At 44.8% G+C, this 113,568-nt stretch overlaps 1 protein-coding gene and 1 long non-coding RNA gene across 4 annotated transcripts in view; one reads left to right on the top strand and one right to left on the bottom strand.

Annotated features, from left to right (window-relative positions):
• Nucleotides 1–3,194: 3,194 nt before the first annotated feature.
• On the bottom strand, nt 3,195–90,530 carry ACSS2 (acyl-CoA synthetase short chain family member 2). Of its 2 annotated transcripts, XM_068263749.1 has the most exons (19): nt 89,358–90,530; nt 73,589–73,784; nt 54,986–55,077; nt 50,337–50,440; nt 47,704–47,776; nt 46,313–46,388; nt 44,857–44,971; nt 41,270–41,308; nt 40,904–41,041; nt 37,242–37,412; nt 33,089–33,222; nt 30,824–30,956; nt 26,187–26,243; nt 23,144–23,224; nt 21,479–21,587; nt 18,076–18,144; nt 15,635–15,811; nt 13,878–13,952; nt 3,195–9,858 (listed from the first exon to the last, which is right to left on the bottom strand). In XM_068263749.1, the coding sequence occupies exons 1-19, from the start codon at nt 89,467–89,469 to the stop codon at nt 9,731–9,733; spliced, it is 2,079 nt and encodes a 692-aa protein (XP_068119850.1). In that variant the 5' UTR covers nt 89,470–90,530; the 3' UTR covers nt 3,195–9,730. The 2 variants fall into 2 exon arrangements, with proteins under 2 accessions (XP_068119850.1, XP_068119851.1); XM_068263750.1 differs by lacking the exon at nt 41,270–41,308.
• A 19,636-nt stretch (nt 90,531–110,166) lies between these two features.
• LOC137540890 (uncharacterized) overlaps nt 110,167–113,568 on the top strand; it is a 131,744-nt gene continuing 128,342 nt past the window's right edge. For both annotated transcript variants that reach the window (XR_011025066.1, XR_011025067.1), the window contains exon 1: nt 110,167–110,271. This is a non-coding gene — a long non-coding RNA (uncharacterized lncRNA). The remainder of the gene's footprint in view (nt 110,272–113,568) is intronic.

Raw genomic sequence — 113,568 nt, 5'->3', positions numbered from 1 at the left:
AGGAAATAAATATGGCAGCCTCCATATACCTCTCACTTCAGGTGTGCTTTTATGCAAGTTGCACCGTATGCAGCTTTGTATTGGGACAGGAAGTGCACTATATTGATCCCAGCTTAAGCTGCAAACGATCTGCATTAAGTTTGCATGCAAACTGGAATTCTTTGCATTTCATTGACCATCTTTAACTATTAGGATTTGGCACAATCTCCTGGGTAATATCAGATCATAAAGGTGTGAAAAGGAGTGGTTGTGCAATTGGTGTGGCATGCCACTTGCACTGCTGCCCCATTTCCGGGTTTTGTGCAGCAGGCCACACCCCACTACATGATGCTGGTCTAGACAGTACAACATAGCGTGTGCACATGTCAAATCTGAGAGCAGTGACAGGCAACCAATTTAGCCTACAGTGGCGGCCAGCACCTCAAGGCCACTGGAAATTCGGAAGCGATGTGCCGCTGGGTGCGTCACTGAACATCGTCACGCATCGTTTCGTTCGTCCATGTCACGGCTTTTTGTTAATAAACTACAGCGATTAGGGTCCCGGACGCTGCATGCAGCATCTGGAAAGGATGGCAGCTTCAGCGATGGGGGTGCGCAATTGCGGTAATCGTACAAAAGACAATGGAGGAACCGTGTGTGTGAACCGGCCCTAAGCCTGGTACACACCATACAATTTCACTTCAGGTCCTATTTGAACGAGAGATCAGATCAATATTTAGATCGGATATCGATCAGATATGGTTAGCATACACAAGTATGCAATTTTTTTCAAAATCTGATCAGATCTCGGCTTTGATATCAACTGTATATCAATCACAAAGGACATACACACAGAATTACGATAGACGGTTTTCTGGCATCACCAATCTGCTTCCAATCGAGAAACAGATTGTTTTGGAGCTTGGGAACATCGCTGGCAATCAAGTAAGCTGTATATATTCTTCTCCAATGTGATAATTTTCTCGATGGGAAGTGCAATCTGAAGTGCAAATTGCATGGTGTGTACCAGGCTTTAGGTTGCACCACCTAGTGGCCACCTTCTTTTATTACAGACCACTTCAGGTTTGCTTTAGATAAATCTAAGACGGCCTGCAATGGTACAAAAGCTCTACCTATGGCTCATGAGGGCGGTCACCACTGCTAATTCACTCATTTTCAGCAGCCCACACTTTGTTCCAATATGACCCAAGGAAAAAAAACTGCAGGTTGCAGTCATTAACTTCCTAATAGCAGACAATCTTAAACATCAAGTCCAGGATTGCAGGATCCCCTTGAACACCTCTTCATAAATCAGGCCCGATAGGTTACATGGTAGAGATCAGTGATGGTAGAGTTTCCTCCTGTATTATGATTGGTAGAAAAATCTACCTTGTTAGTTCAGGTAAAAGGCCATCAGGAGGTGAGAGTGATGTACCGGTAAGCACCAATAGACATTCGCAGCAGGTGACTGGAGCCTGTGATTGGGGGGAGAGCATAGACATCCCAGCATATTGATTTACTGTCATTATCGCTCATCCTATTTATTCCTTTGCAAAAACGCGACATAGAAATGACGTCTGAATGCTTACGATCTCTAAGTGGGAGATTAGAAACCACTGACAGCAATGGGGATACCTGTCCTGCATCATTGTAGTCACAATGCAGCCATAGTGCAGCCATAGGCATGATTACTGCCAGCCACAGATATTTCTGTACAGATGCGTCACCTGCCTGTAGGCTAGCGACTCATAAGGGACCCATACACTGGTCGATTTCAGCCATTAATCGATCCATCTATTCTATAGTATCGATCAGAATTTGATTGTTTCAAATCAGAAAATCGATCGATTTCGATCAATCTGATTTATCTGACAGGATGGAAAATCTAGGTTGATGTACTGCTGGCAGATTGATGGCCCATACAGTTGCATTGGATCTAATGGTCCAATAATGCATTTAGATCGATTTTCAATAGATTTCCATTAGATTTCATTTAATTGGAAATCTGTTCCTAGTGTGTGGCACACATCAATTAGATTCCTGTCAGATCCGAACTGACAGGCATCTGACAGAAATCTATCCGATGGTCGAATCTGCTGCAAATCTATAAGCGTATGGCCACATTAAGTGTTGCTGTGAAGAAGAGGGGGAGGGCTGACTGTGCAGCATATGATGGAGAGGGTAGGAAGGAGAACAATGGCCATGACCAGGGGGAGCCAGCACTGGAACGAGGGGACCAGGAGAAAACCGGAAAAGGCTCTATAGGACCCAGAGCCTTCCCTCTCCTTGGGTATCTTTTTTTTCCCTCACAGTTAACAAGCCTGCAAAAAAGAGCACACAGTGGAAAAGAGGCCTTACTCAGTTAACTGTTTACAGGCAGTGAAATGCCTCTCAAACTCTCACAACTGCTTGTCGCTGCCTGGTAACTGCTCACTGCTGCCTGGCAACTGCTTGCTAAGCACACAGCTCAACAGTTTGTGGAAAAGAGGCCTAATTCACTGCACAAAGCAGGAACCTGTGCAACTTATTTAGGCCTCTTTTCCACGAACTGTTGAGCTGTGTGCTCAGCAAGCAGTTTGCCAGGCAGCAGTGAGCAGTTACCAGGCAGCGACAAGCAGTTACCAGGCAGCAGTGAGCAGTTGTGAGAGTTTGAGAGGCATTTCACTGCCTAGAAACAGTTCGTGGAAAAGAGGCCTTAAAGAGGAACTGTAACGACAAAACGTCCCCTGGGGGTACTCACCTCGGGTGGGGAAAGCCTCCGGATCCTAATGAGGCTTCCCACGCCGTCCTCCATTCCTCAGGGGTCTCGCTGCAGCCCTCCGTGCAGCGGTGACGTCAATATTTACCCTCCCGGCTCCTGCGCAGGCGCTCTGACGGCTGTCGGCTCCGAAGTAGGCGGAAATACCCGATCGCCGTCGGGTCTGCTCTACTCCGCAGGCGCAAGTTTCCGGCGCCTGCGCAGTAGAGCGGACCCGACGGAGATCGGGTATTTCCGTCTATTTCCGTGCCGAAAGCAGCCACAGCGCCCCCGCTGGAGCCAGCAAAGGTAAATATTGAAGCTACAGTCGGCTCTGTCGCCGGCTGTTCGGAGGGCTGCAGCGAGACCCTGTGGGACGGAGGACGGCGTGGGAAGCCTCATTAGGATCCGGAGGCTTCCCCCACCCGAGGAGAGTATCCCCCAGGGGAGGTTTTTGATGTTACAGAGTCTCTTTAAGCAGCTGTACTAATTAAATGATCAGATGCAGGCTTGAGCACTCCTATTTGACAGGTTGTTCTGAACACTGTAGAATGGCTATGTTCAGTACATATATTATAGAGCTGAAGTCATGGGGCTGGATTGTGCAATGCTTAAGGGCTCTGCCTCTGACACAGGAGACCAGGGTTCGAATCTCGGCTCTGTCTGTTCAGTAAGCCAGCACCTATTCAGCAGGAGACCTTAGGCAAGTCTCCCTAACACTGCTGCTGCCTATAGAGCGCGTCCTAGAGGCTGCAGCTCTGGCGCTTTGAGTCCGCCAGGAGAAAATAAGTCTTTGTCTTTTGCTTTACTGTAATCTGTACGCAGGACAATCTAGGCATTTGGACCAACAGTAGTTTATAACTTTGCACCTACAGAAAGGGTTACTTTAAGCCATAGTCTGGCCTACATCAAACAAACACTGTTAGATGGTTACACATATACTAATGCCCTGTACATACACAAGAAAGGAGAGGACGGATATTGCTACAATGGTGTCTGTTCATGTGTTCCTGCTGACGACTGGCATATGTGACCTGACTCAATAGCCTGGATGTCATACACTATCAATGTCTTCCTGAAAAAAAACCAAAAAATAAACCCGTGCAATTTAGACGGTATTCAGGGCCGGGCAGCTGTCATTCCTAATTGTGTTTGAAGCAGAGAGAAATAAGAAAAGGGTATACATGGCAGTGACTGCAAGCCAGATAACTAGATATTAAGGTGTTGGGGGCCCTGGTGTGCCTCTTAGTCTAATAGCAATCAGTGTGTGACGGCTGGGGTGGAGGGATGGAGGGGCGCACTTTGGTGTCTCAGCCTTGGGTGCTGGAGGACCTTGTCCCGGCTCTGACGGTATTGTCTAAACTTTGAGCAGTTCCACAAATTGCAACAGACATGAGTGGAACTGACAGTTGTGCCATCCATCACATTAAACCACCAAAAGGGAGGCATGAAAATTCATAGGGGAGGGGCTTCTTCCTGACACCGGGAGACTTCCTCCTGACATCATCAAGCTTTGTATAGATGCTAAATAAAATGTCACCCATATCCTGGGTGTGCAAGTGAGTCACTGCATACCCTGAAAGATTGCAGTTCCATGCACTCCGCTAGCAGATTGCATGCCCCTCCCACTTCCTCTCTACTGCCCATATAGCCAATCCCACAACACATGAAGATTGTTCATATTCTCTACAGTGTATTTTTCCACACATGGTTTTTAAAGGGGTATTATACTCAAATTTCATCTATGGTCTAAAGCATGAAACACAGCATAAAATCAACAGCTAAAACCATCTGGCACTTTTTCAATCTACTGCAAGCTTTTTATCTCATTTAGCTATTAATTAATAAGGATTTTTGCTAACTAATTACTTAGGAGTCAATCTGATCATTTGTCCTGCAGCCTGCAATGATATCAGTGAGCTTCAGTGAGGTGTAAATATGCATTGATATGACATCAGAGCAATCTTATAGTGTTTCATAATCATTTTTTTCCCCATGTTTAATGCATTAAGGCAAAAATTTAAATTTTCAGTGTAATCCATATTAAAGAGGACCTGAAGATACGTGAAAAAATAAAAGATTCACTGGTACTTATCCGTTAGCCGGGCGCATCCTCTAGGTGGCGACAAAACTCCACCAGAGTTACATCTTTCCCTACTATCCATGTCGGCCTGGAGGGGGAATAGTAATTAGCACCACCTGCCGGATGCGCCCGGCTAATGGGTTAAGTACCGATTCACTTATCTGGGGCTTCTCCCAGCCCCCTGCAGCTGTCGCCCGCGCGATGCTGAAACGATCCTCTGCCAAGGCTCACTTTCTCTTTTGCCGGTTGCCTTGCACTGCGCTTTAGCAGCCCTGGCCGCACACGTCCTCGTCGTCTGGAGCGTCATGCGCAGGCGCAGTAGAGATTTTCTTGTAGGTGTACGAGGACACATGTGGCTCGGGCCGTGTAGCCATAAATGTGTAAGTCGGCGGTGAAGAAACGGAACGGTGGCGGGGAATGGAGGATCTTTGAATACAATAGTGAAGGACAGGTTGGCTGCAGGGGACTATGAGAAGTCCCAAGTAAGTGAAACACGTATCTTCAGGTCCACTTTTTTAGGGCCCATACACACTTAAAATCGCAAAACAATAGCGCTAAGTGCTAACATTTTGCGCGGCTGATTTTTAGGCAATTTAACGCTGCAAAATCTCTGGACAAATACGCGTTCTTGGAGCAAACCGTGATAGTGCTTCTATATACTGTAGTTTTTGGACTAATAGACTCACTTTTTCTCTCCCAAAAGTGGGGGGAAAAAAAGTCACTGTGTCTTATAGTCCAAATGCAGGGAGTTCCTGAGTTGTGATTGCCTGTCAGTACGAATGTCTAACCTGCTGCAGTGTCGGGACTCCCTGTACTGTGCCCATAAAGAGGAGGACACAGGGGGACAAACGGAGGACACAAAGGGGCATAGAGGACGACAGAGGCGGACACATAAGGGACAGAGGAGGACACATGGAGACACAGGTGGATACAGGGGTACAAGAGGTACAAGGGGGCATAATCCACAAGATGCCCTTTCATCATGGATGCACCAGGTTTAGTATATTTTTTCCCTCTGGTTTTTGTCCTCTAAACCCAGGTGGGTCTTATGGTCAGGAAAATCTTATAGTACGAAAAATACGGTATGCTAAACGTGATCACTCCTGAATCGCCAAAAAATGCTGCAGGTAACGCGTTTGATGACTGCCGCTACTTACGAATCGCCCGCGATAGGCAGCAATCGCGGCAGTGAGATCACTGCCATATACTTACTATTGCACTAGCGCTTTAAAAAGCGCTATCACTTCGGCGATTAGCGGGAATGGCACGCTAATCGCCCCAGTGTGAATGTTATTATTTAAATTCTCCAGTCAAGTACTTTTTATTTTTAAAGGTTTCATAGCTCAATCATGAAAATACCAGTGACTCTAATTCAGTGATGGCAAACCTTGGCACTCCAGCTGTGGTGGAACTACAAGTCCCATGAGGCATTACAATACTCTGACAGCTCTAAGCATAACTCGGGGAGGCAGAGGCATGATGGGATTTGTAGTTTTGTCACAGCTGGAGTGCCAAGGTTAGCCATCAATGCTCTAATTCATAGATCCCCATATCCTCAGAAACCTAAAGCCTCCTGCTCAATTCAAGTCACGTCCTGCCATGCAAGGGAGAGTGAGAAGACCGCCTCACTGTTAACCGCTCATGGCTGTAAGTTTGCAGTAGGGAGGTTGGCTTTGTACTGAATGGGAGAAGGGAGTGCATAGACAAGCAGTGGTCGCCGTGGAGATAAGCATCTATGAACAGTGGCAGCAGGAATTTTCTAATTTTTGATTTTGCAAACGTTATAACAACTTTTTTTCAAATAATAATTTCTTTCAATCGTTAAAGAGGAACTGTAGTGAAAATAATGTATTCATTGCTTATTTTTATGCTATTCTTTCATAAATTTGGTCAGTGTTTGTCCATTGTAAGATTTTTCCCCCTCCCCGATTTACATTCTGTAATTGATCACAGGTGGTGACCTCTTTAGTTCTATCAGGTGCAGCACTGCGGAATGTGTTTTTCTGAGAATTCCAAAGCCAGTAAAAATAATGCCTGGTCTCCCAGAAAGATCTGAGCGGAAATTTCCGCATTGCTTACCAGCCTAGGCATCAGTGGTTGGGTGGGGCTACATACCAATTTACAACAATATATAGCTATAAGAATGGTTTCTGATGCTGAAACCAGTAGAATTACAATAAAAGTGGGTATCCTGAGTAATTTACTGCATTACACTATAGGTCACTACAGTCCCTCTTTCAAAGTACATGATAAAAACCTTTGTCTGAACTGGGCCTTTAAGAGTCAGTCACCATGGAAGCTGGATGTGACGTGCGCCACACTTGTTCTTATCCCGTGTGGAATACTTCTGTGATTTTTGCATAGCTTTTTGAATTACAGTAACCTAATCAGCTCCTCTCTCTGTCCACTGCTGAATATCATATACAAATGCTATCCCCACTAACATTAACTATGTACAGGCAGAAATGTTCTCTGTGACATGCGGCCACCGGGCATTAGGACAACCGCACCCCAGGGATTTTGCATTGAAGTGCATAAGGACCTTCAATTCCAATATTCTATGCAAATATCAGCTGACCTGAAACCTTAGCCAATCAAGCCCAGTGACTGCTTCTTGATTGCCTGGCAGCTGGTGAGTAAACCAGCAGCCTCTGGGCTTTAGATGGCAGGTTGAAACTGAAGCTCATCTCTAAGAAATGGTTGTGCGCCACTAGGGACGGTCAATGAGATCCGAATTATTCCAAATTGATGAAGAATTATATAAACGTTTGTAGGCAAAATTATGCAGCTTGAAAATGGCCCAATTGGATTTCATCTCGGGAGGAGTTGATTGGTTCTTTTTTCAAACTGCGTCAATTTGCATTGGAAATTGGCATAAACTGCATCTCACTGACCTTCCAACCAATCACATTTTAGATTTAACAAGGAATAGGATAGGTGGTTCTGGGACTGTGAGGACTGTGGCACATGGGTTTAACGTGGCAAAGGTTTTTAGCAGCAACAAGCCTCTACCAAGTTGTAGCTTCACACAGTGACAGGGTAGATGCAGTAACAGAAGTGGCTGTGAGAGACACCACTCACTGCAATCCATGCACAGAATGAAGCACTAATGCTGGGAATACACGTTAAGTTTTTACTTTAGATAGATGGGTTCGATAGATAAATTCCAACCTGTTGGATCTGGTCGATTCTACTTTCGTTTCGATTCTCCTCATTCAAGTGAATGTAATTGATAAGAAAAGATAAGGAATCGAGAGGGGAATCGAGAGTAGAATCGATCGAAAGCGAAAACGACGGCAAAAACGAACGCAAAAACGCATCGTGTATTCCCAGCATTAGTCTCAGTTCACTTCTGATCACACCCAGAGGCAGGAGACCCATGTTCTGTCCAGCTCTTCAGTGCAATAACTGAGAGGAGATTATCTCAGGCATTCTTCGCACTGCTTCAATTGCTACAGAGGTATGCGACCCAGGTGCAACATGCGGGGCCACAGGGAGCAGTCGGTAAGGCCACATTGGGGGTCTGGTGATGCTGGGGCCCCTGGAGCGGTCGGGGTCCTGGGGCATTTGCCCCCTTCGCCTCATGGCAGCGGCGGCCCTGGGCATGACGTGAGGCAGGCCCAGAGGTGACCAGGCCAGAAACAATAGTGCAGCTAGGTGAGATATAAGGGTGGGGTATCCTGGCCAGGGCACAATAAAAAAGTTCCTTTTTGGATACAGCAAACCAAGTCAGGAGGGCAGTTTTCAGCTACAGGTAGAAGCAGTGAGTGAGGTTTACATATATGCCACATTATTAAAGCGAATGAATACTGGCCGTTCAAATGCTAGCGAATATGTGCTATCAGGCAAGCAACATTAAAGTGGATGGGCATGCAGTGCCATCTCCGTCTGAGAATCTACATCTACAGGAGTGTATGAGGAAGTAGCTCAGTTCTGCTAATAATTCCTGTTCATCAATGAATGAGGGGGGAGGGGCAGAAAGGCAGGAAACCTTTTCAAGAGGGAGGAGACTGCACAGAGAATCTAACCCTTCACGTAGCTGGTATCCTGAGTGAGGTCAATCCCCAAGGATGGATGAGGTTATTATGTAGTACTAGGCCACTATCACCTATGGTCTACATGTAGCTAATGTATAGTCTTTACTTTACGGTTTGTTTTATTTATTCGGTTTAGTACTAAAAAATAGATTTGTTAAAAATATTTTTTTTCAATCAGAAAAATATTAGATAGCCCAAATGAATGGGACATTTATTTAGACCACTTCCAGGTGGTTTGACTAAATAGAGTTGTAAACAGTGTAATCTTCTCATAGAGAACAATAAGGCCTAATTATCATTAACCAAGTCTGGGGACTTTGCTCTTGTAATGTTTAGGTCTGTTATCGTTAGATCAAAGCTGCTGCACAGAAACGAGCAACTTCGATAAAGCGACATTACCCGGCATAAATAAAATGGAGAAGCAGCAGTTTAAACAACAAAGTAGTTTTAACGACGTTTACACACACCGACATTCCAATTAATTATGTAGGTTGAATACTGCGCATGTGTAGGAAAGAAAAAAAATATACAAAATTGTTAATATTTTGTATGTTTCTGATTTAAAAAAAATTATGTTTTTTTAATTTTTTAGTGCTAAACATTAGAACTAAAACAACCATGTTAGAAAAATACTAGATGGCCATTTGATACAAGAGGCCCAGTGATCAGGTGACACTATAGAATCCACGGAGACAGCGGTGGCTGCACACGTTGGTAAATATACCCAACCCCACTACAACCTGACTTACAGAAGATACAACCGTCACAATACCCAACAAACACAGCACCACTCCTCACAATATATACACAGAATGATATGGCTGCAGTATCCGGGTTAGCAGTGAACATTTACATTCCCGCCTGGATGAACTGTGGAAGCTCCGCCCTCCTGCCCTAGAGGAGGGTCTTGCAGCGATTATCAAACAGCTGCTCTATGACGGTCGTGTCCGCCAGAGTCGAGGTGTCTCCCAGGTCACGGTCGTTTTTGGCAATTTTTCTTAATACCCGCCTCATTATTTTTCCTGAAAAGGAGATAAACAGTACAGTTACCTACAGCTTTATAGCTATAAACCGCAGGATGCAAATTTTACAAATCCCCTTCCCTCTTCAGCATTATCTATAACAATCACCAAATATGGTGCACCAAAACCTGCCTTTTATGGACAGCCTCAGTGTGAGAGTGGTATAATTGGGTGCGGGGGGTCACCTTATGATTACCACTATCCAAAGGATATATTGAGAGATCATTACCACAATAGCACCAAAGAAGAGCTAATGCAACGGCTAAATGGAGGTCCCTCCAGTACTGCGACCCAGGTTCTCTGGTTGCTCCTCAAAGTCTCAAAAAACTAAACTGGACCTCCCATCTACGATGGCCAAATGCTGAGATTTGGCCACTGTGGCCTAGTGCACTTCAAAGTCCCACAGTGGCAGCTGTAAAGAACCATGAGGTCCCACTTTTCTCTACGCTATAAAGCCAAATTGAAAAACAGAGACCCCAAGAAGAATAAAATACACTAAAATCAGTAAAATAAAACCTTTATTGCATTATACTCCACTGTACTGCGACACGTTTCGCGGTAGCACCTGCTTCATCAGGCAACTAAAGGATTCACTGGATCATGGTCTCTTTGGAAATGTGTCGCGGTTCAGTGGAGTTGAATCCAATAAAGATTTTTGTTCACACAAATCAAACAATTTGTGCCATCGATTGGGAGGCAAGTGCACCACTACCTCCCATTTCTATATTGATTTTAGTGAATTTTGTCCACCCTTGGTGGAGGGGTGTTGCTCCTAACTTCCACACCTACAGAATCTAATCTTCTACCCTGCCTTTACAGTGGTATACTCAGCGGTAGCCCACACTTCGGGAGTATTATATCACTATAGGATATTCTTTACCAATACAGGTCATTACATACTACACCATAGTGGGCTCTCAATTTCCCTGTTTGTCTTTCCATAAGTCTATGAAGCTAGGAGACAAAACAAGAAGTGGGGCTACTGCTAGTCAGTGTGGGGTTTTCAGCATCACAGCAAAAGACAGCATTTATAAAAAGTCTGCCCCCCACCTACTAGCAAAAGCTCCTCCTCCAAGTGCACAGGAGATGGCATGACTATTGGTTACAATTGCCATCATAGACTGGAGGGCGCTAGGCCATGTTGGCCAGAACTAGGTAGAAGGAGTCTAGTCTAGTTTTATCTTTGGGAAATAATAACGTAACTGATGATAGTTAATCTTTGAGCAAGCATAATTTACTGACAACACTATCTTGTTTCTCCTCTGTCAGTACATCCTATACAATAAAATGCAAGTGTCCCTGTGTCATCAACTGAATGTTGAATTAACAGCTTTTCCAACTGCCAAGCAAGCAGCTCCCTGTGTGCATATACTTCAGATAGTGGTGGGGAAGGAGCAAGCGGGACGCGTATGTGCGTGCATTGCGGGGGGTAGCGGCTGTGACTTAGCGCCCGTTTTTTAACAGGCGGCCTTTTTACTAGTAATACAATAATCATAAATACCAGAAAGTTTGAATCTAAAACAATGGAGATACCAAATTGGGGTAAAACTCTGCACAAAATAATGTGTTTGGAATATACTGTAGATAAGTTCCTGTGAATGCACCAAGACAACCTAACCTTATACCGCAACCTCCCTTCCTGTCATTTCCAAGGAAACAGGAGGGACAAAGACAGGAAAGGGAAGGACAGAATGGAGTAATGATCAGACCTGATCTATAAGTCATGTGAGTAATGCTCACACACAGGGATGCAGATATATTGTTGACGTAGACCTGATCTACAAGTCATGTGATTAATGCTCACACACAAGGATGCCGATATATTGTTGACGTAGACCTGATCTACAAGTCACGTGATTAATGCTCACACACAGGGATGCAGATATATTGTTGACGTAGACCTGATCTACAAGTCATGCGAGTAATGCTCACACACAGGGATGCAGATATAGTTGACGTAGACCTGATCTACAAGTCATGTGAGTAATGCTCACTCACAAGGATGCAGATATATTGTTGACGTAGACCTGATCTACAAGTCACGTGATTAATGCTCACACACAGGGATGCAGATATATTGTTGATGTAGACCTGATCTACAAGTCATGCGAGTAATGCTCACACACAGGGATGCAGATATAGTTGACGTAGACCTGATCTACAAGTCATGTGAGTAATGCTCACACACAGGGATGCAGATATATTGTTGACGTAGAACTGATCTACAAGTCATGTGAGTAATGCTCACACACAGGGATGCAGATATAGTTGACGTAGACCTGATCTACAAGTTATGTGAGTAATGCTCACACACAGGGATGCAGATATAGTTGACGTAGACCTGATCTACAAGTCATGTGAGTAATGCTCACACACAGGGATGCAGATATATTGTTGACGTAGACCTGATCTACAAGTCATGCGAGTAATGCTCACACACAGGGATGCAGATATAGTTGACGTAGACCTGATCTACAAGTCATGTGAGTAATGCTCACTCACAAGGATGCAGATATATTGTTGACGTAGACCTGATCTACAAGTCACGTGATTAATGCTCACACACAGGGATGCAGATATATTGTTGATGTAGACCTGATCTACAAGTCATGCGAGTAATGCTCACACACAGGGATGCAGATATAGTTGACGTAGACCTGATCTACAAGTCATGTGAGTAATGCTCACACACAGGGATGCAGATATATTGTTGACGTAGAACTGATCTACAAGTCATGTGAGTAATGCTCACACACAGGGATGCAGATATAGTTGACGTAGACCTGATCTACAAGTTATGTGAGTAATGCTCACACACAGGGATGCAGATATAGTTGACGTAGACCTGATCTACAAGTCATGTGAGTAATGCTCACACACAGGGATGCAGATATATTGTTGACGTAGACCTGATCTACAAGTCATGCGAGTAATGCTCACACACAGGGATGCAGATATAGTTGACGTAGACCTGATCTACAAGTCATGTGAGTAATGCTCACACACAGGGATGCAGATATATTGTTGACGTAGACCTGATCTACAAGTCATGCGAGTAATGCTCACACACAGGGATGCAGATATAGTTGACGTAGACCTGATCTACAAGTCATGTGAGTAATGCTCACACACAGGGATGCAGATATATTGTTGACGTAGAACTGATCTACAAGTCATGTGAGTAATGCTCACACACAGGGATGCAGATATATTGTTGACGTAGAACTGATCTACAAGTCATGTGAGTAATGCTCACACACAGGGATGCAGATATAGTTGACGTAGACCTGATCTACAAGTCATGTGAGTAATGCTCACACACAGGGATGCAGATATATTGTTGACGTAGAACTGATCTACAAGTCATGTGAGTAATGCTCACACACAGGGATGCAGATATAGTTGACGTAGACCTGATCTACAAGTCATGTGAGTAATGCTCACACACAGCGATGCAGATATATTGTTGACGTAGACCTGATCTACAAGTCATGTGAGTAATGCTCACACACAGGGATGCAGATATAGTTGACGTAGACCTGATCTACAAGTCATGTGAGTAATGCTCACACACAGCGATGCAGATATATTGTTGACGTAGACCTGATCTACAAGTCATGAGAGTAATGCTCACACACAGGGATGCAGATATATTGTTGACGTAGACCTGATCTACAAGTCATGTGAGTAATGCTCACACACAGGGATGCAGATATAGTTGACGTAGACCTGATCTACAAGTCATGTGAGTAATGCTCACACACAGCGATGCAGATATATTGTTGACGTAGACCTGATCTACAAGTCATGAGAGTAATGCTCACACACAGGAATGTAGACCTGATCTACAAGTCATGAGAGTAATGCTCACACACAGGGATGCAGATATACTGTTGATGTACAGTGTGCACAATATAGAAGGCTGCTGTGAATAATGGTCTGTAATTAACAGTTTTTCTTCAGGGGACATAATCCGTACCGATTGGCCGCTACATTACATAGAGAACATGACTGATTACCTGAGCGTGTTTTGGGCAATCCAGGAGCGTTCTGTATGTAGTCTGGAGTGGCGATTGGTCCAATCTTTTCCCTTACTGTAAGATAAAAAATATTGAAACTAAATGTCAAACGTAAATGAAATTCAGATAAACAAATACTTCTATGTTTTTAGTCCACTTTGATAAACTATAATAATTATTATTATTAAAGAAGAACTGTAGTGAAAAGAATGTAATTAATAAAATTACTTATTTTTTATTATTTTAATTTATAAATTATTTAGTCAGTGTTTACCCATTGAAAAATCTTTCCTCACCTTTAATTCACATTTTGAAATGTATCCCAGATGGCGACATCTTAAGTCCTGTCAGGTGCAGCCTTGCGGAATGTTTGTTAACTGAGAGTTCCAAAACCAGTAAAAAAATATATCTGGACTCCCAGAATGCTCTGTGAGGAGGAGATTTCCACATAGCTAAATAGCCTAGGCTAAGCATCACTGGGAGGGCTGGGTAACATACCAATATACAGCTATGTATATATTGTTTCTGATGCTGAAACCAGGGAAATTAACATAAGAGTGAGTATACCCTGAATCATTTGCTGCATTCTACTATACAGTATGTCACTACAGTGCCTATTTAACATATTTGTTACTTGTCAGTGCCTTGTACCAGAAATGGACACCAATGTCTCCAATTTGTAATTGGCAGGGGTTTGTGGGACAGGGTTTGATCAGCCTGCATTACAGGGTGTGTGTGTGTGTGGGGGGGGGGGGGGGGGGGAGGGGGGGGGAGGGGAGGCGCGGTGCTACATTACTGCCACTGGGGTCTGATCGAAGCCCCAGGTAAGTGTCTGTTTTCATCTTCAACACTCCCATTCATCTTTATGGGAAGACACGATGATCCCAGCACTGGTGTCGGTGGAGACAAACAAGCCACTTGGAGGGTGTGCTCATGTAACTCCATGAAGAGGAGGAATCTCATAGGTGAGTATGTGGGATGGTCCAAGAGGGAAGCATGAAGAATAAAGAAGTGCTATGCTTTAAAGTGGACCTGAACTCTTGCACAGGGCAGAAGGAAAACAGGGAAATCCACCCTGTATTCATTAAGAGAGTTTAGCCTGTCTAATTCCCCCCTCATATGTGACTAATCACAAGTTGTCATTTGAACTCTCAGCTGTGTCAGCTCAGGAACCTCGACAGCCTCGGCAAAGCAGGTCACTTTTAAACACAGGATGCTAACCCTATGTCTGCTTCCATGAAAGCAGGAAGTAGACACACTGCAGATTTATTGCAGCAGTTCTGTGGGCTGTAACAAAGAAATGTTTTGCCTTTAAAGGTTATTATGCTGTTGCGTAGCTTTTAGAGCAGGGAGGAAGTTCTGAGTTCAGGTCCGCTTCAACAGCAGAATCTGTGGGCGGGGCTGCTGCTTCTTAGAATTCCAGAGGGCGGGGCACAGACTGCACTTGCAGCATACAGCTACGGAGGTCTGGGCTGGCTGGCGAGGGATCTTGGCTAGGTAGTTCATTGGTAATTTATCTCATCAGCTAGTCATGGCGCTTCATCCCTGATAAATAAACAGTCTGCAAACAATTAGTAACATTTCTGTGCCAGGAGGTGTGCATTATTATTAAGTATTTATATATCGCTGACATCTTCCGCGCTTTTACAGAGTATATATAGAACATAGTTGGGCAGTAAAGATGCCATAAAGCAACGTGTCTACAGATAACTTGCTGATATGTACACAGCAGCATCTGACTGTCCTATACAAGTTACCTAGTTTCTTGAGCTGATCGGTCAGTGCGCCGGTGAACTCGTGTCCATCCCGAAGGGTGACGAAGCAGTACAGACACTCTCCTTTCACAGAGTGCGGGTGACTTACTGCCGCGGCCTCTGCCACAGAGGCGTGCTCAACCAGTGCCGACTCCACCTCTGCCGTACTCAGCAAGTGACCTGGGAAGCCACAAAGGGAGAACCTGTCACATCTAACGTGCATTGGGGGATGACAGTCACCAAAATCATTTACAGTGCAATCAGAAAGTATTCACAGCGCATCAATTTTTTCCCATTTTGTTATGTTACGGCCTTATTTCAAAATGGAATACATTTTTGCCTCAGAATTCAACACACAACACCGCATAATGACAATGTGAAAAAAGTTTATTTGCGATTTTTGCAAATGTATTTAAAAAAAAAAAAGAGAGAATGTACATAAGTATTCCCAGCCTTTGCCATGAAGCTCAAAATTGAGCTGAGGTGCATCCTGTTTCCCCTGATCATCCTTGAGATGTTTCTGCAGCTTAATTGGAGTACACCTGTTGTAAATTCAGTTGATTAGACATGATTTGAAAAGGCACAAACCTGTCTTTTAAAAGGTCCCACAATGCTAAACACAAGAGGAAGAAATGCTCACTCCCAGACAGCGCTCAGCCATTTATATAGGTCTGCAGACTGCCAGTCAGCCAATAAAAGGTGCAAATAACTCACACCTATGTCTGCAATACCAAACCAAGCAGCCAAGCAGCTTGTGCAATTCAGCCATAGACAGGAGAGAGGATTCAGTCACAAAGTTGTAGGTGACCAGCAGGGGGCACCTCATGCAGGTATTCCTCACACCCACTCCTCAATAATTTGTGTATTTTTAAACTTTTTTTTTTGCAGCTCCTAGTATGCAGATTAGTTACGGAGAGGGCTGCGAGAGGAACACCTGCATGACATGCCCGCTGCTGGTCTCATTCCAAGTTATTAGATTCTTTTGATCTAAGATTGTGTGTGTGTGTGTGGGGGGGGGAGGGGGGGGTGATGCAGTTGTAGGTATTCAGGGCCCAGATTGTGCAAGACAATTTTAAATAGGATTTTATATTTTATGGGTAGCCCTTAAATTGGCAATATCATACCTCCCAACTTTCTGAGATGAGAAAGGGGGGCACTTAAGCCACGCCCCTGCCACACCCCCGTCACACCCCTAGTCACACATACCATAAAGATTTCATAAGAAAAAATGTTGTTTAATAATTGAAACCACAGTGGTCCTTTCTATCCCGATTCCTGTTAATTTTTTAGTAGAGAAATAGGTACTTATCCGTTAGCCGGGCGCATCCTCTAGGTGGTGACAAAACTCCACCAGAGTTACATCTTTCCCTACTATCCATGTTGGCCTGGAGGGGGAATAGTAATTAGCGCCACCTGCCGGATGCGCCCGGCTAACGGATAAGTACCGAGAAATATATATAGAAAGAGGAACAAAGTCCTGAATGAGGGACAAGTGAGGAGGAAAGAGGGACAGAGGGACAGGGACTGTCCCTCCAAAAGAGGGACAGTTGGGAGCTATGCAATATGCTTAAACCTCACTTCCGCATCAGCAAAGCTGCCATGGTAGTTATTGTCTGAATCCTTTCCGAAGAAGACTGCAGCGCTATGGCCTTCCTGTGCGATTAACCCCCCCCCCCCCCCCCCTTCCTTTCTAATCAGACTTCAAAATATACTGATCTTTAGAAAACTATGGAGGATGCTATCTTCATCCCCTTCTCAAAATGCTTCATCTCTGGCTCCAATGCTGGTCCACTAGCACTAGGAAAAATGCTTTGACTGTGTGTTTCCTGATTAGTATAACTGTTGCAGATAATGTATATAGAATGCACGGTAGCCAATCAGAATACAGGCAGAAAAGTATTTAGGAGGAGAGGCCTCCATAGAGCTCCTATGACAGGTGTGCTTTGATTATTAACCCTCCTGGCGGTCTAATAAATTCCGCCAGGAGGCAGCGCAGCAGTTTTTTTTCTTTTTTTTTGTAAATCATGTAGCGAGCCCAGGGCTCTCTACATGATTGCCGCTGCTCAGCGGCATCCCCCCGCCCGCTTCAGGAAATCCCGTTCATAGAACGGGATTTCCTGGAGGGCTTCCCCCGTCGCCATCGCGACGGGGCGGGATGACGTCAGCGACGTCATTGGGAGTCCCGATCCACCCCTCAGCGCTGCCTGGCACTGATTGGCCAGGCAGCGCACGGGATCTGGGGGGGGGGCGTGGCGCGACGGATAGCGGCGATCGAGCGCGGGGCGGCGGCGATCGGTGTGCTGACGCAGCTAGCAAAATGCTAGCTGCGTGCAGCAAAAAAAAAAAAAAAATTAAGCAAATCGGCCCAGCAGGGCCTGAGAAAACCTCCTGCGCGGCTTACCCCGAACGTAGTTCGGGGTTACCGCCAGGAAGGTTAAACCTACCAGAAACGTTGAGCATGTCATCAATCCGCCCTGTAATCCAGTAGTAGCCATCCTTGTCTCTTCTGCAGCCTGGATAAATAAAACAAGAGGCATGTATACCATATATAATTATTAGAAGAGTTAATTGTATTTATATAGCACCAACATATTACACAGCGTTTTACAATAAATAAGGTTACAGACAATGATAACAGGGGTGACAGACAACACAATACCGTTAATAACCAATCAGACAAAAGATGGGAGGGTCCTGCTGAAGGCTTACAATCTAAAGGGAAGAGGTGGTGACTAGGGATGGTTAATGAGATGCTAAACATTTTGAGCTGATGCAGTATAATGCAAATTTGGTATGCACATTTAAAGTATACATCCAAGATGCAAAAAAAAAAGTAAGAAAAGATCCACTTACCTGGGGCTACCTCCAGCCCGTGGCAGCCGTCCTGTGCCCTCGCTGCAACACCGGTGGAATTACTGCGCCTGCGCAGTACCGTCCCGATGACGTCGGAGAGACCACGTAACCCGCGTGGTGGAGTGCAGACACGACCCAGAAACCCAACCTGGCAGGTCGGCTGTGCCAGCGGAGAAGACTGGGAGCCCCCGGAGCTGCGGCGAGGGCAGAGGACGGCTGCCACGGGCTGGAGGAAGCCCCCAATATTTTTTTTTTTTTTTTTTTTTACAGCTTGGATCACTCCTTTAAAGGGGTTCTGTGGCGTGTTACAAAAACCAAAAAAAGTCGCTTACATGGGGCTTCTACTGGCCCCCTGCAGCTATTAAGTCCCACGCCATCACTGAAGCCTCCACTGTTCGCCGCGCTGGTGACCTGCTAATTATTCGTCTAACTAGACAAATAGGACTGAGGCTGCGCGGCCGTGGCCACGCATGTCCTTGCTCCCGTGCGCGTCATTGGGAGCTTACTGCACAGGCGCAGTACAAGAAAGCTGCCGCTGCGCAGCCGCAGTACTATTCGTCTAGATCAGGTGTGTAAAACCGGTCCTACGAGGGCCGAGATCCTCACACATTTTTGACACAGCTCAAATGAATTGATGGGTCTGAATCAGTAAAGGAGTGGTCCATCAGGTAGAACACCTTCCTTTCTTTCTCAGTCCATCCTAAACACTGGCATGGATCTGGCCCTCCAGGCCTGGAGTTCGACACATGTGGTCTAAATAGATGAATAATTAGCAGGTCACTGGCAAACGGCGGAGGCTTCAATGACAGCGTGGGACTTAATAGCTGCAGGGGGCCGGTAGAAGCCTCAGGTAAGTGACACTTTTTGGTTTTTGTACCACCCAACAGAACCCCCTAAAGCAGCTTGGAAATGAACCAATCAAATATTGCTGGAGTAAAATGTGATTGGTCCATTTTCAAGTTGCATTAATTTGCTTACGTGATTTGCATAATCCCGCATCAACTCAAAATTATTTGCATCTCACTGACCATCCCTAATGGTGACACAAAAGGAGGGCTTTGCATCGAGAGATTCCATGATGGTGTGTCTAGCCTGGGATGGTGTTCAACAATCAAACGGAGGTTATCAAACTTCAGTGTTAACAGACAAAATAAGAATCGCATAACTCTTCAAAGGCCAGCTCACTTTTTACGGTTTTAGTGAAGTTTTCGGATATTTTTTTCACAGTCAAAAAAAGTGCACATCTTATCTATACAACAGCTTTGTAGTTAACCCCAAAAATAAAATAAGGTGAGAAATAGAATATCAAAGCTAACGCTAGGTACACACTATACAATTTTCTGGCAGATTCACCTGCCAGATCAATTATTTCCAACATGTCTGATCTGAATTTTGATCGATTTTCCGTTCGATTTCCGTTCACTTGATGGGAAAATTGATCAAAATTCAGATCGGACAAGTTGGAAATAATCGATCTGGCAGGTAAATCTGCCAGAAAACGGTATGGCGTGTACCTAGCATTAAGCAGTTTAAATGGAGTAATGGGAAAAAAAAGAAATGAAACAAACAAAAAAGGCATCAAGCTAGGGCAGTAATTATCGCCTCCTGCAGCCCCCACTGTGAGGGTGGGGGGGGGGGGGTGAGGAAATCACACAGGGGCCTGAAGAATAAATCATTTTTGGGGGAGAAAAAACAAAACATGTGCAGGTGGGCATGCACAGTCTATTAGTGCTGAAGGTGGGCATGCACAGTTTATTAGTGCTGCAGGTGGGCATGCACAGTCTATTAGTGCTGCAGGTGGGCATGCACAGTCTATTAGTGCTGCAGGTGGGCATGCACAGTCTATTAGTGCTGCAGGTGGGCATGCACAGTCTACTAGTGCTGCAGGTGGGCATGCACAGTCTACTAGTGCTGCAGGTGGGCATGCACAGTCTACTAGTGCTGCAGGTGGGCATGCACAGTCTACTAGTGCTGCAGGTGGCTGCTCTGTCAAAGAGACTTCATCCCTAGGAAATGTATGCACCTATTTGAAGGAAAGCGGATTGGCACACTTGTATGCTGAGGGGTAGGTGGAGCATAGAGAGGGGTCCTATTAAGCTTTAGCAAGGGGGCGGGGTTAGGTGGTTACTGGTTCCAGTGGTGATGATTTACTATAAGGCACTGCAGAAAATGTGCCAGCACTATATAAAAGCATAAAATAAATAAATTATATGACATACAACATTATATTAGCCAATGACACATACAGTGTAGCCTTATACACACGCTCAATCTCTGGCTCCCTTAATGATTGTTGAGCAATCGGTAGGGAAATAGTTTGGGAATGAGCACTGCGCAGACATAGTGTTCAGCTATAATGGGACAATATGTGCAGTTCAGGAGAAGGAGGAGGGACGATGGGCTGGGGATAATTGGGCGGCTCCCTGCCTCCTGGGTAAGTGCTTGTCTTTTTCACAATCCACCATGGCAGATCTCTAAATGGCATCATAGCGCAGCTGTACCCAGGGTTTATTCTCAACCAAGTTGTCTTGGCCCAAAATTTTCCAGCGTGTGTACAAAGCTTAAAGTGGACCAGAACTCTTGCACAGGACAGAAGGAAAACAGAGAAATGTACCCTGTATGTTGTTAGAAAGTTTAGCCTGTCTAATCCCCCCTCATCTGTGATGAATCGCAACTGAAATTTGATCTCTCAGCTCAGGAATCTCCTCTGCCACGGCAGAGCAGCTAATTTGTAAACATAGGATGTTAACACTTTGTCTGCTTCCATGAAAGCAGAAAGTAGACACATTGCAGATTTATTGCAGGATTTGTATCAGCTGTAACAAATACATCTTTTTCTGTAAAGGTTATTATGCTGTTGCTCATCTTTTAGAGCAGAGAGGTAGTTCTGAGTTCAGGTCCGCTTTAACAAGGCTCATGTATTTCCTGTGACAAGTTTGTAAGGTCAGAAACCAATCTGTACAGAGGGGCTACATGGAAACAGCTGTAACTCACCATCTCCCGTCACATAATATCCTGGGAATTTCTTGAAATAGGTGGCCTCAAATCTTTCGTGGTTCCCGTACACGGTTCTCATTAGTGCCGGCCACGGCTGTTTGAAGACCTTAATAAGTACAAATAAAGTCACATTATGACAGTGTTTTCATTATAAACTGACAAACCCTTTCTTTAATCCAGTTATAATTAAAATGTATTTATAAAGTGCTAACATATTACGCAGCACTGCACACTAGGTCAGTGATCTGCAAACCTGGCTCTCCAGCTGTTAAGGAACTACAAGTCCCTTTACAGCTGGAGAGCCAAGTTTGGCACTCACTGCACTAGGTATAAGCAGGCCGAGGGAGAAGCTCGGGAGGCACCAGCCTAGGGACACCATGCCGTATGGGTGCCAGGAGGTGCCTCCCAGGCACAAACTCACCTCTCCAGGTTCCCTCGCAGGCTCAGCTTCTTACCACCACCAGCAGATTGCAATGTAGGTATAATTATAGCAGACGAGTCACTGAGTCCATATGGTGGCGGAGAAGAGCACGCGGGAAGGAAGGCCATGCCAAATAGGCTTACAATCTAGTTATTCAAAATTCAGGAAACTACCTCTGTCACTAGTTATGTGGGAGTGGTCTTAGTTGTAGAGGAGGTTAGCGAGATATATATATATATATATATATATATATATATATATATATATATATATATATATATATATATATATATATATATATATATATATATATATACACACACACATACATATACACACACACACACATATACACACACACACACACATATACACACACACACACACACACACACACACACACACACAATAAATAGAAGAAAGGTGGGCTAACATCACCAATGAAAAAAATATGCTGCATTAATGATACAAAAAAAAAAAGTGTCCACACATGCACTCTGGCAAACAGGTCAATGCCGCTTTGATCTGAATCTGAGGCATAAGATCCCTCCCATGTACTGCACACAGATTTTCAGTAGAATTCACCATGAAATCTATTAAAAATCTATTGAACCACTTTGGGCTGTAGACCAACAACAGAGTTCCAACCGACCGAAATGTATTTGTCCTGTTCGATTGATATCTGCCTCAAATCGATTGAAGTTACAATCCATGCAGCTTGCGGCTCTATAGATTATTAGCAGATTCAATCGGAGTGATCAAATCTGCCAAAGAAAATCAGCAGGTTTATGGCCTGCTTAAGACATTTTAACAGTAACCATTCATGTATCCATGTAAAAAACAAAACACTGTATGCAATATGAAATGATGCTTCTGCAAATCAACCAATCACTTGTCATAAAAATGTGACCACATGGCCTGAAGCAGATAAAGTATATAGTACCAGGACTGCTTGCATTGCAACATCCTACTGTTCAGACAGCAAACAGCAGAGCACAGACTGAACACGCTGAGAACATTGCAGCCTGTGCCAATGACAGTCTGTGGTGCAGGAAGTGATTTACCTGACATTATTCAAGGAGCTTCTACATAGATCATGTGTGCTATGCCAGTGACTGCTTACACTAGACTAGGAAGACATTATGCCTGGAGGTACATTAACATTCTATGAGGCGACATATCCTCTGCATGAAACGTACACCATACAGGCAGCATCAGCTGATGAAACGACAATAACTTACCAGGTATCCCTCGGCCTCTCCTTCAAGCTCTTCTCCAGCCTCATCCAAGATGGCGGGAACAACTCCGAAAAATGGAAAGGTCTTCAAGACAATAAGAGAAATTTAAATACATAAAATCTATAAAATACTTTGTATTCCATCCTAACTTTAATGCCATTCATAGATTCATTCCTGTTACCCAGGGCCGGATTTACCATAAGGCACTGTAGGCACATGCCTACAGGCGCATGATGATGGAAAGGCGGCTGAATTCCCTTCGCAAGTGCCTCGCTCCCACCTTATCTATGCAAAGTCCCGAGCAAAGTGCAAATGAGGTTACTCACCCAGGTCACAGCATTCCACTGACCAAATCGCTCTTCAGTCAATGGCAACTCTAGCTACCTATGACAGACAAGGGAACTAAGGGAGAGATGACAGCTGGGCCAGCCGGCACATTTGCAGTGCGGTTCGGTGGGAGTTTGTGGGTGAAGTCTAGGGTGCCAGGACATCTGTGCCTATAGGCTCCTGTGATGTAAATCTGGGCTTGCTGTTACCATCAGCACGGCAACAAGCAAAACAGGGATGGCGTCTTAGGTTGGTCCTATAAAGGTCCCTGGGGGTAATGAGCAAATGCACTGGACGCAGATACAGCACGTTTCCCTACCTCCCATAAAAGCCCTAGCTTCAATTTTGAGCATGCTCGAAATATAAGCCCTACCCCAAAAATCAGCCCTAGTAGCAGTTACTGTACAGAGGAGGAAGAGGCCAGAAAGCGAGGATACAGCGGTGCAGTCCTGTCATCCCAGCACCTGTCATCCTCAACCCTTGTTTACTTTGAGGCATCCTGCGCTTAGGAAGCTCCTGGGCTGGGATGCACAGCAGCACACAGCACAGCATCACCAGGTGGCGCTGTCCTCTCTTTAGTGCATCAGCTGTGCTGCATCAGCTGTGCTGCAGAGCACTTCGTACAGCTCTGATGCGTGTCAGCAAAGGGCGCCCTATGGAAGATGGCAAAGCACAGCAGACAACTGTAAGGAAAAGACGGTGCTGCCTGGTGACACTGTGCTGCACACTGCTGTGGAAGACTGGAACTACAGTAAGAGGTGAGTCCCGCGGACCGGATCAAAATGGCCGCGGACCGACATTGGGCGCTAAGGACCTCTGCTGTAGAACTCCGAACATCAGTAAGTCTCTACAGAGCACCAAATCTCAGTAAATCTCTGTAGAGCACCAAATCTCAGTAAATCTCTGTAGAGCACCAAATCTCAGTAAATCTCTGCAGAGCACCAAATCTCAGTAAATCTCTGCAGAGCACCAAATCTCAGTAAATCTCTACAGAGCACCAAATCTCAGTAAACCTCTGTAGAGTACCAAACCTCAGTGAATCCCTGCAGAGTACCAAATCTCAGTAAACCTCTGTAGAGTACCAAACCTCAGTGAATCCCTGCAGAGTACCAAATCTCAGCTTTTGTTAGCACAATTAGGACAGGAGCCCACTACAGATTGCCAACTGCTGTAGCAAACACTCAGCGTTTTTGCAAGTGTTTGCTACAGCGATTTCCAAATCGATTTGTATGGCGATTGGAAGTAATGTACAATCTGCTTCCGGCACTTGTACAGCGATTCTGATTTGGCTTTTTTTTCTTTTGTATCCTGTGTTAATAAGTTTAAACTACTTGCCGGGTCTCCTGAGATCATTTCCCACTGGCTTTCGGCACATAGCTCCGCCTCTTAGCACAAGAGGTCATAGGCGCTTCTCTATCTCTAAATAGAGAAGCAGTGATGACGCCTTGTGCTAGGGGGCGGGGCCATGCACCAGAAGGCAGCAGAAATGGACCTTGGGAGACCTGGCAAGTATTTGAAACTTTATTTACACATGAAAATCGTCCACAACATCGCTGAAAAAACTATTTTGAGGAACGATTCCTGAGCGATTTTGCAGCCCTCCTATCTTTTGCATTGGAGAGCAATTGTTCCAAAAATGCTGGAGGACCAACGATTGCGATTTGGCCAAATGGCAATCCCTCCTGTGAGTAACCCTCCATTCACCTTCTTCAGTGTAACGCTTTTTGGTATTGCTGGTGATGGCCATCCCAAAGCACAGCTGAAACCCCCCTAGTGGGTCCAGGGCCTTTGGTAGTGCAGGTTCATGAGAAACAAGACCTTCATGCCTTCTGTATGAATCTGTATTCCTATATTCTAGCTTCATTAGTGCCCCTACATAAATCATTTCTCCCCAAAAAATCCTAACTCCAGCAGATATGGATGATCTGGCATGCTAGTTTTAGCTAAGTACCCACCGGCAGATCACGGCCAGATGGATCAGAGATCTCTGCCAACGAACGATCGTTTCCCGATCCATCTGGCTGAATCTGCAAGCGTTGTTTGCTGCATCAGAAACGAACAATCGTGTAAACAATCATTTACATGATTGTGGAAAAACACGGACATCGCGACCGTTCAAAAATGAACGATCGTCGCAGGTGGCGTGCGCCGTGAAACAACATTTAACAATCTTTCAGTAAAGGAAGTTGCGGGATATCGTGAAAAAAATTGTTAGTTGCGCAAAATCGCTTGGAAAAATTGCTTAGTGGGTATGGGCCTTAAGACTCCGGTACACCAAACATGCAAAATAAAAGCCTCCTGTGTAAAGCAGGACTACACAGCCAAGGCGTAGCTAAGGAGCTATGGGCCCCAGAGCAAGTTTTACCATGTTCCTGCAAAGCATTCTATACATAGCAATTGATACGGCGCACCGCAATCTGCCAAGGACAACCACAGTGTCAGAGGTGCAAGAAGGGAATGGGGAACAGTTTGTTAATGATTACCACTATTCAAAGCATCTATAGCAGTGATTATTACCAGCACAGGACCAATAGAGAGCTAATACTGCCTAAGGCCTCTGGCCCAAGGGCCCCGGTGCAGCCACAACCTCTGCATCACCTGTTGCTAAGCCACTGGATATATATAACTCTTCACACTGCCCAATCAGAACTATGTTACAAAATGTAAAGGGAACAATAAAGCATAGCACTTTGTAATGGTATAAAGACTGTGAACTTACAGCTGAGCCCGGCTTGGTGGCTGTGGCCCCTGGAAGTGGCGTTAGTACATGACCCCCCTGATGACAAAAGACAAAACGGTTATATTTTTAATTACTTTACAAATGACATTATCTAATCCTGTCTATTTTTGCCGATCAACTCCCCACTTCAGCAATCTACCCATCAAAGACACTGAAGCGAAAAACAAAAATATGATATAATGATTTGCATGTGTAGTATAGCTAAGAAATAACACATTAGGAGCAGAGACATAAGTCTAACATTGTTTCCAGTACAGAAAGAGTCAAGAAACTCCAGTTATCTATGGAAAAGAGCCATTGTGCTCCACGGCTTTCAAAGTCGCAGAGAGCTCTGTCTTCCGAAGCTTGTTATCTCAACTGTCAGTCACTGTATTTTCTTTTTCTCTCCAGAGGAAAGTTCAAAAGTTCACTGGCCTGCTCTGTAAAATCATTTAGAATGCGGAGTAGTGTGTAAACTGCAAATATTAGAGAATGATGCAATGTTATAAAAAGAAAACCTATACAACTGAAAATAAAAATATGAGAATATTTTTTTTTGCTACTAATGTTCTAGTAATTATCCGTACTACACAGTCAATTCATTATATCATATTTTTTTTTGCGTCAGTGTCTCTTTAAAAAGGGGAACTACAACAACACATAGTAGAAAAGAGTAAATTATTCAGGCTACCCACTATTATGTAAAAGGACAATTGAAGTGAGAGGAATATGGAGGCTGCCATATTTATTTCCTATTAAACAATACCAGTTGTCTGGCAGTCCTGCTGATCCTCTGCCTAAATAGCCATAGCCCCTGAACAAGCATGCAGCAGATCAGGTGTTTCTGACATGATTGTCAGATCTGACAAGATTAGCTGCATGCTGGTTTCTGGTTTGATTCAGACATTATTTCAGCTAAATAGACCAGCAGGGCTGCCAGGCAACTAGTATTGTTCAAAAGGAAATAAATATGGCAGCCTCCATACACCCTGGCATCAGCATCAGAAACCCTTCCTATAGCTATATATTGTTGTACCCTGGTATGTGACCCCGCCCTCCCACTGAGGCTTAGCCTAGGCTGTTCATTATGTGGAATTCCGCAGAGATCATCTCCTAGTTCTAAAGATGTCGCCACCAGTGATACATTTCAGAAGGTAAATCAGGGAGAGGAAAGATTGTGTAAACACTGACTAAATAATTTATAATTGAATATTGTAAGAAAACATTGTATTCATTATGTTATTTTGCCAACAGTTCCTCTTTAAAGGGATGAGACGGGATAATTGGGTGTATCTATACTCACCAGGGCTTCCTCCGGCCCCATGAGGTGCGAGGGCTCCCTCACCGTCCTCTCTGGCTGCTCCGTTCATTTGCGATCCTTTCTGGTAATCTGGCCACTCGTGCACCCCGCTGCCGCTCTCTTGTGCCCGGGAGCATTCTGTGCTGGTTGGGTATGTGCAGCAGAGCACGACTACCAGGAGGGATATCAAGTGATCGGAGCGGCCAGAGAGGACAGCGAGGGAGCCCATAGATGTCATGGTGCTGGAGGAAGCCCCAGGTAAGTATAAATGCATCCAATTATCCCGTCTCTTGTACACTATTACCACTCCAGACCTTGTTTCCCCCTTATGGACCAGAGCAGTTTTTACATTTTAGATATGACCCTATGTAACCAGCATTAACTTTATCCCTACTTATGACACCTATCCGTATTTTTCGGACGTTAAAACGCTCCTGACCATAAGACACACCTAAGTTTTAGAGGATAAAAACCAGGGGAAAGAAAAATATGCTAAACCTGGTGCATCCATAGTGAAAGGGCATCTTGTGGATTATGCCTCCTTAGTACCTCTTGTGTTTTCGTGTCCTCCTCTATCCCCCTTGTGTCTGTCTCTGTCCTCCTCTATGCCCCTTTTTGTCTTCCTTGTGTCCTCCTTTATGCCCCTTTGTGTCCCCCTGTGTCCTCTGTTTTTCCAGTGTCCTCCTCTGCATGGGCACAGTACAGGGAGTCACAAAAAACACTGCGCTGATATAATTAATACAGGGTGATGTATACAATCGGTGGTGCGCTGCTATAATCTCCACAGTTCAATATATTCACAAGTTAGCTGCGCTCATATCAGTCCCAACAGACTTTTTCTCATATACAGCTGCTATCCCAGGTAGGCCTACAGATCAGCCAGTGTGGGGACAGACGTGGCAAGCGGTGGGAGGCACAAACAGCGCAGCAAGCCGACCCGGCGGCCAACGTTTGGGGTGGAGCCCACAAAAACTCTATGCGAATACCACAGCTTGGCTTGTAAGTGTGCAATCATTTTATAGATTAAAAGTTTTTTACAATTTTACGCTATGGGAGCTCTGGTATGTCTTTTATTGAGGTGTTGAGGACCAACAGACTACAGCCTGAATCTTAGGAGGAGGATTTCCATTGAGTGGCAGGGGGTGGCCAGATGACCCCATAAGCACTGGAGACCCACTTGATTGAGGGTCAATACATAGCGGTGAGTGGCCACTGCGTGGGGTGTGGTGGTGGTTCCTCACTGAAGCGGGCACTAGAACCCTCCTGCTTAGGAGTGGAGAACAACCTGGGATAGCAGCTGTATATGAGAAAAAGTCTGTTGGGACTGATATGAGCGCAGCTAACTTGTGAATATATTGAACAGTACAGGGAGTCCCCGACATTGCGGCGGGTTGGAGGTTCATATTGGGAGGCGTTCACCAGTCAGGAACTCCCTGCATTTGGACTGTAAGACGCAGTGACTTTTTTTCTCCTCTTTTGGGGGAGAAAAAGTGAGTCTTCTAGTCCAAAAAATACAGTAAATGAAATATATATTTTTTTTTTCCCAAGACAAACTAAGCTATCATTGTATGGCATTTTTTCCCTCAAACAATTCTGTTTTCTATGCATTTTAATGCGAAAAAAAGAGGAAAACAACACAATTATTTCTCAGTTAAAAATAAAAAAGAACTACTGTAAATAAAAAAATACAAATTTTGTTCGGCAATTTCTACCATTTAGCACAAAACTTAGATTATGTTCCTGTCACAATTTATGATGAAGATATTTGATTCTGAAATAATGCTATAGTGTGTATTTTTCACTATGAACTGAGAAAATAAAAGTATTTTTAACCGGTTCAGCACCGCAGTGCCGAAAATCTCATGCATCCGAGCAACGTTCACCTCCCATTCATTTGCCTATAACTTTATTGCTACTTATCACAATGAATTGATCTATATCTTGTTTTTTCCGCCACTAATTAGGCTTTCTTTGGGTAGTACATTTTGCTAAGAATTATTTTTTCCTAAATCCATTTTAACAGGAAAATTAAGAAAGAAATGAAAAAAAAATCATTATTTCTCAGTTTTTGGCCATTAAAGTTTGAAATTAATATACGCTACCGTAATTAAAACTCATGTATTTTATTTGCCCATCTGTCCCGGTTATTACACCATTTAAACGATGTCCCTATCACAATATATGGTGCCGATATTTCATTTAGAAATAAAGGTGCATTTTTTCAATTTGCGTCCATCACTATTTATAAGCTTATAATTTTAAATAATTTAATAACATACTCTCTTGACATGCATATTTAAAAAGTTCAGACCCTTGGGTAACTATTTGTTGTTTTTGGTTTTTTTTTTATTGTATTTTTTTAATTTAGTTTTTTAATAAAATATGTATGTGGGTAATTTTTGGTGTGGGAGGGAAACTCCTAATTTTAAATGTAAAATAATAGAATTGTTTTATTAAAAATGTATGTAGGTGCAGTTTACTCTTTGGCCACAGTAAAAAAAAGTCCTGGATGCGAACGATCTCGCATCCAGGAACTAAAGTACACGGAGAAGTTTCCTGGGGGGCAGAAATACCGCGCTCTCTCACTAGAAAGCGTCAGATTTTCTGCAGGGAAATTAGATCGGAGAATGGGAATTATATTCCCATTCACTGATCGGGGGGCTAGCGGCGCGCGCGGGACCATGCGGCAGAAGCAGCAGTGCCTATCGACGAGGAAGCTCGTCCAGATAGGCCAAACTGGTTAATGGAAAAAATCAATTGGTCCAGGAAACATATATTCCTTTTCACCAATTAGTGCTGCATCAGATAGTGCTGGAGGTGTGCACAGGAACAAGTCCAATCCTGCACAGCACTGCTTCAGCTACAAGACGTATATATCTACGTCCTGGTGGCTTAGATAAGGTCACAGAGGATGTAGATATACTGTAGTAGTGGATAAAGTGGTTAAAGAAATAAGACCAGAGTGTTTACTACTAGGGTTGATACTACTATTAAAAACTCAAATACTTTGGTAACATAATGAGAGGACTAGAGTATTTGGAGAAATCCTCGAGGATTGTAAAAATTGAGGGCAAAACAAGAAAAAGATGGCAGAGGCTAAGATAGACAGCCTATGTGAAGCTATGAACATGACTATGCAACAGCTAAAAGAAGCAGTGATCGACACACACCTGGTGTGCAAATATTCCCCCCAAAACATATATTGTACAAATATATCTGGCACCCAATAGAATCTTCTAAGTCTCTGTCCCTTGCCCCTCCCACTACCATTCTTCCTACTTCCACGACACCAGAAGGGCCAATGCGCCGCCCATGCAAAGTCTGTAGCCATCCTCACCGTCTCAGTCTGCCAAAACGTATCCACGATTGGACACCTCTTATCTCCAACGACATTGTAATACCAAAGCCAGGCTTCAGGGTTAATGGGCTCTCCAACTGTTCCTAAAACCTTCAAAGATTTCCTGCTATATCTGCCAAGAGGAAACACACACAAAGGGGCTTACAAGATAAACACAACTGAGAAGTCCTTTGCACTGGACCGTAAGACCAATTCAGATATTAAAAAATAACTTAAACTTGTATGCATGTACAGTACACTTGTTATAATCACAGAAGTGGAATAAGTAGCTGGATCCAACAGCTTGAATAACACTAGACAGAGCAGAATCTAAAGGTGGCCATCTATAGGTATATATACCTATAGATGGCCACCCGTCTGACCATCAGATAGAGCCCTCTCTGATCAAATCTGATCAGGGAGGGATCAACACACAGATTTTGAATGGATTTTAGCATGAAATACATTAAAAATCCATGGAGCTGCCGCATGCCTTGCCGCCCAGGCCCCCCCCCCCCCATCTGTGCTCTCCCCTTCAGTGCTCCCCGTGGCCGGCTGCAGAGCGCTCACCTGTCGGGCTAACAGGTGTCCTCTCGGGGTCCTGTGGTTTAACTTCATGCGGTGGGTCTTCTCCTCTCTGTGTCCTCCTTCCGTGTCATGTGACACAAGCTAAAGTTCAAAAACTTTGTTCTGGCATGTATTGTGCCTGTGTGTTTGCTGTGCTGCAGATCCTCTAGCAATTGAACTTCGGCTTGTGTCACATGACACTGAAGAGGGCACAAAGAGGAGGAGACGCATGAAGTTAAACCCCCGCACCTGGAAAAACAGGCGCCAGCCCGACAGGTGAGAGTACTGACGCTATTCTGCATTGGTTGTCTCCAAATCAAACTCCTGAGCCACCAAAATTTTACCTCTTGCCTGATTGACTGATTTAACATGGAAATGGTTCGATCGGGCAACGTTAATGCCACTGATATCAAGCAGATATGATCACAGTGATGGCAATCACAGTTACTTGAGATGACCTACTTAAAAACAATGACAACTTGAAAATAAAGATATAATATTTTTGACACTGCTTTGACGCGTCATCAACAGATCCGGAGTTCCGGATCCAGAAAAGGATTAAAATTAAATGGGGCCATAGGTAAAAAAATAGCAGTTTTTGCTACCTGCTGATGATTACCTGGCTTTTTTTTTTTTAGTAAGATTTGGTGGGGTAGCATCCACCAGGCCCCTATTCTTTCCAAGCCATAGGAAACCGCCTAGGTTTGCCTCGTGGATGATCCGGCTTGGGCCAAGTGCATCGTTGTCCTCTTTACCCCTCTAACTTAAAGCCGTTCTGTCAAGCATAGCACCATGGTCCCTCCTTCCCCTTCATAGCAACAGAGCGCCTTGATAGTCTGCAGACTAGAGGTGTCTAAACAGCACTGGGACCTGAACTGCCACCTGAGGGATTGGGTCCTGATCTCTGCATCCGACAGTTAATTTTACTCACTTTTAAGCAATGGGATTACTTATTATGGCTGTACTGTCCAATAAACATACAGCAGTGTTTGGGTCCTGCGCCGCTCTTGCCGCTGTCGCTTGGCTCCACTGCAGGAGACACTCACCGGTATATAGACTGGAGTTGCATCACAAGCAGGCTACCATTGGATTGCAAGGAGGACCCTGCCGAGACACAGGGAGGATTCTCACTGGTCCACCACTCAGTAAACCTATGAGAATCCTCCCTGTTGCTTGGCAGGATTCTCATTGGGTTTTTTTGGGGGGGGAATTCCAATTGAAGCCTGTTTCTAGCAACAGTGGCAGCAGCGGAGAATGGAGAAGCCTGAAGACAGGAGAGTACAGTAGGAATGTATGCGGAGACAACCCTAGTGAGAATGAATGCTGTCCGTTCTCATAGGCTTGTGCTGATTCTGCCAGCATCCGCTTTGCCGCCGATCAGGGAAAAATCGTGCAGCTTCCAAATTTGTATTCCGCTTATGGCAACGGATGAAACGGATCCCTTGCAGACTGACAAGTGTGCACAGATCCCATAACTACCATAGGATCAATCTACATGTCAGTTTCTCTGATGCGAAAACGGACGGTTTTGCTAGTGGGAATAGGGCCTTATTATCAGGAGGCTCACTACGGTGAAGAATCCATCTGCTGAAGGTCATTAATGACCGCTTCCGTATTTATCTCATGTCAGGGTTAAAATAAAAGTGAAAACGCCTTTAACTCATCAATGCCACTCATACGTGACTGCTGGTTAATTACCGCTTAACGGGCTCCTCTCCGAACTTCATCAACAGTCGGATTGCGGTGGGCGCGGTATAGAATTTGCTCACGTTATACTTGTCAATGATCTGCCACATACGAGAGATGTCGGGGTAGATAGGAAGACCTTCAAACTGGTGAAAGGAAGGAGAGTTATAATGATAAATAATATTATGAAAAGAGAAAAATTTCACAAGGTGCTCAGAACTTTATGTTATTATGGATACTGCACTGTTCACTCACCTGATGAAGCGGCAGGTGGCCGTGAAACGCTTTGTCAATTTTTGGTGCTGAATAAAAAGTCTGAATCTTGCGTTCAGTGAATACTGTCAGACTTACCATTTATTTTACCTTGTCATTGGCTTTTAACTGTTAATTTTGTTTTTCTGGGCACCTCTTGCATTTTCCTTCACAAGATGAGTGACCTTCGTTAAAGTGACCAATGGTATAGAGTCATAGATTTCCAGCCAATGTTGCAAAACTATCACCCCCTCTGATCAGAATCTGCAGGAAATCTATTGAAAGACTAATTGAGCTGCATTGTTGCCCTGCTTCATGCAGTAGTTCTATGAGTCTTTGATAGACCATTGTTCCTGCCCAGCACCCCCAGGCCAACAAATAACTACATGCGGTGGTATCACATGGTACAGGAGCTCGCGGTGGCAAATCAAAAAGAAGCCAAACACAGGAGGAAGCAAAGATTCGCCCAGGTGAGCATCCAGCTCCCACTACAGTACCGGGGGTCACATACAGTTGTGGGGGAGACCAGCTAGGGGTCAGCTGATCCTCGGGCAATCCAACACCGTTACAATCGTGCACACAATCGAGTAATGTGGGGGCACCCTTTTCCAATCTCAACTTTTGGATGGAAGTAGGTTCTAGAATTTGTTACATTTTCATTAGATGATGAGTTTAGCAAATCTGTGGTCTAATCTACAGTATTTAAAGTATACCTTCTTCCTGGTCGGAGTGGTTGGTGCCCTCCGACCTGGACATACTGTGCTGCACATGCGCAGTATGTCCACTTGGGTGCCTTGCAAGTGTGCTCCCTTACGACACCATATGACGTAAGCATGTTTGTTTGCTCCCAAGCCGACACACTGCGCATGTGCAGCGTAGTAGTATGTCTGGGTCGGAGGGCACCGACCACTCCAGCCAGAAAGATTACGGGCACTAGCACCGGAGAACAGAGGGAGACCCCGGGACACCGGAGGCGCGGGTAAGCATCCACACAACTCCCCAGACACACATTAGGTGTCTTTTTATAAACTGAATAACCGCTAAGGTCGCCTTTAAGAAGAAAAGGAAGTATTATCTAGCTAGTTCTAGGTTTCAATCAAAAAGAACCAATCACATTCTTCCTCTCATTTTCACATTAAAGGACTACTTTCCTGGAGCTTCTAATGGTCCTCTGCAGACATCCTGTGCCTGCACAGCCACTCACGGATGCCTCTGTCCCTGCCGTTGGTTCACTTTTGAAATTTCCGACCACCACTGATTGTACTGGGCCTGCGTAATACACTCCTGTTGACGTCAGCAGGAGCGAGGGCACGGCCACGCAGGCGCAGTAGCTTTCTGACTTTAAAGTCACAAATTCCAGAAGTGAACCGGAGCATCAATGAGTGGCTGCGTGGGCACAGGACGTCTGCGGAGGACCATTAGAAGCTCCAGGAAAGTTCAACTCTTTTTCCACCGACCCCCTACAGTATGAAAGGGAGCATATAACTGGTATCTATGAGAACCCCTCACTCATTCTTAGGCGACTGTTGTACCAGAAGCGTAAAGTAGTGTCCGTAAACATCGCAGTTTGATAGACTTAAAGGGGGGTTCCTGTGTAGCAAGCATCCTTTAGCTGATTAACGTAGAATTATCACAACTTCTAAAAAATGTATTGGGCAGTAAAGCTGCAGCTAATATCTGAGCAGCCTAAACCTTGTTGTTTTCGGATGATAATCGAGCGTGTACACAGTGGCGCCAGATCCCCTACTCCCCACCCCTTGATGGGTCAGCAAGAATCCTGGACTGCTGGATCCAAGGCCTTAGTTCTCCTTAAAGGGGAACTGAAGTAAGAGGTATACGGAGGCTGCCATATTTATTTCCTTTTAATCAATACCAGTTGCCTGGCAGCCCTGCTGGTCTATTTCTCTGCAGTAGTATCTGAATAACACCAGAAACAAGCATGCAGCTAGTCTTGTCAGATCTGACTTTAAAGTCTGAAACACCTGATCTGCTGCATGCTTGTTCAGGGGCTATTATTATTATTATTATTATTATTGCTATGGCTAATAGTATTAGAGGCAGAGGATCAGCAGGGCTGCCAGGCAACTGGTATTGCGTAAAAGGAAATAAACATGGCAGCCTCCATATACCTCTCTCTTCAGTTCCTCTTTAATCCACTGGTCTTCAGTGTTCTCCCCAGGCTCTTTTAGCCAGGTGCTCCACCCAGCTAGTTTTGGTGAGCACCCGCCTGTCATTGGCTCACCTCCTCCTATGCTGTAAGCAGAGCTGCACACAGAAGTACCGTCCCTACATTCTCTCATTTCGTCCCACCCGGGTACTTTTTCATGCCACCCAGCTGGAAAAAAATCTCTGGGGAGAACATTGGTCTTGCTTATGTTTCATAACAGAATGCTCTGCCACAGGCTAGCGACGCATCTTGGCTGTGAACTGTTGCCTGAGGGATTGAGTCCTAATATTGGAGTGTGTATACACACCATTACTATTTCTGCTGCTTCACCCTCACATTTCATGATTCCCTCTGTGAGCCCCAATATCCTCTGTACTCTTGCTTGGTACATAGGAGAACAGCATGTGACCACCAGGCCACTGGGCACTAGCCTGCTCTGTCAATGCAGAAGATGTACACACAGTCTCATGGAGAAGGCCTGGGCCAGGAGACAACCTACAAAGGAGGAAAAAGGCTGGAATACATAGAGAGTGGTTCTCTATGCGGCTCTGTAAAATTTATTAGCTATAGGCAGGGTCATAACTACAAATCATGGGCCCTCCCAGCATAGCTTTGACGGGGCCACCCAATGTTTAAACCCTTTCCCTTGCCAACCCTTTGTGACCCTCACAGCTCACTATACACCAGCGGTTCTGGATGTGCAGCCTGGCTTCAGGGACACAAAGAGATGATCTGCATATTCAGGAGTGATGCATCATGGGAAACCACAGTTGCTCACTTAAAGATACGGCTGGTTAAATGACAACTGTACTGAGAGGAATATGGAGGCTGCCATATTTATTTACTTTTAAACAATACCAGCTTGCCTGGCCGCCCTGCTGATCTAATAGGCTGCAGTAGTGTCTGAATAACACCAGAAACAAGCATGCACCTAATCTTATCAGATCTGACAATGTCAGAAACACCTAATCTGCCGCATGCTTGTTCAGGGGCTATGGCTAAAAGTATTAAAAGGCAGAGGATAAGTAGGACAGCCAGGAAACTGGTATTGCTTAAAAGGAAATAAGGCAGCCTCCACATACCTCTCTCTACAGTTATTCTTTAAGGGCTCTGCCTCTGACATAGGAGACCGGGATTCAAATCACTTCCTATTTAAAGTAAGCCAGCACCTATTCAGTAAGGAGTTATTGGGCCGAGACTCCTTTACTGCCTACTGAGTAAGCTCTAGTGGCTGCCTCACAATCGCTTCGAGTCAGACAAGAGAAAAAGGGCTATACAAATACTGGTATTATTATTAAGGCTGTATTATCACAAATACTTTTAGTTGTAAGAAGCCAAATTACATACACTCAGTGTTGCTTTTTAGTGGGAGGACTTTTAGCCCCCTTTACTGTCCTAGAGGTTCTTTGTCACCCTGAGCTTTCTGGGTATTTTGTACTTGGGATTCATGACTTCCCCTTCTCAGCTGCACAGTGTTCCCTTTGTGTATTGCTCCACTGACACTTTCTTCTTTCCTTCCTGCTCCCAGTATTCAGTTGTCCAACAAGGCACCTTCCTATTGGCCACAGAATTGCCCAATGGGGCAGCAGAAGGCAAAACTGGTGCCTAAAGAGGAGGAGTCACTTTCAGTCAGGCAGAATGTGGTTGCAGTGTTACTCTGAGAATAGCCTTTGGTGTCGGAAGAGAGATATTTCTCTTTAATCCAACCACACTACATGTTTTGACAAGCAATTCCCATTGACTTACCAATACGCTGGTTGCCCCATTGGCCAGTGGTCCGTAAGCGAGGTAGGAGTGTCCTGTGATCCAGCCAATGTCAGCAGTGCACCAATAGATGTCATCAGGTTGATAATCAAAGACATACTTGAAGGTAGTGGCAGTGAAGATCAGGTAGCCTCCAATAGAGTGCACTACGCCCTGCAAACATAAATATAAGAGTTTATTCGGAGGAAGGTTAAAAACTCCTGAAATACACCGTACAATTAGCCATACCTCCCAACTTTTTGAGATGAGAAAGTGGGACACTTAAGCCACGCCCCTGCCACACCCCTGATCACAGCTCCATCACACCCCTAGTCACGTATACCATAAAGATTTCATAAGAAAATTATGTTATTTTATAATTCAAACCACACTGGTCCTTTCTATCCTGGTTCATTTTCCTTCATATTAATATTTTAAAATTGGTAATATATCAATTTAAAGGATGGGAATAAAGTTTAGAGTCAAACATTTTTCAGTAGAGAAATATATATATTTACGGTATATAGAAAGAGGGACAAAGTCCTGAAAGAGGGACAAATGAGGAGGAAAGAGGGACAGGGCTACCAAAGGGAGCTATTTGGCCTTAAAGCCCAACTAGGTAACACTGAAAGTTTCCCAGAGCTTTGCAACCTTTAAAACACACCTGATCATTTTTGCAGGATCCTATGATCCAATTGGAGCAGACATTGGGAATAATTGGTGAACTAAGCGGATTCAAGGTTAATGTCTCAAAGTGCAAATTAATGTACCGCTCCAAATTGGCCCCTAAAATAAGCTTGACCCATCTCCCCGTAAAAGTTTGCTCACAGGTAACTTACTTTGGGATTCAATTTTCTAAGGATCCTTCTCTACTATGTTCTAAAAATTATCTTCCCCGGATAGCAGTTATCAAACGCCAACTAGTTAGTTGGGAAAACTTGCCCATCAATCTAATGGGACGAGCTTTGCTACTTAAATCTGTGTCCTTTGGCAGATTTCTCTATCCCTTGCAGACGATTCCATTGCTTTTGAGACATTCAGATGTTAAAGATCTTTACAGAGCATTTACCCATTTTCTGTGGAAGAAGGGCAAAGCAAAATAGCTCTCTCCAAGCTACAGTTACCTAAAATTTGGGGTGGCCTAGATATACCTGATATCAGACATTATAATATAGCTTGCCTTACTCGTCATGTGCGGGACTGGATCAACAATTCAAGCATTTACTCTAACTTTGATCTCGAGTCCTCATATGAGGAACCATGGACCCTAGCTCGTTTGCTGCACACATCTCACAGGCACCTTCCATCAAAATTTAAAAGCAGAAAAATTTTCAGTGATACCATAGTGGCATGGAAGGAGCTATATAAAACATTTAATACGCCCCATTTGATCTCTAAATGTATGCCCTTGTGTGGATTGCCAGAGTTCCCGGCAAGCTTAGCCCATGGAGGTTTTTTTGAATGGCAGGACAGAGGAATCCATTGGCTGGGGCAATTGCCAGATCTAAATGCAGGTAAATTATTATCTTTTGGGGGTATCCGGTCTAAATACCATATTCCTCTCCATCATTTCTTATACTATGGCCAGCTGAGATCATTCATAGAAAGTGAGGGGATTCAATTCAGAAAAATAACTACAATAAACAAGCTAGATGAATTCCTAGCCCCGCATGTTCCTAAAATATCACTGTCCACAATTCAGACTGACCTCCAACAATTAACTGTTCCCAGAAAAGCAGCTAATAACTTATCTAGTTGGTCCAAACATATATCAGGTGATGACCTCACAAATAAAAATTCTTGAGGGATATAAAGTGGTTCATAAGTTAATAATTGGGGAAAATTGGCGAGAATCTCATCTTAAATTTATTCATAAAGAGAAGTACGCTTTCAACATTAAATATAAGAACCCTCCAGTGTATTACATGCCAAAATGCCCAAAATGTGACTACCCTGATGCAGATTTATTCCACTGTGTGTGGAGCTGTCCAACAATCACAGAGTTTTGGAAAAGATTACGAGAAACCCAAGCCAGAGGTAGAAGGTGATCCTCAGACAACTACTAAAGTCATGAGCAAATTAGCTCACTTGATCTTAATCGCAGCTCGAAAAGTGATTTTCAATAAGAGGATATATTCAAGTATCCCTTCGCTCTGGGATGTGAAGGAAGAACTCATGCATCTACACCAGTTGGACAAACTTGATACGATCAACCACAAAGATAAGAAAACAAAGTCATTCTTCAAAAAGTGGAAACTCTTTATTTTAAAGGTTTACACCCAACAGGAAATTAAAGATCTGATGGAACATTTCAAATACACAAAATGGTATCTAACGGAACATTTGCTTGGCACTCTGGGAAGACTGGACATATCATAAGGCCCAGTGGCGTAGCTAAGGAGCTGTGGGCCCCGATGCAAGTTTTACATTGCCCCCCCCCCCCTCCCCAAGCACTTTATACATAATTGATACGGCACACCAAAACCTGCCAATGGCAACTACAGTGTCAGAGGTGCAAGAAGGGGATGGGGAGCTGTTTGTTAATAATCCCTACTATTCAAAGTATCTATAGAAGTGATTATTATGAGCACAGGACCAATAGAGAGCTAATACTGTAATTGAGGGAGGGCCCTTCAGGGCCCCTTTGGCCCAAGGGCCCCGATGCGGTGGCTACCTCTGCACCCCCTATTGCTACGTATTGTTTTTAAATCATCCCCTGATATGGAAGTCCCTGAAGTTTTCCAGATCCTGCAGGATGTTGGGAAGTGGTCAGGAATTAAAATGAATACAAGTAAGACTGATTTGCTGCCACTCTTTAAAGGAAACCTGTGATGGGACTTATCGCTCCCTTGCCGTTCTCCTCCGCCTCGTTCTTTTGCAATTGGCCCCAGAAAGTCCTCTGGTTCGGGCCAACTGCACATGCGTGGCCCAGTCGCATGCTCTCCCACTGTCTCCAGTAATACTGTGCAGGTGCAAAACGTTCCTGGAGACGGGAGCGTCTGGCCCCGACTCCAGGATTTTCCAGCACCAGTTGCGGACAAAAGAGGCAGCAGAGGAGAACGGCAAGGTAGCCATAAGCCTGGAAGCAACCCCAGGCATGTATATTTTTTTTATTTTAAGTCCAATCTCAGGTACACTTTAAACTAGCGGATATTTGGAGATGGAATGATTTGGGGTTCGGGCCAACAATTAAAAAAATAGACTTCTGGGAATTGATATTCCCAAAGATCCTACACAGCTATACTCCTTCAATATACTCTATTGAAAGGCCTCATCCAGCAGATAGAGCGATGGTACAAACTAGTACATATTGTGGTGCCCCCTGCATGAGTTTTGGTGCCGCTAGTAGTAAAATATCAGTCATTTAGATTACCAATATTTTACTATGCAGTACCCATCACCATTCTCACTCGAACCCTCCTCTGTAGGTGCCAACCCCCCCTCCCCCCAGCCTAAACCTAATCCCCCACAACCACCCATAGCTGCCTAACCCTCCACCTAGTGCCTAAAATTGAATCCCCTCCTCCCCCATAGCTGCCTAACACCAACTCACCCTGCCCCCCCCCCCCCCGCAGTTGTATATGGTCAAAATCTTTTTTTACTGCTGTGTGACGGTCTGTATACAACGTGGAATCTTGAACACTCTAGAGGCTACAATTATACACCTTGGGCTTTCCAGTAGATCCACTGGTGTAAAGTATAAACAACTCATCCTCTGCGTCACACCACTCCGGCTCACACTCCGTCCCGGCGTTCTTCATCAGGTCGTGCCACCAGACGTCCACCGATGGATTCCACGATGTCTGTAAGCAGCACAACGAGGTTAAAGGAAAGCATTTTCATTGGACGTTGTTAATTAGAAACACCCATGCAAGTGGTTACAGTTGGCAGTGGTCCCTCACTAAACAGAACGCGAAGTGCGATGGCCTACACAAGCGTCTAACGGCACACCCGGTGACACAGACAGACAGAACCCTGTGCTGTTAGTCAGACGTGGACATGGTCAGCACACACAACTGTCTTGCAGGTACCTGGGGATGAGATCTTTTTGCTTTCTCCTGCTTGTTCTCCTGTCAAAAACCCAGATACATAAAACGTATTGAGCAATCGGACAACCAAAGATCAGAAAGAAGAGACTAGCATCAACAACAATAATAAATTCCACTTTAGGCACTCTGCATTTATATGCCGAGATGGGGTTCGCGTTAGGTGTCTTAGTAGAAAGTTCTGCAGAGTTTCATTGGATTAAAACCTATTTCTTATTTAGGCCTTGTTCCAATCGCGTTAGCAATCGCAGTGGGCGTTTGACGTGTTTTTTTATGCAATTCCCAGCACTTGGGTGGGCGGTGCGTTTTTGTAAAAAACTGCTTTTTTCTAATTGCTTTGTGAAGCCTGAGGCACACCAAAACCCGCTAGCAGATCCGCAAAATGCTAGCAGATTTTGAACCACTTTTTTTTATTTTTATGAGGCGTTTTGCAGATTGCTGCTGCAGATTTCAGTGTACCATATTTTATATTGTTACAGTAAAGCTGTTACTGAACAGCTTCTGTAACAAAAACGCCAGCAAAACCGCTCTGAACTGCCGTTTTTAAGAGCGGTTTGCGTTTTTCCTATACTTTACATTGGAGGCAGAAACATCTCCCCAATCCAAAAAATGCCTCGCCCTGGGAGTATGCGTTTCTGCAAAACGCCTCCCGCTCTGGTGTGCACCACCCCATTGAGATACATTAATCAAGCGTATCCGCAGCCGGCGGCGGCTGTGAAAACGCCAAAAAAACCCGCTCGGTGTGCCCCAGCCCCCCAGAGAGTTTTTTTTTATTCACTCCCTGACGCATATCAGGAAGTGAACTCTTTGCCACGGAAAATAATAAATAGAATGTATTCATTCTTTAAAACACGAACGCAATCACTGCACAAAGCAATTTTGTGAGCATTTTGTGTTTTTCCTATACCTTCCATTGAGGTGTAAATGCCTCAAAAAAGGTACAGGCATCGCGGAAACTTACCGCTCAGACGTGAACTCTCTGGTAGGGAATCGTTGCACAAGAGTTTTTAGCGCGATTTTAAAAATCGCCTGCGCTTGAAAAAAAGGGCAAAAACGCCATTAGTGAGAATGAGCCCTCACACCTATTCCAGTTGTGTTCTCCTTCAAAAGCTATTAGTTCTATTTTGAATGTTCTTCAAGTCGTAGACTGAGTCAGATCAGACTTCTCACTGATGTACCCCAAAATTAACAGTAGACAATAAAAATGAGACCTGCCAATACTATTCAATAATAGCAACTTAAAGAGGACCTGTAACCAAGGATTTAACTACATCCCAATCAGTAGTGGATACCCCCCTTCCCCACGGGAAATCTTTACCCTAAAATAGATCAACAGGGAGGTCTCTGTATGGCTGATATGGTGGTGAAACCCCTCCCACAGTGTGATGTCATGACCAAAGTTCAGACAGTTTGCTGTCTTGTGAACCTTATTGCATCGTGGGAAATAACAGCTCTTTCCAACTGCCGAGCAAGCAAAATTTCAACAGCAACTGGTCTGAGTGTATTAAGTGATAAAGATGCTAATTCTGCATTCAAACCTTTTTCTGCTGTTATGGTTTGGAGTTATCACATACCTTAGGAGCACTGACCCTTTAATAGCCATTGCCATTCAGTTGCATGCTGGGGGGTCTTTTTTATCTATAATATATTCCTCCTCTTCCCTTTATTTCTCTGCCTAGCTGAAACATGATTCTCTGCTCGCTTGTGCTTACAAGCAATGCTGAGGTCACTCAGTGATTGGAGGAGAAAATAAAAAAAGTTAAGAGAAGAAATGACATCAGTATTTAGCCTCAAACTGTGGGCAAAAGGCATGGTTCCCACCAGGAACAGAATTCTCTTCATGTACTATATAACATTCACTGAAATCAAAACGTGGACAGTGCAATACATGTGTTATGTAAGTAGATCAAGTATTTATATACTTATATGTGTTTTTTCCCCCTGGCATAGTATGGCTAATCCTACTGCTTTAAAGTCTCACTTCTCCACGCCTACTCCGGGATAATTCGGCATCACAGCAAGAGCATGTTCCACGTGACACCGGCACATGTTGTGATGTCACTATATGCATCGAGTCACATGGTACAGGCATTGGCTGCGCCGCTGAGGAGTCGTGGCGTTGGAGAGGCAAGAACTGCTTTGAGGGGTCTGCACACTTATACACGTCGGGGGCAGTAACTCTGGGCAAATCTACTTCAACCTCCAGCAAACAACCTTAATGAACATCTTTAGTATGATTCTTTATTTCAGAAGTGGAAGTCATGTGACTGCTTCTTTGAGTGCTTCCTGTTCCTTGGACCTTCTGGTCCCAGCAGCACCATGGCAGCTTAGGCTAAATACACCCCTCCCAGGTTCCCAGATGTGTAGGTGAATGATTGCTATATAGCTGAAGAATGCTGGAGGGGAAAAAAAAAAAAGTCACCAGCAAACCTAACTATTTTCAATATTTCTGCTGTAAGATGGCACAACTTTGCAACCCTCGCCTGGGTCATATCAGAACACAGTACGGAGGCTGAGAGGTTAGTAAATCAGTGCATGTGTGCAACACCCGCAGCAAAAACATTTTCTAAGAAAACCAAGCGACCATGAATTAGAGGGGGGGCTAGTCTAGTTGAGGAGACCCAGTGGAGTCTCTCATGGACTAATAGGCGATCCCTGCTTGCAGCAATTTGGTCCTGACCACTAATTTGTAAGAAATAGGGGATCCAGCAGGAAACACTGCCATTGAATAAACTCTAAAATTGCACACCAGGGCCCTCGCCCTTCGGGCACGGCACTTGCATTGGTTCCTGCCTCCCCTCACCCAACTATACTAAACCTATTCAGTTAGTGGCGTTGAGAGTGTTTCTCGCTGGGTCCCCTATTTCTTACTAATTAGTGGTTGCGACCAAATTGCAGCATTCAGGGAAAATTTACACTTCTCCCACAGTAAAATGCACTTTAAATTACCTTTTTCTCTTATGTTGCGGTCACTTATAATAGGTAGTGAAAAGTTGACAGATGTGACAGATTTTGGACTACTCCATCTCTTCATGGGAGATTCTCAGTATTACTTTTACCCTTTACAAAAGCAATCTATGGAAAGAATGTGTACAAGGATGTCAGCCTGCTTGATTGCACATTATTTTGGCAGTTTGACTAAGCAACTGCAGATCAGTTTGTGCAATTGTAAAGAAATAAATGCGCATCCCCCATGATGAGATCGACTAGTCCAAAACCTTACAGAGCGCTCAGATTTTCACTACCTACTGTGACAGTGGCATAGGTAAAAAAAAAAAAAAAAAAAAGTAATGTATAGTGCTTTTTACTCCAGGAGAAATCTATATTTTATATGTATGCATTTAAAATATTAAAATTTTTCATGACAGCTGTCTTTTAAGGCTTAGATAATACATTAGGGTCCAGATGAGGAATAGGTGCTATGGTCAGCTCAGTGGTTAGAGATGGGTTAGATACCATGGCCCTTACTCCACACAATTCAGTTTTCACCTGTCTTCAGCACACACCCAATCATTTACAAGGCCTGCAGAAATGCATGCTGGGACAGCTGTTTGTACTAGGCTGCTAGTTACCTGTACATTTGGGCAGAGTCTCTTGCAGGGTGGAGACGCTTTGTTTGTCCCATCAGAGATAAGTTCATCTCTCCCCAAATGTTTCAGTACAATGCACTTCTTCAGGGGGTAATTCCTACACAAGACACAAAGGTAACAAGCTCAGATATTAGCTTTAAAAAAATGACATAAAAACGAAAGCGCAGGACAAATAAAAGGTATATTTGTATATAGGAGTAATTCAATTCTTAAGTTTATATCGTCCAAGTCACATAAAAAATATTCAACCAGTCTGTATCTGAAGTAGAAATTTCTGTTTTGTAATGGTGCCCATAACAGTACAATTTTTTCATCAGATGAGATCTTTCAGCGCACTTTTTATGATAGAATTGTACAGAAAAGTGCGCTGTGTGTGGCGCAAATCTAAAACAATTCTTTGGTCAATTGGAACAGAAAATTTCAAAAAAAATGTAAATCGATCCAAAAGTTAGATTTTACGATCAGATCTGAAGAGAGAAAATGCCCTTATTGACCCATTTATGGGAAGAATTGATAATTACCTTACAATAACTTATCGTAAAAAGTGCATAGAAAGATCGCATCTGATGAAAAAAATTGTACCGTTTATGGGCACCTTAAGAATGATAATATTGAGGCACAAACATTCTTTAACCTTCTTGGTTATATCAGGCAGGGGCCTAACTACAAATCACTGCCCCCCACCTGCCAAAATTTGGGTGCCCCCCCCTCATGCCAGGTATAGGTGCTGAAGCAGGTGGTTTCGGCACACGGAGCTCACCGCCAGGTGCCCCCAGTACAGATAGCCAGGTATAGGTGCCCCCAGTATAGTCAGGCATGGATGCTCCTATAGGTGCTCCTAGTATAGCTAGGTATAAGTGTACCCAGTATAGCTAGGTATAGGTGTCCCCAGTATAGCTAGGTATAGGTGCCCTCATAGTCACCCACAGTATATCCAGGTATAGGTGCCCACAGTATAGCCAGGCATGGGTGCCCTCAGTATATCCAGGTATAGGTGCCCCTAGTATAGCCAGGCATAGATGACCCCAGTATAGCCAGGCATAGATGACATCTGTGGCCACTCCCCCCCCCCCTCCTCACCTCGGGCTCTCCCCTCAGCACTCCCTCCTCCAGCATTAATCAGTAGCAGCAGCGGGGCAGGAACACGGATATACCTCCATACGTTCCACCGCGGAGGTCCGATCTCTGTAAGTGTCTCATGCTACTTCCTCATAAACATGATTCCTCCCCCTGTATAGGGAGCCAGAGAGAGCCCCCCCCCAAGTTTTAAGTAGTCAGAGGGGTCCCTCCCAATATTTAGCTAAAGATTGGCAACCCCCAGTGTAGGGGACCAGAGAGGGCCCCTCCGCAGGAACAGATGGCCAGAGAGCACTTTCCCCTCAGTACGGGTAGCCACAGAGTGTGACAACAATAATTGGAGAAGGCTGATGTCACTCACTTTTCTGCACATTTTTTAAGTGCTTCATCTGCAATCAGCTTCAGGTTAATTAGCTTGTCCCCACGGAAGAAACCATCTGAAGACAAACAGATGATATTTTGCATTTCATGTAGTAGTGTTAACAGGTATGAAAATAAAAATCTAAATACATAATAAAATTGCACCAACACACCGCACTTCTGTTACCCATGTACTGTCCCTACACTTCAGCTTGGAGGAACCATAATCACTTTCATCCAGAACAGTATCAACTCAGTTGGGAGTTGGGACCAAGTTGGAAAAACTGTTACATAAACTGCTTCTGATCCTTCCACAACATTTCAATTCGATTTAAGTCAGGGCTTATTCTAATACATTAGCAGTCTTGTGCGTTCACCATTCTATGGTAGATCATCTTCTTCAATAAGATTTTTGCTGCATTGACCAATGTCTAAAGATCTTTATTTCATGGAAAAAAAACCTGAAATTTTCCTAAAGAATTTGTGGGTACTATTAAAATATTATATTTTCGTCAGTCACTGCAAGCTATCACGTTGGTCCAGATGCAGCAAAGCAGGCCTAGACCATGAAAGTAACACCGCCATGTTTCACAGATGGTAGAAATTTACTAAGCGATAAAGTTTTGGACTAATTTGTTTAACGGAGTCTCATCATCTAGTTTTCTTGTGTGATTCAGAGTTTTAGGTCATATTTACAAATAATGAAGTTGAAGATTTCAAAAAGTTTAAAACCCCACTGTGTCTGATAATTTTGGTAAATTCAGAAAAGAGACATCTTCTCGTCCTGTCTCAATGTGTGTATAAACAGACCTAACTAATCTATTGTATAGCATGATAGGATTTTAATTGAACAGTATAAATAATACAAAGTACACCCTTCTTCAGCTGTTGTTGAGTGACAAATGCATGCAACGCAAAGCTTGCGCCTTATCACTGGCTGAATTGCGGAGCTTTTGATACATACATTGATCGAGCCTCAAACCTGCAGCACTGTTTGCAAATGCTGCATGGTGTATGGCTGGATAGTGTGCTGGTTAAGGGTCTCTGCTTCTGACAGAGGAGACCAAGGTTCAAATCTCAGCTATGCCTGTTCAGTAAGCAGCAACTATTCAGTAAGGATTCCTTGGGCTAGACTCCCTAACACTGCTACTGCCTACTGAGCGCACCCTAGTGGCTGTAGCTAAACTGCTTTGAGTCCACCAGTAGAACAGCACAATACGAGTGTTATTTGTCTTGTCTATGACCAAGAATAAATCAGTTAGGGCCAGCATGGCAACTGAGCTAGACTCAGAATGCTGTCCGGACAAAAAGGCAGCATGCAACTTAGATAAATAGCAACCACCCAAACTAAAATATTGCGTTTTGGGGATGATCTTTAAGAACTCCGTTTACCTGCAGTTATTAGGAGAGAGCAGTGACTGTCCAGGATCCGCTCGCACAGAGACTCTGCAGAAAAGCCAGCAAACTAAAAGGGGGAGAACGGAAGAGACAGAGACAAAGAATACATGATAAAGGGGGCATGGAAGAAGATAAAAGGAATGCAAGTGAGAGAGAGGGGGAAAAAAAAAAAAAAAAGTGTAAGCGAAGAGGAAAACATACAAGGAGGGGAAGAAAATAATTAAAAAAAAAAAAAAAAAAGGATGTAAAAGAGGTAAACAAAAGAGAAAGAAAGAAAGAAAGAAAGAAAGAAAGAAAGAAAGAAAGAAAGAAAGAAAGAAAGAAAGAAAAAAAAAAAAAAAAAAGAAAAGAAAAAAAGAAAGAAAGAACAAACAAGAAAAAAAGAAAATAAAAAAAAGAAAGGAAAGAAAGAAAGAAAAGAAGGGAGGGAGGGAGAGAGGGAGGGAGGAAGGAAGGAAGAAAGAAAATAAATACAGAAAGGTAAAACAAAGACAAAAAGAAAAAAAAATGAATGAGGACAGGAAAAAAATGAAAAAGAGACAAACGGAGAGAAGGGAATAAGGAAGGGAAATAAATAAAACAAAGAGGCAAAACAAAGAATGAGAAGGAGGGAGGATAAAAAAAAAAAAAAAAAAAACGAAGGAAAAAAGGACTCATAATGTGGACAGTTAAGTAATTCAGATCATGCATAAAATAATTTCTTTCAAATATAAACTTGACTAAATCCATGTTCTGTAAGATCCCAAAACATAAAAACAAAGACTCCTAGGCATACATTAAGGTTGCATTCACAGTGTGTCTTATAACACAGCTTACCGCACTGCAATGCTAATCCTATGGGTCATTCACAGTGCGACGTTAAAGTCGCATTAAAAAATGTTGCGTTGTGGTAACGCACTGCAAGCAGTGAGTTACCACAACGCAACTTAACGCAGACACGTTGCGACTTCAACGTCGCATTAAAACGCAACGTCCCACTGTGAATACAGCCTTAAGGGAAAATGCTCTGCTAAGACCAAACACCAACCACTATAGAGGATTAGGTACGATGACTCCACATACTGATCTGTGAAGCAGTTTTCAGCCTCGCTGATTGGACACCCACTAAAGCTGGCCACTAACGGTCCAATTTCTAGCGAAAAATCGTTCGAGCGATCAGAAATTCTGATCGGATTGGTTGTAAATAATCTCAATTGGTGGACACAATCGATTATGAACGAGTGAAAAAAATGTCGCCCGAATGAATTTTCGTCGAACGAAAATTTGGATTTTCTTGGTGGTCGTGATAGATAGGAAGCAAAGATTGGTTCGTTGATGGTGTAGTGAACGATTTTTCGTCCGATCAGAATTTCTGATCGCTCGAACGATTTTTCGCTAGAAATTGGACCGTTAGTGGCCAGCTTAAGTGAGCCGCACACCAATCTGCTCCTCAGAAGTCCTGTGGTCCTGCTTTCTGCCTGTGAATACAATACCAGTTGCCTGACAGCCCTGTTTATGTATATGGCTGCAGTAGTGTATGAATAACACCAGAAACAAGCATGCAGCTAGTCTTGTCACATTTGACAAAAATGTTACAAACACCTGATCTGCTGCATGCTTGTTCAGGGTCTATGGCTAAAGGTAGCCATACACTGGTCGATTTGCCATTAGATCGACCAACTGACAGATCCCTATCTGATGAAATCTGATCAGAAAGGGATCGTATGGCTGCCTTTACTGCAAACAGATAGTGAATCGATTTCAGCCTGAAACCGATCACAATCTGTTGAGCTGCTCCTGCCGCCTGTCCCCCCGTATACATTACCTGAAGCTGGCTCCGGGTCCTCTTCTCCGCGCTGCACCGCACCGCATCCCAGCGTACACTGTGTCACTCCGTGACCAGGAAGTTCAAATAGAGTGCCCTCTATTTGAACTTCCTGGTCACTGGAGTGACACAGGAAGTTAATGTACGCTGGGATGAAAGCAGGAACAGAGCGGTGCAGCGGAGAAGATGCCCGGGAGCCAGCGTCAGGTAATGTATACCTGTATTGGATCGGCCGCCGCTAGCGACGCACTCCCTATCCGCGGGCGATCAACGGTAATTTCCCGCACGGCACGATCGACAGACCGATCCGATTTCGGGAGGAAATCAGATCGGCGGGTGCGTTTAGCGCGAACGATTGGCAGCAGATTCGATCCCAGTGATCGAATCTGCTGTCGAAACGGCGGCAAATCGGGCCAGTGTATGGCCAGCTTAAAAGTATTAGAGGCAGCAGGGCTGCCAGGCAACTGGTATTGCTTAAAAGGAAATAAATATGGCAATGTTCATATTCCTCTCACTTCAGGTGTCTTAGGGCCCTTGGATACCAGTAATAGGTAGCCTTTGTGCCCCCCAACCCACCTTCCCAGATATAAGTATAAGGTAGCCTGGAAGAGATAGTCGGTATATGGACAAGTGAGTTACTAATCTCCGCGCCACTTGCAGCTCTGCATAAGTGCCCTAGCCAGTGCCACACCCTCTGACAAGTAGGTGTACCCCCCCAACCCCTGCAAGTGTTGCGGCAGCTATTGTTACACGACTGAGCAGGTGTCTAATAAAGGGAATGCAAACTGATCGCACAAACAACAGCAAGCAGTACTCCACTCACCACAATGGAGTGGATGGCCCCAATCCGTGCGCACGCCAACATCGCCACCACCAGTTCAATCACCATGGGCATGTATATAGACACACGATCACCTTTCTTAACACCTGAGAAGACCATGTTATTATGGTTAGCGTGCATTTCATATAATCAATGCCATATTCTCTGCAGTGCTTTACAGAGAACACAGATAAATTCACATTATGTCACGGCTACAGTCTGGGGACAATTTTTGGATGATGCCAAACTAACACACCAGTAGGTTTTTCACATGTGGGAGGAAACGTGTGGCAGGGAAAAAACCCGACAAAAAAACGAGATGGAATACTAACACCGGTGTACTTGGCAGGATTCTAAACTGGAATGTTTGAACACTAGTAACCTCATGAATTATAGTACTAAGTTATTAAAGCAAACCAAAGGCAAACTTTGGGCGAAAAATCAAATACTTACCTAAGGAGAGGAAAGCCTCTGAATCCTTCAGAGGCTTTCAACGCTGTCCTTCAGACCTTCCCTTCAGACCTTCGCTGCTGCCCAGTAACCTCTGGAACATCTGTCCCGCGCTCCTCTTCTGGAACTGGGGCTGCCGCACCCACACAAGCACATTGACGCCTGTGCAGTAACCCTGGTGCAAGAGTGGCTGTGTGTTACTGCACAGGTACGCATAGGCACAGTACAATCGCGCTCGTGTCTGTAGAGGAGTGCGGCCCTCATGGTCCTACTGCAAAGCCTTTGTTGGTTTTCTTCTGGGAGTCCGCGCTCGGCTACAGGGGAACAGAGGACAGCGTGGGATGTTTCTATAGGATCCAGATGCCCACCACACAAGTGAAACAAACCGCATTTGCATAAATACATGACACATACACCCCTAAATCCAGTTTAGGTGGTCTGTGTGCCTGTTTGGTTACTTCTCCCTGTATTGTGGGCTTTGGTTATCTTGGTCACTTGAGGCCAAAATGGAAGTATACGACTTTGGACAGTGTAATGGTTAAGGGCTCTGCCTCTGACACGGGAGACCAGGGTTCGAATCTCGGCTCTGCCTGTTCAGTAAGCCAGCACCTATTCAGCAGGAGACCTTAGGCAAGTCTCCCTAACACTGCTACTGCCTATAGAGCGCGTCCTAGTGGCTGCAGCTCTAGCGCTTTGAGTCCGCCAGGAGAAAAGCGCTATATAAGTGTTTGTCTTTGTCTTTAACACTAAGTGGTATTTCTGACAGAAAAGCCAGTACAACTCGCCAACCAAAGAACACCATATCTACACTAAAGCATGGAGGTGGCAGAATCCTGTTGTGAGGAGGTTTGTCTGCAGCACAGACAGACACTTGTAAGGATACAAGGAAAATTAATGAAGCAAAATCCCAGGAAAATTAATGAAGCAAAATCCCATACAATTCCCGAAGAAAACATGCTGAAAAAAAATTTGCTAAAAATTTACTTTCCAATGGGACGATGACCCAAAGCATACAGAAAATATGGCCACACAGCAGCTAAGGTAAATAAGATTAAAGTCCTCACGTGGCCTAGTCAGAGGCCAGACTTAAACCCTATTGAAAATCTGTGGCCTGACTTGAAAATTGCAGTTAACCAATAGTTTCCTGGGTCTGTCTGAGGTTAAACAGCTGTATATAGTTGGTAGAACAATATCAAGGCTCTAATTAAAGAGAACCCGAGGTGGGTTCTACGAACCCTATTAGCACACAGAGGCTGGGTCTGCATATAATGCCCAGCCTCTGTTGCTATACCGTCTCCCACCAGCGCTCTGCTGTCCCCCATAAATCACACAGCCGTGCTAGCGACATCGCTAACCGGCTGTTTACATCTACACTGTCACTCTCTCCGCCTCCTCTATGTCGCCGCTCCCTGCCTGCGTCCCTATCCTCCCCGCTGATTGGAGGGAAGTGACGCAGGCGGGGAGCGGAGAAATAGAGGAGGCGGGGGAGCGGCGAGAGTGATAGTGTAGATGAAAACAGCCGGCTATCGACACGCTGTGTGCCGCTAGCACAGCTGTGTGATTTATGGGGGACAGCAGAGCGCAGGGGGGCCTGGGGGGAAACAGTATTGCAACAGAGGCTGGGTATTATGTGCAGACCCAGCCTCTGTGTGCTAATAGGATTCTTACAAGCCACCTCGGGTTCTCTTTAAAGCAAAAAGTGGTTTCACAAATGTAATGACATGGGGAGTGATAGTTAACCTTAGTTTCTGCAAAAGTCATAGCGGTGTAAGTCACCGTAATATTTCCCCTGCAGGCTGCCATGGACTCTGGAGTAAGACGTAATTTGCTGCCAGCTATTGATTGTGACCGTATTATGCTGTTTCTATCGTAATTTTGCCTCCATCTTTTGACGGCACCCAAATAACAGACTAAGCACCGCTATAACTGTAATTCACATTGTGGCCTATTGCGGCGCCTGGTGCGCCCAAATTTCCAACGATGTTTTTGCCTAATATTTTTACATCTGATCAATCATATGGCTTTAAAGGACACCCGAAGCGAAAATAAACTAATGAAATAAACTATTGATTCTATCTTCCTTCTCATAAAAATAACATTTTAAGATATTCCAAATTTTTATATGTTTAAATCTATATGTTTAAATCTACTTTTTAAGTTTTAACGGTTTTATTGTTTTTGCTCAATGACACATTCATTGAAGTATGCCAGAGCTAAAATCTATGAACCACTGACCAGTTTTATCTCTTTCTTGCTCTCAGAAGCCATGTTCTGCTAGGAAAGTGTTTTATAGTTTGAATTTCTAATCAGTGAGGATCATACTGTAGTCACTTCCTGTCTGAGTCAGCCACTTACATACCCGATATTTAACTCATTCTCAGGCAGAGAATGAAAAAAAGGAACACAGCAACATTTGTGTGCTAGGCACTGTACATACCCATGTCTATTTCATCACGTCACGTCACCTCGGGTATCCTTTAAGCCACCAGCATTCAAAATAATTTTGATAGTACTTTTTCACCTACTTTTTGGGACTTTCTCAGTTGCAAAGTTCAAAAAGTTATTTCAGAAAGAAGATAAAACATTTCCAAGCAGAAAACTCAAGTGAAAAAGTGAATTGAATAAGGGCCAAGGTGTGTATATTCTGAAAGTGTTCATTATTTTTTATAGGAGTTAGTATTGACTACAGCCTGCGGTGGAAGGGAAGATAAGTAAACAACATACAACTTGGTGGTCTAACATCCTCATATCTCTTCAGATTTGGCAGTTGGGGGCAAAAATCAGTTCATAATTATAATTGCATTTTTGATCATGGAACAATCTGAAGCAGAGGTAGAAGTATACTTGACTCTTAACAAGCAGACAGTCTGCTGTGCCCCCCTAGAATTCTACATGCAGAAACCCGCTCTTGTAATCCTTCATTTGTTCTATAGTGATTGTTCAACACCACCTGCAGATCCTTGAAATTAGCCTCCTGCTGATCACATTTTTTCTGGGAAGTGCTACAGACTCACTCAAGCCCTAGCCCTTAATTCTGGGAAAACATGGTAGCACTTGTCTATGCAAGCATTGGCGCCACACACAAAGGGTTTAAACTACAGACACACCATAGCAGATCCAAGCATATGAATCCACTACTATGTCCAGAAAGATGCTACAACACAGGTGGAGACACCCTTGATGATTAACAACAATGAACTGTAATGTAGATGTGAAGTGTAACGTCATACCTTCTCAGAAGGACAAGCCAATAGTTAATGGAAAAGGTATACCATATCTGCTGCCATATAAGACGTTCTGGAATATAAGCTGCACCTAGGTTTAGAGGGCAAAAACCAGGGGGAAAAATATACTGAGCCTTGTGCCATAGTGCATGAGAATCTTGTAGATGTTCTCCCCCAATTATAATGTCCTCCTGTGCCCCCCACCCTCTGTCTGCAGTGTGTTCCTTTCTGTCCCTAGTTTTGCCTCCTGTGCCCCCGTTTTGCCTCCTGTGAAACCCCCCCTGTCCACCGTGTAGCCGCCTCTGCCGCCGTGTGTATGTATGAGAGGTGGCAGCAAAGACGCGATCAGCAGAAGCCGCCACTAGGGGAAGCAGTGAAGGAGACAAGAGGTCTGTGTTCACCACTGGAGCCATGGATGAGGTGAGACCCGCTGACACTTCTCATACATACACAAGGGGGGCAGAGCAAGCTACACAGGGGAGTGAGGAAAACTGCACAGGGAGTCTCTGACGTCGGGTCGGCTGTTCGTACGTCAGGGATTCCCTGCATTCACCAAAAGTGCGTCTTATAGGGCGGCAAATATGGTATTTATTCATGCACCATTGGTAACGCTTTTCACAGATTTTTGCCCGTGAAGGCGCTCTCACGCTCATGACCGAGAGCTTTTCAGGCACTTGTACTGACCTGAGGAAGCGGGCCAAGACCCGTGAAACGCGTTGTCTATTGTGCATGCACCTAAGGACTGATTGGGGCTACAGGCATTCAGAATCTGTATGTACCTTAAAGAGGACGAGACGAGAGACGTTATCCAATTCAGTCTACAAACACAAGAGCAGATAAGCAACTGCAATAAAGGTTGCTAAAATACTTACAAAAAACATTTCCCCTCCCAGCACAGATGGAGCAGCTGCTTTCTACCTGATGCATCTAATTTATGTGCATGTTAATGTAACGGCATGGTAATCCCCAGCTCTGTACCTTGGTCACGTAGAACATTGGCGAACTGGCACACCTTCTTCAGGAGATCTGCATACGTGATGGACGTGGCGTCCCCCGGCTCATTACCTTCCCTGCAAGACAATTCAAATAAGGTAAACACGGAGCGGAGCAGCAAAACCTGCCAACCAGAGGTCATGTGACTGGTGAACTGTGGTGTGTCCCTCTTGGGCTCACAGAGCACATCGGCAGTATGCAAACACTACAGGATAACCGTCTCATTTTAGGAGTTAGCGTTAAACATAAGTGTTACATTACATGCTGCCAGAACATCAGAGGCGATGGCCACCAGATCGACCATCAGATGGATTCTTTGCTGCTCAGAGAGGGATCTATTGCCTGCCCACATACTGCAGACAGATTTCCAATAGATTTCAGCATGACCGTAATTGTTCTAGCACCGCTGCCTGCCAGACTGCCCCACCACTCCCCCTGGGCCCGAGGTAGGGTGTTGCATGCTCACCTGTCATGCTGGCGCAACACCTAGCCTCCTCCTGTGTCCATCATCTTTTGCAATTGTCTGTACCATGTGACACTGCCGCACGTAGTGACATCAGTACATGTGGCAGTGTCACATGGTACAGGTATTCAAGGTGACAATTCCAAAGGACGCCAGACACAAGAGGAGGGCAGGAGGCGTACCAGCGAGACAGGTGAGCATGCAACACTCTCGGGTGGGGTAAGGCCCATACACACGACGTACAAATGTCTGTAGCTGTGAGCAGCGAAGACAGACAAGAGACATCAACTGATTAATGGCAGCGACAATTTGTGCTCGTCACAGTTGTACACATGCAACAACAGAAAAGGCGAAGTCACAGCGAAGTTGTCTGTAACAGAGCCGACAGTCAGATGTCTGTTGAGAGCGACTCCACTGTCTGCAGAAGATTTCCATACACACGTGAGGACAACGACAGACTTCGTGACGGTTTGCGTGACAGAACCAGTAAGCGATTCACCAGTTCAATCGCTCGGACATGGCTGTGTCTGCAGACTGTCTTTGTTGCTTGCTGTGTCCACATGAATGAACTGTCGCTCAACGTGTGTCTGTACAGACATTTGTACTCCGTGTGTATGGGTCTTTAGACTGGTCAGTCACTGGGAAATTGAACCCAGATACCGCCCCACACCTGACTGAGCCCTTGAAATCAAGATTTCCCAGCATGCTCGACCAATCCTTTTGACTGATTTCAGCCAACAGTTGATCAAAACAATCAATAAGGGGTTTATTGGGGCAGCCATCAATGACTGCCAGATTCGATCACTATAATCAACCGGATATTGATGCCAAAAATCAAGTATAGGCACCCTTTGGTTACAGTCAGATGCAAGATAGCTGACTGCCATAACAATTTTTTTGTTAGTGTTTTAGGTGACAGTTTGCTAACAATAGCAAAAAAAATAACGTAAAATAGAATAAGCTATTTGCAATAGAAACACACACTTAATGAACAACTGAAGTGGGAGAGATATGGAAGCTGCCATATTTATTTTCTTATAAACAATAACAGTTTCCTGACTGTCCTGCAGATCCTCTGCCTTGAATACTTTTAGCCATAGACCCTGAACAAGCATGCAGCAGATCAGGTGTTTCGGACATTACTGTCAGATTGACAAGATTAGCTGCATGCTTGTTTCTGGTGTTATTCAGACACTACTACAGCCAAACAGATCAGCAGGGCTGCCAGGCAACTAGCACTGTTCAAAAGAAAATAAACATGGCAGCCTCCATATCCCTTTTACTTCAGTTGTCCTTTAAAGTGGAAGCCCCAGGTGAGTAAATCTCATTTTTTTCACTTGACTTAAGGATCACTTTAAAGAGAACCCGAGGTGGGATTTAATTATATTAGTGGGGCACAGAGGCTGGTTGTGCACACTATCACCAGCCTCTGTTGCCCTATGGTGTGTCCCCAGGACCCCCCTGCGATCTGCTGTCCCCTCCGCCGTGCTAGCGACACGCAGCGTGTCGCCAGCACAATGTTTACCTATGCGGTGTCTGTTAGCGCCGCTCCCCCGCCTCCTCTGTATTGACGCTACCCGCCCGCGTCCCTTCCCTCCCGCTGATTGGAGGGAAGGGACGCGGGCGGGTAGCGCCGATACAGAGGAGGCGGGGAAGCGGCGCTGCAAGACAGGCGAGAGGTAAACATTGTGCTGGCGACACGCTGCGTGTCGCTAGCACTGCGGAGGGTACAGCAGCGCGCAGGGGGGTCCTGGGGGCACACCACGGGGCAACAGAGGCTGGTGATAGTGTGCACAACCAGCCTCTGTGCCCCACTAATATAATTAAATCCCACCTCGGGTTCTCTTTAAGTAAATAATATAAAAAGGGAAAAAAAGATTGCTTTTTTATACCCATTCCCCCCCCCCCCCCCCCCCCCCAAAAAAAGTAATGTGGCCTGTACTCCATGCTCCATATAAGATCGTCAGAAATGCTGGGATTGTGTTCGCAGTGTAGTTCCTGGAAGGGTCAATGGTTTTGGCGTCACTTAAAGAGACTCTGTAACAGCATTTTCATCCTTATTTCTTCTATCCTAAGTTCCTATACCTGTTCTAATGTGGTCTGTCTTACTGCGGCCTTTTCTAGTTGCACAGTGGCTGCGTTATCTCTGTTACATGATCTAATCTTCTCTCCTCTGTCGGGCTTAGGCAGTCAGGCTGGAATGTGCTGTGCTGCTTGTGATTGGATAGAAGCTATACACACCATCTCCAGGCCCCCTGCACACTCTGTATGACTCGCACCATGAGCTACTCTCAGTCTATCACTTGCTATGTCTTTTGTTATCCTGGTTTCAGCATTAGAAATTGGTATGTAACCCCGCCCTCCCTGTGATGTTTAGCCCAGGCTATGATGTCACATAGGCTTTAGCCCCAGAGCACTCTGGGAGACTAGGTTTTGCTTCTGCTCACTTCGGAATACACAACAAACATTCTGCAGTGGTGCACCTTGCCAGTAGTAAACATGTCACCTGTGATACATTTACTAATGTAAATCAGGAGGAGAAAAGATTTTACAAAAGGGCAGTAAAGTACCCCCACAGTATCACCCTTTTACCAAGGGGATTATGTAAACACAATGAGATGGGATCTCAGATAAAGCTGGGGGGGGGGGGGGGGGGGGTTAAGAATATTCCTCTGACCCGATCTATTCAGAGGCTATGCATACTGCACTTAGGGGTGAAACAGCAAAGGTCTTGTGTATAGCCATTTGGGGACAATAACTGACTAAACCAATTACATGTAATAATAGCCCACCAGATTTCAGCCCGTCCAGATTTGAGAGCCAGGTTGTGCCGTTCCTGTGACTGAAGCTGCTCTATATCTATCTATCTATCTATCTATCTATCTATCTATCTATCTATCTATCTATCTATCTATCTATCTATCTATCTATTCATACAGCATCAGAACATTGCATCATTACAGGTGAACCACAGAAGGTCACTCCATGTAATATTACAGCTGTAGCTGCCGTACACTGCATGCCCTGTATGTAAATCTGTGTGTGTAATCCAAAAGGTTTCCCCAGGCAAGATTTTACACCTTTGTAAAAAGTCAATCAGTCACAAAAACCAGGAGGAAGCCCATCCATTTCATAGGGAAAAAACTGTATAAAAATGATGAACAAATAAAAATTAAAAAAATGTGACTAGCGTTTCATAGAGAAAAAAAAATCCAAACACATACACCTTATAATTAAAGCGGACCTAAACTCAGAACTTCCTCTCTCCTCTAAAAGATAAGAAACAGCATCATATCCTGTAACGAGAGGTATATGGAGGCTGCCATATTTATTTCCTTTTAAAGGGGAACTGAAGAGAGAGGTATATGGAGGCTGTCATGTTTATTTCCTTTTAATCAATACCAGTTACCTGGCGGCCCTGCTGGTCTATTTCTCTGCACTAGTATCTTATTAAAACCAGAAACAAGCATGCAGCTAGTCTTGTCAGATCAGACTTATAAGTCTGAACCACTGAAACACCTGATCTGCTGCATGCTTGTTCAGGGGCTATAGCTAATAGTATTAGAGGCGGAGGATCAGCAGGGCTGCCAGGCAACTGGTATTGTCTAAAAGGAAATAAACAGGACAGCCTCCATATACCTCTCTCTTCAGTTCCCCTTTAAGCAATACCAGTTACCTGACTGTCCTGTTGATCCTCTGCCCCTAATACTTTTAGCCATAGCCCCTGAACAAGCATGCAGCAGATCAGGTGTTTCTGACACTATTGTCAGATCTCACAAGATTAGCTGCATGCTTGTTTCTGGTGTTATTCAGACACTACTGCGGCCAAATAAATCAGCAGGGCTGCCAGGCAACAGGTATTGTTTAAAGCGGCCCTGAACTCAAAACTTCCTCTCTGCTCCAAAATATAAGCAACAGCATAACCACCTTTAAAGAAAAAACAACATTTCTTTGTTACAGCGGATACAAATTCTGCAGTAAATCCGCAGTGTATCTTCTTCCTGCTTTCATTGAAGCAGACATATTGTTAACCTGTGTTTACAAATAAGCAGCTCTGCCACGTCAGAGGAGATTCCTGAGCTGACACAGCTGAGAGATCAAATTACAATGGTGATTAGTTACAGATGAAGGGGAATTAGACAGGCTAAACTCCCTAAATACGTACAGGGTGCATTTCTCTAGGCTTTCCTTCTGTCCTTTGCAAGAGTTCAGGTCCACTTTAAAAGGAAATAAATATGGCAGCCTCCATTTTCCTCTCACTACAGCTGTCCTTTTTTAAACTAAGTAGAAACAACTAACATTTCTACACAGCTGTGACATTCTATACTGTGTCAAATAACTAACTGAAGCAAAAAAGAGGAAGTTCTGCAGCTTGTTTGTTGTGGGATAAAATCCACTTCATTCAAAACAGATCTCACAGCAAGACAGACAGAGAGGCTCACGGGAATTTCAACGAATGTGGATTTTATTTATCATCAGAAAACTTGTGGAACTTCCCCACTGTTGCTATAAATAGTTTCCACAGCTCCTGCGGCCTGCGCCTCGGTTGGCTGCACCTCAGGGTGAGGTTTGAGCAGCAGTGACTGTTCCAGCTTCAAATTTTAGGGGAGGGGGGGGGGGCTAAAGGGGGCATGATGGCTGGCTGGCTGGGCTCAAATAGATCAAAATGGGGGATTAAAATTGATTTACGACGGCGCAACCTTAATCACATTCCCATCGAGCAGCCGCAGTGGCCATCAGAATGAAATTCAGCTGCAGCGGGGGACCGGAGGATCTTTGAGTACTGGCGCGGGCACATGGCGCTGGCAGGAGGCTGGTAGAAGCCCCAGGTTCCCTTTAAGGCTAACTACCGTGTTTCCCCGAAAATAAGACACTGTCTTATATTAATTTTACCCCCAAATAATGGGATAGGTCTTATTTTCGGGGAGGGTTTATTTATTGTATTTATAAAGCACCAACATATTACGCAATTTTGGTCCCCAGTGGCAGCCCGCAGCCCAGTAAAGCCCTTCCCTCCCTACCTCTGCAGAGTGGCAAGCGGAGCATTAATGAAACTCACCGGCTTCCGACGTGGCAGCGATAAAGTCTCTCCTCAGCAGCGCCTGGGTTCCTCTGGTTGACAACGGCGGCTCTAGTCATGTGACGCGGCGGGACATGCGGCGTCACATGACAAGGGCCGCCGTTGTTAAGGAGAGGAAGCTGGACACTGCTGAAGAGAGACGTTAACGCTGGCACGTCGGAAGCAGGCGAGTTTCTTCTGCTGTAACGGTAATGCTGCATTCGCCACTCAGCAGAGGCAGGGGTGCAGGGGGGGGGGGGGGGAACATTGAGCGGCCAGCTAGGTCTTATTTTGGGGGATGTCTTATATTTCAAGTATGCTCTCCAGCAAGCAGCAGTCCGTCCAAGTCTCTCCAGCAAGCAGCAGTGACCCCCGTAAAGCTGGCTAGCCATGGACCTCCTCATCGTGCTCCCACAGCCGGGACCATTCTGAGCATGCACGCTATGCAAAAATCGTAATCAGGGTGCACGTAGCTTATGGCCGCGCATGCGCAGTAGCCACCCTCTGGCGGAGACCGGCCAGCTTTGCAGGGGTCGCCGCTGCTCGCCGAAGGGACTCGGATGGACGTCGTGGGTAAAGGATGACTCCAGGGGTCTGCAAGGAGCCCCAGGTAAGAGTATGACATGGTCAACAGAATATGTATGACGTGATCAGGGAAAGAATGGCTGAGCTTCCATAACAGCCATAAAAATGCAGCAAAGACAGAATACCTAATATGTATATTTCCTACAGGTAAAAGAAAAAAAAAAACACACGTTATAGTCAGGTGATTAGAACCTAAACGAGGATATTAGCATTTTAGGAGAAGGTTAAAATTCTAGCTGCAATAGCTCTCTGATGATTGGCGAACTTTAAAGGACAACCGTAGTGAGAGGTATGTGGAAGCTGCCACATTTATTTCCTTTTAAAACAATACCAGTTACCTGGCATCCCTGCAGATCTATCTGGCTGCAGTAGTATCTGAATAATACCAGTAACCAGCATGCAGCTAATCTTGTCAGATCTGACAATGTCAGAAACACCTGATCTACTGCATGCATGTTTGGGGTTTATGGATAAAAATATTAGAGACAGAGGATCAAAAGGATAGCCAAGCAGGGACAGATCTAGGGGGGGGGGGGGGGGGGGGGCAAGCGGGTATCTTGCCCCAGGCGCAGTTTGTTGAATTCTTAAAAAGGCAGCAAAATGAATGGCAGTTTAGGCACCAAAACCTGACCTTTAGGCGCCAAAACCTGACCTTGCCCCAGGCGCAACTTGGTCTTGGTCCGCCCCTGTAGCCAAGCATTTGGTATTCTTTAAAAGAAAATAAATATGGCAGCCTCCACATACCTCTCGCTACAGTTGTCCTTTAAAACAATCCATAATGTCACACTAATGCTGCAGGCTCAATAACGGTTTGTATACAGTAAACATGTGTCTTATGTCTTACTAGCAACAAAGTTATTACATCCATGCAAGTCACTTGAAGCCATCTCCTGCCCAAACCAAGGAGAACAGGTTTACACTCGCTCTATGGGAAAATATGAAAGTGTATTCTGTAAACACCATGAAGCTGTGAGCTGCTACATACACAAAGGTGTACCACGATGTACAGGTGTAGCTCTCGGCCCGGGTCCAGGTGTTCTGTGCATACAGAACTTTACAGCACAGATACAATACCTTGCATTGCTCAGTTCCACTTAGAGACCACACTGAGGCCACACACGAAAGCGTTTTTGTGCGCCGTTTTTCTTAGCGCCTCCCGGCGCTCCACTGAGTTTGCGCTTTTCTAAGTGCTTTTCCAGAACGGTTTTTAAATTCACTCCCTGACGCAAGTCAGGAAATGAATTCTTTGGCCCGGAAAATAATAAATATGTATTCTTAAAAACGCGAACACAATCGATTTTGTGAGCATTTGCGTTTTTCCTATACCTTCCATTGTAGCAAAATCGCATAAAAAAATGGTACAGGCAGCGCTTTGCTGAGCGGATCAGAAACAAACTGCTCAGATGTAAACTCTCTCATAGGGAATCATTGTACAAGCGTTTTTAGGGCAATTTTGAAAATCGCCTGCGTTTGAAAAAAAGGGCAAAAACGCCCCTAGTGTGAAAGGGCCCTCACAGTGGCATTGCATTGTATTTCCTATTTTCACAGAAAGCAACAAAACAAAAAAAGTTGTACGCCTCATCACAGTCACGTAGCGTCACAAACAGTGAACATTGCAAGGATTAAACGCCTCACGCCTCCAGCAGATCTTCCAACCCTAGTTCACACCTTCATCACATCAAGGCTGGACTACTGCAATGCCCTCTATACAGGCCTTCCAAACAAAGACCTGCACCGTCTGCAATTAGTATTGAAACCGCTGCAAGGCTGTTAACAAACCAACCTCGCCATTGCCACATAACACCAACCCTTTGCTCACTCCACTGGCTACCCATAAAATGGAGAATGCTGTTAAAGATTGGCTTATTGACATTAAAATCCTTGCACAATCTAAAGCTGGCCACTAATGGTCCAATTTCTAGCAAAAAATCGTTCGAGCGATCAGAAATTCTGATCGGACGAAAAATCGTTTACTACACCATCAACTAACCAATCTTTGCTTCCTATCACGACCACCAAGAAAATCCAAATTTTCGTTCGGCGAAAATTCATTCGGGCGACATTTTTTTCACTCGTTCATAATCGATTGTGTCCACCAATGGAGATTATTTACAACCAATCCGATCAGAATTTTTAATCGCTCGAACGATTTTCCGCTAGAAATTGGACCGTTAGTGGCCAGCTTAAGCCTTGGATACCTGAAGGACTTGTTGCAACTGCATCAACCTACCCCCCCCCCTCCCTTAACTCAATCTTAGATCAAAAGGAATCTAATAACTTGGTTACCCCAGAATCTACCTCAAAACCTTTTGGAGACAGAGCCTTCTGTCATGCTGCTCCAACACTTTGGAACTCCCTGCCACACCCAATTAGGACATCTTCACGCCTGGAAACATTTAAGTTCAAATTTAAAAAGCCACCTGTTTAGTCTGGCATTTTTGAACCCTTGACTATTTCCTCTGTAACACAGTCTAGCCTGCAACCCTGTATTGATCTGAGACATATCAATGTGCTTTAAAGAGACTCTGAAGTCATTTTTATTTTAAAAATCCCTCTAACATCTTTGCCCTACCTAAAACACTGCATCTCCGCTGAACTCTAACTAAATCCCCCCAAACTCCCCCCCCCCCCATCCCCCAGCAGAAATCAACGACTTTCTTGGTCGTGGATTTTGCTGCCCCAGGAGGCAGCGCTTTCAGCTGAAGCTCTGCCTCCATGTGCGTTAATCAGCGCGTATCTCCGCCTCTCCCCGCCCCTCTCAGTGAAAAAAAGACTGAGAGGGGCGGGCGGGCGGAGGCGATCCGGCGCTGAAGGACGCGTGTAGAGGCAGAGCTGAAGCCAAAAGCTCTGCCTCTTCACGGAAACACTCCCTGCATTGTGCCCCGGGGAGTTTGGGGGGATTTAGTTAGTGTGCAGCCGCGGGGATTAGTTACGGCAATGATGTTAAAGAGATTTTTAAAATAAAAATGTGAATTTCAGAGTCTCTTTAAGTCCTATGGGAGAAAAGTGCTTTACAAATGTTATTGTACTGTATAAGCATACAGTCAATGAAAAGTATGCTTCACTGTACCTCTTAACGTTAATCAGTCAACAGTATTACTACAGCAAGGGACATGCTTCTTTTTTCAGCTTGCATGCAAATTTAAAGTGTACCTAAAAAGAAATAAAAGTAAAAATAAAAATAGATACTTACCTCAGTATTAGGAAGCCTCTGGACAGTCCACCATTCCAGCTCTGGGTCCCGCTAGACATGTTTGCCTAGACCTTCTTGATCACGTTTCCTGCGGCTGTGCTCTCACTGTGTATGAGCACATCCCTACTGGGCATGAGCAGGTAAGGTCCCCACATGCCCAGTAAAGAGACGTCACTCGTGCACACTTTTTTTCTTCAGTGCACAAGCGGTTCGCTCTACTGGGCATGCCTGGACCTTACTAGGGCACCCACACAGTGAGTAGCGTAGCCATAAGAAGAGTGTTTCAGCAGGAGCAGTGGGCTCAAAGAGGAAGAAGAGCAGTGCACTCAAAGAGGATCTGGGAAGCCTCCATCCAGGTGCTTCCCACTACTGAGGTAAATTATTCAGATTCTCCCCTCCCCCCTTCATCATCACAGGTATGCTTTAAAGGAAACCAGAGACCAATGAAAAAAAAAATTATACATACCTGGAGCTTGGTCCAGCCCCTTCAGGCTCATTAGTCTCTCGACGGCTGGATCCTCCGCTTGGCTGAGCCGCGTGTACCCCATCGTGCTCCCGATTCCAGGAGCAATGCGGGGAGTGCGCGTGGCGGGGCTGCGTCTGTGCCAACTGGTGGATTTACCGGGCCGTCTAGCAGAGGATCCAGGAGTCGGAGGAGGACGTGAGGGACCAATAAGCCTGAAGAGGGCTGGAGGAAGTCCCAGGTATGTACAATTTCTTTTTTTCATTGGTCTCAGGTACGCTTTAAGGAAAACTGTATGACGGGCCAATCAAAACTGCAGGAATTGCATTTGATTGGCCCAATTCCAAACTGCATACAATCTGCAAGCTGATTTGCATCTCACTGAGTATCCTTTATCATTCCTCCTCTATTTTCATTCGGGGAGTGATTGATTGCTCGTTGGATCAGGCCATGGAAAACTTAAATAACTAAGACCCCATTCAGACGGACGGCTGAACTGTGCGATTGCCGTCTGCTGCCCACCAGTGCAATTCAGATGCAATTTAAAGACAGCTGAATTGCAGCGGCTGTAACACCACGCATCAAGCGTTGACACGGGGTGGCGGAGAAACGTCGGCCACAGCCGCACTCAGATCTCACTCCATGAGGAGGCCGCCTGTACAGCCCCGGTACAGAGCGCTAACAAGCACCCAGCCAGTGCAGGAAAGCAGCTGACAGGCGGTGACTTCACCACTTGTCAGCTGCCCATGTGAAAGGGCCGTTATGTTGCTTTCTGAAGAACAATTGCGTGTATATAAAACACACAGCATTTTGAAAAATCCCATTTTCTCTAGATAATTAGCATTTGCAGAACAAAATGCCACAGCAAATCTCTCACTATGCTGACAGCAGGCTGACAGGAGTGATGTGTGCAGGGTACAGGGTTACAGGGCTCTAGACAGTGCTGTATATAAAGCAGTCTAGCATGTCAGCTTCCTGTGGTGAGGTATGAATATTGATGAGATATGGAAGGATCCCGACCCACCTCACCCACTAATGGAACATAAAACCAACCATTTTGTCATGAAAATTCATGTGAAGACGGAAAGTGATTTTATCTATTTCATCTGGGAATTAGGTTAACCCAGATAAAAGAAGGAAATGTGTGTTGTTTTTTGTTTTTTTTAAAGTGGATCCGAGACAAACGTTTTCTGCCTTCATTTTTCTTCCCCTTCCATATACTTTATTGGGCATTCTTCCCTCCAAATGCTTTTTTTAATTTTATTTATTACCTAATTGCAATGTAAATGTAAATAATAATGAATAATTCCAGCATTTGTATAGCACCTTTCTCCTGTCGGACTCAAAGTGCTTGTGAGGCAGCCACAAGAGCGCCTCACAGACAGTAAAAGTGTTAGGGAGACTAGCCCAAGAAACTCCTTACTGAATAGGTGAGGCTTACTGAAAAGGCAGAGTTGAGATTTGAACCCAGGTCTTCTGTGTCAGAGGCACAGCGTTAACCAGTACACTATTCAATCACTGCTAAATGTATCCACGCCCCCAGCGCCTATGCATTCTGAGTCCCATGCTGCAAGTGTTCATGGGAGCACAGCCTATGGAGGAGGAGGCTTTTGCTGAAGCACGCACAAGATTTCAGAGGCAAGGGGGTGAAGAGGGGAGGAGGATAGGGGCGTGGAGTTTTCACAGGCTGAGGGGTGGAGATGCAGAGCAGCTTGGCAGTGTAATGATGACAAGCAGAATATGTCTGCTCTCATTGTATCATAAGAAGAAATAATCATATACTGTTGAAGCAGTTTGCAGGACAATATCTAAACTTTAGAATATATATATTTCCACTTTAAAGGACACCAGAAGTGAGGCTGCTATTTTTATTTCCTTAAAAAGGAGTGTGAGTCAGACACTACTGCAGCCAGCAAGATCAGGATTGCTGGGCAACTGGTATTGTTTACACTGAATTAAAGAACATCTCAGGAAGGGGAAGCCTCTCGATCCTAATGAGACTTCCCCCGTCCTCTTCACCTCAGGAATCTAGCTCAGGCAGCCGCTAAGAAAAACAAAACTAATATGCGGTCAGTGTATGGCATGTGCACTAGCGGCTCCCACTCCTGCTCACATGGGAACAGCCAAGCCTGATCGGGTCTGCTCTACTGCGCAAGCTAGAGAGTGCATCCCCTCTACTTCTGCTGGAGCACAAGCTGCTAGTGTGCAAGTATGCATGCCGACAAGCCCCCGACAAGGAGATCTTCAGGGGTCCAAGCACTGGATCCCCTCTGGTGAGGAGGATGGAGGAAGCCTCTTTAGGATCCAAAGGCTCCGCCCCTTCACCGAGATAAGTACCCCAAGGGGCACTCTTTTCCTTACAGGCGCACTTTAAATATGGCTGCCTCCATAAACCTCTCACTTCAGGTGTACTTTAACCTTTTGGCGGTATTACCAAGTATAACTTGGGGTTACTTTTTACAGCAATTAGCGGTAACCCTGAGCTACACTCATGGATACAGCCGGGAGGGCTGTGTGCAGCAACTGCAACAGTTTTCAATCACTCACCTGCCCGGGTTCCAGCAGCAGCAGCCGGTCTTCTCCGTGTCCTCCAAGGATCCCCATCACTCTACGGAAATTGCCCTCTGTTGTCATGTGACAGATGGCGATCTCAGCCAAGAGAAAGAGTGCCCCCTGGAGGACAGGATGAAGACCTGCAGCAAGTGGCTGGATCCCGGGGAGGTGAGGAGCGGTTGCCCCGCTGCTGCTATGTATTGAGGATGAGGGGGCAATCATGGGACTTACACTGGAAGGAAGGGGGGGGGGGCAGGGCTGTGGAGTCGAGGAGTCGGAGCAATTTTGGGTACCTGGAGTCGTGGTTGCAATAAACTGAGGGATTCAGGGATGGATGATTTTTGAACCAAATCTATAGCCTTTGTAAAAATTAGACGGAGTCAGAGTTGGGGCAAATTTGGGTACCTGGAGTCTGAATCAGTGGTTTCATAAGCTGTGGAGTCAGTGATTTTTGTACTGGGAGGGTGAGGGGGGGGGGGGGGTTGGTACACCACGGGCTAGTATACTGAAAGGGGAGGAGCACAATCTGGCTATCTACACTGGGTGGGGGTGTTCTCTGGCTGCCTATAAAGGGGGAGCACTTTCTGTTACATAAAATGGGAGCCGGGGGCACTGCCTGGCTACCCATAATGCGGGGCACACTCTGGCCACCTGTCCTGGGGTCACTCTCTGGCTACCTTAACCTGGGGGGGTTCACTGTTGCTACCTACACCCAGGGGTCATTCTCTGGCCATCTAAACTGGAGGGTGGGGGAGGATCTCTCTGGCTGCCTATACTTAGAGGCAAGATACTTTCTAGAGAAAACATTGTGCTGCTTTTAGAAACTAATTCTGGAAAGAATCATACCACTAAGGAGGTTAATGCTTAGAATAATAACATTTAATAAGACTTAAGGTGCCCATACACCTCTAGATTTTCCCTGTCAATTTCCAGCAGATTTGATCACAATGATTAAATCTGCCAGAAATCTATGCCCCAACATGTCAGACAGAACATAATTTCAAGTGATTTTGTGCAAAAATCTATCAAAATTATTGATCTGACTTGATGGAAAATCTTGTTCAAACTGGTTGCTGCTCCTTGTCCTTGTATTGTAGCAGAATAAGGGGCTAGAAAAAAAGACCTGTTGTGTTATTGGCGGTTTCCTTTTTTTAGGCTAGCCTCTCGTGCAGGGGTAGGGAACCTATGGCTCAGGAGCCAAATGTGGCTCTTTTGATGGCTGCATCTGGCTCACAGACAAATCATTAGGGGTTGATTTACTAAGCTACACTGCTCAAGCAGTGCAGCTTAATGTGGCAGCGCAAGCAAAATTTTCAAAGCAGGCATGCTACTGCTGTAGCATGCACTACTAACTTACTTGCGCTCCTCCCAAAACGAACAACAACTGCTCCAATTGTCCCACCCTGGACCCTGTCAGGTCCACTGACTTTGTAGGACCAGATCCCCGCACTTTGATTGGCCCAATAGGCTGCCTGTCATCCCGTGAGATTTCTCCTTCAAAACAGTCAAAGTAGATTACGCAGCTAGATGACAGAAAAAAAAAAAAAAAAAAAAGTATAGATCCAGTTCACAGGTCCTTAACGGACAACTGTGAGAATAATATGGAGGCTGCCATATTTATTTCCTTTTAAGAGGGAATGTCCAAGCAAATTAAAAAAAGAGTTTCACTTACCTGGGGCTTCTACCAGCCCCATGCAGCCATCCTGTGCCCTCGTAGTCACTCACTGCTGCTCCAGTCCCCCGCTGGAAGCTTGCCGACCTCGGAGGTCGGCAGGACGCATTGCGTACATTTTTACGCATTCCCGCTAGTGCAGGAACATCAACACATACATTTTTATGCGTTACTGGTTCAATGCGTAAAAATGTACGCATTAAACCAGTAACGCGTAAAAATGTATGTGTTGATGTTCCTGTACTAGCGGGAATGCGTAAAAATGTACGCAATGCGTCCTGCCGACCTCCGAGGTCGGCAAGCTTCCAGCGGGGGACTGGAGCAGCAGTGAGTGACTACGAGGGCACAGGATGGCTGCATGGGGCTGGTAGAAGCCCCAGGTAAGTGAAACTCTTTTTTATTTTGCTTGAACCTTCCCTTTAAAGTGAATGTTTACCGTTCAAAAAAAGGAAAAGTCAGATACTCACCTAAGGAGAGGGAAGGCTCGGTCCTAATGAGCCTTCCCTCTCCTCTCCCGGTGCCTGGTCCCGCGCAGGATCCCCCGTGGCAGTATTCGACCAGTTCGGTCAAATACTGCCACTTCCGCATGCCTTCGGGAGCTTTCGGAAGCCTTCGGGAGCACTCGGGCTCCCGATGACGCGGCCGCTCCATACTACGCATGCGCAAGCGCCCTCTATGACGCGCTCGCGCGTACGTAGTATGGAGCGGCCCGTCTTCGGAAGCCCGAGTGCTCCCGAAGACCTCCGAAGTCCCTGCGGCGGCGGACGCGAGCGGGGGAGCCAGCGCGGCACCGGGAGAGGAGAGGGAAGGCTCATTAGGACCGAGCCTTCCCTCTCCTTAGGTGAGTATCTGACTTTTCCTTTTTTTGAACGGTACCCATTGGCTTTAAAGGATACCAGTTACCTGGCAGCCCTGCTGCTCTATGCAGCTGCTGGCTTGTCTGAATAGCACCTGAAAAAAGCATGCAGCTAATCTTTTAAGATCTGACAATAATGTCAGAAACACCTGATCTGCTGCATGCTTGTTCAGGGTTTACGTCTAAAAGTATTCGAGGCAGAAGAGCAGCAGCACCGCCAGGCAACTGGTATTGCTTTAAAGGAAAAATATATGGCAGCCTCCATATCCCTCTCGTTACAGTTGTCCTTTAAGTGGATTAGTTATTATTATTATTTAGTATTTATATAGCGCCGACATATTACGCAGCGCTGTACAGTGTATATATATATATCTTGTCACTAACTGTCCCTCAAAGGAGCTCACAATCTAATCCTTACCATTGCCATATGACTATATTATGTAGTGTAAGTACTGTAGTCTAGGGCCAATTTTTTAGGGGGAGCCAATTAACTTATCCGTATGTTTTTGGAATGTGGGAGGAAACCGGAGTGCCCGGAGGAAACCCACGCAGACACGGAGAGAACATACAAACTCTTTGCAGATAGTGCCCTGGCTGGGATTCGAACCAGGGACCCAGCGCTGCAAGGCGAGAGAGCTAACCACTACGCCACCGTGCTGCCCACCTCCTTATATTAGGGAAGGTAGGTTGGCAAATTACAACGTCACATTCCACATCCAAGCAGCTAGATGAGAGCCAGAGGTTGGACCTCGCAAAACTGCAGGGAAATCAGGATCAGTACCTTTAAATTGTACCAGAGACGTTTCCTTTAAATGCCCATAATATCTTCTAATTGGACGCTGTAACGAAGCAAGGCTTAGCCTAATTGTGGCAGGCCCAGCTCATTAGTAATTACGCTCTCTCCCTATATAAATCGTGTTACAGATCTGCAGAGTGACGCACTGCACTGCCGCTCCATTAGCTCTGATAGATGCCGGCGTCCCCCGCTGATTAAATCAAAGATGGACGTCACTGTCTGCCAAATGGATTGCTGGCTGCATTTAACAGGATGATAGATTGCAGCAACAGCTGGGTGTGCTGCTATGATTAGTACACAAGTCCTCAGAGAGAGAGAGCAGATACAATTCCAGCGCAATGGCGGACGCAAAGCCGGCTGCTCCATAACATGAATTAATGATAGCGGGAAATGGAAAACATCTTGTTTATACTCAGTATCTTTCTCATATTAAAATAAGCTTTTGTTGACACTGTAAGGCAGAGGTGTCAAACTCAAATACAAAGTGGGCCGAAATTGTACACTGGGACCCAGTCGCAGGCCATCCTCAATGTCTACTGGCCACCTTCCTCCCTTATAAGTTTCTCTGGTGTCTAGTGGTCCTCCCTCCCCTATACAGTTCCCTGGTGTCTAGAGAACCACACCCTCCCCTATACAGTTCCATAGTGTTTAGTGCTTTCCCCCTACCTCCCCATATAGCTTCCCTGGTGGTCTAGAGTGGGCCATACTATAGCAAAGTGGGGAAAAAACATGAGGGACAAATTTAATGGCTCTGATGGCCAAATTTGGCTCAGGGGCCGGAGTTTGACATGTATGCTGTAAAGGGAAAAAAGTGTCCCTATGGGGTACTTACCTCGGGAGGGGGAAGCCTCAGGATCCTAATGAGCCTTCCTCCGTCCTCTTCATCCTGGGGATCCAGTGCTGGAAACCCCCAATAATCTGCCAACAAGCTGCAGTAGGGGCTTCAGCGTGCTGCAATGTTTACCTATCCACGCACCTACGCAGTACAAGCTTCCCCTCGTGCTCCGGCGGTAATAGCCGAGCCCAATCGGGTCCACTCTACTGCACAGCTGATAGTTTTTATTGAATTGCCGTAAAATTGTGTCTTTTATTGTATTGTGTGTGGCCACCTTAATGGTCGATCTGAGGGCCATTGGATAACGTATGGTCACCTTAACAAACACCTGTCACCTGATCAAACTAATCATATTGTTTTCCATGAGCTCTGTGACACACGATCCGAGTGATAAGTCATTCATCTGAAGAGTGGGTCACATCCCAGTATACTTCTAGCATTTTATCCTGGATTGGACAGACTGGCTCCTAAATTACTAATGAATATGTCCCTGTAGTCCTGTAAGTATACTGAATTAGATGATCAGAGCGGCATGTTAAAACATTTTACTTGCACTTAAAGGGAAACCGAAGTCTCCAAAAATACCTGTTTTTTTTTTTTTGACAGTCCTCCTCAGCATTAATGCCATAGCTGAAATTCTGCATCCCCACAGCTAGACACTCAACTAATACCCATCAAAATCCGCAGAGCAAATTTTGAGGCTCCTTCCTGGAAGAGGCAGAGCTTTGCGCAGTAGCTCTACCTCTACTCGCGTCAATCTCCACGGATCTCCGCCTCCTCCCACCCCTCTCAGTCTTCTTTCACTCAGAGGGGCGGTGAGAGGCGGAGATCGGCAGAGACTTACTGGACTGGAGACAAAGCTATGGCGCAAAGCTCTGCCTCTCCCGGGCAGCAAAATCCACGACCTGGAAAGTCATGGAATTTTGCCTCAGGTTTTGGGGGTAATAGAGTGCTCAGCCGCAAATATGTGGCGTTTCAGCTAGGGCATTAATGCTATAGAGGACTGTGAAATAAAAACAGGTATTTCTGGAGGTGTCAGACTGTCTTTAAAGGGAAACTGAAACTGTATACCCCCGTATGGACTGTATATACCAGCCCCCCCTTACATCCTCCACACCCTATGGACTATATACTCCAACCCTCTATACCCTTCCCTTATTCCCCCCCCCCCCCCCCCCATTAATGTTTTGCTTCGTATTTGGTCCTGCCAATAAAGCTTTTTTGGATTGGACTGGAAAGTGGAATATGGAGGTTGCCATCTCCATTCTCTAATAAACAATGCCAGTTGCCTGGCTTCCCTCTCTCGCCTCTAATAATGAAACAAAACCAAAGCCTCGAGCTCAGCATGACAACCGGGTAACAGCAGTGGCGTAGCAATAGGGGAAGCAGAGGTAGTGACCCCCCCCGGGGCCCCTGGGCCAGAGGGGCCCTTCATCCATCTTATTTAGCTTTTCATTGGTGCCATGCTGGTAATGAAAGCCTCTATATGTGCATAGTTATCTTTTTCCTTACTCTGATTACACCTCTCTGACACTGCAGCTGTGCTTGGTTAGTTTCTGGGCTTTATATCAATAGAGTGCTTGGAACCCCATGTAAAACTCGCACTAGGGCCCCAAGCTCCTTAGTTAAGCCACTGGGTAACAGGCACTGTTTACACGACTGAAGACAGTGGCCTCCGTATCCCTTTCATTTCAGGCGTCCTTTGAGCACACTAACATTCCATAAAGGCAAACAATGTAAATTTCAGCTACCGAAACTGTAGTGTAGCAATAATGTGTATTAAAGCAGACCTGAACTCTTGCACAGGGCAAAGGGAAAACAGAGAGAAATGCACCCTGTATGTATTTAGAGAGTTTAGCCTGTCCAATTCTCCCTCAACACAACTGTAATTTGATCTCTGTGCTGTGTTAGCTGGCTGCCTCGGCAGAGCAGCTAATGTCTGCTTCCATGAAAGCAAGAAGTAGATACACTGCAGATGTATTGCAGACTTTGTATCAGCTATAAAAGATTTTTTTTCTTTAAAGGTTATTATGCTGTTACTTATCTTTCAGAGCAGAGAGGTTCTGAGGTCTACTGAGAAGTTCAAGTCCACTATAAGGACACCGAGGCTTACCAGTAAAAAGCAATTTTGTCTCCCAGGTTCTTCTCTCGCACATTCCGGTCCAGCACATTGTAGCAGATGTTGGTGACTCCACCCTTCATCCACTCGATAAAGATCTTCCCTTTCGTCACATCGAAGTTATATCTAAGCAACGGCTGGGGAGGCGGGGCCTTCCAGTAGAAGTCATTGGCTATGTCACCCCAGAATGCTGTGCAAGAAAAGCAGAACACTTGTTATAATCATTCACAGCCCAGAAAATCTATATCCATTTGCTCGAAGAACCGGACGCTAGTTCCACTTAAATTAAGTATTTCAATTGATTACCATGATTAGCAGAGCAGCGGAGTGGTGGGGAACGCTTGATACTCTACTGATGGCTATCCAGGTGTCAGGGCTGTGAGCTGCATCATGGTTCCAGACATTGGAATACTCAGGCACACCTCAGGCTGGTTTTTCACTGCAAAAGTGTGGAGCGACAGCCGCACCACACTGCCAAAAACAGGCCTTCAGGGAATACCACGTTATTAAAAAGGTATTTCGGTGAGGGGGGGGGGGGGGGGGGGAACTCAGCAGATCCCTCAAGATATAGATCCACTTTGTAGTATTTGTAGTATAGTCGTTTTTTATATTATTAATTTTTCATTAGCAATTTTTTATAAGAATACACTGCCATGAATACACATTTTATTGTAGTATTTTTTGCCTACTACTTAAAAGTTCACTCAGTACTGGTGTCTAAGGGTGCATACACACATCAGACCATAGTCTTTGGAAGGGCGAAAAGGGATCATTTGCATATTTAGTAGTAGTGCATTGTGGGTAACCACAAATGTTCATTTATAACTGAATTATTGCAAATTTCCTTCTGTTTTAAGGCTAAGGTCACACTTGTCCACTTGAAAAACCATCAGTTTTCTGCTTTGGGTGTTTTTTCGCGTTTTTCCTGCATTTTTGGTTTTTCGTGTGCGTTTTTATGCATTTTTCATGCTTTTCCATTTTTCATTAATATTCATATTTAAAGAGGCTCTGTAACAACATTTTCATCCTTATTTCTTCTATCCTATAAGTTCCTATACCTGTTCTAATGTGCTCTGTCTAACTGCAACCTTTCCTATTTGCACAATGGCTGTGTTATCTCTGTTATATGATCTAATCTTCTCTCCTCTGTCGGGTCTGTCGGGCTCAGGCAGTCTGGCTGGAATGTGCTGTGCTGCTTGTGATTGGATATAAGCTATACACACCCTCTCCAGGCCCCCTGCACACTCTGTATGACTCACACACTGAGATACTCTCAGCCTATCATTTGATATGTCTTTTGTTTGTAAACACTGGATAAAAATGGCAATTAGAAGCCAGGATTGCAGCAGGGAATGACAGAAACAGGACAGAGGGGCCCAGGAGAACAGAATGAATAGAATGGTATGCTTTTTATTGTATGAATTTTAGAGTACAGATTCTCTTTAAGAAGGCAATTACACCAAGCTTTGCTTTTTTGATAGAAGGGCTTTTTGGTTCCTTTTATCCCCCTATACATTCCTAGTAGTTTGGGTCACCCTGAGCTGCTTGGTTACTCTGTTGTACTCGTCCAAGCCCTATTTCATACTGCCTTATCAATCCCTGCCACGTACTGATGAGGACCAAAAGTCCGAAACAGGCTGTCTACGTGTGTATTTGATATGGCTGTGTAAAACTTAAAGCTATAGGCTTGCTATACACCAGCGGTTCTGGATGCTTGCTTGGCCTTACAAGGGCGAAAAGGGATAATTTGCATATTTAGTAGTAGTGCATTGTGGGTAACTACTAATGTTCATTTATAACTGAATTATTGCAAACTTCCTTCTGTTTTAAGAAGGCAATTACACAAAGATGAAATATCACAGACCAATTTTACCCCCTTCCATGTAATATGAGAGCTATACCTACACAGTCTATTCTATGGAGCTGAACTCCCCATCAGACAGAAATCTTTGCAAGATCCTGCACACAAAGATGCTGTACACATGCAACAGATCAGTATCTGCAAAAGATCTGTTCCTGCAAAAGATCCATTCCTGCAAAATACATTCATAGTGTATGATATCTGCAGATCTCATACACACGTTAACAGGCATTCATCTGCATATCTGACAATCATCTGCATATCTGAAGATCCGTCCTGGAGATCTGCAGATATCATAGACTATGCATGAATGCATTTTGCAGGAATAGATCTTTTGCAGGAACTGATCTGTTGAATGTGTACAGCATCTTTGTGTGCAGGATCTTGCAAAGATTTTTATCTGATGAGGAGTTCAGCTCAATAGAATAGACTGTGTAGGTATGGCTCTCATACTACATGGAAGGGGGTAAAATTGGTTTAAGATCTTTCATTAATCTTTCAAGTGTGTATGTAGCATAAGCCTGCTTCTATTTTTTCCTCCTGTATGTCCTGAATCCCCCCCCGTTGTGGACTGCCTTGGAGCTCGTCTCATACATCTAGTAGTCCCAATTGCGTCCTTTATACACAATTGCTGTTGTAGCACTGTCCAATGAGGTACAGCGCTGTGGACACTGGAGGCAATACCCAACTAGCCGCCCCGACGTCGAACGTCACTGGAGTGCAGATGTGCTCCAGCGGACTGTGTGCACGTTTAAGAAGTGGATAGGCGGAGCAAGTTAGCGGCATTACACTACTTGACGGCAATTGGCTACAAATACCAGTAGCCTGTGAACCCCACCCGGCAGCCTCTGTAGAAGCGCGATCAGGCTACAGCGCCCAGCACAATGATTATCCAGCTCTCATCCCTAACGATATGTGCACTTATGCAGCACTTGTATGTAATCACGTAATGACTGGTTCACATGTTTTAAAGATTGAATAAAGCAGCTACTGAAGCAGTGCCGGTATTGTGTCTGATTGCGCTGCCTGTTAATTTGCACTGTCCCACATGCGCAGTAGGAGAGTGTGTGGCCACATTTCTTATTTAAAGGGAACCTTAACTAAAAAAACAAAAAACAAAACAAAAACAAAACATGAGTTTCACTTACCTGGGGCATCTACCAGCCCCCTGCAGCCATCCTGGGCCCTAGCAGTCACTTATGGCTCCTCCGGGCCCCAGCTGCCAGCTAGTTTCGTTTCAGCCGACTGGGAGTCGGCCAGCCGTCATGCGTACTTTTTTACGCATTCCCGCTGGTGCAGGAAGCTATAGCGGATATCAACAAGTACATTTTTACACGTTACGGGTTACTGCACCAGCGGGAATGCGTAAAAATGCACACATGGTGGCCGGCCAAATTCCAATCGGCAAAAACGAAACTAGCTGGCAGCGGGGGACCGGAGGAGCCATGAGTGACTGCGAGGGCCCAGGATGGCTGCAGGGGGCTGGTAGATGCCCCAGGTAAGTGAAACTCATGTTTGTTTTTTGAGTTAAGGCTCCCTTTAATTATGCTGCTGGTGGTATAATACTAAATATCTCCGCTTCCACACATCCTACACTCCCCAAATGTTCAGGGTAGGGAGGGGACCTCCCGAACGACCCTTATGCCAAATTGCAGCCCCCGAGCCCTGCTTGTTCCCGAGATAGGTTTCTGTAATCTATCTCGGGAACAAGCAGGGCTCGGGGGCTGCAATTTGGCATAGAGGTCATTCGGGGGGTCCCCTCCCTACCCTGAAAATTTGGGGAGTGTAAGAGGTGTGGAAGCGGAGATATTTAGTATTTTACCTCCAGCAGCATCATTAACTTCACACTGAGCATGCGTGCTGCTCAATGTGGAAGGGAGTTTCCGGGCAGCGCAATTAGACATTACACCGGTTCTCTTCTACTCTTCATATGTGTTACCGAAAGGTATTCCCCGTCTGGCATCCGGCCAAGCAGGAAGTGACGCTCACTTCCTGTTTGGTAATCAATGACATGCACAGAATCGTATTTCTGTGTGATGCAGATAATTGCGGCGGGCTATTTAAAAGTGTGCAAATTGCCATAGACTTACATGACGACGCAGATTGCCACAGGAGCCGAACGTAGGTATGCGGTCGCGTTAGATAAGGCACTTCCAGCACAGCGTACCACAATTTGGGGAGTGTGAACTCCCCCATAGATTAGAATTAGGCTGCGGTGGGGCACCGCCTCCGTGGGAAAGGGCTCCCAAGGTGATCACTAAAGATACAATTTTCCGAACGATTGTTCACAAACTATTCATCGTATAGGTAGTGACAGGAGCCCCCCAGTTTAGGTAGTGACAGGTTCCCCCGGCTCATTGGAGCTCTGAAGCTGGGCTGCTGCTGTCACTAGGCAGCTGGTAGCTGGGGGGTGTATGCCCCAATTTGCCAAATGTGTGGCGGACGCACATGGTGCCATGGGTGTATTATGGAGGTCAATCACATTGGGAGCTTTCTATAGGCTTCCATTATTAAGTGATTAACAGGCCATACACTGGGCAGAATCAGAACTTCCAAGCTTCCAGTTTTTCCTGAAATCAGTGTTTTGCTTCCAGACTGTGAAAGTACGACACTGTTTATTCTGCTCGTCCCAGGCACTCTGCACAGTTGAGTAGATAAAACTAACTGAACTTGCTTCTCTACAAAGCAAGAGGTTCACTAGAATTATTAGAATTATGTTCTCTAGAATCTGTCTTAAGGGAGAACTCTGTATATATCCTTCTCCTGAATCCTTCTTGCTTGTTAAAGTGAATGAGGGTTTTATATCAACTTTTGAAGGTCTAGAGTTGGCTGCAAAGTGAAGACAGGGATCACACTTGCCAGATTTGCACAAGTTTTTCTGCAATGCAAAAACACAGAGAATGCTTCCTTATGGAGATTTGTAGTAATGTAATTTGTGTTTTTCCACGGCAGTGAAAAAAATACCATCTCTGTTGCCCTCTTTCACACACCATGCGCGATTCCTATTGCCCAGTGTTAGCTGCCAGAACTGCAAAGAATTATCTGTGGAAAACCACGCCCATTTTACGCAGACGAACGTGTGATCCCTGCCTAATGCCATTAGCTTACAAAGAGATGTGTGCAGCACTGATGAGTCTTATAACTGTATGACTTGTAGTGTGTCATGGAAAGTGTCTGTGCTGTATAAATACGCAATTATAAATACCAGAAACAAAAATGCCTTTACTACAGTCTGACTCTCCACTATAACACTGATCTAATAGCACTGCTTTCTGTCCTGGTACTTATCTGCATTATTTTTACAGTCCCCAGCTCCTGTCAGGCATAAAACACTCCATTGAGGCTGACTATTCTACTGCCTGAGCTCTGTGCCTCTAATTCTACTTTCTCCTACTCATAACTGTCCGTTACAAAAACATTACTTTGTTTTCTACCTAAAGCTGACAGGCACAGCAGCCTCAAGGGACTGACAGGCACAGCAGCCTTGGCAGACTCGTCGTGGGCATCCCAACACCGCAGAACTCACAGGCTCCACAGTGGCACGGGGCTCACCAGCACCACAGCGGTGTGGGACTCACGGGCACCCCAGCGGCACACAACCTACGGGAAACCTCAGCGGCACGGGACTCGCGAGCACCGCAGTCTGGTGGTAGCTATATAAACAGTAGTAAACTGATTAAGATAATGCTGTAGGTGCACATACACAATTTAAGAGCTGTGTTACCCACCAGGATGGCTTGTGATCCTGTGTTGACACAGCAGGGCCCCTGTACAGATGCATTGCTAGGCAACAGCTAAGCGACACCTTCAGGAGAGATGATGGCACAACAAGCGACGTCTGGGAGGGGTAAGGAGGAAAAACAATGGAACCCGGTTGTAGCTCAAAGATCCTGCATGCCGGATCATTAGACAAACTTGGCAGGCACCTTTATGAATGCCCCAACCAGCTGCAGACAGTGGTATTACAAAACAAAAACACAAGCCTGAACTAGAGGTAAGCTAGCCATACTAATAGAGGGGACCCGATCAGGCTTGGCTATTGGGCAGCAGGGTGGCGTAGTGGTTAGTGTTCTCGCCTTGCAGCCCTGGGTGCCCGGTCAGTACCCCAGCCAGGGCACTATTTGGAAGGAGTTTGTATGTTCTCCAAGTGTGTGGTTTCATCCCACACCCAAAAAACATACAGAAATGTTAATTGGCTTCCCCCTAAAAAATTGGCCCTAGACTATGATGCATACACTACATGATACATACATAGACATGGGACTGTGGTAGGGATTAGATTGTGAGCCCCTCTGAGGGACAGTTAAGAGACAAGACAATATACTCTGTACAGCTCTGCAGAAGAGGTCAGCGCTATATAAATACTAAATAAATAATTGTTTGAGGCCTCATTGGGACGATGCATAGTAAAGCGACGTTCAAGTCACAATGCAGCATTACAACGCAACACAAAAAAGGGTGGTAATGCACATTAACGCTGCATTACCGTCGCATACAGTAGATATAGCAAAGCATACAGGCAATGAAAAGTATGTTGTCCTGTACTAGGTAACGTCTGCGTTTTGAGGTAACGCACTGCAGCAGTGAGTTACCATAACTCTACGCGTTACAATGCGACGCTAACATCGCGCTGTGAACGTCCCATATGGTGCCCATACATGATACAATAAAAACGTTCGATTTTCCCGTTTATTCGATCTAAATGATCGAATCGAATGAAAGTTGAAAATTTTTTTTTTTTTCGATCAAGAAATTTGAACGATTATCCCGTTTTTTTCTAGAAAAATCTGATCGGACATGCTGGAAAAATCTTTATATTCGATCTAATGGAATAATCGAACTAAATTATCTAGTCGAAAAAAATGAAAAATTGTACCATGTATGGCCACCAATAGGCTTATCATTGCAGTGCGGTAAGCTGTGTTATAAGAGAAACCGTAACCAAGAATTGAACTTCACCCCAATCAGTAGCGGATACCCCCTTTCCCATGAGAAATCTTTTCCTTTTCTCAAACGGATCATCAGGGGGGTCTGTATGGCTGATTTTGTGGTGAAACCCCTCCCACAGTGTGATGTCAGCGCCTCACAGCACTGAGGTACTGACATCACACTGTGGTCGCCTTGTTGCAATATGGGAAATAACAGCTGTTTACAACTGCCAAAAAAGCAAGCAGCATCTCCTTCCACTGATCTCACCAGCAGTAAAAATGTCACTATGTGATACATGTCTGAATGTAAATCAGGGAGAGGAAAGATTCTAAAATGAGCAAACACTGACTAAATCATTTATACATAATTATTGTAAAAATGAAACACTTTTTTTATTACATTATTTTCACTGGAGTTCCTCTTTAATAACATAGCTTTCCAACGTCCCACTGTGAATGCGACCCGAAAGAAAATAAATAGGGCAACCTCCATACACTTCTCACTTCAGGTTCCCTTTAAGATTTGTACCCGATTATGTCCACCCCTATAGTATCTATGACATTTTTACACTTGAACTGCTGCTAATTGCATACTGGTCATTTCATTACAAATAATGCACACTGCTAATCTATACTGTATACTGATTGGAGGGCCAGCGTTACCATAGAGGCAAAGGGGGCAATCGCCCCAGGGCCCCCCTGAGTTCATCCAGGTCTCTCCCTGACATGGGTCCCCTATGGCCCCTGCACTCATTTTTCAGAATAGTAACTCACTTATACCCGTCTTCATCCCTGCTGGCTGCCTCTTCTCCATGACCAGTCATTACGTGTAACCAGCACAGAGTTGCAGAGAAGAGGCAGCCAGCAGGGATGAAGTCAGGGAGCATGGATGGAACAGCACGCCGGGATTGGCGAGTTGCTATTCTGACAATCAGTACAGGGGCCCTGGGGGACACAAAGTTGAAGGAGGACATGTGGGGGGCATGGAAGCCGTCTCAGGTGCCCTAGGGAGTGAATATGCTAAGGGAGGGTGCAGGGGGCCCCCAGGTTATTTTTGCCGTAGGTCTCCACTGTAGCTTGAACCGGCTCTGACGGATTGTGTAGACTGGGCTGATCCCAGGACTTGTCACACTGACTACACAGATTTCTGTAACATGGATGGTCTGTCATATCTCAGCTCCCAGAAGATGTATGATTGACTCAAGGACAGCATTAGATGAGTGTGAAGCCATTTATTCTCCTGACAGATTGGAGCCCATCTAGTCCAGAAACCAGTAATGAATGGATGGATAGATGACTGTGACGTCTGACCCAACGCTGAACAGTAATGGAAATGGATTACTGCAGCTTGTATACATATACAGCATCTGCAGACTATACACCAGTCTTGTTCTCCTTGTAAAAAACTGCCTTGAATTTAATTGGCTACAAGAGGAGGGGGGGGGGGGGGGGAGCTTTTATCCATGGAAAATGACAAATGATCAAAATAAATTATTTTTCAGCCTGGGCATAAATATGAAAATTCACCCATTTCCCCTCCCAAGCCTGATTAAATAGTACAAATACAGCATCGCTCCCACTTTCATGCATTTATATGGCGGTGTTAAAGTGGACCTAATCTCTTGCACAGGACAAAAGGAAAACCAAGATAAATGCACCCTGTATGTATTTAGAGAGCTTAGCCTGTCTAATTCCCACTCATCTGTGACTAATCACAACATACAATTTGATCTGTCAGCTGGCTGCCTAGGCAGAGCAGCTAATCTGTAAGCACAGGGTTTTAAGCCTTTGTCTGCTTCCATGGAAGAAAGTAGACATGATGCAGATTTATTGCAGGTTTTGTATCAGCAATAAGAATTCAATGTTTTTCTTTAAAGGTTATTATGCGGTTACTTGACCTTTTAGAGAGGAAGTTCTGAGTTCAGGCCCACTTTAAAGGGGAACTGAAGAGAGAGGTATATGGAGGCTGTCATGTTTATTTCCTTTTAATCAATACCAGTTGCCTGGCAGCCCTGCTGATCCTCTGCCTCTAATACTATTAGCCATAGCCCCTGAACAAGCATGCAGCAGATCAGGTGTTTCAGTGGTTCAGACTTATAAGTCTGATCTGACAAGACTAGCTGCATGCTTGTTTCTGGTTTTAATCAGATACTACTGCAGAGAAATAGACCAGCAGGGCTGCCAGGCAACTGGTATTGATTAAAAGGAAATAAACATGACAGCCTCCATATACCTCTCTCTTCAGTTCCCCTTTAATAACAAAGCAATAACTTATAGAACTTAGATTTTAGAGGTTCCTCAATGAGTGGTCATGTGACTGCTCCATTCTCTAGCACAGCAAGAGTTGGGAACTGTATTTACATATTGATGACACATGCCTAGTCTATGTACACTCTACTCTTCTTGTGTCTGTACAGCACTTAGCCCCCCCCAAAAAAATATCGTCCCAACAATCGATAAGGGCAACTTTCATAGAGAGTGTGTACAAGGTTTAAAGAGAACCCAAGGCAGTTCCATGGGGGACAGATAGGACACAGAGGCATGTTCTCTGCTTCATGACATGCCTCTGTGTTCCCACACCGCCGCTCTCTGCCCCCCCCACCACCGCGCTGTAGCCCCCTCTCGGAGGTAAACATAGGGGAGAGGGATTCCCCGTTTAAAACCCCCACCAGGGACATTCCTGCAGGGTTTCCAGAGCTGTCATTGGGCAGCTCTCTCTTTCCCTGGCCCCGCCCCCTGCCGTTCCCCTGCCTCCCTGCACGCTGGATGAGAGACACAAAGTCTCTCCTTGCAGCATCGTAACCCAGAGGTCATGAAAGTGAAAGTGGGCCATTGCAGCCCACAGGAGCGGCAGTTTTTGCGGCTACCTGATCCGCTCAGCCTCCCAGATCAGGTAGCCAACATTTTTTTATTTTTTATTTTTTTTTATTTCATGAGCCCATCTCGGGCTCTCTTTAAAGAGACATTGAAGTGGAAAAAAATATATGATATCATGATTTGTATGTGTAGTACAGCTAAGAAATAAAACATTAGGAGCAGATATATGAGTCTAATATTGTTTCCAGTACAGGAAGAAACTCCAGTTATCTGTGCAAAAGAGCCACTGAGCTCCACGACTTTCAAAGTCACAGAAAGCTCTGTCTTCTGAAGCTTGTTATCTCAACTGTCAGGGCTGGTGCACACCGAGCGGCTTTTTGGGCGTTTTCAGATCCGCTTGCGGCTGCGGATCTGCTTGGTCAATGTATCTCAATGGGGTGGTGCACACCAGAGCGGGAGGCGTTTTGCAGAAACGAAAAATGCCTGGGTGAGGCATTTTTTGGATTTCGGATGCGTTTTTGCCTCAATGTTAAGTATAGGAAAAACGCAAACCGCTCTGAAAAACGCCTGTTCAGAGCGGTTTTGCAGGCGTTTTTGTTACAGAAGCTGTTCAGTAACAGCTTTACTGTAACAATATATGAAATCTACTATACTGAAAACCGCAGCAGCAATCCGCAAAACGCTAGCAAAACGCCTCATAAAAATAAAAAAAAGCGTTTAAAAATCTGCTAGCGTTTTGCGGATCTGCTTGCGGTTTTTGGTGTGCACCAGCCCTCAGTCATTTTATTTTCTTTTTCTCTTCAGAGGACAGGTAAAAACTTCACTGACCTGATCTGTAAAATCATTTAGAATGCTGAGTGGTGTTTAAACTGCAAATATTATCACGGCGGCTGGCGTGACAGTACTGCGCATGCAAAACAGTACTGCGTGGCAAAACGCTTACACTTCTTTAAAATCGCTACCAAAATCGCCAGAAACCGCTCATGAAATAGTTTACAAAATTCTCATTAAAAACGATAGCGACTGCGATTAGCAATAGTGCTTTCTAGTGGGTTAGCGCTTAAGAAAAAAAAACAAAAACGGCAAACGCTGATAGTGTGAAGAAGCCCTTAGACCTTCTTCACATTGCGCTCCGCTCGCGTTAGGCTTTAACACAATTTTTTTTTCCATTCCCGGCACTTGGGTGGGCGTTGTGGTTTTGTGAAAAGCGTTTTCTAGGACATTTTTTAAATTCACTCCCTGATGCAAGTCAGGAAGTGAACTATTTGATCCGGAAAAAAATAAATACAATGTATTTATTCTTAAAAACGCTCATGCATTTGCTGCATAAAGCAATTTTGTGAGCGTTTTTGCATTTTTCCTATACCTACCATTGAGGCAAAAATCGCCTCAACAATAGTCCAGGCAACGCTTTGCTGAGCGGATCGGAAACGAACCGCTCAGATGTAAACTGTCTCTTAGAAAATCATTGCACAAGCGCTCTCAGGTCGATTTTGAAAAATTGCCAGCGCTTAAAAAAAAAAAAAAACCCACAAAGCACCTCTAGTGTGAATGAGCCCTTAATGAACGTTTAACCAGTGTGCGTTTTTTCCTGCAGAGTCCTATGTGAAAGAATTATAAAGTTTTGTAAGGTTAGGGATGTACCATATCTAGAAGTGTGAGCAGCGCAGTTACTGCCAGAGGATTACTTATGTGGGAAATCGTCAATCTCACACAAAGCTCAGCCAGCCATGACATTTTCTCAAAGCAACCTGAAAAATGTGGAGGAGGGCAATGCCAGCTTCCATGTAAAATGTTAATTTTATCCACAGCCCTAAGGGCCCGTTTCCACTACACGCGTTGCTATGCAGAACCCGCTCAGTATCACAAGGAAAATTCACATCAATGGAGTAGTTTCCATTGACGCAAATTTACCTACGTGATCCGACACGACGAAACGCGGGGAAAATTATGGATAACATGCTGCGGTTGTCCGCCGACTGGAAGTCGCATGACGCCGCATCTGGTTGTGCAGCAGTAACTGCGGAGGGATGCGAGACAATGCAGCGATCGCCTCACATCCTTTACGCTGGTGGAAATGGGCCCTTAGGCCTCTTTTCCACAGGCAGTGAAATGTCTCTCAAACTCTCAGGGCCAGTGCACACTTAAAAGAGCTAGCGTAATCGCAAACGCTCAGCACTTTCAGGGTTGGTTCACACTGCAGGCATTTTTGGGTGTTTCTTACACGCGGGCGATTAAAAAAAAAAAAATAGCCCACCAAACGCTTGTGCAATGAATGTCTGTGAGAAGGTTCATATCATCGAGGGTCGTGCGCTGTTTGTTCAGTAAAGCGGTGTGTGCACCATTTTTAAGGAGATTCCGCCTCAGTGGAAAGTATAGGCGAAACGCAAACGCTCACAAAATCACTTTCTGTAGTGATTGCGTTCGTGTTTTTAAGGTCAAAAATAGTCCACTTCCTGACTTGCATCAGGGAGCGAATTACAAAACCGCTCGGAAAAAAAAACGCTTAGAAAACTGCTAAGCACAAAAACGGATTGCCCACCCAAGCTCCGGGAATCAGAAAAAAAAAGGTGCCTAAAAAACAGGCCAACGCAGATGGACACATGAGCCGAAACGCAATGTGAACAAGGCCTTAGAAGTGATTTTTGAAGGTTTTTTTCTATTTATACATAGCGATTTTTTTTTCTTTTTTCACAGTACAACTGCTAGTGTAACAAAATCGCTTGGAAAATCGCTCTGTTCTAGTGCTTTTCAGAGCGATTTTCCACTTTCCTGTACTTAACATTGAGGCTGAATCGTCTCAGAAATTCTGCAGGACCCGCGTTTGCATTTTGGCTCTGGTGTGACCCATCCCATAGAGAAACCTTAGCCAAGCACTTTTGAAAGGGGGGTTAAATTTACCCAGCGGCTGTTTTTTTTTTTAATCCATCCCACGCCGCATCATGTCACTACCGCGCTTCCTCCTTCAACCCGGAAGCAGGAAGCAGTGGTAGTCACGTGACACGGCTTGGGACGCGCCGTGGGACAGATTAAAGACAACGGTCGCTGGGTAAGTTTAACCCTCCCTCACCCACCCAGGTGCTCTAATTATCAGGATGAATTGCGAATGAAACCTGTTCAGAATTCATCCGGAGCTCATCCCTGCAGCTGGCTGTCATTGGCTTACCACCTCACACTCCTGCTATGCTGTAAGCAGAGTTGCACTAGCCCTGCATTCACCCATTGTGCCCCACCCGGCTACTTTTTCATGCCACCCGGCTAGAAAAAAAATTCTAGGGAGAACAATGGACAGCCCTCGACAAGCTGAGCATAGGGCCAGACTTGTAATTTTTACCAGGGCTGTGGAGTTGAGGTGCATACACACATGCGACTATAGTCGTTTGTAACGATCGTTCCCCGATCTTTACCAACGACGATCGTTACAAAAAACGAACCACCGACTATTAAGTCTAACGACGAACGAGCCAAATCGCTACAAAAGAAAGTTCTGTCTCGGCGGATTTTAACCAACGACGATCGTTTGCAAAAGTAGTACATCGTTGGAAACGATCGTTTGTACCAGGCTGGACATGCGCATTTCACTTTTTCTCCAGGGAACTTTACAATTTTATGCGCAGGCGCATTAAGTGCTTTTACGTGGTGTAACGTTCGTTCTAACGATGTGATCGTTACACACTTTTTAGAACTAACTTTACTCCGGTCGTTCTTTCGTCAATTAAAAGATCGTTCGTCGTTAACAACGAACGATCGTAGTCGCATGTGTGTACGTAGCATTGGAGTCAGAGCAATTTTGGGTACCTGGAGTCGGAAGTCGGATGATTTTTGTACAAAATCCACAGCCCTGGTAAGTACTATACTAAGGAGTCGGAGTCTGAGCCATTCTGGGTACCTGGAGTCGGTGGAGTCAGTGGTTTCATAAACTGAGGAGTCGCAGTTGGAGTCGGAAGATTTTTGTACTGACTGCACAGCCCTGGTTTTTACCTCTAAAGACCCACTGCCCGATCCTTAGCAAACATCGACTCCCCCATGGCAACTGACAGTCTAGTGACGTGTCTGTACAGCACAGACACAGTCTAGTGACGCGTCAAGTCCACAACTGCCACGTCCTGATCCTTGCAGATGACAGTAATTGGAAGTACGTACCTAGTTTTAGGCATTAGGTCTGAGAGGAGAGATGGGGTTAGCAATAGGTCAGAGATGAGGTGTGTGTGTGTCAGGAAAGGTCAATGAGATGCAAATAATTCGAAGTTAATGTACATTTTTATACTCATTTTCTGTAAATGTATGCAGCAAAATTCTTCATAATCTAGTAAGTTGGAATAATTTGCATCACCTTGATTATCTCTATTACAGAGTAGTGATCAGCAAAGGTCAGAGAGGAGGTTGGGTTTAAAGGACACCTGAAGTGAGAGGGATATGGAGGCTACCATATTTAGTGCACCTGATCTGCATGCTTGTACAGGATCTACAGTATAGCTAAAGGTATTAGAGGCAGAGGATCAGCAGGACAAACAGGCAATCTGCATCGTTTAAAATTAAATAAAATGTCAGCCTCCATATCCCTTTAATTTCAGGTAAGCTTTGAGGGCTGGAACTCACTAGAGCGATTTTTTGAGCGTTTAGGGAGCGTGAGAAATCGCTAGCGATTTCCCTAAACGCTCTGCCAATGTAAATGGATGGTGCAAATACCACAGAAGCGATTGCGATTAGCAAAATCGCAAGCGCAGGACATGCAGCATTTTGTTAGCATTTGTGCTTCAATGTAAAGTATATAATCACTGGCGTAATCGCTCATCAAAATCTGCACGGAGCGATTTTGCTAGCGTTTTAAAAGTTACTGCACACTGTAACAAAATTAAAATTAATTGAAAGGACCAATCAGACTTTAAACCGCTAATCGCTACACAACCGCTGGCAAATTGATACACTTGTTAAAAATCGCTCCCTAAAACGCTCAGGAAATCGCTTACAAACTGCTCATACAAAACGCTAGCGATTGCGATTAACGATAGCGTTTTATAGTGGGTTCCAGGCCCCAGGACTGGAACTCACTAGAGCGAGTTTTTGAGAGTTTAGGGAGCATGATAAATCGCTAGCGATTTCCCTAAACGCTTTGCCAATGTAAATGGATGGTGCAAATTCCACAGAAGCGATTGCGATTAGCAAAATCGCAAACGCAGGACATGCAGCATTTTGTTAGCATTTGTGCTTCAATGTAAAGTATATAATCACTGGCGTAATCGCTCATCAAAACTTGCACGGAGCGATTTTGCTAGCATTTTAAAGTTAATGTACACTGTAACAAAATTAAAAATAATTGAAAGGACCAATCTGACTTTAAACCACTAATCGCTACACAACCGCTGACAAATTGAATACACTTTCTAAAAAAAAAATCGCTCCCTAAAACGCTCATGGAATCGCTTACAAACTGCTCATACAAAACGCTAGCGATTGCGATTAGCGATAGCGTTTTGTAGTTTTGTGGTTTCCAGGCCTGAGAGGATGGCCAGAGTTGGGTATGAGGTTATAGTCACACTGAGGCTTGGCATACCCTTCAAAAGCAGCATCACAACGCAACATAGGGGAAAAGTCGCATTGCATATTATGTGTGTGTGGAGCAACTTATACAGTAAAGCATACGGAACATGCAAACTGTGCTTCAGTGGAACTGTTAAATGTGCACGTTATGCAGTACCGCATTGCATGCACAGTGTTTTGCCTGTGGATTCTCCCTGCACTGCCAACGTGCCGATGTGAACGTATCATTACAATATAAATTGTACTGCATTTGCAGCTTGGAATAAGACCAATCAAATCATCGTTGGTCCACTGCCAAGCTGCATAAAATGAACATATAAATTTGAATCACCTCAAAATCACAATCACCTCATGTCCACATCAGGAATTGTTAGACTCTGTACTGGCTAATAAAAGTGGCAGATGCCTATTCAGCAGAATTTGTGAGCAACACATTCCCTTGCAGAGCTGATATCACATCAGGTAGGCGTGGTCTCACCTTGCCACCTGTAGAATATTTTAGCAATTAGCTAGGTAACCCCCTTCCCTGCAACAAGTGCATTCAAATGATTCCAGAGCACGATACACTATACAGAGGTGCAAGACAACTCTAGGATTATAGGAACAGTCTACTCACCGTTGGGTTCCCTCACCGACCTTTCATACATCTCCTGGTACTTCCTAAAAGAAGGAATGTGAGCAGTGGCTGAGAATGCCGGGGCTGGCGGGAATAACTCCGATGCAGACATGATCACTACCCACCCACCAACAACTAGCCAAAAATAGTGACTATGTGCAATACAAAAGTAGTCTGTTCTGTCTATTCACAAACTAAGGTGAGTAAAACAAGGTGCTCTAAAAACAGGTCCCAGGGTCTACCTAATAAAATAAACTATAAATGATTTAGCTGCCAACACTCTAACCCTATAAGGGAAAAAAAGCACTGCAGAGCAACTGGGATAAATCAAAATGTATTACAATAAATCATCCCAAATTAACTAGCTGCCAGTACTCTTAAACCGCAATACAAACATTAAAAGGACGGATGATTAATAATTCAGAACTATCAGAATGGCAATATCAATAAATGGAATTACAACACTGTGCAACAGCTCATCCCAAATTGAATTAGCTGATGCTATTTTTTTGTCACAGCAACAGAAACATTATAAGGGTGGCAGATGAGGATCTAGTTGTGAACTGGAATTTAAACAGGAAAACAATGCACAATAAAATTCCAATAGGTGACTACATCACTACCCCAATAATTGCATAGTAATTGCAATAAATCATAATAATAACTGCAATAAAATACTGAGCAGAGGCAGGTTAACAAGAAAATTCCTATACAGTAAAATGAAAAAGGTCCTAGGGAATAAGTCAAGCACTGCAAACAATCAATACAAGAGACTTCTATGCAGTAACACAACTAAACAATAGGATAACTAGCACAAATACAGATTGGGTGACAATGCAGAAGAGGCAACACTAATGCACACAAGCATAACTTGACAAGGCAGAGGTGCAATAAAATAGAAAAGTCTACAATAACTCCAATATGAAGGCAAGTGATTTCCAAATCAAGATGAGGAAGTGAGAAGTTTAAAAGCTGGAGATCTCCTATGGCTTGCAGGATGCACAGGGCAATAGTGCTGCAGGAGGTTGCAATGTCTAGCCCAGGGTAGGGTGACCTCAGACCTGCAGGAATGGGGTGGCTGGCCAACGGATCGGTGACACAGTGTCCTCTGACAAGGAACCTGTTGTCACAGGCTGCACACACACAGAGGAGGTGTGAGCACTCCTTCCTTGTGCATGAGGCTGAGCCCAGAGAGGAGGGAGCTGGCAGCACCCACACAGGAAGGACGCTGTGCACTGCTAAACTGACTCCTGCCGCCTGGAGGAACGCATAGTTCTGCGCTTTGTGCTGTTATTCTGATGTATGTGCTGTTATTCTGGTGTATGGCTGGGTGTGGCTGAACACGAGATAGCTGCTGTCCATAAGCAACCTAAATATGATGTATGTATTCTGTAAACATGAGACAGATGTATATCAATAGTGTGTGAGAGAAAAATCACTTTAGAAATCGTGTACAACTGTCTCAGACTTCATAAGAAGAGGCAGCTTCCTTCTAAAGCAGGGGGAGATAGCAGGTAGGGTTCTCAGTGCAGTCTGTGAGAGAATTCTCTGAGGGAGGTGAGATGTATTGGTCTCTATTCACAGTACAGTAGAATCCCTTTATAAAACTCCAAGGGACCAGAAAAAGTAGTTTACTAGATCAGAATTGGTCATACATTGTGTATTTATATACCCTGACCAGACGTCCTGTTTTTCCTGGGGCATGTCCCAGGCTGCAATGTGTCCCAGGTTATGTCTCACACGCCGCAAGAAGTAATGTTTGCCTCATTTACCGTTTGCAGAGTCGAAATAGACGTTCTCTGCTGCATTTCATGTGTCAGAGGTAACGGTAGTTGCATTTCATTTGTTGGAGGTAACGATAATTGCAATTCATGAGTGAGAGGTAACAGTTTCTGCAGTTATTATTTGATGGTCATAGAGATTTCATTTGCTACGTTGGGGTTATTTTTGCAGCATTTGGCATTTTGGGAGCTCATGATTATTAAATGGTATGCTAATACTGTAGCATCAGCAGCTTCTGCCGATTTTGCATACAATCAAATCTCACCATAGTCATAGCCTAATGTCCTACTATATTATTATGTATTTATATAGCACTGGCATCTAACGCAGCACTTTACAGAGTACATAGTCATGTCCTCGGCAGAGCTCACAATCTAATCCCGGCTATAGTCAATTTCTAATGTCCTGCCATGTCATTATTATGTATTTATGTAGCGCTGACATCTTCTGCAGCACTTTACAGAGTACATAGTCATGTCATGGACTGACATCTATGATGCCAATCTCCCATTTCACCACATCTTTGTTATGCGTTTGGGGAATCATACCTAATTATCATTAGGGCCCATTCACACCAAGAACCGCAAAATGCCTAGCGATTACCGCTAGCGTTTTGCAGGAGTGATTTTTCCGAGATTAACACAGAAAAATCACTGGACAATGTAGCGGTTTGGGAGCGAGCACAATTAGCGGCTCTATACATGCTAATCGCGATCGCTCCGGAATCGCTGGCAAACTGCTGCATTTAACACATTTGCGGTTAATGCTAACCGCAAACACGGCAGTGAGAACACTGCCATAGTGTTACATGTGCTAGCGGTTTTTAACCTTCCTGGCGGTAAGCCCGAGCTGAGCTCGGGCTATGCCGCCGGAAGGCACCGCTCAGGCCCCGCTGGGCCGATTTGCATAATTTTTTTTTCCTGCACGCAGCTAGCACTTTGCTAGCTGCGTGCAGTGCCCGATCGCCGCCGCTACCCGCCGATCCGCTGCCGCAGCCGCCCCCCCCAGACCCCGTGCGCTGCCTGGCCAATCAGTGCCAGGCAGCTCTATGGGGTGGATCGGAATCCCCTATGACATCACGACGTCGTTGACGTTGGTGACGTCATCCCGCCCCGTCGCCATGGCGACGGGGGAAGCCCTCCAGGAGATCCCGTTCTTTGAACGGGATCTCCTGATCGCCGATCGCCGGCGGCGATCGGAGGGGCTGGGGGGATGCCGCTGAGCAGCGGCTATCATGTAGCGAGACTTTGTCTCGCTACATGAAAAAAATTAAAAAAAAAAGATTTGCTGCCCCCTGGCGATTTTTTTTTTATTTTTTTTTTTATTTTTTTTTTTTTTATTTTTTTTTTTTTTTAGCAAACCGCCAGGAGGGTTAAAAACCGCTAGCGGTTTGCCTTGAGCGGGAATCACGCGATTCCCGCTCAAGTGTGAATGGACCCTTAGGCCTCTTTTCCACCAGGACGTTGCGTTTTAGGGGACGTTATAGTCAGGGCTGTGGAGTCGGGCAATTTTGGGTGCCTGGAGTCGGAGTCGGGAAAAAATGCTCCGACTCCTAATGAATTTGTAACTGTAATTAAAATAGAAAATATGATAAAATGTTCTATTTCTCAGATAATAGTCATTAAAAATGTGTATATATACAGTAATAGCTGTGCTTAGTCCACAAAAACGAAATAAACCAATCAAAATTAGTTGTGCTGCTTCAATAAAGCAGTCCCCATATTTTTAAGGTCAGATATTACTATCTGATGGTGACTGTATATATGATGTGTACACAGGAATCTCTTATATATACTAAATAACATCTATGCTGTAAGAATAAAGCCTGATGTGTAGCTGTGTCACTAATAGAGATGGTCAACGAGATGGAAATAATTCTGCATTGATGCTGATTTATGCAAATGTATGCACTCACTTTGCTGATGAAATCAAATAATTTGATATGTTGTTAAAATTTGGTTTGGTGACTACAAATTAAAGGGTAACTGAGACGGCTGAAAAGTAAAGTTTTATACATACCTGGGGCTTCTTCCAACCCCCTTCAGGCTAATCAGTCCCTCGCTGTCCACCTCCACCACCCGGATCTTCTGCTATGAGTCCTGGTAATTCAGCCAGTCAGCGCTGTCCGGCCACATGCCGCTCCCACAGCCAGGAACATTCTGCACCTGCGCAATAGTGCTGCACAGGTGTAGTATGCTCCTGGCGGCGGAGAGTGTGCATGCGCACTACACCAGACTGGCTCAAGTACCTGGACTCATAGCAGAAGATCCAGGTGGTGGAGGAGGACAACGAGGGACTGATTATCCTGAAGGCGGCTGGAGGAAGCCCCAGGTATGTATAAAACTTTAATTTCATCTGTCTCAGGTTTACTTTGTTACACAGTAGTACTATACTCTACATATGCACTCCCCACAGAGCTGCAGGGAATCCACTGAGAATGCTGTGCACATTGAACACAGAGGCAGGGCCGTGGAGTCGGGCAATTTTGGGTGCCTGGAGTCGGAGTCGGGAAAAAATGCACCGACTCCGACTCCTAATGAATTTGTAACTGTAATTAAAATAGAAAATATGATATGTTTTATTTCTCAGATAATAGTCATTAAAAATAATGTATATATACAGTAATAGCTTTGCTTAGTCCACAAAAATGAAATAAACCAATCAAAATTAGTTACTTGTGCTGCTTCAATAAAGCAGTCCTCGTATTTTTAAGGTCAGATATACATATCTGATTGTGACTGTATATATGATGTGTACACAGGAATCTCTTATATATACTAAATAACATCTATGCTGTAAAGCTGAGTACACACGTACGATAACGATCGTTCAAAAACGAACGATAACGACAATCGGAACGATAATCGTGCGTTCAAAAAGTGTGAACGATCGTTTTTGTGAACGATAACGATCGTTATCGTTCAATCGGACCGATCCAACCCGGCGGATTTTTTCGAAAGATAATCGTTCAATCGTTGCAGTGTGTACAAAGATCGTCCGATAACGCATGTTCTTATTGCCTGTCATAACGTCACTTCCGTTTGCGCACGCATTTTTTTATCGTTCGTCGTTCAGTACTTTATACTTATATCGTTCACGTGTGTACACAATCGTTCATTACGAACGATCTTTTCAGTCTAATTTGAATATCGTGTAAACGTCACGAATCGTTCGTAACGAACGATCTTTATCGGACGTGTATACGAACCTTAAGAATAAAGCCTGATGTGTAGCCGTGTCACTAATAGAGATGGTCAACGAGATGGAATTAATTCTGCATTGATGCTGATTTATGCAAATGTATGCACTCCCTTTGCTCATGAAATGAAATAATTTGATATGTTATTAAAATTTGGTTTGGTGACTACAAATTAAAGGGTAACTGAGATGGATGAAAAGTAAAGTTTTATACATACCTAGGGCTTCCTCCAGCCCCCTTCAGGCTAATCAGTCCCTCGCTGTCTTCTGCTATGAGTCCTGGTAATTCAGCCAGTCAGCGCTGTCCAGCCGCATGCCGCTCCCACAGCCAGGAACATTCTGCACCTGCGCAATAGTGCTGCACAGGTGTAGTATGCTCCTGGCGGCGGAGTGTGTGCATGCGCACTACGCCTGACTGGCTCAAGTACCTGGACTCATAGCAGAAGATCCAGGTGGTGGAGGAGGACAACGAGGGACTGATTATCCTGAAGGCGGCTGGAGGAAGCCCCAGGTATGTATAAAACTTTAATTCAATCAGGTTTACTTTGTTACACAGTAGTACTATACTCTACATATGCACTCCCCACAGAGCTGCAGGGAATCCACTGAGAATGCTGTGCACATTGAACACAGAGGTGTTGTCTGTTTACAATCTCCTCCTTCCCCTGCAGAGTACCTGCACATCATTCTTACATGTACCCACACTTACATTGCCTAGGGCCTGATAGATGTTCTTTGTTCCGGTTTGTACCTTTTACAAGTACTTACCAAGGACTAGTTGTAGTCTAAAGGGAATAAATATAGTAGTCTACATATCCTTCTCACCTCAGTTGCCTTGTAAAATTCCTAAGCGTTGGCAGTTAAGAGACTAATTTCATGTTACATACTTTTAATCAATAAAATTGTAATATGCAAATTAGAGGAGTCGGAGTCGGAGTCGGTGGAATCCTAAACTGAGGAGTCGGAGGATTTTTGGACCGACTCCACAGCCCTGGTTATAGTTCGCATAACGTGCCTCTAACGCAACGCCTGGTGGTGTTGGAGCAGGGCGCTACCTAGAGCTGCGTTATGCAGCTCTTTGTGCGCCTTTTTGGTGCTATGGGATGCGGAGAGCACGTGATCCACATCATGTGGTCTCGCCAGCCAATCGCCGCACAGAGAGGCCGCTCCAGGAAGTAAACCCTGCACGTCACAGTGCAGTGAATATTAATTAGCCATGTGGCTGAAGGGGGAGGGGAGACCTCCTCCTCCAACATTACTGAGCATGTGCAAACAGTGTAACGCGCCTTAGCCGCGTATAACGCACAGCATGCAGCACTTTAACTTGACGTCAAGCGTTACAATGTAACACAACGTGGGCACTGTGAACAGCCCATTGATTTTTAATTACTGTGCGGTGGGCTGCATTACAGGCTGCTCTAACGTGCGCCTGTAACGTCCCACTGGGAAAGCAGCCTTAGGGTCACTTTGTCTATCTATGTTTTGGAAGGAAACTGGCCCACTGCCTCAGAGTTACATTACAGTTCATAAGAAGAGGCAGATTCCTTCTAAAGCTGGCCACTAACGGTCCAATTTCTAGCGAAAAATCGTTCGAGCGATCAGAAATTCTGATCGGACGAAAAATCGTTCACTACACCATCAACTAACCAATCTTTGCTTCCGATCTATCACGACCACCAAGAAAATCCAAATTTTCGTTCGACGAAAATTCATTCGGGCGACATTTTTTTCACTCGTTCGTAATCGATTGTGTCCACCAATGGAGATTATTTACAACCAATCTGATCAGAATTTCTGATCGCTCGAACGATTTTTTGCTAGAAATTGGACCGTTAGTGGCCAGCTTAAAGCAGGAGGAGATAGCAGGTAGGGTTCCCGATGCAGTCTGAGAGAATTCTCTCAGTGAGGTGAGATGTATTGGTCTCCATTAACAATACAGTAGAATCCCTTTTATATAGTAAACTCCAAGGGACCAGGAAAAGTAGTTTATTAGATCAGAAATTTATCAGAATTGGCCATACATTGTGTATTTATACAGATTTATTTGCTGGGATCAGAGGACTGAGTTTACTATATCTGAGTTTACTAAAATGAGATTCTACTGTACACGTGTGGTAATGAAATTTAATGAAAAATTAGTGACAGTGGCAATTACTGTTTTTTTCCCCCTACATTTACAACATTTTTCCCGAGTGTAACGCTCAGTAAAAAAAGTGCAAAAAAAGGCGGTGAGGGCTTGTTCACATTGTAGACGTCTTCGTTCTTTTGTCACATGCAGGCGATTTTAAAAATCGACTGTGAAAAGCTTGTGCAATGAATGTCTATGAGAATGTTCATATCAGCGCTGGTCGTGCGATGTTCGTTCAGTAAAGCGGTGTGTGGACCGTTTTTGAGGTGATTCCCCCGCAATGGATGGTTCTCTGCTGCGGGGTAACACCACTGCTTGTCAAGAGCTGACACACGTGGTGTTACATACGTTGCTATTTGGCTGGATTTAAAGGGACTCAGAGCTGAACTATATAAAAAAAATAAATGTATACCTACCTGGTGCTTCCTCCATCCCCATCCACTTGGATCGCTCCCACGCCGCCATCCTCTGCTATCTGCAGCTTCAGGAACCGGGTCCCATCAGTCGGCTCCAGTCTACGCAAGAGAAGTGCGCCCTCTACGTATCTCTCCAGTTGCTGCTGGAGAGATACGCAAACAGCGCACTTCTCATGCACAGGCTGGAGCCGACTGACGGCAGTGACAGGACCCAGTTCCCGAAGCTGCAGACAGCGGAGGATGGCGGCGTGGCAGCGATCCAAGTGGATGGAGATGGAGGAAGCCCCAGGTATGTATACATCTTTTTTTTTATAGTTCAGCTCTGGTACACTTTAAGATGCACCCAAATGGAGCTCATGACTGATAACTGAGAGGCTGAACTGCCCAACATGCGTGCAATCCAGTTTCCCATGTGAAAGAGCCCTGACTGAGGTACATGCCTGTCGGCTGCTCTTTTCCTGTGGTAAACGACAGAGTTATGGCCACCCAGCAACCACTGACTCAACAACCCATGTGGATGACTCCCCTGAGTGTATGTTCTGCAACTGGATGGGAATTGACTGATTGTTGTTGGGCAACTGAATCACATGGGACCTACACAGTTCTTCTGCATGCCTGAATGAATCCGAATGCTTTGTATAAGGTTAGACTTGTAATGGTGTCGCTTGTAATTATGCCGGATTTGAAATCCTATTGTATGTCTATGAGCACATACACAGGCAAACAAATGTCAACGTTGCTGACAACAAAAGCTGTGAGTATACCCCATGAAGAAGAATGTCAAATTTCTGCCAATAAGACATTTTCCCTCCCCGGGGTCATGTTACTCGGTCGTGTTACAATGTTATTGGGAAGCAGGTATGTTACATTTGGTGTTATCGCTCTCGCACTCTCTCATACTGGTCCCTGGGAATTCAGTATTCAGTACCTAGTGGCAGAGAACTCTGTAAGGTGATCTAAACCAGTTTACACCCCCCTAGTGACCAGGCTATTTTTTATAAATCAGAGCTCTGCAGCTTTAATAGCTTGCTGCAAAGCCATACCACACAGCACACAAGTGAATTTCCCCCCCCCCTTTTCTGCCCACCAACAGAGCTTTCTGTTGGTGGGCTCTGAACGCTCCCACAATGTTTGTTTGTTTATTTATTTGTATTTTTTTTTTAAATAAATTTGTGTATTTTACTTTTTGTTTTTCCTCCCCCCCCCCCCCCCCCTTCCTCCTTCCTTTCGCCAGTCAATCACAGCGATCAGCTCTCATAGGCATCTGCCTATGAGAACCGATGGCTCTCTGAGCCTCTCCAAGGGACAGCCAAGTGACACGGCTGTCTCCAGTACAGAGTTGCTTTAAATCGCAGCGCTGTACAATGTAAATAGACATCGGTTTAGCCGTCTAATGCTGGGACTACACGGGTCGATTCTGGACAAGCTGTGGCCAAGAACACACAGCAGTTTACCAGGACAGGTTCCACTCGGTTCCACTCAACAGGCCTCGCCATGGTTGACCAAAGAGGTTGAGTTCACAAGATCTGCGACATATCCAGTGTTTGTCCTTTGAAAATAGACGTAGGAATGCTGGCAGCATTGCTGACAGAAATTGGAGGGGGTCACCATGTCATTGCTCAGACCATACACTGCCCAACTGGCAGATACAAACTTCCTGTCCAGATCTTTGTTACAATCATGCACAGAGCCAGGCTAGTCACCACCCCCTGTCCTGAGCAGGGTGACCTCAGCTTAACTCCAGGATGGTGAGTGCATGCTGGGAAAGGCAGGTGGAAGTGGAGGGGCAAGAGCCAGAGAACAGGTTCAGCCAGCCCAGTTGCAATGCTTCAGCCGGCGGACTTGCATTCACATCGGGATTTGTGGGTTTTGCAGGATCGGCTGAGTTTAGGATGCCAGAACTGCGGTGTTCATAAATCTGGCCTGTAGGTGGCATTTGCATAGGAGTATCTAGACTGTTGTAGGTTGTTGGTTGCTGTTCTGCCTTGCTGGAGACATGGAGCCAAAGACTATTAATATAGATAGCTGGTAAATGAACCTAGTTTCAGTTATCCTGCCTCCCGACTACTGAACATAGCAAGGACTTCTCGCCCTATAGACTCCCAACATGTAACCCGATTGGTCCAGTCCCCATATGCAGCATGCAAGACTTGGGCTCACAATACATAACGTTTCTATTTATCCACCATAAACCTCAAGTAATCCGCCAATCAGTGAGCTTGTCTGATTGTCTGATATCACCATGCATATTATTTTGCTGTAGGGCTGCGGCACATGTCACTAGACGCCTGATTCTCAAGGTTAAGCTGTGTAAATTTTCAGTGTTTTTCAGGATGGGCCTGCACTGCTTTTGTGGAAGCAACAGCTGTTTGGTCTTCAACTTTCTTTATTAATTGCCTGAAGCTAGTTAAATATTGACTAATTGGCAATGCTGGCTCACAGGCGTGCAAAATAACTGGTGGTGAGTCACTAATGCTGAGTAGAACCTGTCTTTACCTCAGAGAACCTGTCCTGAGACGGAAAAATGTGCGGGATTTTGTTTTGGATACTCCTTTACATTTGATTGAATGTTTCAGCCAGGGCCGGTTCTAGACTTTGCTGCCTGAGGCAAACTTGTGAGGCTGTCGCCTCACTGGCCTGGTTTCAGCTGAACCAGATGTATAGTTGTGTACGGCTGCGGCGTGTTGCGGTTCTCTGCCACATTTAATGCTACTGCTTATCAAGCATTGACACACGTGGTGTTACAAACACTTCCATTCGGGTGCATTTGCACTTGTATGACACTCATGGGAGGGAGACGGGGCGCTGAACAGGCTGACAAGTGCACCCCATGACTTGTAGTTATGCCCCTGGCTCTAACTCTGTGGGTTACTTCCGCTGTGCTTCTCCCGGTGCCCGTAGTGATCTGCTGGTATGTAACTATTGGCCAGGTAACTGGGTAGCGGCATGGAGAGATGATGGAAGTAAAGAGGAAGGAGCAAGACGGCTGGAGAGGTGAGAGCGCTTTGCTGCACTAATACTCTGCACAGGGCCTCAGGAGAGTGGAGACACTTGGAGCATACCTCTGAACTTTTTGAGATAAGAAAATGGTACACTTAAGCCACGCCCCTGCCACACACCCTAACCACAGCTCTGACATACCCCTAATCACATATACCATAAAGATTTTATAAGAAAAATGTTGTTTTATCATTTAAGCTATACTGGTCCATCCTATCCTGGTTCATTTTTTTTCAGAGTCAATTAAACACAATTTTCAGTAGATAAAATACATAACTTTTATATAGATCTATACATCAGACCTGAAAGTGGGACAAATGAGGAAGAAAGAGGGATTGGGCTTCCAAAAGAGGGACAGTTGGGATGCAAGACTTGGTGGAGTAGCATGTAAGGATTCAGCAGGCCGTTGCTGGCGGCTCTGCCGCTGACTCACATCTGTTGCCGTCCCTGCCGCTGGCTCATGTGCAGGGCGGCAGGCGGAGGATGCATCTCAGTGTGTGCTCTGCCTATGTAAACAGTAGCCGCATGTCTTCCTGCGTGTCAGCCGATAAGCTGACACACCAAGCTCTGATTTGTCAGGCCTTGTATTTGAACCTGGTGAGCACTCCACACTTTGCCCGTGATAGCCTTTGCTGGGCTTGTTGCTGAGACTGCACTCACACTAAGTTGCCTGTCTTGCTGCCGACTTGTGTCTGTCTCTTGACTAAGCTTCTTTCAGATTGCCTTCTCGTTGCCGACCTGTGCCTGTACCTGACCATGCTTCTCTATTGGATTACCCGTTGCCGACTCAGCTAGTAACTGGATTTCCCTGACTGCTGCCTGGACCGACCCCTGCTTGTAAAACGGACTTCCATGAACTCTGCCTGGACTGACTCTAGCCTGTTATTGACCATGCATCTGTCTAGTGATTATACTTCAGCCACAACCTGCTATCTTGCCATCATCTGGACTGCCTCAGCCTATAGGCCTCAGGTGACTATTAAGTATACTGTGTTTGCATTGCTCATTGCTGTGTTTGCTGATTTCTGTCTGTCAGTTTGTATGCTACATCTGCCTGCAGGGTATTGTAGTTTGTATTAGGCAGGAGTTTCCGCAGGTGTTAGGGCTGGGCTATAGGTCAGTCATATGGGCATACAGCCTGACTTATAGCAGGTAACCAGACAAGCCTGACATGGCAGTTTTGAGGATTTTTAATAGATTGCACATCGTTTTTTTTTTTTTTTTTAGGCCCTTTTTACACTTGCATTGAAATCCTGCGTTGTGTTACCATGTTGTACTGCAGGGTAATGTAACGGCAATGCAAGACAATGGGCCGGAAGTGCCTAATCCGCCACCGCAAATTCAACAGCGCATTAACGTCCGACTTCCGTGATGGAAGTAATGTAAGGAATTTTTAAAATGTTGGTGGCGGTGCAGATCTACGGGAATACGATGGGGAATCCCAGTGACGTAGTTCCTGTCCAGCAGGTAGTACATCACTGGATGAGGGGCACGAGGGGGCGGAGCTATGCATATGACCTTGTCGGCACTCTCTGACGCAGGGTCATATGTTGTTTGTGTAGGGCAAGTGTCAAACCGGCCTTAATAGATTTCAGTGTGTGGCAATGATGGATCCCTCTCTAATCAGATGTCAGTCAGAGAGAGATCTGTCTTTTTGGCATGTTGGGAGAAAGTCTGCCGGTATATGGCAGGCTGTAATCCCGCTCACTGTATTCTATATTTAATAGCAAATAGACATAAACGACCGCAGTGAAGGCTTCTGGCAATCGGCCACCTTCTAAATATTCCTCCAGCCGCAATCCCAGAGGAGTGATTCCACAAATCAACTGTCCCTAGTCAATTACGCTGAAAGCTCAGAGGTTCAAACTTTATTGATTTCAGTTTAGAAGTTCAGCAATAGCAGAAGGACCCAGAGGGAAAAATGGACCAATTAAATTCCATAGTATGGATACAGAGGCGCCAGAAGGATAAACAGATCTAAAACGTTTAAAAATGAGGAGGTAGTGGTGGACAGACACAAGAAAATGCCGATCAGTTTTCAGCAAAACAATTTATTTACATACTCCTGTAAATACAACGCGTTTGGAGCATATACAAAAACGGGTATGGTACTATGCCAGACGCCTCTGTGCTGCGGCATCTGGCATAGTGCCAGACCTGTTTTTGTATATGCTCCATCTTATTGCCTGAGGAAACAGGTCACTCCTGTGAAACTCGTTGTATTTTACTGGAGTATGTAAATAAATTGTTTTGCTGAAAACTGATTGGCATTTCCTTGTGTCTGCCCGGAGGAGGTAAGTCCACCACTACCTCCTCACTTTTAAACGGTTTAGATCTTTTTATCCTTCTGGCCCCTCTGTATCCGTACTACGTTATACATATCCACCCTTGCTGGGTGTTGCCCCTTTTTTTCCTTGATCTACAGAGAGCGACTTCTTAATCCTGAGTGGGGACTACTCTAATCTCCCCACCTGCATCTGCAGTGGTTGCCTATGCGGTAACCCTGACTTGTGAGTATATTGCACATACTCTTTCCACACACCTTCATTTACCAGTGCATACTACACTAGAAAATCACAAACACTGGTTCACACGACAGCTGGGGGCCCCAGGTCTCTCGCACTGGCTGGGGCCCCCAAATCACCATGCGATACCTAGAGGCAAATGCTGGCGAGCCCTGGTTCTCTCACTTCCAGGGACTTCAGCCCCACTGCCTCTGAACTGAATGCTAACTGCAACACACACATATGCTCACTATCAGTGAGCATATTTCCTACCTTTAACTGGTTAGCAGTTGCCAATCATCCACTCAAGTGTACGGTCATACACCCTTTGCCTGCCATACCAAATCTAGCAGGAATTGCATAAATTAGCATTCGGGTGTGAGGCTCGGTTGGACGTAATCGTCAACAACACACACATATATGACTGAATGCTAACATATGTTGCAGTTAGCATTCAGTTCAGAGGCAGTGGGGCTGAAGTCCCTGGAAGTGAGAGAGCCAGGGCTCGCCCGCATTTGCCTCTAGGTATCGCATGGTGGTTTGGGGGCCCCAGCCAGTGAGAGAGACCTGGGACCACCGGCTGTCGTGCGAACCAGTGTTTGTGATTTTAAATTTCTTTTTTGCAGCTTCCAGGATGCGGTTGACAGGTGAGTGGTTAGGGAGAGGACTGTGTGGGAGATGCCTACACGCAGCGGTCCCTGTAAAAGATGTAATAACGATTACGTCCAACCGAGCCTCCCACCTGAATGCTAATTTATGCAATTCCTGCTAGATTTGGTATGGCAGGCAAAGGGTGTATGACCGTACACTTGATTGGCTGATTGGCGCCTGCTAACCAGATAAAGGTAGGAAATTGCTTGAACTGGTAGTGAGCATATGTGTGTGTTGCAGTTAGCATTCTACACTATATTGGGCTCTCCGTGTCCTTCTTGTTTCTTTTGCAATTTAATTCCACATTGGCGCGATTAGTTTGGTCCATTTTCACACTGCATGCATTTGCCCACAGAATTTGCAAAACCCTAAATGAACTCGGGAGGAAAAAAAGGCATCTAATTGACCATCCGTAGTCTCTATGGGGTGTGTGTATGTCTCTACACTCTAAATACCATCTCTAAATTCTATGGGTGCGTACACACATCCAATTTTGATTGGCCAATTTTACCACTTCCATGTAGTGTGATGGACAACAGATTTAGAATACTGTGGACAGATTGAGTAAGTAAGCTCATACTACCATAAAGTGGTAGGATTGGCCATTTATTGCCCAATCACTCTATCTCAAAACTCTACTTCTACACTCTACAGGTGCCCATACATCAGGTGTTGTATGGGAGAGATCTGTTGTCTGCCCATACACCACAGACCGATTCAGGAATTGGCCTGGCCTCTCCCCAATTGTTAAATGTACCCCGCAGAGCAGGATCATGCACCAGGCAACATAGGCAGGTGTCAAAGGGCCCACCTGCCACCATCTCTGACCTCCATTTCACAACGGACCCATACCCGACAGTGTGTATGGGTACATTGGTCGTTGTGATATCGCATGCCGTTTCCACATGCGACCTAGATTTTCCAGCATGTTCGATCAATGCTTTAGACTAATTTTGGCCCAAAATAGTTCGGATTGGGCAATTATCTATCGGGCTGCAAAATCGGTAAATGTATGGCCACCTTTTATACAAGACACAAAACATTTATATCAAGCTTTTCTCCCATGATGGACTCAAAAGGAAACATTTAATTCTGTGTTTTCCACTGAGAAATTAAATTGTGCTGCGATATGATTGCATTTCTCACATTATCCACTAAAGTAAAAAATGTCACGTTTTCGTAGCGATCCAACAGGTGTATGGCCGTGATTGTGGTGCATTTGCGATTTGTGACTGGAGAAAAAAACACACATGAAATGATTGATATTTTCCAGCATGTCCGATATGCTTACATAACTCGTAAGGCTTGACAGGTTATGATCCCAATCAGTCTCTATGCCCCAATCTTTTACCGTGGCCCTGAGCCCGGACCCCGGTCTTCACCTATAGACAAGCCTCCGCATGAACAGGACACTTTATTTGTCTCCTGACCATGGTTACCCCCAGGTCTTAACGTGCAAGGCATACAGACTGAGGTAGAGAGGAATAACCTGTTAGAACCCTAATGAGGCTAGTAACACAGTTCAATAGTTCATCACCAGTATCACACAGGATTATTACCTTGGTTCAGGAGGATGAGGCTCTCAGCGTCGATTGTCAGTAATGACCGATGTATCAGGAACAGGCAGTGAAGGTTCCAGGTATTAGGAGAGAGTTCATGCAAAGTCCACATGCAAGGTTATTCAATAGTAATGGATAATCCAGGTTATGAGAGAGTTCTTACAAAGTCTGCAGGCAGGGCCGGTTCAAGTAACAGTTGGGCCCTAGGGCAAAATTAGCCTGGGGGCCCCCCAACAGACACCCCCCCCCCCCCGTCCCCGACCAAAAAGCGTCATTAGAGGCCCTTTGTTGCAGCCAAATTTCCCTCCTGGGCCCCTGAGCTGGCTGCTGACCCTCCCCCAATCACCTCCCAACCTAACAGACTCTGCAGAGACCCTGGGGAGCAACAGTTAACATAAGGGAAGGGACACCTTGGGGGCCCCTACAGGCTCTGGGGCCCTGGGGCAGTTGCCTATTTTTTCCTATGGTAGCTCCGGCCCTGTCTGCAGGCAAGGTTATTCAACAGGTAATGGATGTTCCAGCTAATATGTGTGGGAGGTTATACAAAGTCTGCATGCAAGGTTATTTAATAACTGGCAAGGATTAGTTCAAGTATACTTATCGTCCCAGTCCAGGTAGCATGCAAGAATATCCAGTAAACAGGCAATGGTCGGTCCAGGCGGCAGGCAAGGGTATACAGTAAACAGGTCAAAGTCAGTCCAGGCAGCAGGCAAGAGTTTCCAGGGATCAAAGCAGAGTAATAACAGCAGACAAGGATAGTCAGATACAAGCCAAGTGTCAAGATCCAGTAATCTAACAAGTGAGTGCACACCCAGCAACTAGCCACAGCTATGCTTCTCACGGGCGATGACTGGGAGCACTCTGCAGGTTTAAATACAGCTTTCATCCAATGAGTGGCCGGCCACACTCCTCACATCCAATCACACAGCAATACACCTACCTAGGTATCAGCTGACATCACTATGTCAGCTGACCGGAGTCAGATGACTATTGTTTACATCTGCGGAGGGCGTGCTGGGAACGTGCCCTCCGCCTATCAAAATGTGCGGCCTGTATGCCGTCAGCAGCAGGGAACAAGTACCGAGACCCGGAAGCAACGGATTCCGCCCGGGTCTCGGCGGAAACATGATTAGAAATAGGCAGGTTCCTTATATCGAGAAAGAGATTGATTTTGAGCTTGGGAATGGGCGCTGGTAATTATTAGGCTGTACATTTATTTGCCGAAGTCGATCATTTTCTTGATCTTAAATAGGATCTGAAGTAAAAATTGCATGGTGTGTACCAGGCCGAAGAACTTATAAGAGCCCCATAGATAATCTAATTTTAAAGCAGCAGGGTCAGCCATACTATCCCAGGACAAAAAAAACATATATAAGTAGATACATACTTGTTCTACTTACATTACACATGTATTGTACTGTCCACATTTTGATTTCAGTGAATTGTATATAGTAAATAAAAAGAAAACTGTTCAAGGTATTTTCCATCTTAACTCCTTCTGACTGGAGCCAATACTGATGTCATTTTGTCCCTTGCTTTTTTTCTCTCCTGGAAACTGCACTGTCATATCTAGCTTGCTTTGTAAACGTGTGAGTACAGCTTAGAGATCATTTTTCAGCAGCTCATTGAACTGCCCTCAGCCAATCAGTGAGGAGCAGGAATGTGGAAGGTGTGATGACACGCTCCCTTCTTGTTGGTAATGTACCAAATAGAGCCAGGCTGAGTGAGATAAGATTTATTACAGCAGAAACATTTCTGAGTAGATTTGAGTGCTTGCAATGCAGGGTAAGGTTCCAGACTGTGTAATAAACACAGAGCTGTGGGTAAATGGAATTTGATTTTGTGGCTGATAATCCCTCTTTAAAGTTTGGCTCTGCTTCATGTGTAGCCTGGATGTGCAGCTGGTGAGCCCTCTGCTGCCTGCCAATGGCATGTGTGAAATATTCACATGTATAGGTTAATGCTGCTGCAGATACACCATGACATTGGTAACTGTACAGGAAGTGAGGAGCGAGTGGTTTTGTACCAGTAGCTGCACATTACACAGTCTTGTGTGCATTAGAATTCTCCCTGTTATCTCAAGGCTGACCAAATATTTATTACCCTGAGCCATTAGCAGAATGAAAAGCTTCCCAGAATAGCAGGCGATCGATTTTATTTTAATCACATCTAGTGCTCTGACACATACGTGCGTCTTCAGTGATATGAGTCCATAATTCTATTTCATCTTCCATTTATGCGGTCATTGTGGCTTGGCAACATCTATAGGATGGAGAATAGACAATAGCTAGGAAGAGGGGTTTGTATATTTTAGAAATACGTACAGAGAAAGCACCTGTGGAATGCATTTTAAAATGTGTTCTGAAGACGAGGTAACTTGCATACGCTGGGGAACACGTGGGTTACAGTAATAAAAAATAAAATAAAAAAAATAAAGTCTTGTGTGTGTGTGTGTGTGCTGCTCCGAATTTCCCTCCACCCCCTCCCCCCCCTCTTTTCCCCTGATCTTGCAGAGCAGCTGCAGCGGAATATCACCCTGTACATCATTCTGGTGGTGAGGACAGAACTTCTTCACTTTCTCTTTTGTGTAGCCGCTGTCTGTCACCTTGCGGCTCCTAACACTGCAAGTCTTGTGCCACCGGGAGCCGAAAGGTGATTGGCTGCAGGGCGGCTACAATGAAGAGGAAGTGAAGAGGCTCTGTTGCTTCCGGAATGAGGTACAGTATGACGCTCCACTGCAGCTGCTCTTCAAGATGGGGGGGAGGGTTGGAAGGGGTGGGGGGATATTGTTATGCCCCTTCTGAAAATGCAGTTAGTTTGTTTGCTGTACTTATGCTCTTGAAATCGGTGATGCCACTGCAGCAGTATGTATTGTTTGTTTATATACAGTGCTGCCCATAATTATTCATACCCCTGGCAAAATATGTCTTAAAGTTACTTTTATTCAACCAGCAAGTCATTTTTTGACGGGAAATTACATAGGTGTCTCCCAAAATATAAGACGATGTACAAGAGGAATTATTGTGGAAAAAAGCGTTTCTCAGCTTTTATTTACATTTGAGCAAAAAGTGTCCAGTCCAAAATTATTCATACCCTTCTCAATAATCAATAGAAAAGTCTTTATTAGCTATTACAGCAATCAAACGCTTCCTATAATTGCAGACTAGCTTTTTTGCATGTATCCACAGATATTTTCGCCCATTCATCTTTAGCAATGAGCTCCAAATCTTTTAGGTTGGAGGGTCTTCTTGCCATCAGTCTGATCTTTAGCTCCCTCTACAGATTCTCAATTGAATTAAAGTCAGGACTCCAAAACGTTAATGTTGTTGTCTGCTAACCATTTCTTCACCACTTTTGCTGTGTGTTTTGGGTCATAGTCATGCTGAAATGCCCATTGGTGGCCAAGGCCAAGTTTCTCTGCAGAGTACCTGATGTTGTCGTTGAGAACCCTCATGTATTACTCTTTTTTTCATGGTGCTGTTTACTGTGATTAGGTTCTCTGGTCCATTGGCTGAAAAACACTCCTAAAGCATTAGGTTCCTACCACAATGTTTGACAATGGGGGTGCTGTTCTTTGGGTTGAATGCTTCTCCTTTTTTATGCCAAATGAAGGAAACATCATTGTGACCAAACAATTCAATTTTTGTTTCACAGAAGACCAGAAGTCTTCTTCTTTGTCCAGACTGTCTGCCTTGAGACCTTGCCACCAGCAGAGCCTAGATTCACCAGGATGGCCTTGGTGGTGATCCTTGGATTGTTTTTCACCATTCTCACTATCCTCCTGGCAAGCACAGGTGTCACTTTTTTGGCTTCCGACCACTTCCTCTGAGATTTTCCACAGTGCAGAACATGTATTTTTTTTAATAATACTTTGCACTGTAGCCACTGGAACTGGAAAACATTTAGAAATGCCTTGTAGCCCTTTCCTGACTTGTGAGCAGCCATGATGCGCATCCACAGGTCTCACTGAGATCCTTTGTTAGCCATGACTGTCCACAAACCAACTGCAGAGAGCTGCTGTTTTTCACCTGTTGAATTGATTAAAACAGCTGTTCCCAATTAATCAGGATAATTAGGATGCTTTAGAACAGCTTGGACTATTTGGAATGGTATATAACTTTGGATTTTCCCACAGACTGTGACAGTTTGTGAAAGGTATGAATAATTTTGGACTGGACACTTTTTTTGCTCAAATGTAAATAAAAACTGAGAAAGGTTTTTTTTTTTTTTTTTTTTCCCACAATAATGCCTTTTGTACACTTATTATCTTTTGGGAAAAACCTATGTCATTTCCAATCAAAAAATGAATTGCTGGTTGAATAAAAGTAACTTTAAAGAGACCCTGTAACAAAATGTTCAGCCTTAGTTCTTCTATCCTATAAGTTCCTATACCTGTTCTAATGTGCTCTGGCTTACTGCAGCCTTTCCTAACTGCACAGTGGCTGTGTTATCTCTGTTACATGATGTAATCTGTTTCCTTTTGTCCTGCTAAGGCTTGAATGTGTGGAATGTGCAGGGCTGCTTGTGATTGGATAGAAGCGATACACACCCTCTGCAGGGCCCCTGCAGGCTCTGTATGACTCACACACTCTGCTTATGTGAGGCTATCACAAGCTGGTTAATTTGTTTGTAAACACTGCCTAAAACTGTTAATTACAAGCCAGGATTGCAGCAGAGAGTGGCAGAAACAGCACAGAGGGGCCCAGGAGAACATAATGAATAGTATGGTATGCTTTTTTGCTGTAAACATTTTAGAGTACATATTCTCTTTAAAGGGGCACTATTGCTAAATGTATCTATTTTAGACCCTTTAGCATACATATGTGTTGTTGGAGGATTGTTTTATCACATTATGCACTCTTTTGCAAATGTTTTTTTTTTCCTGTCAAACATTTAGAGACCTGCATTGACGTCAGTTGTTTTACCTTTCCGACGCCAATGCAGCCTATACCATTCTGAAAGAGGGAGGCATCTTGTCCTGTATAGTGAGTGGCCGTTATTTTCCACCCCTCTGGCCATCTTATGTATTTTTGCCCATCTTGTAACTGCTCTATCGAGCAGTTACTTAGCTTACAGCAGCCGCCGTAAAGAGATGGATGCAGCCTCCTCCGTGCTGCGTACTATGTTGTGAGTGGCTGTGTGTACGCTTATTGTTGTCCGTTTCCATGGTAACATGACCGGCTTTTTGCTCTGCGCAGGCTTGCGGTGGCGGCATCAAAGAGCTCACACAAGCCCTGTAGCTGTGTGTTGCTCTTGTTTGCAAATTGATGTGTATTCATTTATTTCATTTCTGCAATTTGCAAACAAAAGCAACACACAGCTACAGGGCTTGTGTGAGCTCTTTGATGCCGCCAGCGCAGAGCAAAAAGCCGGTCAGGTTACCATGGAAACGGACAACAATAAGTGTCCGTTTCATTGCCTGCATAGGAAAAGGGGGTCCTTGGCGGCCGGGCAGCGTACACACAGCCACTCACAACATAGTACGCAGCACGGAGGAGGTTGCATCCATCTCTTTATGGCGGCTGCTGTAAGCTAAGTAACTGCTCGATAGAGCAGTTACAAGATGGGCAAAAATACATGAGATGGCCAGAGGGGTGGAAAATAACGGCCACTCACTATACAGGACAAGATGCCTCCCTCTTTCAGAATGGTATAGGCTGCATTGGCATCGGAAAGGTAAAACAACTGACATCAATGCATGACTCTAAATCTTTATTGACAGGAAAAAAAACATTTGCAAAAGAGTGCATAATGTGATAAAACAATCCTCCAACAACACATATGTATGCTAAAGGGTCTAAAATAGATACATTTAGCAATAGTGCCCCTTTAAGTAAAAATTTACCAGGGGTATGAATACAGTGTGATGCGAAACTTTGGGCAACCTTTGTTAATCGTCATGATTTTCCTGTATAAACCGTTAGTTGTTACGACAAAAAAATGTCAGTTAAATATATCATATAGGAGAGACACACACACACAGTGATATTTGAGAATTGAAATGAAGTTTATTGGATTTACAGAAAGTGCACAATGATTGTTTAAACACAATTAGACAGGTGCATAAATTTGGGCACCACAAAAAGGAAATTAAATCAATATTTAGTAGATCCTCCTTTTGCAGAAATTACAGCCTCCAAATGCTTCCTGTAGGTTCCAATGAGAGTCTGGATTCTGGTTGAAGGTATTTTGGACCATTCCTCTTTACAAAACATCTCTAGTTCATTCAGGTTTGATGGCTTCCGAGCATGGACAGCTCTCTTTAACTCACACCACAGATTTTCAATTATATTCAGGTCTGGGGACTGAGATGGCCATTCCAGAACGCTGTACTTGTTACTCTGCATGAATGCCTTAGTGGATTTTGAGCAGTGTTTATGGTCGTTGTCTTGTTGAAAGATCCAGCCCCGGCGCAGCTTCAGCTTTGTCACTGATTCCTGGACATTGGTCTCCAGAATCTGCTGATACTGAGTGGAATCCATGTGTCCCTCAACTTTGACAAGATTCCCAGTCCCTGCACTGGCCACACAGCCCCACAGCATGGTGGAACCACCATATTGTATTGTAGGTAGCAGGTGTTTTTCGTAGAATGCTGTTTTGTTTTTCCTCCATGCATAACGCCCCTTGTCATGCCCAAATAACTAATAATAATAATTTTAGTTTCATCAGTCCACAGCACCTTATTTCTAAATGAAGCTGGCTTGTCCAAATGTGCTTTAGAATACCTCAAGCTGCTCTGTTTGTGCTGTGGGCGAATAAAAGGCTTCCTCTGCATCACTTTTGCATACGGCATCTCCTTGTGTAAAGTGCGCCGAATGGTTGAACGATGCACAGTGACTCCATCTGCAGCAAGATGATGTTGTAGGTCTTTGGTGCTGATCTGTGGGTTGACTCTGACTGTTCTCACCATTCGATGCTTCTGTCTATCTGAGATTTTTCTTGGTCTGCCACTTCGAGCCTTAACTCGAACTTAGCCTGTGGTCTTCCATTTCCTCAATATGTTCCTAACTGTGGAAACAGAGAGCTGAAATCTCTGAGACCACTTTCTGTATCCTTCCCCTAAACCATGATGGTGAACAATCTTTGTCTTCAGGTCATTTGAGAGTTATTTGAAACTGTGTTGCTACTGTTTCAGAGAAGATTAAAAGAGGAGGGAAACTTACAATTGACCCCCTTTCATAGTTTTTCTCATAATTGGATTCACCTGTATATGTAGGTCAGGGGCCACTGAGCATACCAAGCCAATTTGAGTTCTAATAATTAGTTCTAAAGGTTTTTGAATACATAAAATGACAACGGTGCCCAAATTTATACACCAGCCTAATTTTATTTAAACAATTATTGCGCACTTTCTGTAAATCCAATAAACTTAATTTCACTTCTCAAATATCACTGTGTGTGTCTCTCCAATATGATATATTTAACTGACATTCTTTATCGTAACAACCAACAATTTATACAGGAAAATCATGATGATTAACAAGGTTGCCCAAACTTTCGCATCCCACTGTAATTATGGGCAGCACTGTAGTACTTCCTGCTCTGCTCCATTCTGCTCCAGCCAAACACTCCAGAGAACCATATGAAATGCTTAAATTAAAGAAAGTGGAGTTTCAAGCGAAAAATAGATTCTCAACTCCGTAGTTATCTTTTTCGTCAATATCCCATTTTTCTTCTTCTTTGCATTCCCCTGGATGCAGGGGTCGAGTGGAGCGTGGACGGCGTCCACTTACTATTTCCCTAGGGTGGACGCCGTCCACGCTGGCTTGTGTGGAGGGAGCAGCGCAGTGGAAGGAGAGCTGTGAGCAGCGGTGGAGAAGGGGGCCATCTCCCCCCCCCCCCTTCTCTCACCTCGGGGCTCTCCTTCCCTCGCTCTCCCCTCCACAAGTAATGTGCGGGCAGCGGGCAGGACTTACCTCTCCTTGTTCCGGCGCCGGATCTGCGTGCCGCTGCTCTGGTCTGAGCCAGACCAGACTTGTAGCATGCAGATCCGGTGTTCCGACGACGAGGAGAGGTAAGTCCCGCCCGCTGCCGGCTGCCCGCACATTACTTGTGGAGGGGAGAGCGAGGGAAGGAGAGCCCCGAGGTGAGAGAAGGGGGGAGATGGCCCCCTTCTCCACCGCTGCTCACAGATCTCCGTCTTCTCTGCGCTGCTCCCCTCCTGCTGGGGAGGACACCTGGCTACCTATTCTGGCACATATACCCCCTATCACCCAGGAGTAGAGTATTCACACACCCCCCTTGGGTCCCCGCTCACCAGATAGTCTCTTTAAATCTGCGTATCTCTCAACGACGTATCTTCTATCATATAGACCTCATAAAGAAAAACCTTATCATGTGTAAAACCATTTAATAAGAAGCTTCTCGCTTAAAACATATATATGCGTACATTAAAATCCTCTTGAAATTAAGCCCATAACATAGTCACCGTTGCCTCCAGGAATTGTTCCGGTCTCAGGCTGCGTGTGCTCTTACTTCCTAGTTCAGCGCGTCTCTCTAGGCTCCGCCCTACCGGTTTCGTCATCCGTAATGACTCATCAGGGGCTAGGGAGCATGCGGTGTATATATTAATGTTGGGGATGACATACAAATTCAATTAATATTAGACACATGCACAATTAGAATAATGCCTATATGCTAAAGGTAGTAACAGGAAAAAATGAAATCACGATGCAAAAACATACAGGTAAGGGGTCTAAAATTCAGACCCATGATGGAAATATATCGGACGAGGGATGATGTTGAAATATGCGGAGGATGTGTGAAATAGACACACAATAGTAGTTGAGCATAAGGATACAATGCTCAGTATACAAAGGGAGACGCTAATAAAGGTAAGGAAACCATTAACCCCCTTGGCGGTATGAAAAATACCGCCAGGGGGCAGCGCAGCAGTTTTTTTTTAATTATTTTTTTTTTAAATCATGTAGCGAGCCGAGGGCTCGCTACATGATAGCCGCTGCTCAGCGACAT

Source organism: Hyperolius riggenbachi, chromosome 12 (assembly GCF_040937935.1).
Source record: "Hyperolius riggenbachi isolate aHypRig1 chromosome 12, aHypRig1.pri, whole genome shotgun sequence".
In the NCBI taxonomy this organism is placed as follows: domain Eukaryota; kingdom Metazoa; phylum Chordata; class Amphibia; order Anura; family Hyperoliidae; genus Hyperolius; species Hyperolius riggenbachi.
The sequence above is the reverse complement of the archived record's forward strand: the minus strand, read 5'-3'. Positions and strand labels throughout refer to the sequence as shown.

Excerpts from the sequence above, each read along its gene's own strand:
- ACSS2 (XM_068263749.1), bottom strand. The coding sequence starts at position 89,469 with ATGTCTGCATCGGAGTTATTCCCGCCAGCCCCGGCATTCTCAGCCACT. Across the intron at positions 46,389-47,703 it reads CTCTCTCCTAATAACTGCAG|ATGGTTTCTTCCGTGGGGAC; the intron begins GTAAACGGAGTT and ends GTTTGTCTTCAG. Across the intron at positions 18,145-21,478 it reads ATATTATGTGACGGGAGATG|GCTGCAGAAGAGACAAGGAT; the intron begins GTGAGTTACAGC and ends TTATTTATCCAG.